This window comes from Phymastichus coffea, unplaced genomic scaffold (genome assembly GCF_024137745.1).
Source record: "Phymastichus coffea isolate CEN01 unplaced genomic scaffold, Cenicafe_Pcof_1.1 PCOF00066, whole genome shotgun sequence".
NCBI lineage: Eukaryota > Metazoa > Arthropoda > Insecta > Hymenoptera > Eulophidae > Phymastichus > Phymastichus coffea.
Window position 1 is genome coordinate 1,249,290 of NW_026706877.1, and position 144,179 is coordinate 1,393,468.

The 144,179-nt window shown below is 40.8% G+C and overlaps 2 protein-coding genes across 5 annotated transcripts; both read left to right on the forward strand.

Annotated features, from left to right (window-relative positions):
• Nucleotides 1-5,035: 5,035 nt before the first annotated feature.
• LOC131667488 (A disintegrin and metalloproteinase with thrombospondin motifs like) lies at nt 5,036-76,562 on the forward strand. 4 transcript variants are annotated; one of them, XM_058940925.1, is made up of 18 exons: nt 5,036-5,433; nt 7,200-7,577; nt 53,729-53,826; nt 62,477-62,537; nt 64,937-65,148; nt 65,535-65,624; nt 67,655-67,856; nt 68,126-68,258; nt 68,878-69,007; nt 69,100-69,242; nt 69,756-69,808; nt 72,635-72,761; nt 72,844-73,008; nt 73,125-73,251; nt 73,333-73,437; nt 73,515-73,672; nt 73,861-74,294; nt 75,429-76,562. In XM_058940925.1, exons 3-18 carry the CDS (start codon nt 53,731-53,733, stop codon nt 75,560-75,562), a joined length of 2,370 nt encoding a protein of 789 aa, XP_058796908.1. In that variant the 5' UTR covers nt 5,036-5,433; nt 7,200-7,577; nt 53,729-53,730; the 3' UTR covers nt 75,563-76,562. The 4 variants fall into 4 exon arrangements, with proteins under 4 accessions (XP_058796908.1, XP_058796905.1, XP_058796907.1 ...); XM_058940922.1 differs by lacking the exon at nt 69,756-69,808 and adding an exon at nt 71,336-71,391; XM_058940924.1 differs by lacking the exon at nt 69,756-69,808 and adding an exon at nt 71,336-71,391 and having other exon boundaries at nt 75,432-76,562.
• A 946-nt stretch (nt 76,563-77,508) lies between these two features.
• Nucleotides 77,509-80,249, forward strand: LOC131667479 (A disintegrin and metalloproteinase with thrombospondin motifs like). The gene is made up of 14 exons (XM_058940909.1): nt 77,509-77,568; nt 77,645-77,705; nt 77,775-77,992; nt 78,056-78,148; nt 78,233-78,428; nt 78,505-78,622; nt 78,694-78,820; nt 78,883-79,061; nt 79,134-79,189; nt 79,297-79,423; nt 79,508-79,663; nt 79,734-79,860; nt 79,938-80,045; nt 80,125-80,249. Exons 1-14 carry the CDS (start codon nt 77,509-77,511, stop codon nt 80,233-80,235), a joined length of 1,737 nt encoding a protein of 578 aa, XP_058796892.1. The 3' UTR covers nt 80,236-80,249.
• Nucleotides 80,250-144,179: the final 63,930 nt, after the last annotated feature.

The following is a 144,179-nucleotide window of genomic DNA, read 5'->3' on the forward strand; positions in this document are numbered from 1 at the left end:
TTGATTTGACGAGGCTACATTGTTTCGTGTTTCTGTATACGCACCTCGTCCACAATGATATACTTGGTCGGGCTTTTCTCAACCCACCTGATGGATTTTTTAAAAGATGTGTTTTTTTTATTGGCACTTGGATTCCTTCATGAAAGCAATGGTAGATCCATCCACTTCATTTATGTATTACGCAGAAACTTGCGGCAAGAATCGAGGCGAAATATAGCAACCCATCTTGCAGATCTTATATATGTAAATTGCACGGTAAGTCTAAGAATTCAGGCAATCATTTTTTATTGTTTCATTATTTTACAACGTGGCATCATGGGAAATCATAATTTACTCATGAGAGTCTGATCGTTGAAATTGATATTTGCCATTGAATAGCTTAGTGGTCGCACGAAGCTAATGTAACAAATCGGTGTCCGGGAATATATATTGTAATAATTTTTTTCACGTATTTTCCTTCCGACTAACAACATAATCTGTTATTCAAAAATTTTTCTAATGGCGTAAAATAGATTTTTGTCAAAATGTCTGTTCGTTTTACCTGATTTTCTAGTGTACTTGTCCCCCTAGAGTTCTAAAAATGGCACTTGTCATGTTCCAGAAATAAGCTCTAGAATCCATTCTAATTTCATTTCTAATGGTGTCATAAAATGGTAAAATTGTTCAAAGTAGAAAAAGTGTTTCCGCTTTTGTTGTAAGCTAATCGTATGGCTTGAAAGTGCCATTGACTTAACAAGTTGAAACGAGCAAACTTTGACTTTAAATAAATGTTATCAAAAGCCACAAGAACTAGTTTTTCTTTTGCACAACAGTCAAGTTTCAGTTTTTAATCGCAGCTGAATAAATCTTACGGTCAACACTCACCGTGAGATTTATAAGCGAACAGCGGTGCACGATGAGATTATTTGAAGAGAAAATCATGTATTCAGCGAAAGTGTTTGCTAATTTCATAATTGCTTTTATTTTTGTCTCTGGCAACCCACACAAAGAAGTTAGAATAGATTGACTGACAAAGAGATTTGATTTTGACCGTAGTTTATAGTTGACCGGGACATAGGTTACGAGATCACGAGATACATTTGTTCGTTGTTGATTTCAACTGAGTAAGTCGGTTATATGCGTGGCGAGACTATAATTCAACGAGCGATATCAGACGCCATTACAGTTTTCACGTGGACCTTTGCAATGCAAGGGGCAATAACCAGGTCTCGCGTAACACATAGTGTGTATGCGTGTATGAGCAGCATAGTCGAACAAGCTGACCATGTTATTACGGGAAATTCTTGCTCTCGATCGAATCGCGTGCGCGCGCAATTTCCTTTTTGTACTTGTGCGAGCATTTTGACTTTTAGGCACACATAGCGTGTAGTGATATAACTCGCCTACCTACGGGAATAAGGAAATACTTTCGCGTGCAAACTTGGCGCTTTGATTATTTTTTTTTTCTTTAAACTCGTTTCCAGAACAAATTGATGAGTCGGAAATTTTTCTACAATACGCACAAAACAAGTCTATTGTATAGAAAGAAAAAACAAAGAAATCCTAAGTGTTTGCCGAGAGCGGTATACATTAAAAATATCCTATCATTCCGTAGTCGATAATGTTTAATTTTCATTTTACATATAATATGCTCTCTAATCTTTCTCGTGTAGCTTATAGCAAATTACATCATCGTTTTCATGACGTCAGTCAGTTAAAAAATTGAGTACCACTGCAATAAATAACTTTAATACCGGAGAGCCCACAACTCAGTCTCTATTTTAAATTGATGCTTTGATGGGCGAAAGAATTTTAGCTTTATGCGTCATTTTCACTCGATGCTTGGAAAATTAAAATATAATCGCGTAGGTTTGTTTTTCCTGTCGGGAACCTCTCGAGGAAAGTATATGTTGCGCACAGAGTTTCATTTATGAAAAGGTCATGATCGTATCGGCGCAAATCTACGTTTAAAATGATTTCATCGCTATAAATTATAGGTGTCTAATGAAAGAAGAGCACGCTCAAGGAAGGCTATGCCGTCATGGATTCTCATTTTCAATTTAGATATATACCTATAAAACATTTCTCAATATGCATATTTAATACACGTGATGCGGTAGAAAATCAGTCAGTAATTCAGCAATTAAGATATGCTCGTAGAAGAGCGAGTAAGAGATAGGCTCGTATTTACTTATCAAGGCTATTACTTTTTTTATATTATCGAAAATAATTATTGAAATTAAAACGCTCGATGCAGGTTTCCTCTAAGTCGTTAAAGTAGTATGTTTACATCCGTTTTTCATCTTGATCAATGGGTACGATGAGTAACATTTGGTAAAAAAAGACATCATTGCTTTTTATTTCAATTTAAGTCGATTGGAATCCAACATCGTATGTGCGTATACTCACACACACACACACACACACATATTTACGCACGATCGTGACATAAGGAGTCAGTCATTTTCGTTACATCGGAATGTGAAATGCGTTCCTGTCGTGGATTTAACGAAAGAATTGGAAATCCGCAAACAATATCCGCAATGCCGTAGCATTTTATTCAAGCACGCTATATATGCATCTAGCGACATCGGCCCTCGCTGGCATTCCGGCCAAAATGAAAATTCAATTCTCGCGCGCAACCATCAGCAGCGAAATCGGCATCGTTCCCTCGGGCGCGCGTATAAAGCTGCATGTACACACAAGCCTTCGTAATACAGCGAGCCATGCACATATTTCGAAGCCTGTGCGCGTTCTGCACATGTGCGCAGCGAGGAGACCTTTCTAAAAGGAAAAAAAAAGGTGACCGAGGGAAAGAAAAAAGGAGTTGAAGCAGACACACGTTAGATGCTTATACATAGTGGCAATCCTTTGTGGCCGCTGCGCGAAGGTCTTCGAAACGGGTGAGAGGCATATAACTACGTATGTCTCTTTTATATGTGTGCAGTGCTGCACTGCGCCTCACACACGCAAGAATGCCACGAATGCAAGCAGCCGCACGTTTCACTGTCATCTAGCTATGTACATATATGCCCGTGTAATTGCAGCTAAGCAATCGCGTCGCCCAAGAAATCTCTATTTCATCCAATTGACGCCAAACTCTTGTATACGAGAGCCGCAAAACGTATATATATTGTCAATCTTATTTTACAAATGCTTCGTTTGAATTATATTTCAAAGGCGTTTCGCCTACTGTAACATTTGCTGGTTCGCTCATCTTTAACGTTATTATAATTCAACGCTAAACTTTTTTCTTTTGCAATATGTTCGCCTGAAGAACTATTCGTGCTGGTTCTTTCTTGAATAAATAAACAAATAGCACTCTCGAGTCGTACTCTTAGAAAAAAAAAAAAAAAAAAAAAACTAAAGATATACGCAATCGAGAACAAATTTTGTCAAGGATTTCTATTGCCGTTTTTTTCAGTAATACCTTCTGCAATTTGCTTGTCAAAACGTGAGATTTCTCCGCTGGTATAAAGTGAACAGATAAGAGGATTGAAATTCCAGACTGAAACATTGAAAAGTTTGTATTGAGAAAAGCAATCTATTACTAGCACTTTCTACTAAAGGTCTATTATGAGCGGGCGAAGTTTAACGTACTCTTTGACAGCTTTGCAAAGACCAACATAGCGTAGAGTGGAGGGGACAAGGTCTTTGGAATGAGCTTTTTAATAGAAATCAATGAGGCTATTAAAGAAATCAAGTCTAAAAAAATAGTTTGTTTGCTACTGTTTGGTGCGCTTCACCTTAGAATTGAGAAAAAAAGTAGAAAGTTCAAATGGTCAACGTGAATTGAAATAGAATGGTAATTGTGTGCTGCAGCGTTTGGCTTACGCACTTGCACTTGGCTCTGACAAAAGATCAATTTAATCAGTATGGTTTTGCGGTACAGCGGTTAAACAGCTCGCGGCTTTTATTATAATACAGAGCCGCATTGCGCACGGGACTCGATTGCAAGAAAGTGTCGAGATGTATATTTGGGTATTTCACCGCAGAGTCGGATGACAATGGCAAAATATATATATGAGCTTCCGGCCTTGTGGATTAATTCCGTTAGCATTTCTCCGTTTAGCAGTACTCGACTGATATTCTTTTGTTTGTGCTATTAATTATCGAACGTAGTTATCGAATCGCCATCTTCCAAGAAGCTTGAAATATGCAGCCGTTTTGTTTGATTATTAGTTTGAATGAATCATTCCAGCGGTTGTTCAGTTGGCGATGAGTCTAGAACGAAAGTGAATGAACGACACGTGCATATTGATCGTGCGAACTAAATGGTTTTTAGAAGCGTTTCCTTTTCTCTCTCTCTCTCTCTCTCTCTCTCTCTCTCTCTCTCTCTCTCGCTATCGAAGAATATGTCTGCTTTTGATGGGGCACACACGCGCAGTATATGCTTTATCTTTTGGTTCCGTAGCGCGATGAAAAAAGATGCCTTTCATCTCCCCCAGACTATAAATTTCAAATGTTTTTAATGTTCTTCAAGTATGCTAATCAGCTTTTTTTCTACACGCACGTGAAATACATGGGTTTATTAAATGGAAATTTTGATAAATTTTAAATAACATTGGCTATTCGTGGTATAAGAAAAAACTTGTATTATTTCAGCCATGAAAAATGATCGGACTTGGATGAAGATTAAACGTTCTTGTCAGCAGTTGTTTGTTGCGCATTTTTTCACGGGGAAGGCCGTTCCACCGCAAATGGTTTGCAACCAAAGTAGGCAATAAGCATAATTCGAAAAGTTTGCGAAAAAGTGCAAGCTCGAAAGACGCAAGAAATAGCGGCCGAGAATGCGTGGTTTACATGTGCGAAGGCGATAGCGCGGCACATGAGGCCCCCGCGAGAACCGACTGTACGTATACATTGCGGCCTGCCGCGACTGCGACGGCGGCGGCGGCGGCGGCGGCACACAATCACTCTCGGCTGGGTCCCCACCGATCCCAGCTCGCCTGCGCGCTCTCTCCCGCGCGCGAGTGGTGCTTACCGACTGCGCCTTCCCCACCTCTGGTGCGGGGCCGAATGAGCGAGCGGCGCTTGGCTTTTGAGCTACGAGCACTGCCGAGTGACCTGGGCCGCAGTTAGACCGAGTCCGTTCGCGCATTCGCATTTATTTTGTGGAGGCGCGTGTCAGCAATCGAAGGAACAGCGAGAGAGAGAGCGAGAGAGAGAGAGAGAGAGAGAGAGCCTGCCAGCTTTCGAGCTTTCGAGCGGCTCCGAACCAACTTGCCGCTCTTTCCGTTCGCTTGTCATCAGTAGTGCAGCTTGCATCAGTGATATATCGTACAGGTGAAAGAGCAACCGTAGTGACAGTCTACTCGTACAGTGATCGAAAGAGATCGTGCCCGTGTGCGAAGCCCGGCCATTCAGCGGAAAAGTGGACGAGTGACAACAACAAGAACAACAAAGAGGAGCAGTCTGTTTACGTAAGGAGCGACGCGCTCGCGTTATATACACGTAAGTTTCATAACTGTTTGGAGCTGCTGCTTTCGTCCAGCGTCAACGCGAAGGCGATCTCGCATTTTCGAAACCGCGACCGGCACCCATCACTCTGCCCCGTTCTTTCGCTCCTTTTCTTTTCTTCTTTGATATCACAATGAGAGAGAACGAAAGCCGGAAAAAGCGGCACCTACACAAACAGTATGCTAAGGAACTTTTCGACATGCGGGAAGCCTCGCGCGCGCGCGCGTGTGTGTGTGTGTGTGTGTCGTCCGTAGCAACAAGAGAAACGCGCTTCCTCGAGCGTGTACGAGCATCCGGGTGCACCTACCCTCTCGAACTGTCGCTTATTGCATCTATATACCTCCCGTTCGCCAACTCTCTTCTTCTGCATTGCATAACCCTTACATCAACGTGGTACTTTTCCTTTTTTTTTTGTAATTGCCTCGCGGGATTTGACTACGATATGGCAATCGACACCTTATTTCTCGATGATAAGTCTGAAGTTCTCCATAGAAAATAGACACATACGGTCGCAAATCAATGGACAAGTATTTAATTAACGCTTTTATATAATCTTTCACGGAGGAAGTATTAAGATTGTGTGTACGTACGCGTGGAAAACGTTCACGTGCAGTGTCTGTTCTTTTGTGCGTATGCAGCCTTTTTTCCCAACGCAAGAAAGCAACCGCTGGTCTCTGTCAGTTGCTGGAATTATTAACAAAAAAGAGAAAAAGAGCTGGCGACTATCGCACTATGAGGAAAGGCTGTAGATGCATCGATAAAGCAGTGCGGTTCTGGCAAAGAAGAAAAAACAAGGAAAAATAAAAAGAATCGCCGTTAAAGTATTTATATATACTTGCATAATACACACACTCGAGTGGCTCACGAAAAATTTCACTCTTTTCAAAACTGACGTATAGCTGAGTAATTATAAAAGATTACGTAAGCCGGTTATACAGCTGCATTAACAGGTTGTGCGTTCGTGCATTCGCGAAGCACATCGGGTTTTTTTACTAAAATTATCATGATACCATTGTGAATTCCATTAAGAATCATGGGCATAATGCATCGCGATAGTAGAGGGAAAAAGAGAGGATGCGGAATAATAAGGTCAGATTGAATTGGGCAGCGGAGTTCGAAAGCAGGCGTAACGAGGACCGTTCCGGCAAGATGCTGCGTCGAGCCACTGGGTACGTAGCGTGAAAAGCCATTTGCTCGGGTGCATTAAGGTACCGTTCACTCCTTGCGCGCTATTTCTCAATTCGCGCTATTCCCGACGCCCCGAAATCACAGAATGCATCGGCCGCGTCCTTATACCGTTGGCTTTCCGGAAAAATACGGACGTGCGCATCCGCGATAAGCGCGCAAGTACAGGCACTTCGCAATGCTCTTTCTGTCTTTCGCTTCGCACGAACTCGTACCAGCGCGGCTCGTTTTCAGGCAGTGACAGACAGGACGAGTTTTCGGACTAGCCCGTGGAGAGCTATCGACGTGAGCTCATCAAAGACCAAAAAAAAGAAAAGGAGAAGAAAAAACGAGTTTGGTTGTTTATTCGCGCGCACGACTCGGACTGGAATAATTCGGGGTTGCTCGCTTGCTGCGCTTGTCCTGTATCGTGGGACAATCTCGCTTGATTTTGCAATTTCATAATAAATTTTCCATTCGCAAATATTTCTCGCTGTCAACATGTCCAGCGAGAAAGTTGCTTTGGCTCTGGACGAAAGAATCAAACCGCAATTCCTGATAAATATTTATATAGATTTTTTTTTCTAAATGCAAAGGAGGACAAATCAAGTGGAATATGAGAATATAGAAAAAACAAACAGTGGAGAGCGTGAAAAGGCACGAGGATTCATTGACTAGTGGGTGACTAGTTGGGTGTTGGTGAAGTGAATCTCAGATCTGCGCTCTAAATACCTCGCACTAGATAACGAAGTTTCAACAGGTTATTTCAGGACGATTTATATATCGAGTACATAGCGCACATAGCAGTAATCTGTCGGATATCAACTGCTGGGCAGAAGTAAGAAACGTATGTTTGTCAAGCAAGCCAAAAGATGAGAAGGATTTCGTACGGCTTTACTATGGAAACATGAAGAAGACACAGGGCGTACAACAGCACAAGCAGGATCGACTTTTGCTCGCCGACCATACATGATGTAAGTAAATTGTGGCTCCGTTTCATTTCATTTCACTTCATTTCATTTGGATTCTCTGACGCGCCACAGCGTGAGCAAGTCACGAGTTTCTATGTCGATAGAATAAATGTTGGACTCAGTCCTCTCATCGAATACCGTTTCGTGGCGCATTCTTATTACTATTCGCTTAATTAGAATATTGCGAAAGCAAATTTAACGCAAGAAGAAAAGGACGCGTTACAATGGTTTAAAACAATCGTGTACTTTTTCGTTCTTAAGTTGTAGCTCAGATTGGGAATTATGACTCAATAATAAAGCGCCTGAGAAAAGAATAAAACTTTGATTGCAGCTATGAAAATTTTACATTCTGCCGTTGGAAAAACGAAACAACCATAAATAACGTAATTGGCGTCCGCGCCGCATTTTTAGTAACAGTAAGTAACGACACCTCTGGATGAAAAGAAATTATAATCGAAAAACACCCTTTTTTTGCTCGTTACGAGTAAACAAGTAAAACGGTATTTTCGTTGCGGCTTTGGGCTTTTCATTCTCTACTTCAATTAATCGCGCCGAATGATACAACGACAATGGCTATTTCAAGATTTAACTTGGGCCAATGCGAGTCCGCGATAATGGAGTAACTATTGCCGGTGTGTCGGCTCAACAAGTTTGCTTCCACGAAAATGTCCGAGTGGATGATAATAAAGCATAGGACATGGCCGAGAAGGCTGCGGTTAAACACGTAGAGCGCGTTTATCGAGAGCGCGCATGCCGCATGAGAATGAGGCACACCTCCTGTACGCGTACTGCGCTGCGTCACTCGACGCCAAATTATCAAAGATTAGCGGAACATCGAGCCTCGGCGCGAAACGCTTCACCGTCGTAACGAGCCTTTACAATGAGCGAAATATATAGCCGTTCGTTTTCACTTTCGGTATGTAAGCGCAAAGCCCGCCAGCCGTCAAATAAACGGAGGCATAATTTAACATGGTGCTGAAACTGCGTGATAACGAGAGATTTTATCGATCTTGTACTTGCTTTGGGCGCGCGCGAGCAGCGAGAGGAGAAATTTTCGATCATTGGCTTCGAAAGAGAGCCTGGCGCGGCGATCTAGGAGAGCTCGCGCTCTGGAACCAGCCCGCTTTTATTAGATCGTTAACTCGCGCGCCGCGGAGGGCCTCCTTCCTCCAACAACAGCTCCATCGATTGTCACTTTCGACTTTCTTTTGCGCTTTAGCCACATTATTCACTTATAAATTGCCCGATAATAAGTCAACTATTTTTGAAAGCGCTGCCGATTTTCAAGGTTGCCACTCTCTCTCTCTCTCTCTCTCCCTCACTCCGTTATTGTAGGCCTCTATCATGCAAACGTCACACGTAACGCCTCAGATTGACGCTGCCTACGTGAGTGGAGCGGCATTTCTCCTGCACTTTTGACGATTTCCAATGGATCAGATTTATTCGCACGCTCACGGGCATGTCAACATTTCGACGCCAGTTATGAGTTGATATTTTTGAGAGAAAGGTATCGCGCGTAATCCGACAGGACTATACTGCTGTTCGCCAATGGCAAAGTCAAATGAAATTTTGACGTTAGAGTCGGTGAGATTTTTCTCAGCCTTAGTTGAATTGAGTTTCTCATAAGGGCATCGGATAATGCACGCGTCGCTATAATTACGGCAAATACTTCAAGCCGTTTGGATCGGCGTATCTCGAGACTTGTTTAACTCCAATTAATCTAACTGATAGAAAACTTGGCGTAGCTTGAAAAAACGCATTACATCAAACATTCCAGGATAATGTCCAAGCTGCTGCTTTTATCAGATGATTTCGTGAAAAATAGTACGTTTGTAACATCTCTCAAAACCTGTTTGATAATGAGCCCGCCGTAGATTTCGGAACCAAGACCTCGCATAAGAGCCTAATGCAGCGCGAGAAACGCAATCTCTTAGTGATTAGCCTAAACGAGGCCCGGTGTAATGGTGTCATTTAATCCAGATGGGATTGGATGTCCAAAGCTGCAGTAGGTGGCAAAAAAAAAAAACAGCCAAGTCCATTAAAGATCTTCATTTAAAGACAAATTGGAATGTGGTCGTGCGAGAGCCAACCTCGTACGTATAGCAAACAATGGAAGCTCGTACAACTGGCGCAAAAGGACCGAAGTGCGGTAAATATTTCGCGCACGTTGCATTGCGCTGGAGTCTTGCGAGGCCAGCTCATTTGACTCCGCTATGACAGGTCAAAATGAAAGTGAACAGCCGCAATTGGAATAAACTCTGGGGACACAAGCTCCGCCGTAATAATTGTTGAAAGCAGAGAGGTCTTCGTCGCTCGTGAGGAGAATACGTTAGGCGACGAAGCGGCATGAAACTCGCATTAACCGAGAAAACGATGCGCGCAGCGCGGACGACGCTGAAATTTATGAAGGGAACGTCGGCGTCGCAAGGCAAAGCGCAGCCCCGGGAGCCGCCGCGGAAAGGCTGCGCGCGATCGGGCACTCGATTGAAATTTCGCTGGAGCGAAACGCGCGGCACATAACAGCACGCGTCGGCGCCGCCGCGCGGTACCGAGCGAGAGAGCCTTCGGGTAAGCTGCGAGTATCGTGTGACCGCGAGCGCGCTCGGAGCACTTTCGTTTCTCTCGCTTCTCTGACACAATCCAGGCCGTTACACTTTCCTCGCGAGCAGCGCCGGTAGGCCATCTAAAGAGCCTCGCCTCTGCGTACGTACTCGGCCGGAGCAGCCGTCTAGCGCTCGGCTGTCCTCGCAGGCGTAACGATCGCCCGATACCGTTCGATCGCGATCGTTGCGTATTAACTCGATACGATATTCGATTTTGGCGTTGCCCCCCGCCCACTCTATCATTATCTTAATGGCATTGTTAGGTCCGATCTCTCGCTTGGCCGTGCTGCTCCCGTAAGGGGATCGTCAATTTGTAAGTCGGTGCGTCCGCCTCGTTATTCAAGCCTCGTGTCCGGCTGTGCTCACTTGGACTCTGTATCGATGTCGATCCTTTTTGTAGCACCCATTATAATGATTTAACCACGCGGCTGACTTATGCAGTCTCGCTCTCTCGATTATTTTTCGCACGTCGTCTCGACGTCCCTGTGACACGTTGGCTCCTCTTCCTTGGCTTTTAGCTAAACTTGAACCTGAAAAAATGCAGCCACTGGTAGGTGCCGGTTACGTAAGTCGCCAGAGAAAGTTGATAAACAATCGAGACTGCTCAACGTCCAATTGTCGTGTGCATAGCGCTCATTAGCCGAAAGCGGGCAGCCGCGGCCATTCGGCAATGTCGCCATATCAGCTTTCGTGAAAAGCTTTTGCCAAAGCGATAGGCAACATCGATAGGCGTAATTGGCGTATAAAGCAGCGTCAATCGCGCTATTTTCAAATTGATTGAAAAGTCGTCGTATAGCTGATTTGGTATGCACAAGCAACGGCGGCATTTCAATATCGAGGACTGAGTCAAGTTTTCACTCGGAATCGCTAACGACTTGCATTCACCGAGTCGCTTGATCGCGCGGTGGTGGCGGCGACGGCGGCGGCGTCACCAGTAGCAGCCTAGGGAAGATTGTTGCGTCAACGCAACGGTCGCCCAGCAAACTCGATCAATGCCACAATAATCGGCATTGCCTGTGACTGCCCACCTGTCGCATTTACATAACTGACGCGACGGCAGCGTCGAGTATATTCGTTCGCTTTTGCCGAGCTGCTGCCTCTCGTCATTTTTCGACGCTGCTGCGGAGAAGAGCGACATTTTCACGTGTATACTGTTGCCAGTGCCTGCTGGCGCGCCGGCGCGCCGCGGCTGTTGCACCGCCGGCTAATTACTGTACTTGAGCGCACTTGCACAGCAAGAGAGAGAGAGAGAGAGAGAGAGAGAGAGAGAGAGAGAGAGAGAGAGAGAGAGAGTTTCCTTCCGTCTTCCGCTCTGCCGCGCGCTCCTCGCTCTTTCCCTGGCTCGCCTGGTGGCCTCGTCGCGCGATACGAGTCGAGCAACTCCTCGTAGACCAGCTGCCGACGTGTCGGCTTCTCTGATGCTGCCATTACGCTCCACCGATTGTTCCCGCTTGATGCTTCTCTTCCCTTCAGCGAAAGCCCTCGAGTCGTGTCAGCATGCGCGCGACCAACGACACAGCTATCATCTCGCACTTTGTATGCCTCTCGTAACTTCCTTTTATTACCGTTTAACGCTTTATAGGTTTTTCCACGTGCATGCAAAATGCCCAGTAGTAACATCGCGTACTATCCAAATTAAAAAGCAACTGCTGCTGCTGCAGCGCACTTTCTTGCGTATTACGTTGTAATGCGCTGCTCAACGGAATATATATGTTTCAAAAGCAGACAGGATATCGGCGATTTCCTCTGAGGCGTGTAAACGTGGCAATTTCACTATCCAGATCGAAAGCCATGAGACCTTTCTTTTTTCCTTTTCTTTTGCTCGTTGATCTTTCTGCCGATTTAGATCGTCTAGTGCGAGCTCGAGAATCGAAAACTTTTACCCGCGATTCAGGTGAGAGAAAACAACATGGACACGACCTCGCTACGTAAGTATTCTCGAAGGCGGACGATTCGCATGCGACAATACTACCGAATTTCAACCAAGACAACACACTGCGGACAACGACATGTAACGTACCAATGATCCCGAGAACACTTCAAAATTCACGATGCGCGTAAGGCAAGACACAGCGATCTTCGCATTCAATTTCGACTTTTATATCATAAACAACGGGACATTGCTTGGAAATTATTTCTTCGATATAGGTTGCTTACTTGGACTTTATGCATGTTTGGCATCAACGACTTTGGTGTACTTAAATCTTCTTTTTTTCTTACTTCACAGATGAGACATTTAAATGTATATTACACGATCTTAGATAGTATCCAAATGGAAAATTCTATCCAATAATTATTGGAGTCGAAGTTTGAAGGCTTACGTCTTTTGTGCACTACTTTCTCGATAACATATTACATACATTGAATTTATCAGGACGATAATAGGCTATAATTGAGGCGATCGCAATCACCGCAGCCGGCACTAGAAATTCGTGAATGATTGTAGACGTGATCGGCAGGTGGTGGATTGGATTTTGTTGTTTGGCTAAGCTGCATCATGTATAGCCACAAGCCAAAAACAGTGCCATCGGGTTTGAGGATAAAAATTGGCATGAATTTGGCACGTGTCGTCGTAGGCGCGACTTTTTCCCTTTTTGATTTTGTGAAGTTCTGTATGAAAAAAAAAAGAAAAGAAAAAAAAACAGACGATTTCTGCCTCGTGGAATCAACATTAACGGTTCATAGCCGAGCTCGTCGCAGCTTCGGAACTTTCAATTTGCAATTCAGAATTTACCGAGCTGTCGGACATGTTGTAATGAAACCGTTACCGTCTGCTTCTGCCTCTTTCATTTTTCTTCGGCGTCCAATCACCTTCTTGTTATTTTTTGTCGCCTGTCCGGGCGCAACATCACCTCTGCCACGGTGAAATGTCCCGTGACAGTATTTCTTGTTGTCTTGATTTCACATTGTTTGCTTGTCGATTTCATGCCGATACGGAACGATAGTTTTACCCGCAAGTAAATTAATGCAGCCGTGATTTTATTGAAAATATTTTTATATACTTCCTCCTGTGAATTCAATTTATATACAATTCAGTTAATAGTGAGTAAAGTTTTCTGTTGAGCTTTTATTATTGCGTAAATCTTGTTACCGCTATGCAGTCACAATATTACGAAACTTTACACAATATTAAATTGATCAATTGTTTTACGAACGCTGTAAATGATGCAACAGAACTGAGCTGTTTCTTATTAGAAGTGCTACGCTCAGAAGAAGTTAACAGTTATCTTTATTTCTGGACAATGAATAATTCGATGCGGTATTTCAAGAAAGCAAATAATTGCGAATGGCATGTAGTTAAAGATAAGTTTGAACGTTGTCTTTCGCAAAATCAAGTTCAGCTAATGCAACGTATCTCCCCCGGAGCTGTAATAGTCATTCGTGCGTTATGATTGACTTCTAGTTGGCCTCAGCGACTCCGTGAGAAAAAAAAGATTTAGTGCCCAGCAAAACTTGCGTGCGAGTATACTAATATCATGTCAGAGAGAGGCAAAGAAAAAAATAACACTGACACACCACAGTAGGAGGATAAATTTACGAGTCGATATCAGGCAGCGCAACGCACGACGATGGGCACATAGCCAAAGAGTCAGCTGAGTGAAAAAAAAGTGCCCGCCAGCGACACGTGCCCGTGTACGAGGAAGGATCCGGAGGCAGTACGTTTAAAAGTCGCGCGCGCGCGCGCGCACGCACGCACGCCCCAAGCCGTACGATCCAAGAGGCATTACTTGAAAATGCAGACTCGCTGAACTCGTTTTCTATCGCTTGCCTACCTGCTCGCGCGATTATTCCGGGTATCGAAAAGCCTGGATTGACCTTAATAAAAAGCGCGAGAGGACGTCGAAACTTGAAACAGCCGTTACAACTCTGCGACTGGCGCTCGGTGTGCGTCGTTTTTCTCTCTACGCGGCTCTCATCGAAAGCCTTTAATTAGTCTTTCATTCTCATCTAGACGTGCGCAGATCGTGACGTTCACCACTGATTTCAAAGACGAATTTGTGTGTTCGGTATTACGTTGCATAATCGTGCACCTGTCTATTGGCTACGCCGTAAACTGCAAGCTCGGTCTAATGAACACAGAAGTGTTTTTACGTAATTGTTTTATTGATGGTTAATCGTGTAATAAAAATGTAACAGAAATTGATGTATAAACTTGAGCCGGCGACGATTAGATAATCGAGAACCGATCAAATGACCATTTCATTGCAGGCTATTAGCTTTACGATTGCATGGCGTATGATCATCGGCTGTATCAATTTCGCCAGTTGATGTGCCCGAGGAAGGTACTTTAAATGCTTTTGTCCGGAAGAGATTAGGAAACTTTGGTAGCGATCGAGTTAAAAAGCGGCAAGCTGCCCGCTACGGACGAAACTGCTGGCCGTTGTAATTTCTAATGAAGCCAGTCAGCTCGGAGAGCGAGAGAGACAAATGTGAACCCGGAATCTTCCGGCGAGCGCGCACGCCGTGTGCCAAAGTTCAGCAAACTTCGGGCATTCTAGGCTATCGTCATTGCTCAGAGCTGCCGCGCTCTCTCGCACCTCGATCGCTGTACACGAGCGACAATTCCGAGATCTCAAAGTCTATCTCTTTTCGTAAAGGCCGCGCTAAATATTCATGAAGGCTCCTCTTCGGAGTACACCTATTTCTGTGTATCATTCGATTTCGCGTCGTCGACGCTAAACCAGTATCGCGAGGAACAAGGAAGAGATTCGCTGCGTCTTCGTCATTCAATTTCGTCCTCCCATCATTTTCGATGATTCTATTCGCAATTGGTAGCTTCTCGCTAACAAATTCATTGACATAGCCAGATCGGTGCAACAAGAAGTTTTATTTCGCAAGCATTTATTTTTGCACCTTCGATCCTTTCAATCATCAGTCAGTTTTAGAAAATCTATGATTTCCATAAGCGTCATGGGTACGAATATCAATGCGTACGGTTCGATCAATCGAACATTTATGTTTGTCTAATTAATGACCGAACCTCACGATTATACAAACACGAGTCTCGTCTCGAACGTTGTGTCCCTTGAGTGCGCTAGCAAGACATCAAGTCACTCTCCCTGTTGATCGCAGCTGTCAGTAGGCGTTATTTCGTCAACGCGCCTCTCGAAATCTGCGCAACGAACCTTTATTCCAAAGTGCGTGCGTTCATTTACATGAATTTTAATTCACTTTTAATCGAGCGCGCTGTCAATTCGCGAAACTCTCCAAGGAATTCACGCAAGTTACATCAGCTCCGCACGGTCGTTAGCGAGAGGCTCGAGGCATCTTACACCTGTACCACCACTACGTATTTCGCAGACAATTTTTATACTCGCGATACTCACTACCGTCGCTAAAGCTCAGGCATGATTTTTCAATTAGATTTTACACTTTGATAAATCAGCGTATTCTCCTCCTATTAAAATGACCGTGCGTACAAGTTTCCAATCAGATTAGAAATCGTCGACCTCGAAGAAAACTCGCACTGTGGCAAATTACGTGTAAAGCGCATACATCGAATGGCGTGCTCCAAAACAATCCATTATAAAGCGAGCTGCGGCTGGGTAACGAGTCGACCAAATTATTTGTCCACGATAGCCACTTGAACGATACAGCGATATTGCGTTTCTGGATCAGTTTGGACTGCGCGAACTTGCAACGAGCGCTCGACACACTCGTGAACGCGAGGGGCACAACACACGCGCATGCCGCGTTCGTGCGCGAGAACGAGAGTCCGGTTGAGCACAGACAAAAAAAAAAGGGAATTCACTTTCCATGGCCAAGATTGAGCTCACGCGCGGCTCCACGTGAATGTGGGTGGCTATGACGTTCAAGCTCCGCTCCCTTCGTCGCGCTGCACTGCCGCCTTCCTTTTTCTTCTTCTCCAAGCGGACTGTCGACCACTTTTCTTTTCATTTGCCTCCTTATTTACGTCTACTCGTGTGCCTCTTCACGATTTATACTTTATTCTTTAACTTTCTTTGGACCGATTACTTTATTTCCATTCTCTCGACTGCATTTATATATTTTCGTATCCGTGACGTTTTCTTTTCTCGAGGGGATGGAATTTCCGATAGCTCTTCGCTGTTTTGTTTTAAATTTATGCCGTAATATCGATTTCACTAAATTATCTACTTATTGAATTGTCTCTAGTCGTTAATCAAGATTAATCCAGTAAACTTGCAAAGCTGTCAGTCAGCTATGGCATGTCTATCAGTCTTAATATTCTTGGCACGAAATTATGACTTTACGGACGAAAGAACGAGAAAGAGGAACAGCCGTTAGTGCGTCTTTTTCTAGAACTATTTTAACAAGTTACGTCACAGAAATGGCGGCCATTATGTCAGAAACACCGTTCAAGTTGTGCATCTTTAATTAAATATAAGCCGATAACTATTTATGAAATACTGTCAAGATTGTGAGGCTCTGTGCCCTCATAGCCATTTCAGAAATAAAAAAAAGCTTTTGCGGTCGATAAGCAGGCAATTCGCAAAGAAGTGCGGACCATAAGCTTCATCGCATTGCGAGGAAAAGAGCAAACACTGGCGCAGCTACCTCCGGGCTATGCGCACTACTGATTTTGCAATTCGAAAACTGCTGCAATCTCAGCGTTTCTTTTTCTTTTTGACGAGAAAATCCTCGCAGCGAGGTTTCATCGCGGGATTTGTGGCTGCAAAGAAGGACAAGTGACCGTTTTTGCACGGCAAGCGCGCCATCGCATTTATTTATGCGCGATCGGCGCACACATTGCAACTGCACGGCTAATTTTAGTGATAAAGGCGCTCGACCAAACTATCTCTTCCAATTGAAACATTAAAAAAGCGCTGGTTACATAAATCTTGCGATTCATCGGCTTGATTCCGCTGGTTTGGCGTATACCCGAACAAGATAAAGAGAATGACTAATCGCAAGTCAGACGTGAAAACTTGTTTCAAAATTAAAGCTCGCGCCTCGATCAAGAATTCCCGCGAGTATTATGGTACATTGTCATTGTCGTCCAATCAATTATCCTTGTTTTACGTCAACCATTTTCAAACGACATCATTTATTTTCCTTATCGTATTGAAATTTCATCACGCACGGCTTGTGCGTGCGAAAACCTAGAGGGACGCGGCGTTCGCTAATTGGCAATGGCTCTGGGTAAAGTTTAGCGTTACAGATTAAATGTCCCGAGGTACACACGTATACAAAACGCGGTTCCAGTTGGTCTGAATAGATGCACGGCCAAAGTTGCACTGTACAACCAGAGCTCCAGTTTAGCATAATCGTATAGTCAGTCATTAGGAAATAGCTGAACTCGCGCGTATACGTAGGTATGCATGCATGTGCCGTGCAGAGCGAGCGCGGGACTGAGAGTTGCGGGCGCGCAAGTATATGTCGGCGGCGGCCGAGGCGGCGCGGTGAGCGGGGCGCAGCGCTGATATGGTGAAAGCTGATATTTTGTAACACTCCTGCCATTCCGCTCCATTCCATTTCGCGAGCCGCCGCCGCCGCCGCCGCCGCCGCCGCCGCCGCCGCAACCACCACCATCAACGAGCACTATAGGTACCTACTTGTGTACACACACGTATACGCTACATGGTTTTCGAGGCTGCCAAGGAGAAAGACTACGTATAGCCGTCTCACTCTCTCTTTCTCACGCATGCCCCCCGACCAAAAACTTTACTTTCCTTGGCTGCGCTCGGCTTAAATAGGCGACTGCTTGCTGTTTTGTTTTCAGCCGGGGAAAGAGGCTTTTTCGCGCAGAGATTGCCAGCGAGGAGGAGTCCTCCTTCACGGTCTCCGTGCGCTCGCTAATCTCATTGTGGGCAAATGAGCTGTGCCGCGTGGAAGGAAGGAGAAAAAAGGAGATCGATCTGTAGGCGCGAGTCACTTTGAAATTGCACTCCCATCGGGCAGACGGGCTTGTTATTGAATTGAATTGACGCCCACAGGCTAATTAGGCGGCTCTGACCTTTATACGCGCTGGAAGAAAGCTGAAGTATCGCGAGTTAACTCCGCGAGCCCATAATCCGCCAGCACGCCTGTTACTTAATTTCTTACGAGAAGCTGCCGCTCGGGCTTCTGTATTGGGAGCTCGCCCGCGCGCGCGCGCGCGCGCCACATTGTTCCTCGGTTAATCGAGGCAAGAATACGGCTGAAGAAGAAGCTACGTTACGCCATTATATTTTAATAATTACATTAAATTCGCGGGCGCACTTATGTAATTGACGGATTACGAAGAAACGCCTTTCGAATGCGAGCACGCGTACATCCAAAATCTACGAGGCTCGCAAACTGTTGACGGGTCTTTTCATAAAGTCTTTGCAACAGAGTAGAGAGGAAAGAGTCTGGTAACGCCGCGTGCCAACTGGTCGTGCCAGCGATATTGTCGTCGAGCGAAGAGGATGCTTCTTGCGTTGCGTAACACCTCCGACAAAGAGTGATTTGGGCACACCGAGCATTTATAAGCGCAGGCGTGAAAACAGTCACGGGCCGATAATCGTGGAGGCAGCGCGCCGCTTATGCAAGCTCGAGCGTAAAGCGCGCGCGTGTACATGGCTGCGCCGTGGAAAGGAAAGAGCTCGCGAGTGGCCGCGAGCTCACGACCGGTACGACGCGTCCGCTGGATAGTCGTCGGCAAAGTGCGCGCGGAGTATAACGCGATCGTGTGCGCGGCGCACCCATAAGGATTCTTTTTGGTCCTGCGGCTGCTGCTCCAGAGCGCCGCGCCAGAAGAAATGGAAAGTGGCCGCGCAGCTTTACGCGCACTTGGTCGCTTTCTTGCTGGGCTCGCTTTACACCGGTTTACACCGCGCCGTCGTGCAGCGAGCTCCTCGGGCGCGCGCTTCCGGCTCGCTCGACGGCCACCTTCGGCTCGCTCCCCTCTCCCCGAGGCTGGAATTAATAGTGGCGCGCAGGCGCGCTGATTGTTTTCGCTAAGTTTTGCTGCCGCCGAGCGAGACCACTTTCGATAGATAGCGATGTGCGACCGTAAATCTCTGAAATTGAGAAACTTGATCAACTTTCTCCGTAATCTGGCTGCACGCGCGTCAAGTGCTCTCGGGGGGAGCGTCGTACTTTGCATGCATGATTCACGCAGGATAGCGAGCGACTCCGCGAGAAGAAGAAATATCATTGCGCAACGACGGGCGGGCTTCTCGCTCGCGCGCGTCTACGCATCGGCTCGGCGGAGATAAGCGGGGGACGCGCCGAAATTCACGAACAACGCAGCGCCGCGATTTTCGCCGGCGAGAGCTTGCTTTCACTTGGCGCGCTGCAGTCGGTCCGCGTATCGCCGTTCCGAGTCAATTTGGACTTATTGCGGGTCGCTTTCTTCCGAGCCCTCTGCGTTCTTTGTCCTTGTTTTGCTCCGACGTCGTTACCGTTACACGTCGTCACCGACCACGCTGCGAAAGCTGCTCTCGTGCGCACTCCGCCAAACGACAGGAGGACAAACCACGTTTCCGCACGCGCGCAACATTCTTGCGTCATTTCCTCCACCTTGACCGCCTTGGATTTTGACGCGCACTGAATTATCGCCCGCTCCGCTTAATATCAGCTTTTGTGCAGGCGGCTCTTCGGTGCTGCAATGGGGATCACCAGTCCGGCAACGTTTCATCTGAGACGAGTGTCCGAGATAGCGTCGCCGTGCGCGTTCGACAGGTTGGTTGGGCGCGTGAAAAAGACAAGACTCGAGGGCGTCCGCGCAAAATTACGTCACGCGGGGCAGCGTGCCACTCGACTGTGCGCGCATAGCTGCCGGCAAAGGACGGCGAATTGAGAAAGGCGCGAGTCGCAGCCGCGGCGACAAGACAATGGCAACGGACACGCCTAAGGCTCGCGCAGCGCTCTCGTTCTCGTTCTTTTTTCCCGCGCGGCCTTTTGTCGCTGGCTGGCTGGCTACTCTGGACGCTTGCGTGCGTTGCAGAGCCGAGCAACTGTCGCTGCCGACGGCAGAAGCTTTTTTTGCACCGGCTTGTGGGAGACCGAACGCAAATTAGAAATTTTCAGTCGATTGCTGCCCATAACTTGTCCGGCAAACTGGCTCGTTCGCTGCTTTGCATGTTTGTTTTACAACCGACTCGTTACATTCTAAAAAAACTTGCGTTTATACTCTCGCTACCAATATTGCCCAACAATATCATCGATAGCTATGTTAAAAGCTTCCTTTGTCCCAATCACCAATTATCGCCGACGATGCTCAGTAGCCAAGATCGAGTGTAGTTTAGAAAAAATTTGGTCGCCGATGTCCGTTAGAAAAGCAAGTTGTAACATTAGCCTAATGTAAATACTGAATATGCTTGCGAATTGAATTGAAATGCGCAAGAAAGGCAGACGCTGGCGCGCTCTCGAACCTCTCAGTATTCAATGTCGGGAAATGCGTACGTGACCTTGACACGCGGCGGCGCGGCGGCGCGGCGGCTCACCCTCTCGCGCGCGACGCGCCGCACGCGGATCTCCATACATCATTTTGGCATAGTGACGTTTTCCCGCTCGACATTTATACGCAGCTCGCGTATCTAATGTCTAGCTACTCTGCAGCAGCGAGCAACGAACAAAAGCATTGTTGCCGCGCGCACGGCACTTCTTATGCGTGTACCGTTACTAGGACGTAAAAAAAGGACAGATCCATTAAGGCTTGCACACGCGCACAACTTTGTTACGGCGTGCGATGGTAGGCCATTTATTATTAGCCATTCTTTTTTCTTTTCTTCGTCCCAATGTCTACCACTAAACATTAACGGTAGCTTTAAATCAATTACAAGTCTTTTCCTCCAACGTGCTGTGGAATTATAACACGCGATCGGTGGGTAATTACGTCAATGTTTGCGACTTCGCTAATTGAATCCAACTCTTATAGGCAGCTAATTATGATAAAATCACGGGAGCTTTTCCGGTCCAACCTGTGCCGATCAGCGATACAAATTACCCTGAAATATCAGCAATGAAGTTTTAACATGTTGCAGCAATGTCTATAGAACTAACAACTTGTTTCGCAAATAGTAAAATTTCGACAGACCGATCTTCGCGTGATTTAAAAACATCTTTTTGCCGCATGATTGCGCATATAATCGCGCGAAGCACACTAGGTATACGACTCCATTTGGTATCTATGTATGCGTACTTGTCGATGATAGAGGCCATAAAATTTCTACATCAAAACCTGCACAACACTCGGAGTAAATTCTCCTTGAACGATATTCGGAGAATGCACTGTGGCTTTTATATAGTACAGCAAGTTGCCGAGCCGAACGGAATGTCTGCGAAGATCTTTCGATGCGATTGCATTTATTCTACTTGTCCAAATACCTAATGTCAGTGCTGTACTGTTTCAAGTTTCTCTTTTTCATCAGTAAGTTAAAGTATTTTTAATTGTGCACTGAAAATGTAGATATTTTATTGCTATGTCGGTAAATAATAACCGACATGTGTGCGTATGTCTCATTGTAAATACGATGAAACGAAATGAATAATCGCCGATGAGAGTCCTTTAGTGTCTCTCGATGATACTCATCTCTATGATGCCTATCAAATCTCGAGCGCTCTTTCGATTTCAAAGCATGTATCAAGTGTTTCAAGTTCGGTTAATTGACAGCTGCGTCTTAGACGCTCCTTTGTCTGAATATCTTCAACTAATTTCAGCGCACAGTTAACAAGCTACTCCAGACGAAAAGTAGCACAAAGTTTCGTTAGGTAACTCTGCGCGGACGCGAAGACCTTAGTCAAGGAACTTCCTGTCGTCGCCTTTGCCTCAGCGCTCGTGCACTCTATGGAATTGGGTAAAAGGACTAGGACATTTGTTCAGGCTGCGCGGCGCGGCGCGTCAAGGCTACGACCGTCAGACACGTCTTTTTTCTACATGTAATCTTGCGAGTTATTCATGTGAAATGGATCAGCACATTCTTCGGTATTCTGCAAGATCCGCGTAACGAGCGATTATATCTGGGCTTGCTTTACGTATCTATACGACAGGCCTGATTAGTTTCAATATGGATGATCAGCTCTACTTCTGTCGTACGGAAATAGTTGGACTGGATAAGCAGCAACATCGAGTTCAGTGCCGATAGCCAGATCAACATAAATTCAGTCAATTGGTTTCGTATAGTGCTGGGAGTCTGAAGAGGTCGACAATCGCAAATGCAAAGCTTAGGAAACGTATTTCCTGCGTATCCGCGGCTGTAACGTAGGACGAGTGTCTTACACGTTTGTGCGCTCGTATACTCGGAGCAATATTAAGAAAAGAGGTCAATGATTCTTTAAATATAGTGATTCCTATTTAAATAGCTGGCTTATAGATACGCGGCGACAATTGTAAAAATTACGCAATCGCACAGGTAAAGTGCATGTAGGACAGGCGTATAAGTACACTGATGAATCGGCTACTGATGAGAGAGAGAGAGAGAGAGAGAGAGACAGAGAGAAGTTGAACGACCAAAAGGAATAGCAAAGGAGATTACGATGCACCGGAGGAACGAGGTGCTCATTAATCCGTAAGGCAGATGTATAATGATGCGCGCGAGTTGAGTTGTTCGGCTGATGGTCGTGCGCTAGGTTTAATAAACGAGCTGCGACGCCAGTGGAGCCGGCGCCACGGATGCGAAGATGGGATGGGCGTGCGGACCAATCGTTATACGTAGCGTACAAGGCAACTACGTTACGTAGCCGGCGTCGAGTCACTGGCCAGGGCGTAATGAGAGTGGGCCGGTGCATCTAACGACGTTAAAGCGCGCAAGCCGTGGCGGCGGCGGCGGCGGCTCGACCGACGAAACCGACCTCAAAACGAAGACCACGCATCCTCGTCCGAGTGTCGGCGTCGTTATCGTCGCCTCGCGCCGCGCCAGCTCCGCCAGTTGGGCTTCCCTGGAGCGAAGAACGTGGTGCGATTGTTTCCGCCAGGGCCCCGGCTCGAATGTAGGTCACTCGGAGTCCCTCGCCACTTGCAATTAAACTTGACTCGTCATGCCTCTTTTTCCACTCTGACTCCTCCGGAGATCTTGCTGCTGGCGATTCGAACAGTGTGTCCGCTTGCAGCGATCTATTTGAAGCTTTAGGGGCTCTCGTCGCTCTATATTCACGTAATACGGCCAAAACAATTACGCAAGCTTGTGCTTAGCCGCGGGAATCCGGCATCGATGGATCGCGGCTGGTCGCCGAAAGCAGAGGAAAGAAACGATCGGCATTAGAATTACGCGAGCGCGCAAGTTAGCCCGGGGAGGAGGGCAGCGGCGGCCTGGACAAAAAGTGGCCCAGTAACAATTCGTTACGGCGCGGCGGCTGGCGGAAGTGTCCGCGCGCAATTATGTACGTCGGGCAAGCTGGCTGCTCGGCACGCGTTTTCTGGAGTGATCCGACGCAGCGATAGGACAGCCATTTTCTCGCTGAACCGCGACGGCGCCTGTGTACGCGCGACTCGAGCGAGCGGTTCGGTAATAGCCGCCGCTTTCTATAATGCATGTAAATGCCGATAATATGAGCGGCGAGCGGGGGCGTTCACGACGTTGCACTTTTTCCTGCACGCTCGCCGTCGCGGTTACGTGCTCGGCCTTTGTAAATAAGGAGACTTCAGCGCTCCCGATCACGATCGCCACTTCTTTTTCCTCCCGTCCAACTGCTGCCTTTCGCTATATGTATGTATGCCAACTGCGCTAGCCCAGATTTTATCAAGCTCCGCTGAATCACACGCGAAATCGCTGCCCTACGTGCTACGCTTTTGCCCGCACGCGCATAAAGTCTGTGCTAATCGCAATCGGAGGCTGCTTTGCTTTTCGCAGACGGATCGTTGCCCGACGAGTCTATTGAATAAGCTTGCACAGCAAAGCCCGAACAACGGCAGTTCGAGCATTCGTCGCCAGATCCCGGCCAAGTGGCAATGTGCAAGCGGTAGAGGTGTCCCCGCGATTTCTCCTAATCGCTGTAGTTAGCTGCACAAGCCGGCCAAAGCCCTCGCTTAATAGATCGTCGTCGCACCTTCAAGCTCTATCGCTCGCACTCCTCCAGCTGCTAGACTTAATAACAATGGCCGCAGCATTATCGCCTGAAACCTCGTTACGTCAACGGAAAATTCGCGGCCTTTGCTCCACAAGTTTCTCTTCGCGCCGAATTTCCTTATAGCTCCTAAACACTCTTCGCTCTTCCTCCTATTATCATTATTATTATCATTCTTGTTATTATTATTTTTTTGACTCGTGTCTCCGGCTAATTGCAAGCAATATACATTTTATGATGCCGTAAAAAGCACAATATTCTAGTCTTCACTATCATTATTTTCCCAAATACTGAGGAAACCAATTTGTGGATTATTTTATTGAGTAGACTGATAAGCTTGCGGCTCGTTTTGTGGTAATTTGCATTTGTCGCCAAAGCGGTAAATCGACCAATTTGGCTTGCTTCGTTCGTTATTAATGAAGCTATTATGGTTAATGTTCAAAATTCATTTTAACCGTTCATGGCTAATCATTTATAAAATGATAGCACAGTCTATAAATTACTTCAAATATTATTTTTACTACCAAGTTGGTTCGATAACTTTTTAAAAATTATTTCAATACGATTTCTCATGGTCACTAGTGTCATTAAACGTACTTCGCGTACTCTTCTTTTTATGTTTTCTATTACTAAATACATTAGTTGCAACTTTTATATGCCAACTTGAAGATTATTCTATATTCATTGATAATAAATATTCACTTCAAGATAAATGGGGACAATTTCTTAAAATATTGATTAAACTTACGATTGATAAAGCGTACTAAACAATTATACTATTCTACAATACTAAACCTTTTTCAATAGTAATAATTTTTTATGGCCCGAATTTTATTGCAATATTAATAATCCACTTAATATTGTGTGTTCTTTAGCTGTTCCGTTAAAAACACCCGTGAATATTTTTCATAGTTAATGAGTTTGATATCCTGATACTTACAAGGAAACCGCCTAACCCGACCTCACCGATTTCAATATTCTTTTAATATGTTGTAGATAAAGTCCACTCTCGAAAACGAATTGTGAAATTTATCTCAAGTTTTACAATTCATGTTTTACAATGATATAATTTTATTTCACTTCTCATGTAAATGTGAAATTAGTGCATACAGCTTCGATCATAAGAGATGCAATCCTTACTTTTTATTATTGACAATTCTATAATTATTTTAGTATTACCAATATGTATCATATTAAATTATCAAATAGATCCTATAGAATATAGAAAAAAGTTTTTTAGAAGTGTTTTTTTCATTTTAAGGGTTTTTCAAAAAATAATCTCGAACGGGTCATTTATGTTATTTTAATCAATTCATCATAATATTTTTTTCAATTGTTTTTTATGATTCATTTAAAATTTGTTGTCACAAAAGTAGGCACGAAAATGTAGAATTGTTAATAAAAAAAATAAGGGTAGCATCCCTTATGGTCGGAACTGTATGGGATAGTTCCCTATTGACATGAGAAGTGAAATGATATTTCATTATATAAATATCAATTAGAACTTGAGATAAATTGCAAAATTTATTTTTGAGGCTGGATTTTGAGGACGGATCCTACCCTCTCTCTTCCACAGATAAGAAAAATGCATATTACTTATTTTTCTATAATCTATAACATATCAAAAGAATATTGAACTCGGTAAGGTCGAGTTGGGTGATTTTCCTTGTTAGTTCCCTCTCTTGTTTTACAATATGTAACAACTTTGCTCAATTTTATTCTATTTGCTTTCTTTCTCTTCTAATCAAATTTCAAAACAACAATATTTATATCAATATCACAGATGGTGGTGAAATTATCGATTTGCACTAATAACTCCAGTGTGATTTCAAAACACAAATTCTAATTTTCGTAAAACTATTTATTAACGGCATATTTCTATACTTACAGTTTATTATCTATCTTGATTATTTATAAATTGAATTTACTGCTGTAATACGAATCTCATACTTCTATCTGTAAAATAAAAATATTTAAAAATATATCAATATTCAAAATTTTATTTCAAAATTAAAAATATTTTTTCGTATTAACTAATCACTACGCTACATCTCGGAAACTTAATATTAAAAAAAAAAGTATTAGAAAATTATCGAATATAATTTTTTCTTTGTTACAGGTAAGTTTAACGAATACTTATAGACTACATTATCCAAGTAAGTTTTATTACTATAATTCTTCTTTCCACAAACAATTGTTTTAATTATCAATTATAAAATTCTTTGAAAAAATATAGTATAAGTACAGTAGGCGATTCTACCCGTCAAGAACATATTTCCAAAAAAACAATTGAGTTGGCTTCGGGTTCATATAAGCTCTTCACTTTCTCTGTAAACATTCATTAAAGTTTCATTGTGCTGCTCGTGTCAAATATCATTTTCCGGGATTACATACTATAATATAATTTATTCACTACGTTTGTTAAACCAGGACTGATGAAATGATACTTTGTTGCAAAGAAAATAAATGTGCTTCCTAACTGTACAATAATGCTTCCGACGTATATTTGCTTTAAATTCTTAATAGTAAATTATTTTTTAATCGATAGATTTTGTAAGCCTTCGTTTATTTACACAATAATTAGTATCTGACACGATATAGTCAATAATTCATATTTTACAGAAGCAAATGAAAAAGAATAATATTTTGTTTTAATGGACATCCGTAAATATATTGTGAACTATAAGTGCGTATTTCCGATTGCAAAATCTTCTAACTTTCGCGTAAATTTCATTTTTTACGATCATTTTCGACAGGTTTGCTAATGAGTTTGAACGTTTCCCATTCAACTAAAAAGAAACGATTAAAGCTGCATTGTTATGCTGAACGAATTGACTAAGTAGCTTTCGAACATACATGTGCATCTGTCTTAAAAAATCTAGTTAGGGTAGTTGGCGTATCACATATATAATCAAATGGAAGAACGAGAGAAGTTATAGGAAGCGCATTCATCCGATGCATATACTCGTAGACTACTTTCTGATCGTTGAGGAAATGTAATTTTTTTCATAGTGCCTCGATGGCGTGCCTGATTTTTCGACGTCAATGATTCCAGACATGCCTTGCTGTCATTCTGTAATAACATTTTTTGAGCAGCATTTTACGATAAAAAGGCAATGCCTCTTTTATCAAATTATTTCGTAAATCTTATTTCGCGAACGTCAGTCTCCGCAAACCGGAGAAGTCAATTGATTTGGCTGCAACAACAAATCGCTTTCTTGAAAAATGTCGAGAAATATCGCATATAAAAAGAGAGAGAGAGAGAGAGAGAGAGAGAGAGAGAGAGAGAGCGGAAAACAAAGAGGTGCGTGGGAGGTAAAGCGACAAGCGTCAATTGATCATTCCAGCAGAGTGCACGAGCAGGGCAGGGGGCGCGAGAGCAAAATTTCATCTTATCTGTAAAGGCGAGAGCGAAATACGAAAGAGAGGAGAGCAGAGGAGAGGAGGACGCGTGGAGTTGAGCGCAACCCCCTCACGTATACGTGGTTATGGAGTTGGCGAGGAACGGAGTCGTTAGAGATATCCATCGTGGATCCTCGACGCGATTCGGAACACGTCCTTCGAGCGGCGGCGTTGTCGACACGCCCTGGACGTTTCTTTTGGCTTCCTGTGTTCAATCCAGCGTGCAAACGCACAGCGAGCTCGTTACGCGAGAGCGTTCCTCGCTCGCGCAACGCTGATGCGGGTCAAGGTTGAACGCTCGCGCACTGCTGCGGCGCGCGCCTCGCACTTCGCAACAATCCGAAACCTAATGTCCAGGCGCGTCGACGACGGGGCTGCCGCTGCCTTGTAACCGTGACTGTGTGTTCATAATAATCGCTTCGCCAAATGTTGTGACAAACTTGCCTACACAACAGCCGCGCCACTCGTCAATTATTGTCAGCTTTGTTTGCGCTCTTTGCCGCAGCCCATTTCCGCAATGCCGAGGAGGCCCGTTGCACGAGTGCGCGCACTTTGCCATCGTCAATTACCGTCCGGCCGAGCGCTGATATTTGCATACGTCGCAAGGCCTTTCAATCTAAATTGCGATATTCTCGTTTTCAGGTGCGATTAGTTTCTTGCTTTGCTTTGTCTTTTTTCTGCGAGCGTGACTGCGCAAACGAATCAATTTAATCGGGGACTTTTCGTGACTGATCAAACACATTGCGACAAGCTCGACTGACTGAACGAAGCGAAAGTAGTCTTATACGGGGCACCTTGCGTTCATTTACGTTGGCAAGTGCACGGCAATCTGCATTTATCGATGCGAAATTGTAGGCAACGGATCTCGCAGTCGTCTGCCTCGTTGTTCAAGAGAGTCTTTAGCAAACGAATAAGTCTGAAAGGAAATCCGTTTTGAAATAACGGCGTGGAAATCCAAGTTTTCGCGTGGCCATATTTTACCCGCGATTTGTCGGTGATAACGATGCACGCAGATGTTTTTGCGAGCTCTACGAATGGCGAGAACTGACCGGAGCGTCAAGACGGTACATAAAAGCCTCGTTAGCCGTTCGGGTCACGCGCGTTCGTATACGTACACACGAGCGAGAGAGCCAAGAACCCAGTGAAATTACCCGCGACGAAGCTGTCGTTTGCTATTGGAACAGTGGCACGCAGGTCAAGGTTGGCCATATCTCCGGCACTCGTTTTCAAATCTCCGATTACCGCGACCTGCATTTTTTTCTTCAAATCAACGCCGCAGATCCTTCCTTGAGATAGCCCGATTAAACCGATCGGTACGTATGCGCACGCCGAGCTTGCCAAAGTGTCACCTACGTGAAACTAACAGCGGCGCACCTTGTACCGAAGTAGCAGCAGCGGCGGACGGAAACTTTTCCTATTGTGCAGGAAGAAAGTTTCTTTACGTGCACGCGCTTTATTAGACTTTTACCGTTAAGCCCCCTCTGTACGTGAAAAATCACCGATACGCGTCGTGCATGTCCAACTTGCACGACGATAAAGATCTATAATGCCGAATGATGTGTATACATAATAATAACGTGGCAGTTGCAGGCTCTACGACCGCAAAATTGTTGCTGTCGTTACTTTTAACAGTGCTATTGTTTATTGGGAATAAGAATAAAAATTGTATGACCTAGCGAGGCGGCGACGCGTGTCCTCCTTCTTATTCAGATAATTAGAATAGCTGACATTATTGCTCGGCTCTCGAGTGCCCAATCTAAAGAAAATAATTGAATCATTATTTGCATTGAAAACGCACAGACTTGTGAGTTGATTTTTATCAAGTGCTTGCATCGTAGCTTCTTTTGTGCAAGCAGCCATCAATTCATTCACAGGACATTAAGACTCGATTGCCGCTTCCGAGTTAATTGGCCTCACGTTCTAGGTATACGCTATACCTTGTTACGAATTAGCGTTAAGGAAAAGATTCATCGGCGTGTCACGCTCAGTCACGTTTATGATAAGTTGCGCGCTCTACAGCTTACACCGCAATGAAGTCTTCTCTCTTTATTTTGTTTCCCTTTCACCTCTGGCAATTTTTTCTTTCCACAGATTTTCTCGGCAAAAAGTTTTCTTTTGGCTTTGTTTCTCCGTAGCTGTCTTTTCAAAAATTCACCTCAGAGTGTAATTAGTTGAGAAGAAAGTTGGAGCTTTCTTGACTGCACCTCGCGAAATTTTGTCGAGTTTCATACAGTATTGCTTCGAAATCGTATACAAAGACAGCCTGTAATAAGCCTAGCCGTTTGCATTAAACCAACTTGTCCATACACTTTAGATAATCTAATTTGTGACTCGAATCGGATAGATTTTAGATTTCATTCATAGTCGAGTACTTTCTAATCAATAGCTATGCAGCTCGAGAGATTTTAATCCAGAAAGTAAGTCATCAGGTGGATATGGCAAGTGAAGCACTGGATTTATTGGATTTATATCTAATTGAGCGCATTTGTCGCACAGTACATTCATTGACATATCTTGGATTTATTAGGGACATTATAGAACTGTCCAAACATAGTCATTTTTTTCCAATGGCTAATTGTTATGAATTATACAAGTTGTTTTGTCGCAATAATCGAAGGCGAAGCCTCGACAGCGCTCGACCGGTGGTAACGAAAAAGGACAGGGAGAAGAAAAACAACATATAATAAGCTTTCATTACTATTGCGCTGTAAATATAGCATTTGCCGAGTCGTTACGCTAGTTTTCGACATCCTCTTTATCAGGCGCCTCTAGGAGAGTTTTGCAATATTTTCCGCGGCGTGAGCAGCAAGCTCGTCGTCGTCGTCGTCGTCGTCGTCGTCGTCCTCGTCGTCGTCGTCGTCCTCGTCGTCGTCGCGACTCCTTTTTCGTTGGTCGTGCTCGCGCGCCTTCGATTCCCGCTGCTCTCGAGCGACGCAGCCAAGAAAGTTGTTATCCTTGCGCGCCGCGTCTGCCGCGCGATAAGAGAGCCCCTCTCCCCTGCCTTCGCGCATGTGTGCGAAAAGCCTACGTATGTATATAGATTCCGCGAAAACTTCTCGAGAGCGCTCGCGCACGCCTCCCCTCGGAATGCAACGCTTGCAAAAATTTGCTTTCTTTGCTCTGCTTTTGGCTTTTCCTCTCTATCATTTTTGTCGCGCGATGCTTTTGCTCCTCTCTGCCGTGTGGCTCCGCGTCGCGATTTTCATCGGGCTGCCAGCGCCGCTGCTCGATGCTAAGAAGCTGAATATTTCAGATATTCTTGTAGCAGATGCCATTGACATCTTTTTCCATTCGATACATTCAAATAACCGTGGCGTATTTTCGCAGATTAATTTTTCTTCAAATTTCGGTATGGAGCAATCCAACTAGCTTTTTCACAATTTCAGGTAGAAATGAAGTACAGAGTCGGTAACTGCGCAAACGAAATTCCATTTGCTGTTCAAATATTAAATTGGCAATTTTCGAAAGCTTCGAGCGAAGTTGCGTACGAGTAGTAAGATAACGAGTAGAACGAAACAACTGTGAGAAAAGTGTCGAATGCCCTTGTGCGACATTCAGATCGACCTGACTATGGCTTGTCCATTGCTCGCTGCTTTTCTACGCTGAGTTTCGCAAGCAGACATCTTACAATATTTCATTAAGTCTATGAGAATAATTGGCCATATTCAAGGGCCCTGAGAGCTTGAGCGTGAAAGGAAAATAAAAGAGGCATGTACGTAGGGAGAATGGAAAAAAAGGAAGAAGAAGACGATTGCGAAAGAGCTAAACGGAACAGGTCGTCTTTCGCGCTAGCATACACACACGCACAATAGATCGCGTTGCGTGCATGGCTATCGGCTGTATGTCCAAGTGCGAGTACGGCGAGTTTCGAAAGAGCGAAGGAGCAAAGGAGACGAAAAAAAAAAAAAAGAAAAAAAAAAAAACGCGGTATCGCAGCGAACAGCGGCTCTATGGCCGATGACGACTCGAGCGTGCGGCTTCCGGCGTTGAGCGTCGCGCGTTGTCAGCGCGCCATCTCGGCCGCTACGCAGCGGTGTCGGCGAAATTGCCGTATACTATAGTTCTTTAGTCGACAGGTACCTGCGGCTCGCGCGAATGCCCATCTCACCCGATCAGTGCGATCGCGTGCGTCTACATAAATCTCGGCGCTCTCGTTGCATCCGCTGCATTTAGGGACAAGCGCTCGCGCCAATGACATCGCGTGCTCCTCGTTCCGAGTTTTCGCGTAGCTGCCGGCGATAGAAATGTCACGAAATCAAAGCCAAATCGGCTAGTATCGTGTGCGACCGCGCGACCGAATATCTTAACGCATCGTTGGACGATTTCATTGACGCGTCACTCTGTGCTTTGTGTTGCGAGGTTTTCCAGTGCCACTTTTCGAAAAACTTAAACATTTCACTGTGATTTACTTGGAAATCGTGTTCGCTTGGTGCTCAATACTCGATGGAAAGTTGCAAAGGCAGCGCAAGCGACTGATATCTTTTCATTTTCCATTTGGGATTACAAAACAGGTATGGAATACAATGATCGCTTTTGTAGCCTAATGAATGCACTGCGTGAGTTTTCATCAAGCGAACATCAGTTTTGTTTTTGCGCCAAAGCAGTTGCATTACTTGAAAAGAAGTTATGCAGTTACGAGTTTGTGAGCGTTGTACGCAATAGCTTGTTTTTATTTTCATCGCGCGTATTGTTTTAGCACATTATTTCTTTAATTCATTAGGGTGATTCACCAACTTTGATCACCCGAATGCGTGGAATTGGAATTTAATTGAAACCGGTATAATAAATCGATGAGTCGGTTTGCTTTCATTTTATTACGTATTTATAGTTTCCGTTGAAGATGATAAGTAGCCACGCTGTCGCTCAAACAATTGGGCGAGACCAACGAGAGTCGTGGTTTCTTGCCGTTTCATCTCTCGGGAATTACTAATCATTTACTTTAACGACCGATTAAAAGTCTGTTTTCAAAAAACTGTCCGATCGTAGATACATCTCGCCCCAGGCGTCATAAATTATAATATTACGATTCGCTGATTGGACTTTCAACTTCATCTGAGATGGCTCATTTTCAGAAACTTCCTGTTGAAAAAAAAATGTATGCATAAGCAATAGAATGATAGTGCTCACTCGATAAATTGACAATATACACAGGTGGACAGTCGCAGAAATTGCAAAATTTCTCGAATCATGAGGAATTTGAAGTCAAAAATACTCGTGCAGTCTGCGCCCCGTCGTCGTAAAATCGAATCCATTCCAAATTTAACTTATAGTTCTACGTATAAAAACATCGAGCTGTCATAGTTTCTCACGATAAGTTCCAGGTTTATGCTAATAAAGTCGAAATGGTACGGTCGTGCTGTCTCTAAAAATAGCTTATCGAATGAGATGTAGAGTTCGAGGTATCGTTGATAATGCTACCTAGCTCGGTTTCTCCGATGCAACAGCACTCAGTTTTCCCGTGAATCAACGTAACGGTTTATTCGATGCCACCTATACTCCTTCATCGTACTAATTAAAAATATATTATGAGACCGTATTGTCAGCAAACGACAGTAATCTTTGACATTCTAATTTACAACGGAGATTTATTACATCTTAGAATTAATTCGATGTTGAAACGTAAAGCGATGAAAAATATGATATAATACCGTATCATTTAAGCTGGCAAAATCGGGAAAATTTGTTACAATCTTTATTCCATTACATAATCAGTCTCTATTCAATATTCATCTTTTCGATAATGGATTTTGATGAAAACATTGAGTCCAAGGTTTAATTAGGTATAACGATTATAAAATAATATTTCTCGAAAATACGGACAATAAGTTCTCAGATGGTTTTTTATTACTGATCTCAAGATGACACATCGTTTAGAACTACGTTTTTTGTCACATAAAATTTTCCAGCTTAAATATATATAAAGATTCGATCACTAATAATCGATGGTATTTAGCATCGATGGTTTAAAATATGCAATAAAAAGGTTAACTGCACAAAAAAATTTTTTTCATTAAGAAGGTTTAATCTTAAAATAAGTATGCAGCCAATTTAAAAATTTCGATTTTTTTTCAACGAAGAAACTGCAAAAATATATATTACTCAGGTCGATAAGTGTTTCATAGAGAAAAGATTGGTCCTCATAATTATAATCAAATTAAGACATCTTTTGCAGTACAGAAAATTCAAAAAATATCTGTCATTATACGATTAAATTAATTAAGTACCGCATGTTTTCGATTTTTAGTACTTTAAAGAAACCATATTACAAATTGGATCATGCCCAAAGATCCAAGCTACGTCTTCTTAGACACTGCTGAAAAATTCATTAGATGTCCAATACCTATGGAAAGCAATATCTGGTTTGAATTGAGATATTAAAATTGTAACGATTATTGACAGCTTCACGTTTACTTTTAAAACATAATAATAAGGTAATAAAAGATTTTCTACTGTGTAATCATGAAAAGATTGGTTCTCATTATGTAATCTCAAAGAAATAATTCCTTATATCTGTAGTGAATGAAATTTTTATTGAAATAATAATAAATCATATATAACTTTTAAAAAAATTGCCTTTATCTTATTGTGTGAAAAATATTGAATGTTTTTAATAAGAATGATAAGCAGTAATAATAATTGTTTGAATTCTTTTTATTATTTTACATATTCGGTAGATCGGAAATAAATTTGAGATCATCTCATAAACTTCATTTGATTACGTATCGATTTAAGAAAATCAAAAAATTTCGAAATCTACTATACGCATACACATATGTATGCCCATTCATAAATTTGCTTATCAGTCTTAGACTCATACATGCGAGAGAGAGAGAGAGAGAGAGTGTTGCAATAATAAGCAGGTACCGAGAATTTCGAGTCCGTTCAAGGTAGTCGGCTTCGTGCTTTTGTTCGAAGTTGAATGTAGCGCGCCATATATATTTTTTGTTTGCAAGTACGTTTATATAAAACTTTATACAAACGTAAATGTCGAATTTGGTGTGATCACAATAAAAGATAACCAGTTTTGAGAGTCGTGAAATTTTAGATATCTTAAAAGTTTATAGGGAATCGAGATGAAATGTTCGCATATGTTTAGAAAAAATCTTACGATTAAAAATAACTATAAGGTGTACTAATGATTAACTTTGAAAAATTTGTTCACTTATGTATTTCGTTTGATTAATTAGAATGCCAAGTTAGTTTTAATGATCAAGTTGCATAAACTTTATTTGTAGAAATGAAAAACTGTCATGAAGGTTAACGAAGGCAGTGATACCTTAACTGGAATCATAAACGTAGGTAATCTATCAAGTGTTGTAAAAAGTTAAGATGACACGGCAAATAAAAAGTCACAACGAATCAGCTAGGAAAGGAGAAAGGGAGAGAAAAGCATTATGCAATTGAAGCGCGCGTCAATGACGCAAAATCGTTTTCCATCAGACGAAAAAGCTCGCACGCGCGCTTAAAATGCATAAAAATGAGGCATGGATATCAGGCACAAATTGACATGCCTAAAATGAGCCAGCCATATATAATGCAGATTCTCGTTTCCTCTCGTCGCGCGTTGAATTAGAAACGCCTTATTCGTGACACGCGTGAGAATAATTCTCACACTCTCACTTGTCGTGCGTCTACGTACTACATGCGAATTCATTTTCGGAGGTCTCAGCAAAAATGCTTGTGATTATAATTAGCCTGATATTTTTCTCGTTAAAACGGATTAAAAGCCTTTTGAGCGTTTTTATTACAGGCTATTCGTTTCTTCGACTTGTCCCGTACTACGATAGTGTAGTTGGTAAAAATATTCAACACAGTACGATTTAAAGGTCGGCAAAAAGAAAATCAACCAGGATTTCGAAGAGTGAATCGATTCAATTTCTTTGACATTCGTAAATACACGCAAGGGAGCGCAAAAACTGAAATCATGATTCAAGGTAGTCCAAAACTTTTAGAGTATACGAATAATTGCGAGTTTAACTGTAAACAAGCAAGAATTTAGTATCAATTCACATTACATATTTGAAATTTTTGATAATAATTCCATGAAAGCTTCGTTTCGGATAAAGATTAATGTATTTGTGATCGTCTATAATTAGCGAGAAGTGTGAAAAGCATTTTAAGCGCTAAACATAAATCACGCATGTGATAAGACAATCTAAACTATACTTTCTTTTCTCTATTTTAACAAGAAAATTACGGGCAATTGTATTCGAATTTTTCATTTTGTTTTGTTTCGTATTTTAATTTTGGAGAAAGTGCGATGCTTCCCGTTTTATACAATCGTAAGTCCCCTTCTCTCGGAATAAAAAAATGTATATGTATATAAGACAAGTAGCAGCAGAAGCGGAACGATTACAATGGCCCGAGCGTCCGTCGTCTTATACCGAATTCATAGAATAGTAATGGGGAATCCTCTTTTTCTGGCGTGCCTATATTTTTTTCAGTCAGTTGGCAGCGAGAAATCTCGTTCGTACCCGCCTTTCCCTTCGGGTGCACTTCTCGTTACCTTGGAAAACAAATCTATCTTTCCTGCCTTGATTATCGTGTTCACACCTAATTAAGATTTCAAGGATCACGATAGCGACTTTAGCATTGTAATATTGGAAATATTCGGGGTTACATAGAAAAATCGTGAATTAATCGACTGTTTCTTTCCTGTTTCAAGTATATCTCAAAAATGTAACGTAAGTTTTGAAGCAAAGGAAAACTAAAATGGTAGAAACGTAATTAGATGTCGCAGAAGCGTGTAGCGAAGAAAGCCAGGGACAGTGGAGATCGCGAGACGAGCGATGATTAATTCGCGTTCGCCTTCGAGAGAAGACGCGATGCACGACAAGCGTGCGCGCGTGAAAGTTCGAAATAATTAGCGAGGTCGTTGGTACGTCGGCTTATGAAAAATAAAAGTAAGAAAGAAGAAGAAGAAAAAAAGACCGAGCCATATAAAGTGGATGCTTAGACCGGAAAAAGGAAGAACTTTCCTCTTGATGTAGCCAAGCGCGTTTACAAGTCCCTCGCGACTCGCGCGATAAAAGTCCTGTCGTAAAATAACGCGCGCGGCGGGCAGTAAACTTACGCGCGCTCTTTTCACTCGCGCGCACGTGGAGAAGCCAAAAACCGATAAAGACCATTAAAATCTTTACAACGTGCTTTGAAAACGCGCTCTTTAACCCTTTCCATCGTTATTAATTAATTTCAGCAGTCGATCAACACGTAACTTCTCGCCAAATTCTCATCTGCCCTTTTCATTTTCTTTGTTTACGTGTTCAAACGCCAATGACCCGTGACCTATGGCATTTCTACTTTAGAAAAACTTGTTTATTATTCGACAGTGCTATCTCAAATGTGACTATGACTTGTCTAGTTCTTACACGCTCGTGTTAATTATGATACATTATAAAAGTCAATACATTTTCTTTCTACTGTGACAAGATGTTTTTAATCTTCAAATACACGTGTGACACATTATACTTTCTTTGAAAATTCTTGCGCCAAATGGTGAGTGACAGCATTCGATCCGATATTTGGCGAATTTAAAACAAAATATTGCCAACAACATTAATCGAGTACGTTCATAAAGACCGAATTTCTTAATCGATAGAATTTTATTTAATTCGATCCTTCCCTAATGATTAGGGAATCGATTACGTAATCGTATCTGTGAGAGTTTAGAAAATAAATCTTGACATTTTTTCAAGTGGGACCGATACAAACAATGGCATGTCTAACTCAAAAACACGAAATTCCCAAAAAAATTAACTTTTAGAATAAGTGCTCTATAATAATGATTTTTACTCGACCGATTTACGAAATAATTTATGTAAATGTTTGCATAATGAATGTGATATTTATTTTGAAAATTCATTTCTACATGTATCTACTGATAGCTCATGCTTCTGACGTCATCTAATAACAGACTGACAATGATAATAAAACATACATCGTTTTTTATTTTTTTGAACAGATTAAAAATCGAACAAAGGATACTATGAATAAATTTTATTCTGGTTATTAACAGGTAGCGGAATATTTAGAGGTATCTGCAGATACTTTTTTCCTTATTTTATGGTCCAGCTAGGAGTATGAATTTGCAATCAAGGCCTCTAGAAGCAGGTGTATTTGGAGTGTGTTAGAGTATATCATCTGAGTTTGCCTACAAAAACGTCGGATAAAAATGAACGTCGTCTACTCTTCTCAAGCTAAAAATAATAATTTGCTTCTTTCTTTGTTTCTATCTCGCTTACTTTTTTACTAAAACTAAGCTGCCAGAAAGTTACTTTTGTTAGCAGATCCGGTATTGTGAAATACCTAATATCTATCTAAATTTATTGGCTCACTTGATTATAGTTGGAAAATTTTGAATACCAGTCGTATCTATAATGTCTGTCAAATAATCATAAAAATAATAATCTCCGAATTTGAATTTGTTAGCATGAATTTTATTTGCAAAAAACATGAATGAAGACCTTCAAACGCGATAAAGATGTGCGACAGGCGTCAAATTGGACTTATAATGACATATAGCGTCCGAAATGAGGCATTGAAATCTCTCAACTACTACAATCAAAAGCCTATATACGGAAGTATGTGCGACCATCCAAGTCGGAAGTGCGATGATAATGAATTTATACTGTACTTTAAAAAGTTATAATTGCTCAAATATTGCTGTTTCACGATTGATTCTTCATACAGCATTAATCGGCAAATTCCTCTTGTCTAAAACTTGAATGAATGCTCGCATTTTTCTGATTTTCTATAACAAATTGTATATTTATACTGATGAGGACGTAAGCGTAGCTTCGTACCATACACTTATTGTAAAGTTATGAAAGACATCTATCATAAACTATGTCAATACAGAATATCGGTAAATATCTTCCGCATAGCTTAGCGCGTCATCCTTTTTCATAAAGATTTATTTTGATTATGTTTTGATAGAAGAACTAACTTCATAGTTCAACAATACCTTTGCCAATGAAATAAATTCAGTGAGCTTGATAAGTACGTCGCAATACCTGATTGTTGTTATGTTATTGTTGACGCGTTGGCTTTTCATTTGACGATAAGTGCGACGTGAATCATCGTAAGGATGATTCTTAGACATCTGTTTGAAATGTAGAATAATTCTGATCTACTAATGTATTTCACAAGTTATATAAATGTGCCATATCTGCTAGAGATGACTAAAAGCACCTGAAAAATGGACTTGTTATCATTGGAAAAGAGTAAATCAATATAAAAGCAAGCATTCGAGTCTCGTTCGCAGTGCAAAAAAAAAAAAAATATATATATATATACCCTCAAGGTTATTCTGTAAAGTCGCAGCCGGCAAAAACGAATTTCGAGTCGCTTCTCATTCACTCGATACTCGAACAAACAAGTGCCGATTTTTGCGACGGCTCAGCACCACGACCGAAGCATTTCGCAGGCCGGTAAAACGGCAGCACCAACTGAAAAGTAAAAGACGGCGGTGGCCAAGGTGACGGTTAGCAGCTTATTCGAGTGTGCGTACGTACGCGCTTATTCGCGATATCGCACAATGAGAATCACCCTGGAGCGATCGTCGCCTTAAAAACTGGCCTTGGCTCAGCCTGCCCGCCAATCACAAAAGCGCAGACGGAAAAGAGAAAGGAAAAGACTGATAAATAGCTATGGCCGTGCCGGAAATTCCTGTTGCGAGATTGCATTCGCAAACAAAACCGCGTTCCCTCGTCTCCCCTCAATATTCGTTCGGTCGAACCTCCACACTTTGTCAGAAGTGAACAATTAACGGCTAACGCTTTCTTGCCCCTTGCATGCACTTCTTTCGGAATTACACTCGCTATGAAAATCCAACCAGAATTCAAAGAATTTTTCTATTCCAAGTTCAATCATCATATCCTCGTTAATGGCACCATTTGAAGCTTCAAATTTCACGGCAATGGGCATTTGCAGAATAGTTTAAGTGACGTTGTGGTCAACCTTTGTGGTTGATTTCGTGCTATAAACTTTACCGCATGGAACGATTGCAAACCACTGAATGGTTTCTAATTGTTTTTCAAAATGCGTCAACTGGTTCACTGTTTTTCACCCAGCCACAAATTCCGAGTAACAATCCTTTTTCTCCAAATATATCTGTTTATTCGCTTGATACAAAGGTCTACATCAAAGAATACCATCAATCGAACTTAGAAAACAACGCGACTTCAACAAAGACTAACAATTAATCTTCATAATTGACAGACGAACGCGTTACAATTAAAAAATCATAAAATTGGAAATAAGATGTGCATCGGGTTACGAAAAACGTCATACATCCACATGGAGAGAACTCAACATATAAATTTATTTCCAAGAAGTAGGATGATTTGGGTGTTTATAAGTCAAAACAGCAAACTTTACGTAACATACTTGAAGCAGTATTGACTTGCCATTTACACGCGGGACGCAATTTCACTGTTGATCACTCCAATTTTCTTCTATATACTGTATTATCGTGATTCGTTTGAAATTATTCTTACCTTGTTGTGTTTACCGCTGCGTGCAAATATTCGTAAAAATTGAAGTGAAACAATAATAATGAAATTATTTTTGAAAACTGAAATATTCCTACATCATATTGAATGAAAACAAATTCACGCAATGCGATCGGTTAGTTGCCCTTTAACTCCGTTCTACTTACGCTCTAATCCTTGATTCGATTCATCGTTACGTCCCGCTGACATGAATTTAGTGACTACGACTCGATAAATTCGCCTTGCATCCGGCACGTTTAACAATAAAAAAAGAAGAAAAAAAGAAACACCGTATAGAGTTGCCGTGAAATCGCTTTACCAATCAGGTTTTGACGCTATAGTGACACGACCTTGAGCCGATAGATCACGGAAAAACTACAAGAGAACACTACACAGCGTGGTAGTTTTTCTTTGTAATATTAAACGTAAAATTTGCGTTAATGACCTCGTACGTGGCACTTGACCATGGACTGCTAATAGCTCTCAAACTTTCAAACTTCACGAAATTCGTTACGAACATTGACCGATGTCGAATAACATAGAGTTTGGATATTTTCTTTGCAATGAAAACATGACTATCTACAATTTCAAAATACTTTTTGGAATTGTAATAATATTAGCTTATAATATATAATACTAAAACGAATTGGAAAACTTTACGAAGAGCAGAAATTAATGACAAGTCAGACCATTATTGCATTAGAAGGGCAGTCTTTTCTATATTTGTTCTTTGTGTATTAAAATTTTCTTGCTCTTAGACTGACGCTATTACCATGACATACAAAACGCTATGAGAATCTTGTTTTATTATGTGAAATTGATGTTACCGTGGTCTTGAGTTTCCATTTCTGTTACAAAAAACACTAAGTATGGATTTTGTTCTGTTGTAGGTAACGACTAAATATCTTTCTTTATAGAATAAAACAGTGCTTGTTTTAAGTATGCAGTAAATTTTAGAACGTTTTTTCGATTTTTTCTCGATTACTTGCATCAATTTCTTCTTAAAGAATAAACCCTTCAATCAAATAATTATTTTATAGGTACAAGTAAATTAACGTGACGTTAATTAGCCCTTCGGCAAGCAAAGTCTGCTATTTTATTTTATGAAATTATCGAAGAGATTTATTTTTCATTACTGTCTTACGAATAATGAAAAGTACACATATCTGACAAAGAAATAATAGAGAAAGAAAAGTTTAAATCGAAGCGTTACCTTGACTGGCGTTCGTCGCTGAAGTCAATGTGTGTATACGTCGGCTTATATCCTGTACGAGCTGTTGTCCAGACATCTTATTCGTAGATCTGCGATATACCGGGTACTGTTCCGTCACTTGCAATTCAACTTACAGCAGGATGAACACTCAGTGACCTATTGAAAATTAGATATATACGTATCTCGTTGCTAAATTATTTACGATGTGATGAAATGTGATTTTTCATAGATCAATCGAATCGTATATCTATATTCAGCGATTACGTCATTCCAGAAGAAAAATGTTTAATTCATTACGGATTTTGATAACAGTATATGTCTTTCGTGCAAATGGATTAAGTTACAGCTTAACAAAATATTGCATGAATAACGAGCACGGAAAAAATGTTATAGTGTGGCGGTAGTAGCCTTGTACCAGATCGCATATAGAAAAATCTCTATAAGCGAGAGAGAGAGAGAGAGAGAGAGTACGTGCAAAGATTAAACACTCGCCGATCAATGTATGTACATTTTTTCTCAGTTTTATTCAACACGAGTAGCTATACACAGCAGTGCTCTATTTATTACGTAGAATTCTCTTTCATAAATTAACGCGAAGGTTTGTCATAACGATCGAGGAATTAATGCATCGCTGGTCTTCCCATACGCGCGGATCTCGCAACTTTTATTCTGACCATTACTCAACAACCGTTTCATCCCAAAGCCGTAGAGCGAAGCTGCTGTAGCGGTATCAGGACAGTTTTCTAGTTGTACTGAAATCTATAACGGCGAAATAAACGTTGATGTTGACAGACTCAGGTCAATGATAAATATTCAGGTAGGCCGAGTTGATGTTTGCTACTTTTAACGAACCTTTTAACCTCGCGATTTTCTGAGAGGATTATTTGCGTAGTCTGAACTGTCAGCCAAATTTACATGATTTTGAAATTGCATCAATCAATATCACAAGGGAAAACTTTTCATAGAATTGCAGAATTGGAATGAACTCTTGGCCGAGATCGCGTGAAAAATGATGCAGTTGTAGAAAGTTCAATATATCTGAGAGATAAACAACGCAAAGTTATCCGTAAGTGCAGAAGACTGGGATTGCGCAAGGCGAAATGATCGTACGAAAGTCGGGCGCCGCGCCGGGTGGATGCAGCAGAAGCGTTGCACTGCGGCGGCAATAATCAAAGTCGTGCCTAGTCAGCCCAACCGGAGGCTGCATAGGGAATTCGCACGTGCAGCTTAGCTCGCACGTAATTATTATCATTGTGGTCTTACGGGATCCGTAAACAACGTCGCAATTGAATTTTCAGCGCGCATCTCCTTGCCGCCTCGAACAAAGTCGAGCTGGCTGCGCCGTAAGGTAGTTCTATATACATACGATTGCCTTTCTCATGCAAATACGAATACGAGGCTAATAAATGCGTGCAAACATATGTAATATGTCGACCTTACAAAAGTCCGTAGTGATTATCCTATGGGTTATACAACGTTGATTGCACGCTTAGTTCCATTTTTTCCCTCCTCTTCGCTAGAATTTGTTCCCAAGCATAACATCGCTGCCAGCCTCCGACATAAGGCACTGTATAGCTAAGGACTGCACATATACACGGAGAAATGTTAATTACTGGTCGCACACGACTCGTTAATATACCGCCGAGCCACTGCAGCGTGGGTGCCGATTACCGGCGAGTTTAACTTCGACTGCCGTCTTTTCAACTATAAATTAGTGATTTCATACTAATTAGCGTATTCAGGTATGCATATACGTGAATATAGGCTATATAATTTTTCAGTGGCTCTCCTACTTGCAAAGTATACAAGCTAAATTACCACTTGTGCGCTTACGGTGACACTAGAGAAAGAGAGAAAGAGAGAGAGAGAGATATTGCGAAAATGCGAATTCGAGGTCTCGCTTAAATTATGTCAATTCGTACACTTGACGCCCAATCCTCCTTAATTGCGTAAATGTGTTGACCATATTTTTTTGCTACCTTGTTTGGCGAATATGTTTTACACTTTCTAGCCTTACAAAAACATCTCTTGTGACCCAGTTTTTAGCCACTTGCGTGTTGATATCCCACATACCTTATCAGAAATCGAGATTTTATAATTGTTCATTATGCAGATGCGAAATATTCAAAGCACTATGTTTTCTCTATTGTTATTTAATTTGGCCATTTAACACTTGAGGTTCATTAATTGCTGATATTTGTATATAAAAAGCTACAATTACTTCCGATCAGAGCTTCCGACCAGAACTTTGCTGATAATTTAGGTACGCGTATACACATGGTGCATACTCGTAGCCGAATATTACAGAGCGTGCTCTCGATCGCTTTAAAAAAAACGAATAAGAACAACCACTCGTGAACAAAGTCATGAGAACAGCACACACACACATACACACATTGCAACGCATAACTAATCAATTGTACGTGGACATGAAAAGCACCGAAAGTGGAACGGCCATGCGATTCGAGAGAGACGGATATTCGCAAAAAGGGGAAATGTCGATCATGCGTGTAGCTACAGTGGGCGAATAATTTTTGAATTGGAAAGTAAGTAATTGAGGTGTCCCGGTAGACGCGAGTCGGGTCGATGTTGAGATCACATTCGTGCAGCTGGCCTTGGTTTCGATCAGCCGCCTCGATCAAAGTGCACACACACAAACACATAGACCTAGAGAACTTTATAGCCGCGCTTAGCATAGGCTTCGGTTTTCCGCGCTTATCGGTTCCGTGCGCAGAACGCGAGCCTGCCACTTTTCTCAATAGACCGGTACATGCTCGAAAACATGTTTGCCTTGACTGCTGCAACTGATCGGCGCTCTCGTGACCTATACTAACGTACCTGCTGCTCGAGTCAAGCAACCCATATGCTTACCGCTCCCGTCCCTTTATTTTCATCCGTCGTGGAAAATACTAGTTCTCTTTCGCCTTTACCCGGCTACAAAGATTAGCCAAAACAATGACCAGGATGATACTGTCCCATTTGTTAATTACCTCCACATTGAAAGCTATTCAAGTGATTTAGCCAAAAAGCGTTGAGCAAATTATCAAAGGTTTCATTTTCCACTCATTTTCATAAATTTAATAAGAAATCCAATTAGCGCGATGCTGCTTTTCAGTGAAAATAAGGGGCTAAAATGGACGTCAAGTTGAAAAGAGGAAAAATAGTAATGCAGCTTTGCGCTTAACGAGAAAATTTGAAACACCCTTGACCTCGACTACCCACCCATCACCCATCCATCAAGAACAAGAGAGCTCGAGGTAGAGAAGCAGAGGGAGAGAGAAAGAGAGCTGCTAATTAACGTTAAAACTGGCGAACGTCATTGTGGCGTCACATCTCTACGTAACTCTAGCGTCGCTCTTTACCCTATAATTATGGAATCGACGTGCTCGATGATGAACGAGCCTCTAATCTTCCCCAATAATGGAATTTTAATGAAGCGATCACGAGCTCGTAAGATTTTTGAGCTGGTACGCTTGCCTTAGACAGTGGCACTAGATGCTTTACTTTAAATGATACTCGTGCAAATTTGTTCAGTGCTCAGGCTCTTAGTTCATTTTCACACGCGCGAGAAATCAACTACCATCACACAGAAGCAATTCGTTGTTTTTTTTTTATTATATCTATAGCCTTGGACGCTACTTTCGAGCAGTGATTTCATTCTACGTTGATTATAAACGGAATAGTACATAAGTTAACAAGAGATAAACTTTACACAAGACAAGAATCTACTTTATCGAATATCTTAGCCATGGTATTTTTCAAAATAACACGTGGAAAGCGCCAATTTGAAAGACGTACTTTGCGCACAGCATGTCGAGAAACAAATTTCTTATTCAACGAGGATCCTTCTTGAAATAGCTCTCGTAGAGGAAATTTACTCTTGATACAAGAGCATTTCTTCTTATTAGAAGAGGATTGGACAAGAGAGTTAGCATTAAGAAGACCTTTCTTCCTAACGAATTTTGTCGTGTCAAGTGCCGTAATTAATCGCACGAATTTTAATACTAGATGAATCCATAAAAATGTGCGTGTGTGTAACATAAATTATGTCACGAAATTAACATTCTGTTTTGGAACTAAATATAGTTATGACTTGGTATTTACTAGGTTGTGGTTCTGCCGAAAAAGAACCGTTTCCAAATTTTGAATAAGGCTAATCTGTATAGTAAAGTAGACATATTCAATCGTAATAGATTTAACGTTCAGCTTTTGAAGAAGTATCAAGGTATATCAAAGTAGCGCTATAAAATTACAAGGAAAAAAGCATGCAATCCATCGTAGCATTAAGTAATGGATTAATTTACAACTTGCAATTGTTGGTCAAATCAAGTTTCGGTATTTTACATGAGTCTTGTCCGGTGAGTAGATAAATGGCTATAGCAATAACCAACGTCAATTGTGCTGTGAGCACGGACTGACATTTATACTCTCATAAATTCGCTATGTTCGAATGAGCGTTGTGAAGAGCGCTGCTTCAATTGACCACGATTGATAGAGAATTTGGTGTCGTGCCGTGCGTGTCAATATTATAAAACTCTTCCCAATCAATCATTCAATAAGAGAGAGGCCGTGCAAGTGATTATGCCGCGCCATGGATAATCGTCACTTATTTATTAGAGTTAAGGAAAGCGGAAATAAATTATTGGAAGTTAAAGTGAACTGAGACCTTCGATTAATTGTTGTTTGAAACGGTACAAGCAAATACAATAGTAACTGTCAACTATTACGCTTAGAATTACAGCCAAATTCGCGCGTACAAACACATTCTCACAGATGCTATCGCGCGTGAAATTTTGCAGAGCTACTGGCTCGCTTGCAAGAACGCACACTACTATAAAAATCTAGTTGAGCCCTGAAGGGGTCGGGTTGTATTTTGTTCGGGCCCTAGACCAATAACGTCATGTACACCCTTCTACACTCTTGGAATTGCTTCCCGGCTTCGGTGAGGCGCTCGAGCCTCGTGTTCCATTGATAAGCACGAGGCAAAACAAGTTTCCTCCGGGATTTCGGAGCGTCGCAAAGTCTGTGCGTTCCGAACTGCATGACGCACGTTCGCGACCGTGAATTTGCATGGCCAACGGCTACGCGATCATGCGCGTGGCACGACGCGTTGAGGGCAGTGACAATCGCGAATTCACTTGCGGCCACCATTTTTCGTCTCGTTTTTTGGCTCGCTGTACGAGCGCGGTAGTCAACAATCCACCGTTATCAATTATTCAGAGAACAAGACCGAAACTCAGGCACAATCATTTAAATCTCGCCTCTTAACAAAAGACGAACATTCGTGTTGGTCGTTTGGCTCTTATAGCAAATCGCATTCTCGAATCGCATTTATCTCACCTGGACGATACATCTTTTTTTAATCTTGCATACTAAACCCAGGTACCAGTCGCTGGAACCACTGCACAGCACGTGGTCGACGCGTGCTTCCTTTTGGGCGCTGGACCATTAGGCGCCCGGTTACATAATGCGCAGGTGTCGAGGCGCTGCGGCTCGTTTATTGCCCTCGCCGAGCGCCTTGTGCCTGCGCTCGTTGACGCATCGCTATCGGTACGGGTTTTCCCCGTAAATTTCGAGGTTTGGCCGCTTACGCTCGTGCTCGGTTCCTTTTTCCTGTTCTCGAGGAGGCCGGCGGGGATCGAAAACATCTGCGCTCTAATTACCGGTACGTGCCCGTTCTCGCGGAAGATCTTCGCTCATAAATTTCTCGGTCATCGTCGGTTGTCACGATCTCGGGAACTCTTATCTCCGTTTTCTTTTATGATCTTCGACGCGTCGGGGAATAAGCACAGCGGGGCACGCCACGGTCTCGTAGCTAGTTAACATATTTTTCGCTTTCTTTGCCCACGTGCTGCTGGACCGTCCGGGACACTTGTTACTTTCTGATTCAAGAACTTTGATCACTTTCAGAGATTTTTTAATTATCATTTCCAAGTGTCCATTGTGTGGCAACGTGCCTGGCTAGTTAACGCGAAGTCAAAAGAAAAACTAGCTACGCATTTAAATGACTTATTATCGTGACATGCTGATGAAGTTTTTAATGAGCGATCGCTACTACATTAGAATCGTTGAGTCAGCCTGTCAAAAGTTTTATAAGGAAGCTTTGTCTTTTCATTCATTCGTTCGTGCATTCATTGATCGATGACTTAGATTATTTGAACATTTGTTCAAGCATGAAAGTTACGCTGAATAATTACGAAATTTACGTAGTTTAATCATTCATAGAGATCAATGATCGCGATGAATGAATGATAGTACGTGAAAGAAGTTTCATCAGGAAGCATTGTCTTTTCATTCATTCATCGATCGACAATTTACATTATTTGCACACTTGTTCAAGCGGTGGAGTTACGCTGAATAATTACGAAATATGCGTAGTTTAATCATTCATAGAGATCAATAATCGTGATGAATGAGTGATCGTTCGCGAGCGAAGTCACTTCTTTTTTCCATTATCCGCATTGTCGTAACTGAAGATTGAATAATCAGAAATTAACATTTCAAGTTACGAGATAATAATGCAAATGCTTATATATAAGATAATGATGAAGCTGAATAATAAGTACAAATAAGCGTAGCTGTGCAAGATAGAAAGGAAGAAAAAAAAAATGAATTTTCAAGCTGGCGAAGAAAGTTCCCCACTATAAATCAGCCTTACGTAAAGCCGCGCCGAGAAAAAATTGAAGGAATACGAAATAAAACGAAAACAATTAAGACGGCAAAGGGTGCCGAGCGAGTGCGTGTACATTCACTTTTACTCGCGGGGAGCGGAAGTGCAGTATAAGCTGTTATCGCGTTGCCGCGCATCTCTCGCGGAAATGCGATCGAGTGTAAATGCTAGTGCTTACAACAAAACCACCGGCTTAGCAGGCGCGAGTTCCGTTTGGTTTCTCTTCGCGCCGAGTCTCACGACAAACGACTCTCGTTTTCATTCGACCAAACAATGCTCGCCGACGCGGTGCATCCTCGACATTAAGCGGCGCGCGGATTGACTGCCGTGTCGTTAAACTTTTACGCGGGCGTTATACTTGTTTATGCACGCCGCCGCTGCTGCGCGGACCGCGTCGGTGCAGTGAGCGCTTCAAAATAACACCTGATTGCAGTAATTATCGCAGGCGCGCAGAACAGCTGCAGGTGGGCTGTGATCATAAACGATTTGTTAAGCACTCCTCGCGTTCCAAGTGGCAGTTGATCAAATCTGAGTAGCCCGCGCTTCGAGGAAACCGCCTCTGATGCGTTTCATCGTGCTGGTTTGCTTGTCCATAAGCGTAGCGTTCGCGCGTACGCTCGCTTGAGTTTCTGTAACGAAGGACCAGTTACGGCAGCTTTCCGAGATTCCGAGAGAGGCCAAGTTTTTGAGATACGTGCATCATTACAATCTCTCGAAACTGCACCGACACGGGCGCTCAGGCTCATTCGGATGCTGGTGCTAATTCGACCATTACGTAAGCCGCCACACTGCAGGACTTATAAACGAATGTGGCAACCGATTAGGCGAAAGACGCTAATTCGCCTATCCGAAAGTATCCTCTCCCGTGCTACGTGCCGTACACGTAGGTATACAGAGGCTTTTTATCTAGGCGTCGATAGCAATTAGAGATAGCGCTGAGGGGGACGCACGCGCGTAGACCTCTACTACTGCAACTTATTCATGCGTGTGTCCACTTCCCTGTGTGAGAATCGAAACACTCGTTCGTTCTCAATTACGTCACTCGGTGATCTGCTAGTACGTACAACGCGTGCACGGGCTTCTACCGGGAGACTCACAGCCGGCCGATGCAGGAGCGCCAGGACGACTTGAGAACGACCGCCGATATATCGTGAGAATTTTTCAGCGACTGACGCCCACGTGCATGTGCACGGCTCCGCGTAAGAAGTCAGGGCTGTGTGCGCGCAAACTTGACGTCCTATTCCTGTGCAATGTCCCGAAAGACTGCGCGAGGCCGGATTGTGCGCTTTAATGAGCGGACGCCTGCTCGCCCGCTCCTTCCTAATTATTGTCTTTTCGCCGGGATAATTGCCTCTTTCACTGCGCCGACCAGCGGTGTTACGGCTCAAATGAGAAAGCCAAAAATTTCAAAATTCGTGAATTTTGTGCAATCAACGTTTACAGAAGAATGACGAAAAACCGCTCCCTCTCTTTCTCTCTCGTGGAATTACTTTAAGCAAACATAGGGATACTTTCATTCTTTTTTCTCTTTATCGTGATCGCGGTCACCATGATTATACACAGTCAAATCGCAAATAAACAAAAGGCAGAAACGTCAGTATCGCTGGATCTGGCATTTACGGCAGCTGGCTATCTGCAGTAGCTTTCCTGTCTGGCGGGGATTTGATTTTAGTGGGTAAAAGCGATTATGTGCCCGCGCTTACACAATGGGCTCTGCGCGGCTCAGGGCGGTTGCTCTGGCTGCTGCAGACGCCCGATTACATAAGTTTACGATAAATTTTAGTGTACATTTGCAGGACAATTGCAATTGTTTTTTTACAAATTGGTTTTCACTTTTTTCGCTCTCCGTCTCTCTCTCTCTCTCTCTCTCTCTCTCTCTCTCTCTTCTCTGTCTTCGCGATTATTCAGCTTTCGCTGTTCAAATTCATCGTACAGATTTTGACGTGGAAAGCGAACACAGATACACAAACGAAAAGAGAGGAAATGTGCCTATGCCTGCAGTAGTAGTTATCGAACAGAATGTTCAATGCGTGTTCGGCATTGATAAACGGAATGCACAATGCGTTGGGTTTTGGGAGACTTATCGCGTGAAACGCTAATTTACTTAGTGATAGCGTTGAGTAAAAATTCAGAATACTACCTCTGCAGCAGCAGATGCAACGTAGTTCAAGCTCGAGACAAATGTCGATGGGCGGCGCATTGAATATAGGGCAGGGCAGTCTCAGGCGCTTGGCGAGTGCATACGTGTATAAAAATTGAGGGCAGAGTCGCGCGTTGAAGATCGAGGCCTGCGAAGAACGAGCTTCAATCAGCTGCGTTTGCGATTGAGCGGCAGAGACAACTGGGCCCGACCCCGCGTGACCCCATCTCTCGGCGGCGCTCTCGCTCACTCGCTTTCGATTGGATCGGCAGACTCTCCGACTCGCTCATCTGGCGGACTCTCCCGCCAGGTGTACACGTACGCACACATCATCGTCATCAGCGTCACATCTTAAGCTTCCCCGCTCGGGCTCTAAGACCGCGCGCCAAAGTCCGCAACCACGCAGTCGCTCGCACGCTCGCGCCGAGGTTATTTCGCCTATTTTCGCCGCGCGACGCACCTTACACTGGCTCTATTGTTTCCGTACTTTCCTTCCGGGATCGGCGACGAGCCTCGACGCAGCAACTGCCCAAGTGATATCGCCGATACTTTGTTCGTGCTTCGCTTTTCTTCCGCTCTCAGCGAGTCTCCCTTTCGAGTGTGGTTCGAGCGCGTTGAACAGCTGTGTATGTATCAAGTTCACTCATGTTTCCTTCATTTTTTCCTTCTCGCTCATTTCGCAATACAAGAGATGCTTTGCAAGATGCTTTGCAAGATGCTTTGAGTGTCTGGCACGCATGATGGCTAAAGTGTGAAGGTTAGTTTTGTTATTGTGCTCAATACAATCTGTCGTCTTTATTCATTATCAAGTGCCCGCGATATTTTTCTCTTTTGTCCAGAGATTGGACCAAAATGTTTTCTCGGTAAAACTTGATAATGAATATATCAAACAATGAGATTTGTATATTTGCAGTTCTTGTAAATTTATTGAATGTTTACAATAAGACTCGACGATATAGCGTTGACCGTACTAGTAACTAAATTGCGAGTTGCGTGCTCGTCCGAATCTTTTGTCGTGACGATTCATCAGCGAAATTTAAGTCGGTGAAGTGCTATCTAGTCGAGAGCTTTCTATTTTTCTTACATGATAGTTAAAAGTGTCTGAATCCAAGTGCAAGAAATCAAAATAATTGTACGTTGCCTGAGCTCAATGAAAAGACAACTTTCTCTGGCGACCATATCCATCTAACAGATAGAAGAGCGAATAGACTTGATTTGTATAAGTTACCGAATCACTGTTACGTTTTGAAAAGATTGTCTCTCATGGCCTGCAGCGTCTATTAAAGGTCTAGTCACATTACGCGCGAGAGAGAGAGAGAGAGAGAGAGAGAGAGATCGTGCAAGTTAGTCGGGCGTGACAAAAAAATTACGCAATTTCAAGGTTTTCGCATTGTCGAGTCTCTCTCTCTACTGATTACCAGTTACAAATGATTGATTATTATTGACTGCTAAATGTTTTTTCTTTGAGAACCGGCGCGCAATTAACTTTTCACCAAGCAAAATTGTGCAGCGCGCCCCGGCCAATTATTTCGTTACGTCTAGCATTTTTCATCAGTTTTATCACCTCGTTATTTATCTTATCATTCAGGCGACATACCGCGCGTGAATCATTCACACAGGAAGCCGGTAATTGAAAAAATTTATCACTTATGGGACTTACATTTTGATCAACCAAAAGTGCACATAGTAGCTGAACAATAACGTTAACAAATAATTTGCCATAAAAGAAAAATGGACAGGTATAAAGAGATAAAAATAGTTTGTATCGATGGAGAAAAAAACAAGGAAGAGAAAAAAAAAAACGAAGCGCAATAATCAACGCTGTGAATGAACCGCGGAACCGGGCGGCGATAAATCCTTTAACAACTCAATAAACAGAGATGGATAGGCCGCGCGCGGCTATGTGTGTTTTTTCTTCGGAGTCTAATTGGGAATCAATAGGCAGGCCTCGAGACAATAGGCGAGCAGGAAGAGGCTGCGCGAGCGTGTCGTGAGCCTTGAAGATACATGTGTAGTTGCGCACGTGCACGAGGCTTGCACCACGTGGACCATTAGCTCGCGCGCCGTCGCAATTAGCGGGACGTTAAGCGCGCGGCGAACAATGCCGCCGATGAATTGCCCCCCGGCCACGGGAACGCGATCTCCTATCGGCTCTTGCTCTTTGACCAATTACGTATAGCGCGCGAGACTCTATACTTGCGGTCGCCGCCGCTTACCTATGCCAATCGTCGCGCAATCGCGCATACCTTCTCTTTGCGTTTTCGCACTGTCTTTTCTCTTCCGTCGGCAATCGTTCGTTTGTTGGCCAAGTTCGTCAGCGCTCTCCACGGCTATTCTGCCGATTGTTTATCGGCTCTCGTCGTCCTCGCTATGCCGTAAACATCCAATGCACCTCGCATCTTCGCTTCTCCTTTGCGCTGATCGACCAGCGCTATTTTAATATCGCTCTGTCATTTGTATTAATGACGTACGACTGTGTGCATCGCAGAAATCCGCTTTTACGCGCACAACCGTTTACTTACGAATCGAATGCTAATTCAATATTGCACTCTAAATTCATCCAAGTCCCGAGTACTCGACTGGCTTCCAATTAAACGCTTTTACGGACTTTGAGATTTTAATTACGGAGAAAGGAAACATAGAGGAACGTGCCGACACTTCCTACATTAAAATGCTTTGGTATAACCAATGACGTCGATCATCTCGTACGCACTTTGACATAAATTTCCGCGTAATATGGTATTGAACTTATCGCGTTTCCTCGTCGATAAGCTGTTAATTCAAGCGCAAATTTGTACATTTATTAATTTAATTATAACAGCGGTCGACGTAGCATCAGATCTAACGTAGAAACGGTATGCCGTGTGATAAGGCTTCAATGTTTACTTTAGATTCTAGAGCGCCGACTTACGCAATCGTAAGAAAGTTATAGTTCACTTACGAACACTTATGATGCTAGTCGAAGAAATAGATACGTAAACTAGGACGATTTGCCAGTCAATTATGTAGACTCAAATTAATAAACTATACTGAGGTCATTAGCTCGATACGTTGTTAAATCTTAATAGAACAGATATAGTCTTCGCGGGGCATTAATAACGTCTGACATTCCGCAGACAACTGTCTGATTTCCTGGTTTGCTAGGGTTTAATATCAAGATAACGTACAACGAGAGCGGCACTGCAGACACTTATTTCCATTTATCAATACATATATATATATATATATATATATATATATATATATATATATATATATATATTATTTATTTATCGTGCTCGTTACAATACGTCTTGCGCAAGAGCCCACTCTCTCGAGATCGCGATCTTTTGTGATTTACTCGCTGATATTTCCATGACTTTTTCCATTCTGCCGCGCGCCGCTCTCGATTGATATATCTCAATGTAAGCAGGCTCGCAAGGATATTTACGAGAGTCTTGGTCATTGTCCGAAACATACTAAAACAAAAGGCCACGAAAAAGAAAAAACTCGTAGCTTTTTTTTTGTTACTCTGTGGCCAGAGCGTGTAGCATAGTGGGCTGGTGCCTTGCTGCGAGTTTACGTAAGCTTTTCATTAAGCGAATATTATATAAATTAAGCCGTTGCAGTGTAATTTAATAAAGCCAGATGGCGAAACTGTTTGTGCGCTGAAAACTCACGGCGTCTGTTTTGTGTCTATTTGCAGCGATGTGGCGCAACCCACCAGGAATTTACTTCTGCAAAATGATTCGCATCCTCGCCTTCCTGTGTATGGTGATCCTACCCTTCGCAAGATGCAGCAAGGTAAGTCCTTGGCCAGACTTGTTCTTTACATTGATGCACACGATGGCTCTGAACCGACAATTAAAATCATTCGCCGCGCTATTCTGCGTTGCTTGGCAATGAGAGCCAGGGATCTATCACGGACGTTGGCATGCATAACTAATAGGAAAGAACACACTCGCCTGATTCTTATCGCTCGATATTCTTCATTAACATGTAAAGTAAAGCCTACGTACTAAAATTGGCGATATAATATTATTGATGAGAAAAAAAATACATTAGTATGTCAAGCGCATTCCCGCGAGCGCGCACATTTGTTGCAAATTAGTTTGCAGCACGACTGTGGGTGTTGCGAATTCCATCCTCGCGGCGGCGTGCACGCGAATCAATCATACAATGAAACCACTCGAACAGACGAATTCGCAAAGCAACTTTCTCAAGTTGCATCGCGGCCGCGCCGTAAGCATGGAATAAATCAGCGATAGATCTTGATAATGGGCTTCGAATCCTCTTCAAACATCAGCCAAACTTGTAATCGCACGGTCGTGCATCGCTGAAACTATTCGTAGCTTTGATAGCTCTGAAAAAAAAAAATTTCTCGCCGATATTTTCACAACAGTCATCGCCGCTGGCAAGCGTTGAAAATACAAAACGAAAATAACAAAGTTATTATCCGACGAAAATTTCAGCTGCGCGACTCGTTTATTACATAAATCTAATGAACCGGTTAAGCTCGTTATTTATCATCGTTAGCTTGACGCGTTTCTCAACAGTGGTATATCCATGTGCGCAGACACATAGGATGGGATGCACACACGTGCAATCTCTGCGCGATGAAACAATTGCCAAACGCGCCTAGGAAAATTCGATTTCACTGGTGAAGCGCTGATCGCGATTTCTTTGTTACAAAGAGCGTCGCTCGACAGATGAATCAGAGAAAATGCAAAGCAGACGCGCTCAAGTGCCTGCATACGCGCGCAACACGTGCAGTCTGCCGATTAAGACAATTCGCACGCTCAAGTTCGACTATATAGCTGTCGTACTGTCGACTGTTGCGATCGATCTCGCTTTTATCTTCTCTTTCACTTTGCATTTCTAGTCGCTTCTCTTGCCAAGAATACGAGGCGCGCGAAAGCGCGGGTCCGCGCTTTCGCGCAATGCCTGACTTCAGCCACTCAATTTAAAAGCTTCGCGCGACAACAAAGTTTCGTCACACGCGCTTTAATTGGCTCTCGACAAACCTGTTTGCCACTTCAACTTATCTGCATTTCTCTCTCTTTCGAAGTGGCGCCTACGCGTAACTTGAAACATCGATCGTCACGCATTATATGCGTATAAGAAGTACGATTGTTATAAAAAAGAAACGAATTAAAACGAAAGAGGAAGTCGATCGCACATATTTTGCAATAATCCAGAAAGCTTTTCAGCACTCGAAAACGAGTAGGCGTACTAATTGCCATAACTGTTATTTGGCCCGGTACACACGTGAGTGTCAATTAGTATTATAATAGGAGACTACGTTGCGGTTCGAAGAAACAAAAGTGTGAAATCGTCTACAGATCTAGATAAGAGTTTTCTGGTGGCGAGATCTCGAAGAAAAGAAGAAAAAATGAAGTCAGAGGCGTTACACGGCGTTGCAGGTGCGGAACAATGGCTGCTTTCTCGGGCGCGATATATCGCACGTCTTATAGCTCTGATCGACGTAATGCGCCGCGTGAAAGTGATCGACCTTAGGATCTCGCGCTAACTGCAGACCCACCATCTCCGTGCTATGTGTCAAAGTTGAATTATTGGCTGTCTGCTCGCTGAGAAAATCTTACCGGGCTTATTACAGCAACTATGTCTTGTAAAAGAGTTACTGAGAAAAATTTTATGCAAAGGCTGCCTCGCGACACGATGGCTTCGGCTCTCATTGGGAAAACGGCTACAGCCAGTTTGGCGCACATATGCGTGTACCGCCTTGCGCTATAAACGACCGCAACCCATTTGCTTTGCTTTACAAGGTTACTTGCTCGCTATTACCAATATAATCTCAGCAAACTATGTACGCTTATTCTGACAATAGTTCACGCATCATATATTTATACCTTTTTTACGGGATGAATCGAGCATATAAATATTTATTTTTCCATTTCCACATCAAATAATCATATTCATTTATGTATATAAGCTTGAGTGTACACGCTAACTAATTCGCTAAATTTATCGATTCATCAGTGTTGAGTACAAAATAGCTATCGAGTTCAATCCGATGATTAGCTTATTCTATATCAAGTGTCATGAGAAATAACTTGAACAATCTATATAAATAAAATTAATTTATTTTTATTCGCACCTCTATAACCGTTTTTAATCGTATTTACAGTCTTTATCAATTCTTTGTCAATTCTACATCAGTGCCCCTACAGTACCTACTCTAATTTTATTTTCATTGTTTTCACTATTTTTCTCTCTATATCGTCTTTATGACTTCACCGTACTCTCTCTCTCTCTCTCTTGCAGTGCCCTTTTCAAACTTTCCCGCCACTTTGTCAGCTTCCTATTTAATGTTTCTCTCGTTTCTACCCTTAAGCAAACCTTTGGACCCCTCTCTTTCATTTTCAGTACACTACTTACATAGTTTGCCGCCTTGTTTTTACTTCTATTTTCATAGACTGTCTTCCCATTTGCATTGCCCATGTGTGATTTGGAATGTTTTTACTTGATCCCATTGTCACTTTCACTAATTTTCTTTGCACGCGCTCTATTGATTCTCATTTACTCCGTCTCCATATTTCGGTCCCCTAAACATACCCTTGGTTTTAATTATTCCGTTGATGAGATATAATCGTTTCTTCAGACTTTTGATTTGAACTCTTCTTCTCATTCCCTATACTACGTTCATTGCCTTACTTGCTTTCTCCGTCATTCTTTTCGTATAAATCGGGTGTGTTTTTTTGGGTAAAGCAGGACCTCGGATATTTAAATTCTTTAATTATCTCTAACCCTACATATTTAAACTTTACATTTCTATATTCTTTACACTCTCTTCTGCGCGGATTGATATCTTAGTTTTTTCCGCGTTTACCTCCATTCCATCTCGGTCGTTGCATTTATCCAGTCTCCCTAATATCTTTTCCGTCCACAACTATCACGATATCGTCTGCTAACTTTAAAACGGTAGATTTTCAAATTCCCATCCAAAACCGCGCATCCTATTTTCTTCTGTTCCCACGTTTCGATAATATCATCTAGGTTTTAGCAGAATAAAAGAATAAAATTGACTTATCAAACAGCCCTTTTTCACTTCCTTTGTTGTTTTAAATCCCTTCATCGTTCCTTGTTTTCTGATTATTTCGTTTATTGTCACTCTGTAAATTGCTTGGATCATATGAAAAATGTTACTCATTTTCTCATTTTTTTACTTTCCTATTCGCTATTTCTCTATTAATCACATCAGAAGCGATTTTGTAAACTGTGAATGCTAGGTATAAATAATTTTCATCTCTTTTCATTTTGTTTCCTATTATATTATTCAACGTAAAAATGTGATTTTGCGTCCCCCTACCTGCTTCGGAAACCCGCTTGACTTTATTTGAAACTTTTGTTTTATTTCCGTCTAGTTGCTTATTTCGTTTGCTATTCTTTTAATTAGTAGTTTATATCTTGCGTCTAATAGGAATACGTCCCTGTAATTCTTTGCCCATTCCATATTTATTTCGCCTCTTTCCCACATTTCACTTCAGCTCGCGCATAGGCTTCTCAAGTATATCTCTGGCAGATATTTAATGAATTCTCGGGTGACCCCATCTTACCCGGCCGCTTTGCCATTTTTCATGCTTTTTAATATTTTTCTGATTTCAATTAGGCTTATTTTTCCGTTTAGTGACTCGTCTTCGTTCTCCAACTCATCCGTTCTAATCTCTTCTTTTTCCCTCTCGTGTCTCTCCCCTACTTCGTTTATTACACCTAGAAGTTTGGTAAAATGTTTCAACCAACCCCCTTTTCGGTCGCGTCCCCTTCGCTGGCTTTTGTCGGTCTCTGCTTATTAATTATCTGCCAAAATTCCACCATATCTCTATATTTTGTCATTCTTTCATACTTTGTTTCTCTGTTTTCTCTGCTTTCTGGCGATCAATTTTATAAAGGTTTTTTCTCATTTCTCTCAATGAATCTGTCATTGTTCGACTTAGTTTTCAGCCGCTCATTCCAACATATTCCACGCGACCTGTTTCTATTCTTCTATTTCTTCGCCCTCTGTTTTTTTTTCTTTTACTGGTCCTTAAGCTCATCATTTCTATGTTGGCAGCTACTATTTTTCTGCTTTTATCAATAAGTTCATCAATTAGCTTATAATTTTTTTTCTCTCTATATTTGCTTTTACTTACTCATTTTTCCATTCCTTCCTCCTAGGATATAAAAATTAACTGGTAGGTTATCTGTCTCAGTTCGTGTGAGTACTTTTAGATCACTTATTAAGTCCATGTAACCCGTTCCCCCTCTATTACTGTAGTCAAGCGTCGAGGTTCCAGCATCTCCGATGAAAGTATTAGTACTTATCCACTTTGTCACTCATCGTACAACCATTTTTCACTATCCCGTTACATTCTTTCAGCGTTTTCAACAGCTTTTTACTGTCTGTTGCATTTCTTATCTGCTGACAATCTATCTGGCTCCCTGTTTACTTATTCTTAACCAATTCTCACATCAGTCTTCTACTAATATAGTCATTTTCTTTAGCTATATTTCGGTCTACTATATCTTGTATATTTTTAATTACATTTTATACATTGCGCTTTTGTTTATCTTTTCGTCGCCGTGTAATTGTACATTTTCAATTATTAACCTATATTCTAATTCTTTTATTTTTATTCAACTTGCACTATCTTTTCTGATTCGAACAAGCCTTGCCCCGCTCGCTTCTGCTGTATTCTTCTGCTACCCTCTTCTTACTACCGCAATGTAATTCCCTATCGTTGGTCTCTCACTGATGCACTTCATTGTTTGATCATCGTTGCCCGTCGCCGTCTGCTTACTGTGACTCGTCATCTGCTTGCCATTGCTCGTTGTCGCCTACTTGGCACTGATCGTCGCTGTCAGCTCGTTTTTGTCCACCGTTGCTCATCGCCGCCTGTTTATCGTTGTTCACAGCCGTCAGTTCGCTGTTTCTCATCGTCGTATGGTTGTTTTTGCACGTTGACTCCCAAACGTGGTTGTTCATTGTTCTTGTCTCTGTCCATGTCTTGCCAAAAATTTTTCTTGTTCCCCTGGTTATTGTACCTTATTGTATTGGTATTGTACCACTTCGAAATTGCTTTACCTCACCTTCCAAATATATAGTAGGTCTTCTATTTTGATTTTTAAGTAACCCATGCCTGTTATTCCTATTCGCTATTCTTTCTGTGCAATTTGTGTATCCATTATTGCACTTTCATTATTGTACATATACGTATTATCTGTATGTACGATCTATTTCCATTTCTAATTCCATGTTCTCGAAGTCCGTTATGTATTTTAATATTTTCAGTTTACTCAGCAAGCTGTATAATTTTACAATTATTCTAATTGTAAACGGTAATATTTTCTTTAATCCTACTCGTTCAGTAAAGAGCTTTGCACATGCGTAATGCGCCTTGTAAACATAGCGCATCGCACGTACACGATGTACTTTACTTTTAGGCAGTCAATACGATTCTATGTTGTTTGCTGGGAGCGCAGCATCATCCTACTACGTGGGTATACAAAAAAATTTTATATGAACTACGGGAGTATAATAGGCAAATCATGCTATCTGTAAAATACCGACCTCGTTTCGCTCGATCGGTAACATCACACGGTGCCTTCACTGCCCACTGTGCTCTCTGGATGTATAATATATTATATTATATTAGTATATAATTAGTATAATATTTCTTAACTTAATAATGAAAAATTATTATTTTGAGAACACTGTTCTTATTTCAAGTTCAAAATATTTAAATTACAAAAAATAATAGAATGATTCCCCTTAAAGAATCAATCGTTGCTTATGATCTTATTTTGTCAATATAACTGATTGTCACGAAACTTGAAAGGATTAATATTCAAATATCCATCTTTGCAGACAATAAAATAAACCATAGAAATAGAAAGTTATTTCCTCGTGAAAAATTGTTTTTACACATGTAGATACACTGCCCGTCAATCACTTTTGCCATGCTTACCTCAAAATTAGGCAAACTTGAAAGTTTTGTATCTCGGTCGGAAATCATCGTATCACAAAAAACCGTAGGGCATTTTAAAGGTAATTGCAAAAGCTTCCATTTAAGACGTGCAGAGACTTAAAAATGAAAATATGTGTTTTTTACATTAAAAAAACTGAATAAAAAAATTTGAATTTTTTTAATCTCGACTTAAATCAATGCCAATTTAGAACCAGGCGGTGGAGGGCAAATCGACCTAAGAGGTTCGGAGGGTAATGTCTTTTCCTTTAAAATGAGCTCCCGCGGGGTTCTATCCGATGTTTTTTAACCGAATTACGGCATTTTTTGTAAAAAGCAACCTTTTTTTCCAATCCTCAATTACTTCTACTTGCGTACGTTTCGGAAAAAAATGCTAAAGAGAAAAAAGTTTCATTTTGTCTCCAAGAATACGAAAATAAAGTCAAAATAAATAAAAAATTTTTTTTTGGTTTTTTAGCGCATTAAAAAAATAAAGGTATTTAACTTTTTTTTTACACTTAGTTTTAAAATGTCTAGGGACGTAGTAAATCACAAAAAAACTAAAACTAAGCGTAAAAAAAAAGTTAAATTCCTTTATTTTTTTAATGCGCTAAAAAACCGAAAAAAGTTTTTTTCTCTATTTCTTTATTTTGACTTTATTTTCGTATTTTTGGACACAAAATGAAACTTTTTTCTCTTTGGCATTTTTTTCCAAAACGTACGCAAGTCGAAGTAATTGAGGATTGGAAAAAAAGGTTGCTTTTTACAAAAAACGCCGTAACTCGGTTAAAAAACATCGGATAGAACCCCGCGGGAGCTCATTTTAAAGGGAAAGACATTACCCTCCGAACCCCTCAGGTCGATTTGCCCTCCACCGCCTGGTTCTAAATTGGCATTGATTTAAGTCGAGGTTAAAAAAATTGAAATTTTTTTAATCAATTTTTTTACTGTAAAAAACACATATTTTCATTTTTAAGTCTCTGCACGTCTTAAATGGAAGCTTTTGCAATTACCTTTAAAATTCCCTGCGGTTTTTTGTGATACGATGATTTCCGACCAAGATACAAAACTTTCAAGTTTGCCTAATTTTGAGGTAAGCATGGCAAAAGTGATTGACGGGCAGTGTATGTGGTGTCATTAATATTTTATACACATAATTGACGATAATTTCTTAATTATGTAAAAGTTTCCGATAAAAGACCAATAAGTAATATATTATTTAATGAAGATTAAGATAATAGATTGAATAAGGGGGTAAATGATAAAAATTAAAAGAAAATATATATTAATACAGTTAATATTTTATCGAAATTAAAACGAGCTAATCAGCTAACATTTAATACGCATGCATGACATACAATTAGTAATATTAAAAGAACCGTGGTGATTTAGTGGATAGAAAATCAATCCACTCGTGGGGGTCTGGGATTCGATGCACGACGAATACCAATGGCTTTTTTTCAACAAAAATCACACTTGCATATTGGTAGTGATGATGAAGATGAGAACCGGGCCACCTACTAAAACTAAAGTCATTGGCAACGTTGCACGCATTCATGTACGGGAATCGTGGATAAATTATATGGTTGGAAAATATTCTTCATAAAAGAACTGAAATCTCTCGCAATACACATAGGTTCAATAAATTTCAATACGTTTATTATTATAATCAAATTGTATAAAATATGTACTTTATTATAACTTTTAATTTCAATATCACTTATAGTATGCAATATCTTAGGTAATGTAACTCTTATCACTACAAGTTTACAAAAATATTAATCGTTGGCCGCTGGGTACTATACTATTACACCATGTCGAGTTTAGTGTATGCGAGTACGTGATGCAACTTTGCCAAAGCTAATAGTTTCAGTATTGTATGAAATTTAGTGATCATAAAGGTGCTGTAAAAAGCAATTTTTTTATTTCATTGCGCAGTGATATGGAGGATTAAGATGGTAATTATTATAATCTAGAAACTAAAAAAAACAATGATTTATGCAAATTTGTAGTAAAACTAATGCCCCAAAGGAACCGATCAAAATATAAGGTCCCCGGCTATTGACTCTGCTTAAAATAAATAAAATTGATTTATGTATGATACAAATTTAAGCACAGTTTCTTTATAATGTACTATTATAACAAATATGTTTTAGTATGCAGATTGGATGTATAAAGAATTCTTATTAAAAATATTAAGAGAAATCATACGAATCACTTACTTAATTACTCTAAGTAGAATGAGTTTATAGTGTAGTATCAGAATTAGAAAAACAATGAAAGCAATCAAACCATATAAATAAATTAATGGTTCTTCAAAGAAAAATTGTATTAATTATACATCTTGATTGCATATGACGATAGTTGTTATGAGTGTAATAACATTAGTCCAGCTCACTATATTTAATAAGAAAGTGTTATTGAAAATAGAGCATTGAATTAATAATGGAGTCATCACTTATCATCACCATTAATTTATCTTTTATTTTTAGATTCACGAGCATATGACCAGAGAAGAGATGCTGTCAGTATTCCAGGCGGGCCATGAATCCGGTAAGTCAAGACTGGCGAATAATCTTTTTTTTCAACTGCGATCGCGGAAATTTACTTAATCTGAAATAATGTTAATGAGTAGAATGATTTCCAAGAAGAGAAAAGACTTAAAATTAGTTGTTTTCTTGTGACAGTGCATAATCTGATAAAAGGCAAGTGAGGAACGAATGGTGTCAGTATTTCATTGTTGTTTCTTTGGGCTATTGCAACTGCACTTTGGCATAATCTTCTTTACTTACGCTTAGTCTTAAGCTGTCGACTGAGTGTCGGTGCGTCTATTCACGTCGCGCCAGCTGTTGCATCATCTCGAGACATGCAAATCCGTCGAATAGAATAAAAGCCGAGAGATAAGAGAAGAGAAGAGAAGAGAAGGGAAGGGAAGAGAAGAGAAGAGAAGGGAAGAGAAGAGAGGAGGTTGAAGCGACGGGAGGGTAGGAGGAAGGAAGGAAGGAGGAGAAAGAAAAAGAAAAGGTTATCGAGAAGTAGAAAGAGAGCGAGAGCTGAAGACGGAGAGAGGGCCATCGACTACGTGACTCAGAGACGTCTCGGCGTAATATATGACCGCGAAGGGATCCCCTCCTCGGACGGACGTTACCTAGCCACTCTTCTCGCTCGCGATCGTACATTTTTCATGTTCGCAAAGCGCGACCGGTTGAATCCTTATTTATCGCCGTGAATCAGCGGCATGAATATTTTGGAGAAAAAAAATTTGTCGCGAGCCCGCGCGACACGACCTGCTCTACTCTTCGTCGTCATTTGAGCTGTTCCGTAGCCGCGTAGACTACTATTCGCGCCCCGCAGCCACGCCAAGTCGCATTTTTCTTTGGCGCCCCAACGATACCCTATAGCCACCTTCACTTCGCACTTTTACCGTCTGAAGCTTGATCGATGCCTGCGGAAAAGCCACTTCAAAGTGATTCTCACGAGTCTTGAGCAAGCCCGCCTTCTGCCGATATCTATGTGCGAAGACTCAATTTCAAGCATTTCTATGTTCACCCTGTACTTTGCCTGATGAATTTATAACTTACGCGAGCATCGTTAAAATTCAGACAGCTCGCTCTTGCTACGCGCACTTTCAAAAATCCGCTCACTTGGATGGCAAATAAATTTTGCCAATCAATAACTTTTATATCTTTTACAGTTACTAGCCTCGTTCAGCATCTTCGATATTATTTATCTCTTTTCGTTTTCCTAGTTGTACTTCACTATACTATTACTGGAACATAAATACATTACAACCGCCGATATTCATCAGCAAATAAAAATTCTATTGGTATTATTTAACGATATTTCAAAGATATGTCGAAAAATTATGCAAAAGTTTTAGTGAGCTGCGGTTTATGAAATGCGTTATTAAATTTTATTCAAACTTAGTATTGCTACAACTCCGATATTCGATTATTATTATTAATACATTCAGATTCCGCGTATTCTATAATTAACAATGTATCAGATTAACATACTTATAAATACACTTCAAATTTAACGGTTTAAATAGACGTCTCTTTACTAACAGTAGAATCTATAGAAACACATTTTTTTCCGCATTCTAACCTTTAAATCACACACCTTCGGCGCTTGTTTCCGCTAAACACTGTCCCTAACTGATGCGAAAAGGCTTTTTGACGAAACTCGTTACAGCAATCACCTTCGGCTTGCACCGTAAACTTGTCAAAAAGCCTTTGCACACCCGTTAGCAAATGTACTATTTCTCGTGTGCCGTTTACACCCGAGAGAAGCGAGTCAAGACTCTACTTTCCCGCAATTGTATCCTTATGTACCATTACTTTATTGTATTCGATTCTTTATCTCTTTTGAACGTTTAAAATTTAAAGATGAAAAAATTCATTTCAATTTCATAATTGGAATAAGATTGTGAATTTGTAGCATAGCACGGCCAGCATAAAAAATATATCACATACATTTTATTAAAGGGTTTATTCCTTGCATAGATTTTCATAAATGAAATTTATTGCTGAAGTATATATCTCCTACTTGTGCATATACAGCACAAATGTATTAAAGTACAATGAAACAAATTTTTGCGCTCTTTATACCAATCAACCAATTAAAATGTTTTTAAAATTGTAATAAAAATGTTTATCGGGTTAATATGATTTATTTAATTACAAATAATAAGCGCTTCTCTCGAAAATTCGGTAGCTTCTGCATTGGTCCAAATTTGCCTTTGAAATATTTGTTTTCGTTCGGAATCGCCCGAAAATCTAAAATCTAACAAGAAGCATCGTAAAGCCCCTTGAAACCGTGAAATTAAAATCTTGTAATTTATTCATTCGATACTACTGGTTTGAGAAAGTAAATAGCGATAGATGTATTATGTGCGTCTTAGTAGAGTAAATAAAAAATTAATGAAATTGATTGCACTGTTTGCCATTCAGTTCCAGCGTACGAGGTAGTACCGGTTTTGCACTCTGTACATAGGCGAAGTCCCGAGGCGAGACAGGAGCTGCATCTAAAAGCTTTCGGAACCGACTATAACTTCTCCTTGAAACCGAATAATGGACTCTGGAAGGGAGAGCATGTGGCCATGTGGACTGTAGAGCGAAATGACTCGCAAGCTGATGGATTACGTTATGAAAGGATACCGGAAGTACGTTATCGATTATTTATCTTTTCATCTTGCAATTGCAAAGCTCTTTGTATTATGCGAATGTACAGTCGAGGAGAAAAAACTAAAACTATCGTTCTTGATGAAAAAAAAAAATGAGCGCAAGGAAGTTAGCGATGAAGTAACGACTTAACGGAATACGAAGGTCATACTTATGATTGGTGATTTTGTAACAAGTTGCTCACGTTAAACTATACTATTGCCAACAAATGTCCAAATTGTTGAAATATGCAGGCGAACAAACTGAGTTTCTGTTGAAGAACGCAACTGCAAACAGAATCGGTAATTTGGTGAAAACGAAAGAAAGAATACGAGACGTAATCAAAGGCGTGCAAATAAGCTTAAGCTCTGTTTCGTTTGTGCTGCAGGAAGCCGCCGACATCGGCGATATCTACCAGGACACCCAGAACATGGCATCCATTCTGTTGCACCGGCAGCCCAGTGGGAAAGTGCTTGTCGTAAGTGGCCTCTCGACTTGGTTCTCCGCGCTTTCGTCAGCCGCGTTTATTTCAAAGTATAATAGATACGCGGCAGCGGCGACAGCAGCCTAATGGTCAGTGCTGCAAGCTTTGGAGATGCGAGCGGAGAGGCAGTGGGTAAAATCAACGAAAAGTTGACGATGCCACAATTGGGCCGGCTTAATTGCCGATCGTCGCTCGAGTCGCGCTCCGTTTTGGGCAGTACACGGTGGGATCTCGCTGCACCGGCGCGGCGCCGGGGGAGATCGAACCAGCCGATACCGCGCGCACGCGCGCGCCTTTCGGCAACGGTTCTCATAATTCGCTGGGTTGGCGCGTGCTTGCATCACCCCTTGCCCTGCACTCGATTCCAGGAAGTTCACTTGCCCAACAGATTTCCGCCGTCGATGCTGCTGCTCTGCCTGCTCCGTTCGCGCCAATTTTTTTTCTTCGCTTTCGCCATACAAACGTCGTTTAAATATTGCCTCCCCGCGTGTGCGCCTGCCGCTCGCGCCGGCAGAGCAAGAACAGACTGCGCGAGCCGCGCGAGCCGCTTTACCTTTCAATGCGAAAGTCAAAGCGAGCGTTTAGCTTTGCGCCAAGGCACCGAGCAGATAACGAAATATCGTCGCTTTCCAACTCGGCTCTGCGCGAGGCTGCGGCTAGCTCGCACGCCTTTCTTTCGAATATCCTTTGCGCAGCCTCCAGACCAAATATCCTTTTGCCATCTATCTTTCTTTTCTCTCTTGCACTTTTCGCCGACGCACTCACGCGAGCTTCAATGAAATTCAATGGCTGATCGTACGATTTTCGGAACAATAAGGCTTTTTATCCGAACCGAATATTTACTCGCAGCTTGGATCTAATTAAGGATGAATCAACAGCGTACACGCGGCTAATATTTGCGCAAAGATTTGAATGTGCAATGCCAGTTGTTCTAAGCGGAACACGGAAAAGATAGCGGGAATATTATTTTTCTAAGAACATTCAATATATAGTATTCTGACAACGGCTTTCGCAATTACTCGTCAATCTAGCTTCGTACTTTTTGTATCGTTTGTCGAGTTTGATAAAGAGACAATGGCTTTGTGAAATCCCACGCGTGGTATTTCCACCATGAGGCCTAGAAAGCGTTATTACCGATTTTTTAGAGGCTGCACGCCAACTCTCTACGATAAAAATCCCCATTGCTGCAATTTCTCGAGAGTTCATACGAATAGAACGAGCGAATCCTGGACTTTGAGAGAAATGGTTGATCGATCCCCAGTCGTAGTGAGTGGTGGGCAAAATGAACAAAAAAATAAATAAATAATGGTAAGAAAAATAAGCAGGCGCCGAAGATCTTTGATCTGTCGAAGCGCGAATGTAGCCTGAAAATGGGCTTTCTCGGTCCATGTGTATTTCTCGGAACCACTAGAATCGAGCGATACGATCTCCTGTCCGTACGGGGATATATGACTCGCGCCGAGTACGTAGAGAGCGGACGCGCGCGGGTGTCGCTAAATTTTTCAAGCGGCGAGAAATAAGCCGAGGCTCGATTAATATCGCAATCAATGTGAGCGATTTGGAGCCTCAGATTTTCGACTCGATCATTAGTTTGAGAATATCGCGCTACACCGAATTCTCGAACGATCGCGTGCAGGTAGGAGACCGCCGACTCTTATCGCGCATGCACGCCGGTTATCAGGGAAACACGCTTACGCACTATCGCTCTTTGACTTTGCTTGGCTGGCGGCTGTGCGCAGACAAAGCTTAGATACCGACGAAGATGAGACGCAAATCGTCTTGGATCGATGCACACACTTACATAAGCACAAGCTGTGCACACGGAGCAGCCGACCCAGCCGCGGTGTTGACCTTTTGCTTTCACTCTGCGCCGACGCAGCTGCCTTGCGACGATGCTCCTCTCTCATTCTGTGCACCGACGGACGCTTTGCCACTGTTTTTTTATGCTAATCCATCCCAAGTTGCGAATTAACATCCAAACTAGTTGCTCGCAGTTTGGGACATGAAAAATACTTTGAATTCAGGATGGACATATCGGCACGGACCTGGTGATCCGCTCGTTGCCCGATCGCGTGGTGAACGAAGTCGTGAGCAAGATGCAAGAGCTGCACGAGCCGCATTTACTGCCAAACGTCACGAGGGCGAAGCGAAGCCTCCAGCATACCAGCCATCACGTCGTCTACAGAAGGATAAATAGGCCCATAGAAGACGAATTCAGTGATTTCGGTGAGTCTTATCACTCTCAGCAATCATCCAGCCTTCGAGTAAAAGTATAGTTGCGATTCCTAGTTTCACCCGTCGATCAGAAAAAACAAATGCGAGGTCAGCGTTGAGATATTGTTTTGCAAGTCGAGTGCTCGAGGCGTGAACCATTTTACGGTTCGCCGATGCGTCAAATCTACGCACGGAAAATGAGAATTTACTGAAACTCTTTGGCTTGAAAATTCGCCTCGATTTTTTAATAATCTGTCTTGATTTGTTTAATCTAATTTCAGCATACATGGAACCTGATCACTTGTCGAAAAAGTTCAGATCCAAGAGATCAGCTAGTAGTAGTAGGCCTAAACGAGAAGCGCCATACGTAATTTATCCCGAAATTCTCTGCATCGTCGATTACGACGGCTACAGGTGAGTCTAAATGATTTCCTCGCTCCGTTACTTGGAAATGCATCGCCGTCCCTGAAAAAATCGCTGAGTTCTTTTACCGTCTAGTTGAATTAGCTGATTTGAGTGTTCATTAGCGCAATCGTTTTGACCGACGCAGCTCCTATGCAAATTGAAAAATGACGACCGATTTACGGAGTACAGTAAGAATGTCTTGTGCTTAAAAAAGCCATGCGTTTTTTTACTTTCGCACGATCGATCTTTTATTAAAATACGATTCTTTATTGATCTTTAATTCACTGGATTGACGTCTTTCCAAGCATTTAAAAATACATTCGTTAATGTACGTCAATCAGGGTCCGTGCGTTCGATTCGACTCGTATTAAATAAAAACTTCAACGCATCTGGTTTTCATCAATGCAACTGATTATCAACTCCGTGCAAATCTACATTCGTCGAAGGTGCGTCATTTGCTGTCCTTCGTCGATCATTCACCCCACCTCCGAGATTCGTAGAATCATCCACGCCACTGTCCTTGCGAGCTGCCAATGATCCGTTGGGTTTTTAAGAAAATTCGCTCTGGAACAAGTTTTGATTTGTCCTGGCGAATATTGACGCCTCGCTCATTCTCATCTTTTTGCAGATTGCACGGCGGTGATAATGTACAGATCAAACGATACTTCGTGTCATTTTGGAACGGAGTGGATCTTAGGTACAAGTTGCTAAAAGGCCCCAAAATACGCATCAGCATTGCCGGTATCATCATTTCGCGGGTAAGATTACATGTTTCGCTGAAGCTCAACGCAAATTCGCCCGAGTTTCGATCAACAGTTGGTCTAAGTTAGTCCAATGTGTTTGGTTTAAGGGAAGAGATGCTACGCCATATCTGGAAAGAAATCGCGTGGGGCGAGATGCAATAGATTCTGCAGCTGCGTTGACCGATATGGGCAAATATCTATTTCGAGAAAGAAGACTTCCGGTTTACGACATCGCGGTTGCAGTTACAAAGTAAGCGTATCCATAGTTTTCATCAGTGATTCTCACGTTCCTTTATAAGAAAATGACATTTTTGCACTTTACTTTTCATATCATTCACTTCAATTGCTACATATCCTTATCTGTACGATATTCAATCATTTGAAAGTGTCATTAAAAATATTCCAATTGAATAATTCACGATATTTCAGTTCTCTACTGATTTATTGGAACAATTAAATGTTATTAGCGAGCCTAATCGAATACGTTATTGATGAATATAAACGTTAACGAATTCCAATTGATTGAGATAGCACATCAGTAGAGAAAACAGAAAATCGTAACTGGCACATGAGCTTTATACTGTCACTCTATTATTGTATTAGTTGTATTATTCTGAAGACGAAAGACTCGATAATTAATATCGATGATGAAATGCCATAATGTCGTTATAAGTAAAAGAAACACGCAGGTACTACATAAAATAGCTCTTTAAATGCACTCTGATGACTTCATACTGTCCATGTTTTTTATTTCGTGAAACAGGTATGATATGTGCCGTCGTAGGAAAGGCGGCCGCTGCACTAAGGGAACTGCTGGTATGGTTTATTACATAGCGATCATGCTTTCCAATTACGTTTTTATTACCAAATTTTAATATAACTTAGTCATTGTATTGTTTGCCTGCTCTCTCGTTGATGTATCTATTCAATTTGCCCTCACTTTTGTAGTTTTAATTACTCACACTGTACATAGCTCGTATATACCATCGCCATTTGAGAGTTTGTTGTGCCTTGTGTGTGAAAAATAAAACCGTGCCAACAGAAAACCAAGTCAAAGCGATTTTCATTCCAATTGCTTCGCGAGAAAACTCATTTCTATGTCTATGATAACGAGCCAGGTTTCGTTCTTTTCTATGGCGCTCCACAAACAAGTAGATGAGCGCAAAAGTAGGACCAATTCCAAATAATGAAAATCGCTTTTCACCAAGTAGATTGTTTTCGATTCCAATCACGCGTTGTGAAAGTCTGTCGCGTGCATCCATCGCAACGTTACACTATACTCGGGCATGGCATACGCGTTTGCTCTTCATTTACAACCTATTTTATTACGTTGTTTATGTTCAACATCTCACTTTTTGATATTCGAATCGCACAATCAGAGTCAACTACTTTACCGGAAGCACTCAGACATTTACAGCGCGTTGTTTAGTGTTTTGGGAAGCATGCCATGGTTCAGTGATGCCGCTGATAGACCTGTAGGTCACAGCTCGTAATTTTAAAGAACCAAGTGAGAAATGCACAGCACACGATCAATATATACTCATAAATGTCTGCTAATTTGAAATCTGGACGATCGACAATAATAACTTTTTTCTTTGGAGGTACGTTCCTATCGCGTGTTGCTCGTTTCTCGCTTGAAAATACATTTTAGAAGCTTCGGTAGAACGTCACGTAGATTAGTAAAATGGCGCATAATTATAGTCAACGCTCGTTCTTTTAAATTCTGCAGGCTTTTGTTACTAGTCACAAGCACATAATTAGTTAACTAAACACTCGTTTAATCTTAAAAAAAATTAATTTGAAATCTAAAAAATTAAGTCTAGCAGAATTTTTAGGAGAACTGCTCCACGAAAACCTCTTTCCCCTGCCTCATCACTGTTCATTGATGATATTTATCATACTCCATATTCATAAAATTTAGTTTTTAATCCTGATTAATTACAGCTATTAACAGTCTTTTAACTCCTCAGCAAAAAAAAAAAAAAATCAGAATAAACGAAGAATCACAAGTTACGAAGACTCGTAGAATCGTCTGTTCTCAACAAGTCGCCATGCTTTCCTTTATTTAATTGTTTACACATATTTTTTTTAAAGTTTCAAAAAATTTACAGATTAGTTTATATACGTTAATAGTTATTAGAATTTTTTGATAGTTATTTAAAATTATTTGCCATAATTCTTACGACGATTTACATGCAACAATTGTATTTATTTACTTTAAACGTCGTTCTTATAAGTAAATATATGTATCGACTGTTACGGGAGACGGAGACGTCGTGAAATTCCAAAGTGTCCAAATAAGTTACGATGATAAAAGAGAATATTTTTATTGTTGCGTTACAGATTAGATATGTGCAGACGGCAATATGCGAATGATGTATGCAATAGAGGAACCGCAGGTACGTTGTTCATATAAAATGAACAAAATGTCAAAATTCACCTGCAGATCTGTTTTTAAATCTACTATCTGCTGAACTTTCACAATGAGACACTTTTATCTTTTATTTGTCTTTTTTTTCTGTTTATGGTCTTTTTTTGCTTCATTGTAATTATTTATATTCACTATGCAAAACTTTGTCTCTTGATACTTGCAACAAAATTTCTCAAATCTAAGCTTTTTTTACTATTTTATGTACTTTGTGTGTCTAATTTCATTTATCTTAAAAATGCGTACCTACGCCTCTTCGTTTGGTCTATATGTCTTTGGTTTACTTTCTTATGTTTATGTGTCCTTTTATTATTTATGTTACGCACACAATGTCTGTACTTTGTCAAACTATCTATCCACATGCAAGCCATATACAAGTCTGGCATCAAAAGTAATGTTCTCAAATTATATTCACTTTCAATATTTCTATGACTTATAAATAATGTTAAAGGATGATATAAATACTTTATGCGGATGTATGTTATAGTAGCCCGGTATAGTATTTTCAAAAAAATTTATGTATATCAAATAGATTGTGAGAAATGATAATTTTTATAGCAACTTATCTTTACAGCTTGAATTATTCAATACGAAAAAACCGTGTTTTCGTCGACTAAGATATGTTCAACCTAAAATACGTAAATATTAATAATCCATACTGAACAATAAGTTTCTTATCAGGTATACAATATTTGTATAAGGTCTTTTACAAAGAAAAATAAAATATTTAAATAATTGATTTATTGAATTTCCATTCGAGATTTAACATTATATTCACATCTCCAATATAACAATCTTATTAACAATATATGCATGTTGCTAAGCGGGGTATAATTTCATTCAACACTAAATTACTGATTAATAATGATCTAATTTTGAAGCCATGGCTTATTACAGTGTTATTCTCATAACATTTTCTAGAATAATATAATAATTATATTATTAACGGATTTAACACGTAACAAGCAATAAGTGCTTTCAACCAAACATAAGGTCATATTTTTGACGTGAACATTTTAAGAAGATTGCACGAAGACACTTATTGCATAATCATTATTTTATTTTGATACAGTATTATTGTAATCTAACCATTCAAGTAAGAATTGAGTTGTGTCGATTTGTTTTAATGATTACAATAACGAAAGTATTTAGTATATTTTAACAAAAAGACAAAGCCAGCGAACAATGTCTAATCAAGTGTATTTGGTGTATAGGTTTTGCATATGTCGGTGGAGCTTGCGTGGTGAACAAGAGGCTTGAAAAAGTTAATTCAGTGGCTATAATCGAAGATACCGGCGGCTTCAGTGGTATTATCGTAGCGGCTCACGAAGTCGGCCATCTGTAAGTACAACACAAAATTGCGCGTGTATTTTTGACGGTCAACACTCTACAGACCGAATGTATACGAATGTTGTCTTGTCAGACTGGGTGCTGTACATGACGGCTCGCCACCACCAAGTTACCTGGGAGGTCCCGGAGCTGAAAAATGCCGCTGGGAAGACGGATATATTATGAGTGATCTGAGGCATACGGAAAAAGGCTTCAAGTGGTCTCACTGCAGTGTTTCTTCTTTCCACCACTTTTTGAAGTAAGACGTTCGACAGCGATGCAAGTCTTTTTAACTACTTAAACATCGCGTAGAAGAAGCAACTGGCGCGTATGTTTGGAGAATGCGATCGAATGATTTACGAATGTGATTTTCAGCGGAGACACAGCAACGTGTCTTTACAATGCCCCTCACGAGGATGAAGCGCTGCCAAGAGTACTGCCAGGAAAACTGTTGTCACTCGATGCACAATGTCGAAAGGACCGTGGAACAAGCGCTTGCTTTGTAAGAACTTTAAGTTAACTTTCTTCCGCGCGAAACAAAAGAACCCAATTTGTATGCTACTTTTATCGTTGAAATTAACAGAAAGACGATCGTGTCTGCGCTCAACTTTTCTGCTTTGATGCCGGCTCGGGCTACTGCGTTGCATATCGACCAGCAGCCGAAGGTTCTCCATGTGGAGATGGTCAAGTGAGTTTAATCGATTGATATCTAAAAACGTTTTAGTTCAAAGGAAACGCATGACGATTAATTTACTGCTTGTTTAGTATTGTCTAAATGGAAAATGCGTTGCCGAGCACGAGAATATTATACCTGATTATACGCAAAACATACCAACGTACGTGCGACATGACAACATCTACAATGCTGCCACGCAAAGTCGACCATTGTACAATCGATACAATACAAGTACCACAGAGTACAGGTAAATTTTAAGTGATGCATTAAGAAGAAATTCAAATAGTTTTTAAAAAAAGTAGAATATTATTGACGATTGGATTATTATAAATACGAGAACACAAGTCGTTTTGTCGTTGACTTAGCATCACGCAAACATTTATTAGCAAGAAAGCAGAGAAAAGCCTCGCTGAATTAATAAAATATGCTATGCAGGTCTCCATGGGAAGTAACAACTCGAAGCACATATCAGTACAAGTACACGACGCCTTATACGACATCGACGAGTACGACTACGATGACCACGACAGCCAGTCCCCTGACTTCACTGTATCCAACATCAACGCCATACACACGTTACATTTACTCGACAATAAGTAATTTTATAAACGACGATTACAACAAAAAGTACAGCTCCGACTATAACAAGGACGTTAACAACAATTACGTGTACACCACTGCCACGAGCAAGAAGACAAATCCCTATGACTATTCGAATACTTATTATTCAAAAGGCAGCGACTACCCTAACGACGTTGACTATTTGAAAGCCACACCCTACAGATATACTAAGAGTACCGTCAAGTCGACATCGCTCGCGCAGACGAGCACCACCGTCACCCACTATGCTCCGCAAAATTACGGTCACGGTAAGGATGGAGCTTAACGAGAGGTTTTATTCTATATCTGGCCAACATTACTTTTCAAAATTCTCTTGAGCTATGCAACTTTCTTCTCTGGAGCTCTCATAATGGATTCCTTTTTCAACACTGATCGTTCTATTCTCAATGTATTTCTTGGTCATTCTATGTTCTTTGGGTATCCACTTGAAAATTTTCTACAGCAATTCTATTTTATTTCTAAACTGAAAATATTTATTATATTTCTTCAATCATTTGCTTGTTTTGTAAATATTTGTCTTTTTCGTCGATGCGTCTTTCATTCATTGTCAAACTTTTGCTCGATTGAATCCTGTCATTTCTGTTCTTACTTCACTCGTCAATTTATTACATTTAATATTCTTTCGACATAAATTCATAATTTAGTTAACATTCCTTTCAATACTGTGAAAATAAATTGGCTTCACACGAATTATTTTCTTCATCAATGAATCCTCAATGCCACTATTGTTATTACTTTTTTCGACCACACGATGCAAAATCCACCTGCTTTCTTGTTCTTTGTTATTTAGTTGACTTCCTTGGCTTTCGTTTCAGTGTGAAATTAATACAAAAGATATAAATTCATACAAGACTGATATACGCCAATTGATTGAAGATTCTGGCATACGTTACGCATTCTAATGACGTCTTGTGAAAACATTTCTTATCAGGATTATTAATTTTATGGATTTCTTATCTTTGATACAAGTTTCCAAAGAACTACATCTCTACGATAACTGTTTCTTATAGCATGCATACCGGTTTTTTACGCTCACTAAATTAATCAACGTGTCACTAACGCGATTATATCAACAACACTCTTCTCTTGTATATTTGATCTACTGGTACATTATTATAAATATAAAGTAATTTCATTACGGATTAGTACAAAACTTTGGTTTAATTGCAACTATGAAAGTAAAAAAATATTGACATGTAGATTTGTTGAAATGAAATGAATCTTCTTTCAAGAATGGTAAGAACGAGATCTCTTCGGTGGCAGTTACTGTAATCATACTCTTTATTTCTATGCAATGGGCATTAAAAGCCGAAAAATGCAATTTGAATGGAATGCCGGGAATGAATAAGCGGGAGTGTTAACGGAAGGTATTGTTTTGCAAGCAGAAACAGAGGACGGTGAATGCCAGGACACGGGGACGGATTGCGCGGAGCTGATCGAGAGGCTGAGGACATGGCTGTGCCATCTGCAATCAGTGAAAAGTCGCTGTTGCGCGTCCCTCAAGACGATTTGCTGAGAAGTGGCAGGGAAAATAGCGCTGAAGCGATGGATCAAGTTCAAGGCAATCGAGAGGAAAGGAGGCAAAGAACGACAGAGTCAATAAAGGCGTGCACACGATGCTCTCTCGCTCTCGCTCTCGCTCGCTCTCTGTCTGTCTGTCTGTCTGTCTGTCTGTCTGTCAGTCTCGTCATGGGAGAAGCGCAACGACTACTCATATTATGCGATTCATTTCGTCATATGCATGTCACATGCTTACTAAAAACACGATAAGTTCATTCCTTTCTCGATCGCCAGACTAAAGCAGATATAGCGGGATGTATGTCAAAAAGAGGACAACGCAAGAAAAGTGAGCGCCAATGGAAAGGCACAGGTCGACGGGAGTCGGAAGAGACACGCGCAGTTTTCTCCTTTTTCCCTAATGCTCCATTCCCTTCCGTACCATTCCTTTCTTCCTTCCTCGCTTCCTCCCTGCTTACTCTTTTTCTTCGCCTATAATCGCATTATCATTTCGCCCTCCTTCCTACGTCTGTCCTTTCTGCTCCACGTCGCGTTAATGCAACGCGTCGATCCGTGATATTTTTCGAGGGACCAAGACAGCAAGGAGAGATACGCGCGCGCGCGAGATCGTTCATTCGCTTTTGGGACGAATTCGCAACAGTTTAAACGCACCCCTTTTTCGCACGAAGGAGGAAGTAAGGAATGACCCCTCCCCGTCGCCTCCCACCCCTTTCATTCTCAATTTTTCCACCTCTGTGTCCCCTTTTTTACGTCTGAGTATGTATTTATGAGCGATATTGTCGAGAGATTCGACTCGACGCACTAGAGCGTATTTACAACTTATTTTATTTTGTTTTCTTTTTTATACTATAAAGTACGTTTTCGGCGTCGAATATTCGTGCAATAACGACGTCGCGGTGTGTATTCCGGCATTTTTAAGTCATTTGTTACCAGCGAACCAACTCAAATTATCGGCGAAAACTTTGTAAGCAAAATCTTTGTAGAATAAGAAATAAATAGTAGTGTTAAATGTACCATGTGTATTGATTTTCTTTGTGTTTCCTTCCTCATAACTTATCCTTTCAGCTCATGTTACTTGTATCGAGTATTGGTCAGTCTGGAAATAAAATTTTTTATAAAATAAAAAATAGTTCAAGACAGTGCTTTATTTATTAAAAATAAGACATTTTTTTTTGCTAGATATATGTCATCAAACATTATCATTCGATATTCATCCTTCGAGCTAAGACAAACAAATGTTATAATCAGAATATCATTACAAGAGTTATTATGTTAGTTATTACTAAAAATGTGCACATCTTCCGAACTAAATATATGATACTTAATTATTTAACATTATCCTTTGTCTCATTATAAATAAATCTATTAAGTGTCATTATTCCTCTGCTAATGGAATTCCAACTTTAGATTCCAATATGGTATATGTATGAATAAATGACAGATAACTTACGTTAGTATATTCATGTAGTGAAAAACATAATGGACTCGAACTGATATTCTTACGTAATAGTTTGATATATTTAATTTATATTAAAAATGTCAATGTGACTAAAACTTTAGAATATTACAGATACCTTATATGTGTACATTGAACAAAATTAATTTCAGTAAACCGGATTTTAGACGACGAAAAAATAAGAAATTAACACCTAATAATCGACACTATAACGAAAAGATTTACCTTCAAGTTTAATGATAGCACAGGTGTTTGATCAGATGTTCGCTAATAAAAATATCTGTATGCGTAGCTTATAATCATGTGTTGAGTAACTCTTTCCGCATTTTACGTCGTCTTTCAGACGCGACATGCAGCATATTCCATTTTAGCTTTAATAGAAAAGTGCACGACTAATAAAATTCTTCTCAAAGAAAAACAGTGTTTGAGCTCTGTGTTAATTGGTAACATCCATCGATTAAATTGTTAAGTGAATTTTTATAGAAAAAATGTTACATTGTTTTATATACTTATCCACTCTAGTCGTTGCTTCTAGTCATGGATTCGAGGTAAATATCCTATCCATACATCATAAATAAACGAATTTCGTATTTGTTTATCGTTTTTAAATGTAACGTTGATTAGGTTCATAAATTGATGACACCTGATGAAGTACGCCGTGTATTTCAATCTGAACATGACAACGGTAAGTTATAATTGTGTTTTTGCGAACCGGCAGAATATATTTGGCTAAAAATTGTATTATATTTTATAGTGCCTCAGTACGAAGTAGCTCAAGTTGCTTATGCAATTCACGAAAAAAGTCAAATAAATTCAATTCATAAGATATTGCATTTGAAAAGCTCCACTCGTGATATCAAGTTATATTTGGAACCTACAGAGGGTTTCTTAGCTGGAAAACATACCCCAATATGGAAAGCACAAGGAGATCTTTCATCCCCTTCAGGGATAAAGTACACTCGAATATCAAATGTAATATTTTGATACTTTACAGCTTAATTAGTGACGAGTTGTTATAACCATAGCTGTTTTTAGGCTATGAAAGGGGCAGGCGGTCATTTTTACCAAGATCCGTACAACTTGGCTGCTTTGTATAGTAGGACTGATGAGCATGGTCAAGTACTCTATGTGAGTCACTATTCGATCACAACGTTCACTCTGCAATTCAATTGTATGAAAAATTATCATAGTAATGACAAAATGTAATTGCAGGAAGGTACGATCGGTGACGATCTTGTTATTCGCGCTCTTCCGAAGAGATTTCAGGCATTATCAAGAGAAAAGCGCAGTGTTTCCGATGATTATTTTGCTTTTTCAAATCGCACGGTTACTCATCCTAATCTCAGAAAGACTTACGATCACATATTATACAAGAACAAGCAATTAAATCGTGATGGAATACGAGAAAGTAAGTTATTTCTCGTGTTAACAGTTGAGGTCAACGTTTAATGTAGACAAGTGTTGATTGTAGTAATTCTTTATAGAAATTGGATCAGACATTTTTGAAGAAGCATTCTTCAGACAAAAGCGTTCAATATATATTCAACCTCCAAAGACTGTATATCCGCAAATTCTAGTTATTATTGATTACAGCCATTTTCAGTGAGTTAATACTACGATTAATTATTACTTAGGTATGGGCATAAATCTCAATTGTTAATACTTCTCGATAGATCTCTTCAAACAATCTCTGAAGTTAGAAGATATATTGTATCATTCTGGAATGCTGTTGATTTGAGATACCGTGTGTTTGTTAATCCTAAGATTCGCTTGAATATTGCTGGAATTATTATTGCGACGGTAGGTTAACGCAATGCCTGCAACAATCAAAATCATGGCCTTATTTATTCTTTACTTTGAAGGAACCTAATGGATTGCCCTTCTTAAAGAATCAACGTACGCGACCGTTTTATGGTCCCATCGTTGATGCTGATAGCGCTTTGGATCGAATGGGACGTTACTTTTACTCAGAATTTATCAATCCAAAATTGAGAAGATTTGTTATCGAAAGAGATTTCGATATTGCAATAACAATGACGCAGTATGTTTTTTATTATTTATTAAAATTTTGTTCATACAATTTTATTACAATTCTTTATGCATGTCATTATAGATTAAACTTGTGCAATTACGAGAATAAAGATACAGATTTTGACTGCACCACTTTAGGTAATTGATTAAAAAGTCTATTTACAAGAATTTAATGCATCGTTATTAAGATTATTAAGATGTTCTTAACACGCGTAAATATATTTAAAAAATACGTATTTTTGAAGGTTACGCTTTTCGTAATGGTGCATGCACGGTAAGTCCATTAGCACAGGTAGTAAAAGCTGTTGGACTGATTGAAGATAATGGTGGCTACATCGGTATAGTACCAGCAGCTCATGAAATCGGCCACTTGTAAGTGTAAATTAATCAACGTTTTTAGCTGAAGGGCTTTTATATTTTCTGCGTTGAACTTCAATGACCCTACAAACTGCCCAGGCTAGGATCTCACCACGATGGGTCCGAAGTGGATGACCTAGAAAATCCAAAATGCCCGCTAAGTGATGGATACATTATGGCCGGACAACTCACGCTAACCAAAAATGTCTTCCGATGGTCTTCGTGCAGCATGAAGGACTTTGACATCTTTTTCCAGTAGCTAATCTATCTTATTCAATTATATCCTTGATATTATTTTTATCATTCTTAATTTACTGTATTGCAGTCATCCACGGTCCAACTGTTTATTCGATGAACCAAAATACAGTAGACCAGTTCGTCGCGTTTTACCCGGCAGAATCTATTCTCTCGATGAGCAATGCGATAGAATAACAGGAACTAGAGCTTGCAACGTAAGGCATCATTTTTTTCCAACCATGTAAGCGGAGGCATTAAAGGACAGGGGAATAATATTACCATTCATTTATAGAAAGACGAAAGTGCTTGCATACACTTGGATTGTTTTATTCCTGGGTCTAATGGCAAATGTTTTTCAAAAGTACCTGCTGCTGAAGGTTCCGATTGCGGCCATCATCACGTAATTAATTAATCAACAATATTAGTGTTAACCGCAGTAACAAATTACCAATAATTATGAGGATATTCTTACTTGACAGTATTGTATCAATGGGAAATGTATCGCAAAGAATACAACACAAGTTCTATTGGAACCGTCGGATACAAGTGACTTAATAGATTACGGAGATATTGAAGTTATATACGAATAAATGAAGACTTGATATTGAGTTCAATGACTTCGTAATATTATAAGTAATATAATGAACAAAACAGAGAAAAATCTATTTTATTCTTCTATAACTTTTGCGATCTTACGTTGAACGTTACTCACCGTAAGCAAATATAAGTGCAAGTAACTGATTGAATTTGTCAAATTCAAATGAAATCTAGTTGCGAATGTCAATCAAACAGTGGCTCAAATATACTTTTTATAATGGAATAACTTGTAGGTACCAATTTAGAAAATTCTCTTAAACTTACTCTTGCGCTGGCCGCATTACGTTACTTTTTTATCGTTGAAAATATCATTGAATATTTTTTTATCATGGCGTTACAAAAAAATCAACTAGTCAATAAAGGCAGATATAATAAAAACTTTTCTTTTATTCTTAAATTATAAGAATTTTCGTGGATGACGTGAGAAGATAAAATATTTGTTGCTTAGATAGGTGCAACTTCGCATATCTTTCGTCCAAAAAGGAGACAGTATATCTTTTAGTAGTGAATACGACAGACAATTGATTATTAAAAATAATAAGTAGTTATAAGAGTAATAAGTGGGAGCTAGTATAAGAAACGAAATATAGCGAGCAGCTCAAGTAAGGCGAGCGAGATGGTGAGTATCCTACGAGCGAGGGTTAAACGGAATATGCGAGGTAGGAAATGAAAGAAACAAGGTGTAGCGAGAGAGAGAGAGAGAGAGAGAGAGAGAGAGTGGAGCAAGCGCAGTCTGCCGAATTATTAAAGGCCAGAGCGAGCTGCCGAGGGTGAGGAGAAGTAAGGAGGTCGTGTTGTCGGGGAGTAAAGGAAGAAGGCAAGAAGTAAGGGAGGAAGGAAGGAAGGAAGGAAGGAAGCACGACCGAGGGAAAGTCTCGCGGAAAATGAGTCCACGTCGTGTTGTGAGGTGACATCTGGCTGCCAGCGCGCTCTGCCTTTTTATATTCAACTCGGCGGCTGCCGCTGCTGGCCCACGTGTACACGTAAGCCGACCAAGTCCGCCCCGCGCATGAAGAGAGAGAGAAAGAGAGAGGGGGGGGGAGGGGCGAGAGATGAAGGAAAATGGATAATATTCGCGTGTATGTGCGAGACGCGCCACGACGAATACGAACGAGCTCGAGCCACGGCATGTTCTATCTGGCTGTCTTGCGACCTCCCGCCTCGTACCTTCTCCCCCTCCTATTCGTCTTTTTGCGAGCTTTCAAAGCCCTACGACGTCGCGAGATTTCCAAATACTTTTTATCGGAATTCATGATGCTTTTTTACGATAAACTTGACGATGTTCCGTAAAGCTTTATGAAAATTGGCAAAGACGATGTGTCGCTGATGGAATCGCGGAGTGTCTATAGCTGCCACAGTCGTATAGAATTCTGTGGGTCATGCCAATTTTTTTCGAATCGCTTTTCTATTCCGATAGAGCAACCAACGCGACTAACGACAAACGGGGAAAACATTGAATATTCCAGGAATGACCGTCTAATGCGCAACGTCACGTTAAGAATTCTCGACGTCCAATCTTAAAGGAATACACGCGGCTAGCTGACTGCCCGAGCTGTGCTAATAAACTATTACTGTGATTGACTTGGTGAAATGTTGAAACGACCATTAATATTTTCGTCGTTCGCCAAAGTTGCATTATAGAGATCCGTAAAAATTAAAAAACAAGCCTTTTCGAGCGCTAACGTTCGAGACAGATATAGGAGTAGGAACGAGCAAGAGAAGGAGCGAGGGAGGCATACGTTTCCCTATCTACCCCATTAAAACTTAATTGGAGTTCAAGCCGTTCTGCTCTTCTTTTTCTTTTCTCCATGAGCTCAACGCTGTAGGTGAGAAAATGAGAGAGGAAGAGAATAACGGCAAAACAGTGTAAATCAAGAGTTATCACCCTGAGGCCAGTACCAACGCAATGCTTGACTATATACGTTTCATTCTCTCTCTCTCTCTCTCTCTACTTGCGACTATCACCCAAAGTCTTTATTCTGCATTTGCCTACCTACTAACAGATGTAAATTGCTTGGTGTCTACTGTTTACGGATAACAAGTTTAAGTACTGCTTGCCTAAATCCTTTAATTGACGTCGCTGTAGTCTTATGATCTGCTCGTAATTTGTTGTTCAAGACAATCATTATTACCACAACTTAGCTCTAATGATTGTAATATATTCTCAGTGTATATCAATATAATTAAAGCAATGGAACATTGCACTTTTTGAAACTGATCTCTCGAAAACTACATGATATGCAATAATCCAATAAACTCATGAGATCTATCGGTGTTGGTAAACTTCTGTTCGAATTCTTGATTCAAACGTATACAAAATATGAAACTTGCATGCAGTAATAGGTATGGAAGGTGTTGCCCTCTGCTGGATTAATACGGAAACTTTTTAATGAAACAGATTGCTGCGTTACCGTTCTGCATAATTTATGCTTTTCTTCTTCATTTTTTACGTATTACGTATTACGTAAGAATGTATTAATAAGTATTTACTCTTTACATCCTTTTTTATATTCGTACGTTATTGTACGGACTGACAATGGATTCATCGATAAAATATATTCAATGGGATGTACGTATACTGACTACACAGCTTGGAAATGATCGAAGATTGTCAACAGAATTTCAAAATCGAATAATTGACAATAAAAGCGGAACATACCGCGCAGTCCAGCGGCTAAATTACGTGATCGTTGTGCCGGCCGAGCCGAACGAAATAATTGATATATGTCGAGCGCGTATCGCACGGGATGGTCGGTAAGTAGTCGCGCGTGAAGCAAACCTTTGGAGCTGAGGGAAGCCCTGGACTGCGCGTTATACAGCGCGCGGCCACCGACCCAGTGTGATTTACAGCTCGGCCAGGGAGTTAAAACTGTTGTCGGGGACGCCAACAGCAAGTATCGTCGAGGACAGCGTGGCGAATGAGAAAAAAAAGAAAACGATATTAAAACTGACGGAGAGTGTGAGTAGTTGGCTGCAGAGGGGCGTGTCGCTAGGCAGAGCTCGGAAAATATTGCAGCCCGATAAAGAGAGAGAGAGAGAGAGAGAGAGAGAGAGAGAGAGAGAGATAGAGAGAGAGAGGTACAGGAAGCAGCAAGCGATCAAGCAAGACAGAGCAACAATTGTTTCGCTAGTCAAGCAAAAACGCTTACACCTGCTCGACATTATTACTCCCACCCATATTGCACTCGTCGAGGACGCGCGTGCTTCGTTAGAAATATTCTCCTAGTTCTGTCTCTCGAGAGCGCGCCGTCAACACTTTTTGCTCGCTCCCTCAATTTATAGTTGTATGCCTGAACCCGATCGAAGTCTTTTTTCCATCACGCTTCCGAAAGATGCGCGATTACGCAACTGCTTTCTTTGGACTACGAGGACTAAAGTCTTTCGTGAAATGTTAATTTGGCGTTCATACCTATTCATGAAGCGCTATCAAGGAATTCCGATTGTGAGTCAGTTTCGTTGAATAGAAATCTAGTCATCCTCTTACGTTAGCGATACTAAGAATATTGAGGCGTACAATATATGCGTATTTTGTTCTTTTATCGTCAGACGTGATAAGCATTGTCGTCATTTAATCAAATAGCACTAAACGAAGTAGAGGCGCAAATCAGCCTGCGTGACAATAAAGTGCCTGAAAGAAAAATTGTCCTCCGGCTCCCCCCCCCTCTCTCTTCTTCTTTCAATTCGAGCTCGCTCTTACGAGTAAAGAGCGAAAACTCATTTTTTCTCGAGCAGCTGATATTGAAGCACGTAAAGCATCTAATTTATATCAAGAGGAAATTACTGCAGACACGACGGTAACTTCATCGTCTGTAGCCTACTCGTCCTTTTCTTTTCTTTTTTTTTTTCATCTTCTTACCTCGTTCCTATTGTGCGCGCGCTTTCTCGCTCTCTTGCCAGATGCTTCGCGTCGTCGTCGAGGCATAATTGCTCACGTAGCGGGCGACGTGGCGAGCGCCAGGAGTAAACGCAGAATGACAAAGACAGCGGCAACGAAAGAAAACGAAAAGAATAACTCGAGAAAAGGTGGAGACAAGGAAGGAACGTAGTGCCGGCTCAGCCAGAATCTAACGACCCATCACTATTAGCTCGCAATCACTAGATGTTAATTGTTCCGACGGAATCGATGATTCGACGTCGATCGAACAAAAGTAATCTCTTTCTCTCTCACTTTGTCGTGAGCGTGTAACGAATGTGACCGGGATTCGACCCTCCTAGCCCTGCTTTTTTTTCTTTTTCTTTGCCGCCACGGCTTTGAATGTGTACGTGTGTACATACGGATGTCGACACGTAATACGGACTTTGAACAAGCCAATAAAAGGACACACAGATTTAGTCCACTATTCAACCTAAGATATATATATATATATATATATATATATTTTGCTTGCTACAGCCCTTCCTCTTCCAGCAGTACTTCGTCTTCCCGTTGGTTTTATGAGCGAGTAATGTACGACCCTGCTCTTCTCAATCTTTATACTGTGTCTGAAAGTTAGACCAAAAAATCTTACTACTGAACTAGACGATACGCAGTATAATATTATTTTGCTTGTTTTATCTATCAACTTTTTTCTATGTCTGTGCGGAACAAACGAGTTTTCTAGATGAACTCTTCTTTGATTCACGCCAAAAATACCGTAAACATCGGTCAATTTTGTGAAAGTGTGCGTGACGGTAAATGCACTGCACTGCAAAGCAAAACTTGCGCGACAAAGCGTCAACCGTTTTTCACAAACTCGGCAGGGCGCGCGAGCGTTATGCATAGCAGTGGTGCAGTGGTCCGAATTTTTTTTCTTTTTTTTTTGTGACATTACCAACGCTGCCCCTCTCTTCCGCGCTGCCGTGCACCGCCGGAAAATTGAAGGGGCACGAGAGCGTGTTGCTCACTCGCTTGCACGGAAGAAACATTTTTATTCGTGATTAATACCCTAAGAGGCGCAATCTGCATGCTAACAATTTGTCTCGCAGCCTAATGTTCGCGCCTTCCGCATGCAAATTTGCCCACAATGAAAGTCATTACTCCAAATGATAGTATCTAAATGACAAACATTCCGCCAGCTCTAGTATTTATTTTTATTAAAATTAGTACTGATTAAATACTTATTATTCAGATTTCTCAAATCTACTACTTTAAATGCTTATTGTTTAGTAATTAAGTTTCAGAAATTTTTTTTGATATTTATTTAGAAGCAGAGAAAATTTGTCCTGTATATTTATAATTGAACAGTGAGTTTTTGGAATAATCAATTTTACAAATGTTGTTGCAATATTATATCTACAATATTTTTCATATATTTACATTGTTATTTAAGATAAAAATTCAATTGTTATTGATCTGAGATTTTACTGAAACACAAGCATAGTGTGTAATCTATATAAGCGATTGATATAATATGAACAAAAAGCAATGATATTACTTAATCTTTACTTATGTCTTTTCTAAAAGCAGAAAGGAATTATTCCTCTAGTAGGAAGGCTGACTGTAAAATAGTTTCGTAGTAAAATTTCTAATATGCAGTTATCATTTTCATCTCTGATAAGAAGTTCCTCTAATTAAAGAAATCTTCACTATCGTGAAAACAGTATGCAACTTTTAAGCGATTGATAATGATTTTTACTTTCATAAGTTTTATAATAAATAAATTGATGGCTTTTCTAAAATAACTACTTAAAGTGATATTTAGCAAAATTGACTTGTAATATGAATTCTTGCAATTAACTCATTATTCTTTTTCGAGTCACTTACCTATTTGACATATTTCATTTGAATTTGGAAAACAGACAAGCCAACTTAATATGCTATAACTCAATGTACTATAATATGCTACAAAAATGATTTTGAACAAATTAATGCAACTTAGTCTTACTATTATAATCAATATAAAATTATTGTATAAAATTTTTGTATTAAGATGAAGAGGAGCAGTATCTAATTAAAGCAGAGCACCATTGAAATTGTAATCGTTAAATTAGAAAATTTCAGATTGTGATCATCGTCTCTTTCGTGACTGTGGCACTAGCAGCTGCTAACTAATCCACATGTACAATGTTTAGAAAATAACGACAACGATGTAATAATAGTAAAAGAGTTAGTCCCTGACAATAATAGTTTGCACGATACCAGATTTTCGTAGAAATAGTCCGATGGTCGATTATTCGTAATGAGGTCGCTGAGAAGACTATAATTTAGCTGTAATTAGCTTAAATCGTCCGAATAAAGTAGTTTTTATGAAAATTCGTCGGGTTCTGCCTTGTCATTTTATTTCACTATCTCGATTCGTTCATCATTCCGTGTTTGTCCATTGGTCGGACACAGTAATAAGTATTTCTGCTGGTGCCGGCATATCCGGAACTGTCTTTTTATTCGAGCTGGGGCTCGAGCGTGCAACGAAAAATCAGCGCGCGAATAGAAGGGTAAGTAAAGGTTAGAGAATTGGCGTGGCAGTAGCGCAACGCAGTATTAGCGTGTACTATACACGCGTGCTTTTCTATCTTGGCACTCCGACAAAGTACACACGCTAGTACGGGCTTCAGAGCTGATAGCGCGAGCGCGAATCTTAACCGAGGCGAAGTTTCCAGCCGGAAAATTGCGTGCGCCCGTGCCGGCGACAATAAGGCAAATTTAGAGGTGGAGCAGCACTTTAGCTTATACATAAATTATGCGCGCTTGGGGCAGAACGATTATTTAAGGACAGCTCGCGCGAGAGAGCATTAAGTTTGCTCGTGCCTGCCGAGCCCAAAGTAATGCGCCTGTACCGAGACTCGCACGCCTCTGTCTACGCGTGTCTGCGTAAACATTAATGCTAATACACAAAGATCCCCGCAGCCGGCCTTTGCCTAGATTCGTGGATATTTGCGCTGCGAGTAGCTACAGTCTCTCGCTCGCTCCGTCAAGTCCGTCTGCTTTTCGTGTTCGCAGTGGTCTCCGCCGGCCGCTTTGCCTTTGCCTTTTCGCCTTTATTTATTTGGTTGTTCCTAAAGTGGAGGAACGGCCGAACGGAACGCAAGATCCATTGGCAGTTGTTCAATCTGCCGAGGACAAGCCCGAAAATGCGATTGGAATCCATCGACCAGAATGAAAAAATGCAAAATAAAAAAGAGTAATACGAGTGGAATCGATAGAACGTGCAGACAAGATTAAAGGGAAACGGATTTCGATATCCGGCTCTGGATGTAGGTCCCGAGAGCAGCTAGTGTAAACAAATACAGCCGGGATTTCAATTAAAGCAGCCAGCCGTGCTTGGGCGCGCGCGCGACACAGTCCGACGAACGGCCAGCTCGTGGCACTGCGGCCGCGTAAAAAATGATATTCGTTCTCTTCTCGGCCCTCCTCCTCGGGGACCTCCGCGCGTCGGATTAGGCGCGCTATCCCGGGCAGAGAGGGAGCTTTCGCGTAAATCGTTGTTTGCGCTCACAGGCTGCTCGACGCGGAACCGTCGCGCGCTGCGAAACTCTCTTCCCAGGCTTTCGCACGGAGCCGCGGGCAGCTTCTTACGTTTTCGCGTTTGATGTGCCGCCACTCCGTCTTTTTCCCGAGCTGAATTACGCACACACAGACGCGCGCAGCGACCCCAACGAGCGAGGGAGTCGGCTGCGCGATGCTTTCGCGATGCCTTCGGGGAAGGCAAGATAGCGTCGAGGCAAAATATCTATATGTCCTTTTCAGAGGCTAATTTTAAATTACAAGTCCTCGCAGAGCTGCAGAGAATCGCGCGACGCTTGTGATTTTCGTCGGCCAAACGAAAGAGACGAACGGCAGATACGTGGCGGCGAAGCTCGTATTGGCGGCTCAGCGGGCGACGCGCTTCTCCTCTGAGTTCGGGGGCGAGGCTCAGCCCCGAGCGCTTGGACGAGCGTGCGCGACGAGGTGCATGCGTTACGTCCCATAAACGCGATAAACAGCTGAAGCCTCAACCATGCGTCTCGCGCGTGTCCCGTGCACACGAAACTCGGACTAGCCGAGCTCTTGACACTCTTGATTAGACTCGTTTACGAGCTGCTCGGGAGCAGCTCTCTTACGCCACGCAGCCTCGTTACTTCTCGATTGGTCAGCGCTCGCAGCGACAGATAGCCCGGATGTGCGCTCGGCGAGTGCCGAAAGGTAGCGAGAAGACAACCGATTGAAATAGTGCAGCAGGTTTCAATGTATACAACGCTGGAAAATGGATGTATTAGAGGAAAGTTGCGACGGCGAGCGGAATAAAGTCGACGGGGAGAGCAAGATAGCTCGTCTTTCGCAAGTTGTAGAGCCCGAAAGCAAGAAGTTTCTCGGGGCAGTCGTGCGCGCCAGCTATCGTGGTCGCGAGCAGGAGCAACGTGGAAGCCGCTCCGGGTATAATGACGAGGTGAGATAACTAATTAGTCATACTTCAGCCCTAAGTCTGACAAATTGTTCCAACTTTGCTGATGAAAGCTGTTTAATATGAGCCGCGCGACTCGCAGTCGCGCCCTCGCTCCGCCGATGCGTTTTAGCCGCGGCCTCGAGTGATTTCCCCTTCAGCGCGACGAGGCACTTGCTCTCGTCCTCCCACTCGCTCTCTTTCGCGACTGTACGCGCGCAAACTTCCGCGTGTCCTCGGCTAATACGATTCAATCTGCGAAAGCTTTTTCGCTGCACCAGCGCCTCGCTGGATTAGCATATAACATTGCCCTCCAGTTGGTTTGCCAATTTATTCAAAGGTCCAGCTGCAATTCACTTGACACGCTGCTTTTTTGCACGATGACATTCAGTGCGCAGCTGGAACAATGCAGGACCAGAAAATGGCGAGGCTCGCGAAGGTAAGTTAGAGCTTGCGGACTATTGCGTAGGAGGGGCGCCGAACCTCTTGGTATACTAAAGTGGCACATGAGCTCGGAGGAAGGCGAAGGGGAGAGCCTGGCTGGAGACGCCCGGGCAATATATAAGCCGGCATAAATGCGCGGGCACGTGTGTGCAGATGCTCGCGATGGCTCTTTGGCCCTTGGTATGAATATAGCAGCCGCGCCCCGGCCGGCACTGTCATCGTTGCTGACTTGATTATCCGCGTGCTGCCTACGGGCTCGCGCGTATATTTGCTAGACTGGACAATTTTCCGCGGGCAATCCTCCCGATGGTCGATTATCCAGCAGGGTCCGACGGGCAGAACGCGCTGTTCGTAGTTGTCGGTCGGGTGCCGGTCGGCAATTCGTAACGCGCAACTGGTCGGCGAGCGGTCGACGAGGCTGCCGCGCGCGTTCGATCCAATCCAATGCATAGCGAATGGACGCGGGGCCTGGGCCGGAAATAAAGGCGCGAATGAAAGTTGCAGCGGGCCGCTCCCGTTCGATAATGCAGCTCGGCCAGGCTGGGCGGCTGGGCAGCTGGTGCGCCAAGCGGGGCCATCCCCCGCGACACTCCCGCGACACTCCCGCGACACTCCCGCGACACTCGCGATTCGGCCGACGCGCGGCAAACGAGCAAATATCCATTTGCGCTCGAGCACGATCGTTATTTATTTCTCTTGAAGCCCTCGGGGCGCTTCTATTATGCGCGCGTCTGCTGCAGGGCGCACGTTCGAGTCATCGCTCTGAGCGCCAGCGCGAGCCGATGTACGAGACGTGAATTCCTATATAAACGTCTGCGCGATGTTTACGTATTCGACACCTTGCGCCGAGCGAATCGACGCGCGTCCTCGGCAGATCCGCTTGCTTTTTCTCAGTTAGCGCGGCGGCCGGTCGATCCGCCGCGAGCCCCGATCGCGCGCCCCGATCGCGCGCCCCGATTGCGCGCCCCGATCGCGAGCTCGCCGAAGCGCGAAGCGAACAGCGCCGCCCCAAAGCGAAACGCGCGAGTTTCGCGATTTGCCCAAGATTTACAGTGATTACCAGCGAGGGCATGGCTGGCTATTTTACGAAAAGGCGACGTGCGCGCTGCCAAAGCAAAAACATCTCGAGCACGCGCGTGCATTTCGTTTTATGAGTCGCAAAAAGATACTACGCAGTTAATAGCGTCCCTAAATCTCTTTTCAGTACGGGAAACCCGGACTCCATCGAGATTTATCTGGGCTAGCGCATGTAAGAAAGCCGAGGGCCGAGTGCCGAGGAATCCGCTGCGTGAAATAAAGCCAAAAAAGAAAGCAAACGAGCGTAATAGCGCGCGCGGATACGTTATAGCTCGGGCGCTTGGCTGCCCAGCCAGATGCCAACGGTCCGCGTCTTGTGCCGTCTGTCCCTTGCGCATCATCGTATTCCAGCGGAACTTCAGCACCGCTCACGCGCATCCTGCCTCGCTCTTCTCCACGAGCCTTCCTATCAGATCTTACTTTGTCATACGTAGCATTACTTCTACTACTCGCGAATGGCCAATAATTTGACGGATTATCCTTCGGACCAGCCCTTACACGCGTACTCCCCGACGATTTTGACTTTATCTACGAACAGCCGGCCATCCGCCAGTGTGTCCGTTGCTTTTCTTTCCAACGCTATGTTTGCGCGGAGATCATGATTCGAGTGGACCGACAGCTCTCTTACTGCTCGCTCCTTCAAATATTTATTCTTCTGCGCGATTTTCTCTCAATTTTTCACAAATCCACAACTTATTTATTTTCCTCTTTTCGCTCACTTTTCTTATTCAATTTCTTTTATCTAAAATAGTTTTTATACTCAATTTCAGTTATGAAGTCCCTATAAAGACATTTTTGTTCCGTCCTTAGTATACCATTCCTCGTCATTTTGCACGAGTTGTTGAATATACTGCTCATCATCTCGGGACACTTAGAGTTTTATTATTACGCTGCCTCTAGAACAATTCCTCAATGACATGGACATTTTCTACGCTTGTTTCAGCAAATATAAATACCTCCGGCAAACGGAGCGCTGAACATTAACGATAAAGCGAAACAACATTTGCATGATGTCGTATTTGGTTTTCAAGACACTTGGAAAAACATCCTCGTGCTGCTTTTACCTGGATACATTGGAAACGGGATGCACGAACAAAACTTATCCGACTACTTCCTTCCTCGTTCGATTTCGGTCACAACGAAGTGCATTGTGCTACGTATAGTCTTGCCGAGAGATAGAGAAAATGAGAGATCGCAACAAAAGTGAGTGGAAGTGGAAGTGAGTTCTGGTAAAGAATGCTAAAACCTGTGGAAGAAAATAAAGAAAATAAATAAGAGAGATGAGGAGATGGAGAAGGAAGAGAAAAGCAGCAAAACGAGCATATAAGAGAAAATAAGGGTGGAGGGAAGTATAAGGTGCACGTTAGTATGGCGGACCTTGCGAGAGAGAGAGAGAGTGCGGCTTTATTTCTACGCGGGCTGGCTCTGTAATAGCACGGAAGAACATAAGCTAACCTTATGGAGTCTTTCTGTTTCTTCCTTTGCGCGAGCGCGCAAGTGCGATAGGGGAAATCTTACCTATACTCGCTGTCACTTTTATACAGCCCTCTCTCGCCTCTAGCCTCGCGCCGCGCATTCGCACATATAGGTCTACGCACAGTATTTTTATATCAGACCCTGCTCGTCTGCTCTTTTTTCCTGTTCCCGGTATCCCGGTCGTCTGCTCCCCGCTCTACCCTTATTGTGTCGAGCGCGAAAAATTGAATTTCCGCCACGCATCTAGCTACCTCAGCGCAAATACGTGCAACCTCAAACGAGCATCTTCTCTCAGGAGGCGAGCAACTTTCCGTTCATTATATAGAACAAACTGCAGCGGTAATCTTTTGACTTGACGGATAAAATCACCGAGCGTCCTACCTCTTAATTGCAGCTGGTTTTTTGGCATAACGCAGCAGATTTGCTAAATCACTCGGTAGTTATTAGTTGGCTTGTGCCACGTTGCGATGAACACACCTACAGGGATGCAGGATACGAGGCTGCTGTACTATCGATCTCGAGCACTGGAAGCTCAAACTGGAGGTCGGAAGAAATAAAAATAGCCGAAACGAATGCGAAGAACGAGCAAGACAAAAATAAGAGGTTGGTCGAGTATAAAGAGAAAACGAAAAAGAGGAAGGGATACAGCCAAGTATTATCCTTTGCCAGGGCGAAGTAACACGTCGCGCGAGTTCGCAGTATACTGGCGCTCCTTTCGGACCCCTCCTCCCTGCCCTTACACGGCTCCTGCTCTTTCGTCTTCTTACGCGCGCTATACGACGTCCGCCTGTACGGCTGACCATTAGCTTTTTACACTCACATCTCTCTTCGCGCGCGTCGCTGTCGTCGCTTCTGCTGCTCGCTCGGCTTCGCAGCTTTAATAAAAGCCGCAAAAGCACACGGCTAAGAGGATTTGCCGGATATTTTTAAGGACTTTAACGACTTTAATTCTCACTCTCGCACTCGCAACAAATGCCACGTACACCTAGACCGAATATCGCCCTGCTCTGTCACAAATTATTACGACGCAGTATGCATTCCATGGAACATTTGCACTTTTTAAGCGATTTCTCGGAGCGCAACTTCCTATCACTATCAGTGACGTTAAGAGGTTTCAAAACAATATTTTAGATTGTCCGAGACCGACGATATCGATCACCCCTTGGTAATGTCGGGCTAGTTATAGAGAGGTTGATTTTGTTCATCGGAATAGAGCATAATCAAGTCGTAAAGGTGAGCGAATGCAAAGTCATTAATGCAAATGAAATGGCGCATGAAGTGCACAATAACGAAGATCTGCGATAATTAACCGGGACTGCAGTATTGAAATGCGGAGCTGCACCGGAGTTTTATATGCTCTTGACAAGCATCAAAATAGCAATAATGTTGGTAACAGGCACGGGCACGCGGCGAGGCTCCGGTGCCGCCACCGAGTTGGCGTAGAAAATAGTCACGGCGTTAAGCAGCCATTTAAATACGCCCAAATTGCAGCTTGCGGCAAGTCGACACTTTCAGCCGCGTCCCTAATATCGCAATAAACGCGCGAAGAAAGGCCAGGCGAGTAGCGTCAGCATCCATGTTTTCATGCAGCAGCTTTCTCCCGAGTCTCACTTCGATTTACAACCAATTACAGTTTTTTCGTTCATTCGATCTACTAGTGCCGTGGCACGAAAATAACGCCCAACCGTGGTGACTAGGCGGTTGTCGATACCCAAGGGGCCATGAATAATGCGCCAGGTCCTGGCATCGCAGATGGAGTTGCGACAAATGTTACGACCACCAGGCTGCCTATACACATAGCTGCTCTCTCTCTCTCTCTCTCTCTGCTATACTAATTTAGCGCTCGCTATAAACGCGCGGTTCTGTCGCTTTCCATAATATCGAACCTACGCACGCCAAGATCGGTCAATTTGCTCGGTTTTTCGTACCCTCGTAAACGCGACGACGCGCGACTTCTTTCCACTTCCAGTATTACCTCTATAACCTTGTGTGCTAGCTCCTTTTCTATTCGTGCAATTTCAGTGCCCTTTGTAGCTGCCTTTCCTTCGACTCTCGTCACAGCTCACTGTGTATGTGCGGCGGCTCTGCAATATTTTTATTTTTATTCTTATTTAGCTTTCAACATACAAATAGTCACGCTGCCATGCACCAATTCACCAGCAACCTACAGAAGAGGAATCTTCTCTTATTTGTAGGAATCGGTAAGTGCAAAATTTACACACTTAAATCTATAAACTTAACCATTGAGATTATTGCAAAGTGTTTGTCAAGCGTTACTAAGCGTTTTAATAGCTTGGCCATGTGAATATTATTTGCAAACAGTAAAATGACATCGATTAATATGAGTACGATGATATTTTATAATTGGAACGGTACACACGGAAATATGGTGAACAATTCTTTACCTACGCAATTGCCTGTCTCTGATATATCAAGATGATTAAAGAAAAGAAAATTCTCCAGGCAATACGTACTTTTGGAGAAATCGCCCGTTTAATTCGAGTTTCTAGTAGCCCATTGCTCGAGACTCGAGAAAGCGCAGCAACACTCGGAAGCTTCGTTTTAATGCTCCTCTCTCTCTCACTCTCTCTCTCTCTCTCTCTCTCTCTCTCTCTCTCTCTCGCCCCGGACGAGTTAAAGTATGGGCGAGAAAGACGATGAGGCGGAAAAGAGAGGGAGAATCGTTTTCTCACGCTGCAATGCTGCTTCTGCGCAGCGAGAGAGCGAGAGGAGATTTGGGCGGAGCGCCACTCCGGTAAATTTGAATAGGCAAGTTTCTTCCATTTGCGCGCGCTGTAATCGTCGAGTGTTAATGTCGAGCGGCAGCGCACGTAAGAAAGTCAGGCTCGAATGGCGTGGTGCCTTCGCCGTGAGGTTCGCAGCCAAGCTAGCGCCAGCGCATTCTGTTTATCCAGCACGCTTGCTCAGGATACAACTTCCCATTCGACAACTCAACTTTTATCAGCGCTAATTGCCTCGCAATCCTATCAACTGTTGGCTCTCGGTCTCTGTCGCCTCTTACCACTGTCTGGTCGAGCAGTACCAATTATCACACGGCCTCTCAAGCTAGCGATTTAATTTGTAAGCAATTCGAAATAAAAATTTGTTATGGTGCAGCTGCGTAAGTTAAGTTTGTGGCGCCAATCGATTTTCCAGGCTGAGGGGCTGGATTTTCATTGCGCGCGTCGCTAATTTATTTGTTACGGCAAGCGCGCGCATACAAGCTAACTTTCTAGCCTCGACGTACAATGCATGCCAGGCGACTCCTTAATAAGCACGATATGCTCTCGGCGGCATCGCATCTGGCCCCGTATTCCATGTCGCGCTAGGCTAGCTGGCGGCTCGCTAGTTAGCGACCCTTATGCACGTGTGCACATATCTGGACTGGGGCTGCCTAGCTGGAAGCCCTTGCAGTGCTTTAGAGCCGCCGTGAACGATACGCTCCAGCGCTATACGGTTATGTGCCGGTAAACGCGGCGCGCTCGTCGAGGATTGCGCATCCGGATCCAAGGCGCGCGCTCCGCGTCCTAACGAGTTTCTCGTTTAACCTGGCGCCGCGCCGACCCGACGGCTGTTCCGCTCGCTCGCTCCTCTGCGCTCACTTATCTTATCTCGGCCGTGTAACCGGACACCGCGCCGACGCCGACTGCACCGCGAGATCGCTTCCGAATTTTCCAGCGCACGCGTGCACGGAACCATCGACGCTGCTTCGTACCTTCGCGCTCGCCGTTCGCACTCCCTCGACTTTTGGCAAATAGATATTGTGCCCAATCTCGTTTCATCCCGACCACTCGACGGAACCCGTTTTACTTACAGCGCAGTTGCATCGCAATGTTAGGCTCCCGTGAAAGCTCAAAACGCTCCAGCTGAGGACTCGTAGAGTGAGCAGTAGAAAATCTTGAAAGCAGTTTAACGAGCAGTTTAAAACCACCGCGAACCAAGACGATTTTTAACGCGACAAAATGAATCTGTTCTATAACTGCAATGCAGAGAAACAAGCGAGTTGACGCTGGCCGAGAGCGAGACCGTGGCAGAGTGTGTTCCGATGTAGATCGCTTGCTCGCTGAGAAGCAAACATTTATACAAAAGGGAATTGTCTATAATGAAAAGACTTGAAATTGCGGTGTAGATCCAGCCTTGCATGCTGAAATATTTGTGCTGAAAAGGACTGTAGCCAGGCAGTGGCATACTTTGAAAATTCATTTTCTCCGCGCAGCAAGTGCAATTAACGTAAGAGCACGTTGGTATACGTAAGACAACAAGATACCGAAGGAAGGCAGCTCCGCCTGAAGGACGCCGAGGAGCGAGCTCGAGCAAAGATTGTAACGATGCCTCCTTCGCATTTTGCTAAAGTGACAATGCAAGCAGTCCGCGCTACCGTATACTGGCTTGTGAAAAGAGAGTTGAATTTAGTCGAGACAAGCGAAACACTAAAGCTGTATCTATAAAATTAATAGTTTACTTGGAATTTCGCTAGTAAAGGAAGGTAAACGAGGCAGTTGTCGTACTCCGTCTGGAGACCCCAAGCGAGACTTTATGCTAATCGAAGTTGTACAATGCCATCGTTATGGCTGACTTTCATTTACTTCGCTCTGGCCTTTTTTCTTCTCCACTTGTATCCATAGCCATCCAATTTGATGGCCATAAGATGACGTTGCGACAGTGTCGTTCGTGGCAACCGACGGCGAGCGAGATGGGAACAACTAGTTGGCAGCTAGGATACGTCGAAAAACCAGTGTACGCGTAAGTAGAGAACTGGAGGGAAGGAGCGAGGGAGGGACAAAGCTGACTGAGGAGGGTGGTGTGAGCAAGCGCAAGGAAATATGTGGTTCAGTGTGGTGGCTGGAAGGATGCTGCGAGCAAAGCCTCTCTCATCTCTCTTTCCGCAGGCAGCCAAGCGCGTACGCGCGCGAGCGAGCCACATAAGTTCGTTAGCTCGGCCCCAATTTTCGCGTTACCAGAATTTACGAGCACCTAAAAGCCCGCAGTTTTCCTCCTTACCATGCGCTCTCTCGCTTTCGCATCCAACCTGCACTCGCGCACCAAACCGCCCGCTCTCTCTCTCTCTCCGACGTCTTTCTTTCTTAATGTTTTATTTTTCTACCTCATTTACCAACTGGAAATTTTAATCATGCTATTTCACTAAACCCGATGCTACCAACTAACTTTATTCAACCTCTCTAAGTATTCCACTGTTTTAGACATATAAATCTTTCGAGTACTTACGGACCTTTGACCTTTCATCGCGAATTAAGTATTTTCACCCAGCATTTCGTATGAATCTAAATGAGTGAAAGATACTACAGTTGTAGTCAAGTTTTTGACCTTTTCTATCGATTATATTGTTTTAATGTATGTGATTATCGTGAAAAAACTTCTTGAGGCCAAGACAGCTGAAATTTTAACGAAGCCATTTTTCTTTAGAATAGATAGATAAAATAGCGTAGATCGGAAGCATCACGATAAAACAGTGAGTTTCACGAGAACGAATGATTTTTTAAAACTAATTAATCGGGATGTCGGCGTTGATGGCCCAAATTATCCCGAATAAACTCAATCGACGATACTCGTGATTCACTTTGCTTATTTTATTTTATTTTATGTCACCACGACCTTTCGCACATTAAAATTTCTGCTGCACACAACTCAACCTGAACAGTGGTATTTGTAATGTCCTCGAGTTTAAGAGTCAGACTTTATAACGACTACAAATATGTTGCCGCAAATCACCTCAGAAAAATGAATTCTAGTTGTCAGCGTAGTAGTATTTTTTTAGAATCTGAATGGAATTAATTCAATGTATTGAAAGCACAGCATAAAGGAAACGAGAATCGGCAGAGGTAGATGAGAAATACTAACACAGAGATATAGAGATGAAGTCGAATGAAAAAGAAAGATTGGGAAATGGATAGTCGGCAACGAGCAAACCGATAACCACAGGTAATACTGAACGGGGCGAGGATACATCGCGGCGTGGTACGCATAAGCTAAAGCGCTCGCGTCTCCTAGCAGCTAGCAAGCGTATATACGTATAGGTAGCTACGCCCCCTCAATCGGCGCCCATAGGTGTCTGCAGTTTCGAGCTCTCTCTCTCTCTCTCTCTCTCTCTCTCTCTATCTCTCTCTAGACCTATCTGGCTCTACTGCCGGACGCCACTTTGCTGACAAAATGTTGTCATTTGTAGCTTATCTGACGTCGAAAGCTCGGCCTCACTCACGGAAACCCCTTGCGGACGAACATCACGTTCGCAATCGCTGCCGATCGCGACCCATTCCTCCTTATTCGGCACCACATTTTTCGCCGCCTCTATCTCTCTCCGAGCACAGCTATATTCGAAATTTCATGTAAAATTTGTAAGTAGTCTACCGTAAGTACCATTATCACAGTGTATGGGAGAATGGTGCAAGTAGTGTGTTCGTTTTGCAATGGGTTATTAGACTTGCAGGCGCCTTCGCGTTGATAACGTAACATACGTAAAAGTCTGGAGTAATATACGAAGAAAGAAGAGAGTTCCGCAACCTATTTGGACCGATTCCCACGTTTTGACGCATTCGGCCATTTTTTTCCGACAAACTGGCATTGGCTCTCTTGTCTTTATAGGAGCTTTCAGTCTCCGCATAGCCTCAAACCTAAGCTTTTTGGCTCTATAATTTTCTTCTGCTTGTTTGTCAGCACTCTCATTACAAATGCCCAAATGCGCTCAAGCCCCGACATTTTATTCCACTTGATTTATTTCGTTTCGACTGAATACGCGTTCGTGCTGTCCAAAAGAAATTTGGCGTGAACGCGAAGGATAAACGAACAGCACGGACATTCTGACAAAATGAAATATTAGAAAACTGCGCCAATGAATATTAGCTTTTACCGCATGGCCATATATTAATCAATCGAATTTAGAGTATATTCATGACCTAACAATGTACTTTTATAGAAATGAGATGGAAAATGCGAGTCCTTTTAATTACTATACTTGCAAATTTAAGACACAACTCTTCTGACTTATCCTTTTTTCAAACTTTGGCTACAGACCGCGAAAAAGAGAAAAAAAAAGTTAAATGAGAAAATTGCGTATCTGGGCCTCTTCTTTTCAAGCGACTGTAGCTCGCGTGCTCAACGCATGAATATTTATTCAAAATTTTCTGCCACGCACAAGACTGTACTACCCTTGGCTGCAAGCTACATGCATATTTAGCGTTCCGCACTAAGAGAGGATGTTAGTAGCCAACTAGGCTTTCCATCACTCACGGATGACCCTTTTCACGCATAATAACACAGCATTTTTTAACTACTAATAATGAGATGCTTTTTTTTCATGATCGACATCTGGACCAAATCGCTGTCGTAGATGGAATTGAAATCCAGTATCAAAATCAAAGTTCGGAATACACATTCCGTATTAGGGATGAAATAATAATGCATACGAAAGGGCTGTAGATCATTTCGATCGACGCATTTGACGATAGAAATTTCCAAGTCAAAGTAAGAGGTCCAAGCAAGAGGAAACTTAAAATGCCGTACGTTATTTTGCATTCTGCTGGTGTATCTAAATAAGAATCTTGATTGCAACGAAGTAAGCCATATAGCTTTAGCAGGTAAGTACTATCGGCTCTGCCCTCGCTCTCTATTTTATCCCCAGCGTTACACTTTAACGCGACAGCTTTTACTGCTAATAAACACTCATAGAATATTACTATTATTGATCTTGGCCTCCCACAATTCGAACGATCACAGCTTATATTCCACGTATATTCCATTAAATTCGCATGAAGTAATGAAAATGTCAAAGTTAGGACTTTTCATTCGTCAAATTGACAGATGTCAATGTGTTGCGAGAGTTGGCTTTACATTAGGTACAGCAACAATATACGATGAGCGCGTTAAAAGCCCCGTTTTTTGAAAAATACCCTAGGAAAACTGTATCTGGCGCGATGCCACACGACATCTGTTCAATTTCGAAGAGCGCACTTCGCTTCAGGCTAGCCAGCGGTCACCGGGTCGCCAGTCCACTTCTCTTATTAGTAAATACGCTCATTTTTGTTATTTTTTCTGCAGTCTAACACCGGAACTTTGCAGTCTCGAAGTTACTGCATCAAAGTGCTAACATTAAATCGAGAAAGGCAAAGTTATGAAAAAACTTTTGAACGCCGCTCAAATATAGGTTTCTTAAGCTTTGGGACTAGCGAGAAAGTAACTCGCATTCAAAAGCCTCATAGTTATGGTTAAATTGGATAATCTATGTCAGACAAAACTAAAGCAGATTAACTTATGATCTATTATATTATAAGTTTGTCGACTTTTTAAAACCATAAAATAAAGACTTATTATTGCCTAAACAATAAAATTGGAATCACCCAAGTAGTAAAGTGTTAAGTATTGTTCAATCGATCAAAAATTCAAAGTCACGAATTTCCGAACTGTTCTGCTGCAAAGCTTGCAGAGCTTCAATTCGATAAGTTTATTTGAGGTAGCACAAACGTTATGAGAATAAATGTCAGCAAGATGAAAGGTAAGCGTGTTGACGAATTATCGAATTGACAAAGGAAGCGAATGCGACGAGAGTATTTATGTAGGAAAGACGTCAGGCGTTGGTTGGGCGCAGCAGCAGCAGCAGCAGCAGCAGCAGCAGCAGCAGCAGCGAACTTAACTGGAGCCTCGCAACAGCTCGTAAATTGCGCTGCGTTTACACGATTGCGTTCACTGTCCCAGGAGCTTTAATGCAATATCGCAACACGGCTCGGCGGCGCGCGCCGTATGCCCCGCACGCTCGCCGGAATAAATTGGATACGTAGATTTTTAGATTGCCGATTCGAAAGGCGTTGCTTGCACGCGCGCGACCCCGGTAAAATTATTCCGCATTTTCTCGCCAATATTCCAGCTTATTTCGATTTCCTTTTTTTCTCCTCCTGAAAACAGAAGAAAGAGAAAAAGAAGCCCGAGAGAAGGAAAAAAGTGGCGCGCGCTGCCGGAAAATGCCAAGTAATTGCATTGAAATTTAGCCAGGCTGGCTAAGTAAATGACGAGTGCGACGAGGAAAATTGGCTGTCAGCCGAGCGTGCAGAGCAGGAGCTGCACAATTAATCGGTAAAGCTGTTTGGGAAAGCTGACGTAATTAAATACTTATTTGTAGGGCCAGAGATTGATGACCAGCGGCGGCGTGGCTTGGACTTAGCAAAGCGTCAGCAGGCAGATCGGCAGGCGGCGCGAGCGAGCCGAAATAACCTCGGCAGAGGTAATGCCGCGCAGTGATTTTGCCGGGTTTTTTTCGCGAAGGGAATGCAATTAATCAGCAGTCGCTAGATTCGGCGCTAGATAGAGAGAGAGAGAGAGAGAGAGAGAGAGAGAGAGAGCGACGGAGTACAGCGGCGCGGGTCGCAGTGGTCGCGGCTAAGCCAGCGCCTTTACGGATGGCGCGGCGCTTATTACAGCCTCGCGAGAGGCGCGAGACCGAGCGCTGGCGTGCAGGGTCGCTGAACCTCAACCTCTTCAAATATGTGATTCGAGCTGGAGCCGACAGGCGGGCACTGCGGTGCCGTCTACTCTACACGTATATATCTCTATCAAAGCCACCTCCAGTTGCCAGTATGGCGCTCGATTTTTTTTACGATAAAGACTTTCAATAAGCCTGCGTTCTTCGCTCGCTCGAGAGCAGATATTACAACTGAGCCGCCAGCACAAAGAGCCGAGCCAGCGAGACAAGCTGCGCGAATAGGCCTTTGCTTCGTCATGCGGAAAACCTTAGCCGAGGCATTCGGATAGCAAGTCTCCTGTGAACTCTACTGACAGTAATGACAATATTTTCGGTTTGCCTTCGGCGCTGCTCAAAGCAAAGTCAACGCCGCCTCTGGTAGTAGGTCGATATCCAACGCCGGCTCTTACTGCAGTCCAGTTCTCATAAGATACGCAAGCTCACTCTCCTCGTCAAATCGACTCTTCTAATCAAGTCTGATGGACTCTCATGAGCCTTATAAAAGCTCATCAGCCGGACTCGCACAAGCAGCGAGCGAGAGGAAATTGCGCACCAGCAAAAAATAACAGCCAGGAGAGTCGTGTGACAAGTTTAGCACGGAAGGGCCGAGTCATGCGAAAACCAAATCAATGATGAATAAAGCTCGAGCTCGCGCGCGCGCGTGCAGGTAACAAGTTGAACGTTCGGCTCGGGAAGGGGGAACGAGGCCGTAAGAAACACAGCGGCGACAGTACGCGCGAGTCGCAGTAAATTTTCCGGCGGGCAATCGCAAGATTATTAATTACGAGACGTGCCGGGTCCGAGCTGCGCGAGCGTAAAGAGGGAGCTTTTGCGCTTGCCAACTCTAGCTTGTATAAAACATTAGCTCCGAGTGCCGGCCGTGCTCGCGCTCACTTCTCTCTCATTGCCCTCGTCATTCGCGCTAGGCTGACGAGCACGTAACAGGTTGCTCCGCAAAAAACCCGCTGCTCGTCTACATTTTCATCCTCTGCCCACTCTTTGCCAGATTTTTCTCTCTCTCTCTCTCTCTCTCTCTCTCTCTCTCTCTCTCTCTCTCTCTCTCTCTGCTCGAAAGCTGCATTGCGATCAGTAAGATTGTCCCGGCAAAATCTCGCACACTTGGCTTTCAGTTTCTGTTCGAGTCGCCGTCGTACAATTGAATCGTCGGCGAATTTCACGGGGCAATTGTTCAGCGCGCGCATCATGAATCCATTAATTAGGTATGCGCGAGCGTGATTCAAATCGTAACGCTTTTCGGTGTGGCTACAGCGTTTATGCGAGCGCCCATTCAGGTCAAGAGGCAACGTGCACGCCTTTCAGCACGAATAATCGCTTAGACATTTGATCGTCGAACAACTCGTCGACTCGAAAGCTTAGTGTCAATTCCATCGTAAAATCAGGCTACATATCGATGACCCACCGAAGAAACGCGAATAGACAAAGGCAAACGCTGCCAGCTGTCCTGGCGGAATACTTGCTGGCAGATAGAACGCAATGACGCAATATTTCTTGATCAAAAATTACAGCAAATAAAATATAGAGTTCCGTGTGACTGAACTTGAAGATTTCTTAGCGGCCGATTCCGACGCGCAATGTTTGAAGCCTGTTTGCTATCGAAGACCTTCGATTTTCAGAAATAACAACAATAAATGTTGAACAGAAGCGAAAACAAAGCGCCCTCTCCAAGGAAACAAGGTGGAAATTGGATACTGTGGAAATATTCTGGGAGCGGTGTAAAAAGAAGTTATACAGTCCCTTTTCATTGGCGGTTGGCACGTACAGGATAGCCGCGGACAAAAACGATACGGTTGTGATTTTTATGGGCGCCCACTTTACAAAGTGCGCTCGCGATGTCGTTAAGAACTCGTGGCGGCGACAACAGCAGCCGCCCAGAACGTTTACACCGCGCCTAGTTGCGCCCAGAAAATGAAAATCGATACACGTTGATAAGAGCGAGCGAATTTTAATGGCGATCCTTAACTGTGGGTAAGCTGCCTCTATATAATCCAGATAAGAGTGCCGTTTCCTTTTTTTTTCCTTTTGCCACCGGTGAGAGGGAGAGGAGAGAGTAATAGTCGGAGGGAAAGGGAAGTCGGTGCGAAGCGGTCGAGTGAATGGATTACGTTTTTGCGCTCGCATCTTATTCGTTCGCTGGATAACGGCTTTGGTGTAAACAAGTGGAGAGAGATAAGCGTGTATTGTGCTGTGTATTGCTTTGCACGTTCTCGGCTCGATTCAAATATGCTTAATGTACAACGATATTTTTTTTGCGCGCTTATAATAGTTTGGGATATTTTGTGGCGAGAAAATGAGTCACATTAACAATGTAGGATGATATAGTATAATCTTGTGGTAATCCTATAAAAATTAATTTTTCAAATAAAACATATGAAATCGAAAAATTCTGAGGGATTTGAGGGGTCAGGGTTATAGCAGTAAATTTGAAGGTAGCCAGCAAATTATTATTAATTTAAATGTAAATAGGCTAGGACCGGAGCGACGCTCAAGGATACTCCCTGTAGCTTTGTACTGGCTTTCCCCTCGCTCTCTGTACCAAGATGGTCCAAGCCTGCAATTCAGTAAGAGGCTAATTAAGGGGAGCATGCAGGGAAGGCTTGACGAGACAACAAAGAAAAATGGCGAAAAAAATGAGAAAAAAGTGAATCCAGTATGTTGCAAGCCTCTCGCGCAGGCGGCTTGTGGCGCGGGGTGGCGCGCGGAGATGGAATACGGGGCTTGCGCGTGAGAGAGAGAGAGAGAGAGAGAGAGAGAGAGAGAGAGAGAGAGAGAGCGCGGCGCTCGCGCTCACTTCTAAGAGGATTACTTCGTGGTCCGTAAAACGCAGCCAGTTTCCGGCGTCAAAGCAAAGCTCTCGACTATAATTGTGCTAGGCGCTTATGTTCATTGCTCTGTTTCACATGTGTCCGTGCCATTTTCATTCGAGAATTTTTATCCCGCGCCTGCGTTGCCGCCACTACCTGCGTCGTCCGAATTAATTAAGTTGCTTTCGCAAAATGCCTCTGCGAATCTTGGGTATGCGTATGGAGGAATGCCGCGCAAGTCAAAATGATCGTTGATGTGAAAAGGATTTGGCGGCTTTAAAATTCAAAGGTTCTCGCGAGTTGCGGCGGCAGAAGTCGAGACGCGAGGCGAGACGCGCAAGCATGCAACGTGAAAAAGAGCATTACGCGGCAGAGGAAATAAAGAGGCGAACGCTCGACTTTCTCGTGGGCGCGACGCGACGTCGCGGCGCAAAGAAACCGAAACAACGTCAAAGGAAGCGTTCCGAAGGTACACACGCAACCTGACCTCGGAGGCTCTCTTTCTCCTCGTCTCGCTGGCAATAAGCCGAGGATAGAAGCATCCATCGGTCGAAGGCCTTACTTCGCTAGAAACATGCAAAGCGAGAGAGAGAGAGAGAGGGAGCGGAGCTAAAGTAATGGCGGAGCAGGACGGCGACGACTCCGCGTGGCGAGACGCCGAGTAGAGATAGGCGCGGGAGGGAGCCTCCTCGGAGGCGGCTGCCAGGCGAAGGTGGTAAGTATTCGCAGCGCGTTTTCCTGAATTATCGTGCAAGTGTTCCCGGGAAAATGCTACTAAATCAACCCTCCGCTCGCGCGCAACTGTCCCTCCCTTTCTCTCTTGCTTCCTTCGCCTCCTGTATTTTGCATTCTTTTTATTTATTTCTGGCTTGTTTGCCATTCTTATTTCGACTCTGGCCTTCCTATATCCGCTTAGCTGGCACGCAGCATGTCTCGCATTGTGCCCGCTGCAGCGGCGCAAGCCTTCAGCCTTGCGTTCTTTATCGGCGCTGCCTAGGCTTTGCGCTCGTTGTCGCTGCTGGCTCTTTGCCTCCGAGAACAATTGTGGGCTCAAGCATGAATAAGCGAAGTAGCCCAGGTGCGCGGTATTGCTGGAGAAATCATTGTCGAATGACGTAGATCTGAACGTGTCTCGAGCGGCATTTGACGGTAGGTAGGTTGCGCGAGATTTGCATTGGGTGCAGAGCGCGAGCGCTGCCTGCCTCTCCTCGTTCTGGCTGGCAGAGGCTCGGAACTCTTAATCCCAGCGCCATACATCTAGTCGGACGCGCCTCTACCGTAGTCTCTTTTTCAATAATCGTTTCTCCTTGTTCCGACGCGCCGCGCCGTGCCGGAGCTTTTCCCTCTCGGAAAATCAGAGAACTCTCTTTCGTTACCATCTAGCCTGCTCCGCCGGCAGCATACCTTATCTTCCTCTTCTGCTGGCTCTCCCTCCTCGCACCGTTTCCTATTTCATTTCGAGCCCTCGGCTCGACCCACTCCTTTCTGCTTTCTTGCTCCCTTGCTCTCCTCTGCCCCGATGCAAATTCAAAAGACGAGACGCCGTGAGCGCGCCAGTCTTTCGCGTCGAGGTATTGCCCGTCAATGAGTAACGAGCTACTGTACTGTGCTAGCTAGTGCGCGCTTGCTTCCTTTCTTTCGACATTTTCGTTCTTTCCTTTTTTGTTCTTTCATTTTTGTTCTTTCCGATCCATGCCGAGTCTTCGGCTCGAGGACCGTTCGAGTTATGCAAAACTCAAGGCGCGCCAGCCTGAACCCCTGTCGAATCTCGGATATATTTTTAATAAACTCGGCTCTCATTGACAAGGCCGAGGGAAAAAGAAGGAAGAAGACAAGTGAAAAATGCTCGACGATTCCGAGCACAAGAAGCATCAAGCAGCAGCAGGTGCTTGGCGGAGGAGAGCGCGCGCGGGATAGTCCCGCGAGATCGAGGCTGCAATGGATCCGGAGCACACGCGTCGCAGCCATTAATCTTGATTCCGCGGACCAATGGAAAACGCGTGTCTTTTTCGCTCTCTTCGAGTCTGATCCTCGCTCGTCAGGGACGAGCAGCAGCTCGCGAGGCGAGAATCGACGCGCCGCTGCCGCGTTGTCCTACGGAGAGTGAGCGCCTCGTCGATACCGTGCGGATGGCAAATGGAAAGCGCGCGCTCGACTTCATTTGGAGATTGACTCCGGGCCGAAAGTTTCACTCTGTCTGTGTGTTGGCAGCTAAGAGGATTTTCCGCAGCGCAGATTGAACAGAGAAACGTAGATAAAGCGTGGAATTATGCGCGAGGGTGGTGGGGCCGATAGCGGAACGACGGGCAACGGAAAACAGTGGCGCGAGCGCGTTTCGATAAATTTCCCTTTCTCGTCCTCGTCGGCCCATCAAGACCTTGCAGCGATATCAAATTGGAATCGGCGCCGACTCATGTGCGCACGTGCATGTGGCTCCTTATTACCGTTAACCGAATCCTAAAGACTGTACAAGGGGTAGCAACGTCTGTCTACAAAGCGCTTACCACCAAATCCACGCTCTGCCCGTAGTCTCACACCCGTCTAGCCAACGACTTCGTTCTCGCGTCATCAGGACGATCGGATTCAACCTTGTCAAAGCTCACTTACCGGAGCTCAGTCAAAACATCATTGCCGTCGTCCAAGAAGAGAGCGAAGAAAAGAAGAAGCCCGAGGCAAGAAGTCGACGATAGACGTCGCAGCAATTACGAAGCTAAGTGCCTCGTGCTCAGCTGTGCGCTGACTCGTAATTTTAAACTATCGCCTAGTCATTCGTTTCTACTGGATGGAGTAGTTTGTACGATCCTCACTGTATATTTGCAGCGCTATTTTTATGATTGCGAACTCGTTTCGAAGCCAGTACACAGTGCCTTTTAGCTCACTCGGCCAATTTCATAAAACTCAAGCTTAACAATCGACCTACTAGCGCGTCCAAGACAAAAGGACTAGGCAAAAGTAGGATTAGGCAAAAGTTTCGTTGGCAGGTCAAGGCTGCTTGCTGCTTGCTGCTGGTGCTAATTGAATGGAGCTTGCGCGCCAACACCTTGCCTGCACACCTTGCGCGGCCTTATCTGCAGGCGATTTTTGCCTGGTCTCTGGCGCGGCGGCAACCGCGAAAGAGATTCTCGGGGACGTCAGGCGAGCACTCGTAAAGTAGCGAACTAGCTGGCGGCGAGATAAGCCCACTTTATATGCACGCTGCGCGGAATCTGCCTCCATCTTTCCGCGTCGACGGTATTACGTGTCAGGCTTTGCCGACGAAGCTCCACCCCGAACCGCCGCTGCGTCTCCAGTCTCTCTCTCTCTCTCTCTCTCTGTCTATCTCGCTCTCGCCGCTGCTGCCTGCAGCGCAGCTACTCTCGCACGTCCGCGAGTTCGCGGTTCTTCTATAATGGCAACACCACCCCCACTAGCTCCCGCTCTGTCGCTTCGCCCGCGCTTATTTGCATGCTTCTGCGGTTATGCTGTTTTGTTGTTCTTGCCACTTTAGCTTTGCTATCGGCGGCGTGCTATCGCTTTATGATTATTCTTGCGAGCGAGTTGCCTTCATTAATTGCATCAACACTTGCACGGTCGCTAGCAGAGCGCTCCTTCTCTGGAATTCGATTGTCGGTTGCACTACTTAAAAGTTTACTTGTACGAGCACACCCCCGTAAGACTGCACGACGAAACGTGAATTCGTCAATCGAGGCTGCGGTTCGACGAAGCGACTGACGTAATATACTATTTGCGGCGCCGAGCACTGAAAACAGGGCCCGATTTGCAAAGTCGCTCGCTTTTAATTGCATGCCAGCCGCTCTACTCGTATGTATACAGCGCGAGCGTGCCATCTCACCAGTTCAATTTGTAAAGCAGCAGGCTTATTTGGCGAGAGAGCTTTTAAGGCCGCCGGGCCGAGCCGCCGCTGCTAGCACTGCTCGGGAGTGCAGTCCTTAAAGCAAACGGCATGCAAATTATCCGGCTCATTTCCTATTTGAAGCTCGTTATCCAGACGCTGGCACAGAGGCCAGCGCTCGCGAAAAGTTGAAGCTGAACGCGCGACAACCGCGACACGTCTAATGGACCTGTGCTACGCCGCAGCCTCATATCTCAACTTTCGCTTCACTGCTATGCGTCTTCTTCGTTCTCCCTCTTTTTATTTCTCCTTGCTCGGTTTTTACACGCTAAAAACTTTTTGAATGGGATTACGCCTGCGGTCTTGCGATTGCGCAGGCTTCGAGCAAGCCCAGCCGAATAAATAACACGGGCGAGTTCCCATTTGGAAAAGTCCACGGGAATAATATTTGGAGCCGCAATTAAGGACGCAAGTAGACGAAACGATCGCTCCAGGGTGATTGCATCGACTCGTGAAAAATATAGAAAAATCGGTCGGAGTAGAAGAAGGCGCAATACCGCGAACTACCGAGCTTAATTTTAAAAATGATGGGAGGCAGAAAAAAGCTGGCAAGTTGTTTGCCGCGCACGAGAGAGCAGCTTTGCACTGGTACAGCGCAACGAATAAATTGTATCATTCGCAGCGTGTATCCCCATAAAGTCGGCTCAAAGTGTTCGCAGGGTATATATTGGAATGGATGCCTGGGCCGTATCTTTGAAGCGAGACAGCAGACGAGCGAGGCAGCAGTGGGCTCGAGCTCGCTCGCAGGCAAATAGCGCGAGATGCTCGCGATTGGCCCGCGCTCATATTTTCCGTTGCTATTGGCTGTGGAATCGGAATGGGTTTGCGCTAAGCCGGTTAGCCGCGGCGCGCGTCCAAATATCGCGATGTACACTGGCGAGATACGACTCGTTGTCGGCAGGGGCCAATAACAGCCAAATCAACGCTCCGCGCACTCGAAAGAGAGAAAGCGCCGAGGCTGCGCAACTTGTCTGCGATCGGCGCTGCTTAATCTCCCTCCCGGCCACGCCGTTTCGAGTTGCACTCTTTCGCATCCGAGCGCTGCCGAGGGCCTCGAGCGGCATAACGAGCAAGAGAAAAGGCCGTAAGCTTGCGTGCAGGTGCAAACAATCTAGCTGGATACCTCAATTCAGCTGGCAAGACAGACTAATTGAATTTAATTAAACGTGGACAAGAGCGCTGCCACGGCTTGGGGGAGTCACAGGCAGGCAGCATTCGCAGGTGCGACGGCTGCGGATGCGAGAGTGGAGAGCGAGCGAGGCGCGCATAATGGAACGGGGATGAAGAACGTGTAACTTAAAGCAAACCACATGTTGCCTGGCGCCATCCCCCTCTCGGTCTCTGTCTCTCCGCAACTCCATTCCCCTCGTCCTTGTCCTCGTCTGAGCCACTTACGACGCCTACGCCCGCCGCCCTCCGACTCTCTCTCTCTCTCTCTCTCTCTCTCTCTCTTTTGCAACGTTCTTTGTTTAGAGCCACGCACTTTTCTTATTGGCGCTTAAGCTTCGCGTAAAGCAGCAATCGAGACGCGAACCGCTTTTGCACCTGCCCGCCCGCGCCGCTTGGATTATCCCCCTTGATGTACTTTGCCGCCGAGCTTAGTCGCTGCCACGCCGAAGCTACACTCGCTCTCGAGAATATGATGAGATTGAGCGTCGGCCTTTTTTATCTGTCGACTATAAAATCTCAATAACTCTGTTATACTCCGCTTTTCTCCCGTTTGTCTTACCAACTTTACTCGTACCACTCGCTGCGCTATCTCGCGAATGAATCCGAATCAATTACTGCTGGTGTAAGCAGCACAATGCATGTGTACGCGCTTTCATGCACGCAAATTTACTTGTTTAAGCATACTTTTTGAAATATAGCTTGTTCTCCTTTTTTGCGTTTTATAATTTCGAAAAATAAGAATCTTCTGGCCATAAAAATTCAAATTATTCGAAAAATCACAAACGCTCGTCTTTAACAAAAGGAAAAGGCAGAAAGCTCTAAATAGTTCAGGATTGCTTATCATTAGGCAAAAACGAGTTCGGCCGCGCGTATTTATTCAGGTTGAATTTGCTTATCTTCGCATTAAGTGGCGCATTTAGTCTAACTAGGGTATCGTTTATCCACATCCGCGAACGCGCCGAGACCCCGTACCTACTTCGAGCCATTGAAATCTTAAGGAGTCCGAGGAATGCTTCGCGTGTTTCAAGTACATAATGTCGCTTATACTGCGAGCGCTTGCTTTACTGCTGATTCGCACGATCACGCCCGCGACCACGCGACGACTTCACCAGCTACAAGCACTCGCAACAGCGCACTTCACGCATGGCTTATGTGTGTCGCCCAACTATTCACACTTACCTCAGATTTTTTATTTCAATTTATGTACTTTGTCTCAAATAAAAGAAATATTAGTAGAATCTAACGGAAAGCGTCTTATCAATATATTAAGTGACCTGCCCAGGCAACTTTTTGCCAAAGGTATCTGAAAATTTGATATATATATACTCATTCTATGAGTAACAACAAATCACAATATCTATATGCTGTATTGAAATCAATATTTTTTCATTCTATAAATCATAACGTTACAAAATTACGTTTCAATTTTTTTCTTTAATTTTTCACTATTCAGCACTATTAAGATTTTTTCAATAATTACGTTATATAAATTAAGTACAAAGTATGTATATTTACATATATTCAAATGATTAATTATCTTTTTAATTTGTAACGTACGAGGGAAAATATGCGTGAAAATATTATTACTCTTACGTATGAACTGCAGAGGGCGTCAAAGCTTATAGAATAATACAGCGCGTAAGAGATTTTAACATATTTATTATAGAAAAAGGAATGAATATATAATACCTACACCCAATCAACACTACAATTTTCTTTTCTATGTTTACTGAAATTACGTGTATATGTATATATGTTTACTTATAGAGAGAAGTAATGAAAATGAATGAATTAGTAATAGTAATTACTGAATAAAATAAGTCTCATCTTTGATTAAATATAAAGTTCGCAATAGGTCAAGTAATATTAATTGGACGTGTGAAGCGAAAAGTAACGAACACAAAATTGAAGTCGAATGACAAGATCTTTAATGAAATATCTCAAGAAAAATAGGATTAGCCGGCATGAAAAATATACGCACCGTACAGAAATAAATGACTACAAATAATTTAACGGCAATTTGCCATAAGCACAAAGACATAATGAAATAATGCAAAGAGAGAATGGCCATTCAATAAAGCACGCTTATACCAGTTGGACGCAAACGCAAACACAATTGATAAGAAAGGTGCCTTCAAAGTTTTCGCGCGCTCGGCAGCTTTGACGTCTCGGAAACGGGGACAGCCCTCGCTACGTCGACGCTGAGATTGTGGATGGGCGAGTTGCCGCGAGGGTCGAAGGCACCCCAGAAAACTTGGCGCTTCCTCTACTAATGTACCAGCAGATCCTGCCCCTAGTCCCTTGCAGTGCGTCGCTGGCTTGCTCGATCTATCGTTCGATCGCATGCCTAAACACCGAGAAAGCTTTCAGAAGGCTGCGTGTTGCAACGGGCCCGTGCGCAAGTACCTGGCCACTACCACTAAATCCTTATCGTGGAAAGACTAAGGTTTCGCGTGGCATCAGACGAGAGACGTGTTTCCGAAACGCAAAGACCTGATGTGATTGGCCTCAGCTAGGACCCGATGGTCCTATCGCTTGCAACATTTTTATGGTAACAACCGCAAATTTTTATGGTAACAGCCCAGGGACTTAGCTTTTTCCTATACGTGTTAACATAATAAATCATTCGGTTTACTTGAAATATGATTTTTGTCACAGTTTGCGCGCATCGATGGGTTTCGGCTGGCTACCTTCCTTCACCGTTGTTTCTCTTTTTAATATCCAAATCATACTTTGCGTTTTCTTTTAATTATAATATAATTACAACCTGGTTATACTTTTGATCGTACACAATTAGATAAAAACATATTTTATACTTCGTATATACGAGGTGTGTTCTTTTGAATAATTTAATAATTTATTTTTTAATAAGGTGAATTTTTATTTTTATGAAAAAATATTTATTTATTTATCAATATTTATGTTGTCCCCTTCAAGGTAATCCCCCTCAGACATAATACACTTGTACCAACGTTTTTTCCAGTCCTCGAAGCACTTCTGGTAAGCACTTTCTGGTATAGCCTTGAGTTCTTCCAGCGATTTTTTTTGATCTTCTCAATCGTTCCAAACCTCCGTCCTTTCATGGGTTTCTTGAGTTTTTGGAACAGGAAAAAGTCGCAGAGGGCCATATCCGGTGAATATAGTGCCTGAGGCATGATTGTGGTTTTATTTTTGGCCAAAAAGTTCGACATAAGTAACGCTGAGTGAGCAGGTGCATTATCGTGATGCAAAATCTATGAATTGTTTTCCCACAATTCCGGACGTTTTTTTGTATTGCTTCTCGCAAACGGTGCATAATTTCAACGTAATACTCTCTAATGACTGTACAACATTGTGGTAAGAACTCTTGATGTACTACGCTACGATAATCAAAGAATACAGTGAGTAAAACCTTGACATTTGATCGAACTTGACGTGCTTTTTTCGATCCTGGCTCTTTTAGAGTCTTCCATTGGGACAAGTGGACTTTAGTTTCGACGTCATAACCATAAACCCATAATTCGTTACCAGTTGTAACTCTTTTGAGCATATCAGGATCATCATTAACGTCGTTTAACAGCTCTTGAGCGATGCTCCTTCGACGGTCCGTTTGTTCAAAATTAAACAGTTTCGGAACAAATTTTGTTGCTGCACGTTTCATGTCCAAAACTTCGGAAAAAATTGCATAGCACGAGCCAACAGAGATGCCGACATCTTCAGCCACTTATCTAATAGTGATTCGACGATTTTTTAACACCATTTATTTCACTTCTTCAACACTTTCATCAGTTATTGAAGTGCTGGGGCGTCTAGAGCGAGGTTCGTCGTCGGTGTCTTTTCGGCCATCTTGAAAGAGCTTATACCACTCGTAAACATTTTTTGACTCACCGTATGCCACTGTCAACGTTTCAAGTGTTTTGGAGCACTTAATTCCATTTTTTACGCAAAATTTTATGCAAACTCTTTAATCCATTGTTTTCGACAACAGAAAATCGCCGAGCACAAACTAACGCTTCTGTCTCCCAAAAAAAAAAAGAAAACATACAAACTGGCTGAAACTGTGAGCATATGTGAAGGACATGTGTACCAAGATAATAAAAAAAATACCGATGATCAAATCTACGTAGCCCACCCAATTTCAAAATTCACCTTACTTTTTGAATACACCTCGTACTTTGACTTTGTAATTCAGAGCGTCCACACTGGCGCTACCGTTCTGGTAACGTAGCTCTATAGTGTACAAGTTTATACCAATAAAAATACTATTCAATTCAATTTAGTTTACAATAGTAAAAAATTTCATTGGGTCACTACCGGCCACATCTAGATCATTGGCAATGGTTTGTTATCTTATCAAACATTAATTTTGTTCGTGTTTTAAATTTTAACTAAATTAATATAAAAAATATAGATGTGCTTAATGTTATATAAGTCTCACCTCGAAGTTGAATTTGTGATAACAATAAATAAATAATCAGAATTTAAGCAGTAAAATATGAACTTTAATTAACTAAATGAAAGACAAAACCCCAATTGTAGGTGAGGAAAAAGCCATTTGAATAAAACAGAATACAAGAACTTACAATAAAATAACAGAAAATCACTTAAGATTAGATTGAACAAATGTAATGGACCCTTCGGCTATTTGAAAAGATCAGGAAAACCGACAGTGTGAAATGATCGTATAAATCTCGTTTACATAAACTTGGATGTCGTATATAGTGTTGAATTGAATGGCCATTCAATAGAAAGTCGCTCGCTTACCAGCTTGATGCCCGCACAAAAAATTGATGTAGGAAAACGTCTTCAACTAGCTAGCGTAAACGTAGCTCCAACGGGGTAGCCCTCGCTAACGTTTCTGCTGAGATGGATCTAACTGGGCAAACTGCCGCAAAGGTAAAGACGCTCCAGAGGAAGTTCCTCTGCTAAGGCAACAGGTACTCCTGTCTTTAACCCCTGATAAAGGCGTCGCTGATCGTCTCGAGCAAATGAGAAAGGTGCACGTTTGCACACACGCACGAGCGCTAAAATAAGCAAGCTTGGTCGCACGTACAAAGATTTACAAAAATTGACATACTTAGCAGCACGACGCGTAACGTGTTGAGAGAGAGAGAGAATCGAACTCGATGGACTCGAAGGAACTGGCGGCGTCCCATGCTCTTCGGCAACGTGAAAAGCAAATTGTCTCTCCGATAAGGCCCAATCAGTGAATTAGCAGGGCGTAGTTTAGTTGGACCTACGCATCGTCCATGCGCCTCTCTCTCTCTCTCTCTCTCTCTCTCTCTCTCTCTCTCTCTCAGAGCATCCGACCATTGTTTTACGGCCTAATCAGCGGCGAGTCATTGGGTTTCCCCAACAGATACATAACATGCTATTTATTGCCCTGTTCATGTGTTGACGGGCTACCGAACAATTCCTTTCTTTTTGAGTGTCGCTTTCTCCTCTGGTGAGAGCTAAGTATACCTTCGACACGATCTGGGCAGCTGATGAATTTTCATTATTTCAAATAAAGATGTTCGAAAGCATGCTCAAACTCAGTAGAAGCGCAAATAGCACGAATAGTTTGGAAGTTTCGAGCGGTTTTTATACTCAAATTTTTTTATAATATGGATCCACACATGATCTAATTTCTGCACATCTGACCAAATGATTTGAAGTGGCCTCATCATCTTGAATAAATATGCCATGAAAAGATTTTTATTATAATTCTTTTAATTATGAAAGTCCATTAATCTTTTCAACATCCAAAAAAATCTCTAGTCAGTCAATTCTTATACATTATGGTTAATTCGTCCTTGGTAAGCTTTTCACTGGACTTAAAATTTAGTGTTAAAAATGTGTGTTATAATTGTGTAAAAATATTTTTATTTGTAATTTGTAGCATTTTATATTGTAATTTGTAATTGAAGAGGAGCGTATAAAAAAATGCTCGAAACATTCAAATAAAATGAATGATAATGATTACTCGTGGAGAGTTATAGTAATTTTTGACAAGATTAATATTTCCTTGAATGAGATAAATTTCATAAGACAAAAATGGTTTTTTTACTTAGATTCAATGGATGACAAAATAATAACAAAACCCGTGTAGATGCTTGAGAGCGGCAAACGAGAAAACAAGGAAACAGACCACTCAAGCCCTGGAAAAAAAGTTAAATAAATATTATTTGATAAAGTTCAATGCATATTATAATGCTTTTTATGTATATTTTTTATTATTACTCCACGTTAATTTATAATATATTAACTTTTGATAATAAATAAATGTGATTGCTACGATGATAAGTTAACATGATATGCAGCAGGACACTCCAGTGAGTATTCTGCATTTGTTTTTAGACTATTTGTTTATCATACAGATTTCGGTTTATTTATATTTTCATTAATTTACGTTTCTTGATTCTGGTAGTATAGTGATTATTGTCTTGAGGAGTTTACTGATAAGTTTATTTGGATAGTTTTGTAGTCTCGTATTATATTTTTTATAAAACGTTTTATTTTCTTCTTTTACTGATTGTATCTGCAGATCATTTCGGATGATGTCGTTTGATACGAATGATGGAGCCCGTATATTTCATAGGACTTTCGATTGAAATCTGTGTATGTTACTGTCATGATGTTGGAAAATAACAGATAAGCGGTTAATAGCAAGTACAATGTTGGCCTTAATACGCTACCCTGCGGAACTCTTGTTTTTATTAGCTGTCGTTTTGATATTTTTTTATTGATTTTCACTTGAAATGCTCTATTTTATAAGTGTGGTTGAAGTAATTCGTAATGTCTTTGGAAAAAAACGTTCTTAGTTTATGCAAAAGTCCTTTATGCTATACCATATCCAATGGCTGTGCAATGTCAAGTAAATATTGCCTTTTCTCGATAGATTTCTTTGCAGCAGCTACTATTCGGATTACTTGTTCTATCGTGGAGTGGTTACACCGGAAATCAAATTGATAATCTAGAATAAATTTTCTATTTATTATTATTGGATTAATTCTCGCTGGAATTGTTTTTTCACCAATTTTTGAAAGTACTGGTAAAGAACTAATCGGTCTGTATGACGTCACCAGTAGTTTCTCTACCGGATTTAGGAATTAACATAATCTCTGCTATTTTCCATGGACTAGGAAAATATGATAGATGAATACACACATTAAAAACAATTGTTAAATATCTTATTGCTATTGTAAGTAGCTTTTTGATTATTATTCTTGTACTTTTATCAAACCCGGGTGTCTTTTATTATTAATATTTTTGATTAATTGTAATACATTCTTTATTTTAACCACTTTAATTGGTGTACTGTCATGGACATTAAGGTCTTCTAGCAAGGTAACTTCTTCTTGTTTTGTAATAATTCTTTAATGAGGTTCGAGTACTGTATATAGGTTATTAGCAATAGTATTGATTTTTTCTTTGCCTGATCTGGACCATTTATCACAGGGTTTTCTGATGGATAGAATAAATGTAGTTGGCCTTTTTAGTCTATTAATAACTTTCTATAATGAATATAATGAATTCATTGTTTCTATTAGATTCAGTTCTCTAAGTTTTTTTTCCATTTGAGTTTTTTTCTAATACAGTATTTTCTTTAAATCTTTAACTACTTTGTTTAATTTACAGAGGAAAGAGCAAATTTTTTCAGTCGCTATTAAAAGAGAAAACTTTTAGTCTGGACATTATATTTATAGAACTAACATTATATTATACAATTAACAGACTACTTTATTGAATAAATTATAATTCCCGGTCTAGTAAACTTATAAAGTCTAACATTTTACGTGAGAAAATGGTCCGACTGGTCCCTCTGTTCCTGATAAAGCTTAAAAACCTCAATTTCCACGAATGGCATGAAAGAGGGACTTCACAGAGACTTTACAGAAACACGAAAAGCATCAAGAGCGTTCTAATGTATCGTTGAAAAGAGAATGGTAGACAAAAGAAAAGTAGAAAAATTGTCAAGAAAGACACGGAGAAAAGAACTTGCAGCAAAAGAACGCGAGGCAATGAAATTCTCACAAAGAAGTAACACAATTACAGTCTCAAAGGAAATATCGAATCAATATTTAATGGGTCTGCAGATTGGTAATGCTATCTAAATAATATTGCTTAATACCAACTGTTACGGATGTATTTTGAAATATGCTCTCAAAGAATTTTCGGACAGACATTGCGCTTAGATCATTTCATTATGCCGCGGACTGTTTTGCTAATCAATGCGCGCGTGCGATTTCGATCAACCATCGACACTCTCACATTTCTAAAAGAATCTCTTATCTGCCGATATTCATCGGTTGGTCCCTTTATTGTTAAATTCAATTACAGCCTCTTCGAAACTCGAAACTTAAGCAACACTACGAATATTGTTTACTTAAAATAAGCGTATGAGAGAAGTGTGCGCCGCATCAAGCTGAGTTACGATTTAGAATCAGATTTTACTATTTAACATTGCTACGATCACTGCCTCGAAACTCGCCAAAATGCATATATCGCTAAAAAAGATGGCAAATGTATTGTGGCAATCTGACTGGTTGAAAGGTTACCTTTCAAAGCTGATTGCCGACGACGGACATTGAGCGTCTGTCACCCCGTTGTTTGAGCCGAAAGCCGGCAACATCAAACAACGCAACACGAGCCACCAAAACACGGCACAATCTTTAGCGCGCGGTCGGAATCATCACAGACTTCGACTCGAGCCAATCAAACAGAGTAAGGAGCAGTTAGTACGTGAATAATAAAACCCCATTGGCAGGAGGTCAAGAAGTTCACGCCTTCGACCTTCGTGCGAGGAAAGGGAATTGAGATAAGAAAAAATTTTTTGCATCGGACTCAGCTGGCGCGGCGACGCGTTTCATTCTTTCTAGATCCGGCTCTTAACAAAGGCAAGTCGCTTATCATTGAGCACGCGTGCGTTAATCATACTCTATTAATTGTACTTCCGTCAACTATACCTTTGTAATATTTGGAGATACGATTCTTGTGCCGACTTATTTAACCCTTTCTTATTTTTAACTAACTTAGTTTGCGGTTGAGATTTCGAACTTTTATAAATGTAATTTGTACCGTTAGTTTTAATTGCAAGCTTATTTTAGTTCCGAGCATTCCGGTTTATTTCTTATATTTAAGCTATTTTATTGTGAGTTGAATAAATCCGGCGTTCTTATATCAAATGTTTTAAAACTTCCACTCTCAGTCTTTCTCACCCTAACACCAACATAATCAAAGACTAATACTTTATTTATGAGTACCAGAGGTGTTAAAGTAATTATTAATTTAAAATATTATTATTCGATGGAATCAATTTAATTTTACATACATGAGTTTAGATCTTTAATATTATATAAATCGGAAAAAAGTATCTCAAGAATAAATAATGCGTCGTATTTGTTTACTGATAAAATAAAATAAATTTTATAAATTTTCAACCGAGTTATGATCCAAAATGTGACCCTTCTTAATATTTCTTCAGTCCTATTTAATGATCATGGATATAGATTTGTCAATGAAGTAAGCATTTCATCAGTAGAATTAATGAACAATTATATTGTAATCTTTATCACTACTGTGGTAAATATTAATATTAAGATATTTTCAAAGCAGTAAAGAAAATTATGTTTCTATGAAAAAATTGCTCTACTTATCAAATTGTATTCTCAGTATTAAATTAAGACATAAAAAAGATGTTGCTTATAAATGCATACTAAGGGAAAGGTCAATCTTTTTAAAAATATTTATGAAAGTAAATGCATCATTAATTAATCATTGAGATTTAGATCGAAGCTTTAATCAATTCTGAGAGATGTACTAAAATTGGTAGGAGTGCTGCAGGTAAGCTTACCCGCTTACATTGCGGTTGCCTAATTCGCACGTTGCACACTTGCAAATTCTACCGCGAAAGCACTATTTCTTGATTCAAACTAAACTTCCTCTAGTAACCTGTTTCATCCTTGATGGAATAATATATACCTAGAGTTAGCACAAATGAGTTTAGGGAAAATTATTATTTTAAAAAGTAAGAACAGTTTAGCAATAAGGCTGAAAGATAATTGAATATGACGCATATGACATCGATCGCATAAGAGAGCGAGAGAGAGAGAGAGAGAGAGAGAGAGAGAGAGAGAGAGAGAGAGAGAGAGAGAACGAGATTTCGATTTCATACTGAGTTTATTTTGGTTAAGATTTAATTATTAAATCGTATAACTCTAGGTATAGAAACGAGCATATTCATAAAAGATATACATATAAGAGAAAATAATTAAACACAAACAATAACATAAATAAGAAGTAAACATTTCTAAAACTAGGTTATATATGAACTAATTGGATAAGAACTTAATACTTCATTGAAATAAAGTAATATAATATAAGAACATAGTGTAAAAAAATGTATTTTATATTAACACCGCGCAAACATATTAGCCGCCCGATTTCCGAAATTCACACATATGTAATAAATATGTGTATGTCTCAATTCATGTCAAACAAATCACTTCTACCAATAAAATTATTGTCAAATTACATAAGCTATTTTGGACTCAAAATATTCGTTGGAGAATGTACTTTTAAAATAAACGTGGCCTTTTGTGCTAATCAATATAGTAGATCTAATATGATGGTTCAAAGACGTAAAAATTATAGGTCAATTGTTAATATCTCAGAAACAATCACATATCACAAATAAAAATTGTAATATTTTAAGCTTAAAAGAAAGTTGATAAGTTGTTCTTTTAAACTAAAATTATTATTTGTTCCTTCAAATCCAGTTTATTAATTTCTTTCAAATTAAAGATGGCGGTCCTGAAGTGGCATATAAAATATGCAAATTTGTTGAAAAACGCGTTTGATTATGGGTGGTACAAATATAGTTACAGTAAGAAATAATAGCAAATCAGAGAAAATTAAAAAATGTTATTTGCATTCTGATATTAAATATCTGCATATAGATTTTATCAAAAAGTATCCCGAATTTCTAACAGGATTAACTAAATTAAGAACAAATAAAAGATACAACCGATTGGTATTTACTAGCTGAAAAAAAATCTAGACATAGCATATGCGTGTGTGATATACACGAAAATTTGAATAATTTAATTGATTGTGCAAATTTAAAAAAAATTACTTATGACCGTGAAATAAAAGATCTTATTGTATGAAAGTAGTAATGTGCAGAACACCAGAAAGACATTGCTATTTAAAAGAATGCTCAAGTTGTCCTATTTATGTAAAATTAGAGAATCATTTACTAAAAATGTTCGAATAACCTAATATGAATGATATTATTTTTAGCTTATGACATTTTACTTCAAATTCATTGACTTCCTGTAGGATATTGTACATTGTGATTTTGCAAAAAATTACGCTTATTGTTAGGGGTGAGCAATTGTGCGGAAAGGATGATGAAAACAAGTACATTGAATTTTAATATTTCCTTTTAATAAAATCCGTTTACAAATTACCAGTTAAGACTAAATAGCCGGCATAAAAAACCTCACCGTGTGAGGAAAAAGCCGCTATTTTACAGAAAAAAAAGATCTAATCTAAGATCGAGGTAGCGCGCACAAGTGCAAAGGGAGGCACAACTCGTCTCGTCGGAGTTTGAACGTAAAGTACATCTCTTCTCAGCCTTACCTCTCGCCCTCCGACTCTCCCGCTCGCTCTCACTCGCCAGCCTACCGGTCCTAGGAGCAATCTTATTATTGCCCGATCCGGAACTCATCAAGTAAGATGAGATGACCCACACAACAAAGAGTAAAACTCCAAACGGGGTCTGCAGCCTTCGGGGAGCAAACTCCGCGAATCTGAAAAATTTGGCTTCGCGGCCACGTAACGCATTCCGCGTTCGTACACGTCCAAGGGTCGAGTTTGAGCTCCGAGAGCAGTACCGGTGACTCAATCGCAGGCCCACGACAAGCCGCCCCGGCGTACATCATCGCGGCATTCGTATCTCATCGATCCTCTCACACTCTACATCGACGATCACACTCGTACGTCCACTCCTCTCTTGCAAACGATTACAATAAATTTGTCGTAAACCGCTCGATCCTAGATTCGCTACAAACTTCTACTCTAACCGCAAGCTAAAACTAATCAGTTGTTCAGCCGTGTATTCATTCTCATAATTTTGTCGCGCCGCGTGATGATCCCCGAACCCGAGAGCAGCAGTTAATTTTTTATTACGCGTCTTCCAATTTTGGCCGAAGGTTCGAAGTCGAGCAGTGTGTACGGTGACCACGATTCACGCTTCTCGTGAACGCGCATGTCTTTTCTCACGCGACCCAATTCCTCCATTCTTTCTGACTTTTAATGACTAGCGATATTTTGAGTACCTATCATTTATTTGAATTTTCATTATTTCCTAGCTCGCATCTTATTTACTTTAACGGGCTCATTTTACTAAACCGATACTTCTCGTTCGCGTCTCTCGCGCAGTCTCACACTCGTTGTTTTGGACTGTTTCCGAAATAAGACCTTTCCCTTGACGTTTTTTACACTTATGTTGTACAGAATATCGCACCAGGTTTTCATTGTAAAAAATACGATGTAGTATTTATTCAGGAATTGTACATTATAAAAAAGAAAATGAATTTAAACATACAAATTTTATATTATTATCTGACTGTAGAACTCGTGTTACAACTACACTTTATATCATGAAAAAGAACATCTATAGTACAACAATTATGTCTCAAAGTTCGAAAAATTATGTATGTGTCAGATAATGCGAGACAGTATTATAAAAATTAATATCAAATGGTAAATTTAATGCATCATTAAGTCTTCAGTATTGATGCTGAATGGCATACTTATGCCATACTACATGATAAGACTCAATGTGATTCTGTAGCTGACAAATTTAAAACTTATATTTACTGTGCCAGCTTGCAAGTTAAACCAACTACATCAAGCAAGTATAACAAGTGAATCTGTGTTGACATAGGTAGAAAATCATTTTACAAATATACAAATCTGTTATTGTCATAAAAAAATCAATGATAAGGCCAACCAATTTTGAAATAAACGATTTTTCAATTCACCTGCACTCATTAGAATTCAAGATGCCCACGGGATTTGTCAATTCAAGTGAACTACTAATTAAAAAGTTATCTTCTAGCACAAAACCTTTAAACATAATAAGCTACAAAATTAACTAAGTTAACAAAAAATAACAAAAAAATTTTAAGTTAAAAAAAAACAAGTAATGCGGACTCCAATTGGGACAGTCTCAATCCTGTTAAACGCAGATAATAAAATTTGAATTTTTATATCTATGTTTTTCATGTAGACACTATATCGGGGTGGCCATTTTGAATTTAAAAATGAATTAAACTAGTTTTGAAGAAAGCAATAACGACTTTTTATTTGTTTAATAACTTGTTTTTTGTGCTTTTCTGCAATTTTATATATTTAAGACACCATATTAGAGTGGCCGGCCATTTTAAATTTGATAAAAGATTGGACTGATTATGAAAGAACAAATAACAATCTTCGTTTTAATATAAAAACACAAGTAATAACGACTTTTAATAACACTGTTTAATAATTTATTTTTATGAGTTTTCTAGCAAGTTTGCAACTTTGAGTCGCCACGTTGGAACCACCATTTTTAATTTGAAAAAATCGAATTGGGTTTTAAAGAACAACTTATTGGCTTTCTTTTAAGCTTAAAATATTTATTATTTTTGCTTGTGGTATGTGATTTTTTTTTGAGATATTAACAACTGACCCATAATTTTTACATCTATGAGCCGCCGTATTGGTTGGCACAAAAAACCACATTTATTTTGAAAGTACATTCTTCAACAAACATTTTGAGCACAAAATGGCTTCTGTAAATTGACTACAATTTTGTTAGTAGAGGTGATCCGTTTGACGTGAAAGGGGCATTATACATTTAACGAGATATACAAAATATGTAATTTTTTTACTATATCTCACTAACGTTATATTTTCTTTTTACAAAATACTCATAAATCTAGGAATAAAACGATTTAATTTACGGTTTTATTCTAATTGGATAAAGCATAGTATCCACCAATTTCATTGCTTGTAAACTAAAAAAGGATATACTCAAATGTGTTGATATTAGTTTTAGCTAAGATAAAGGATGATGAAATACCCGATGTAAGTGGTCGGGTGGTGTGCCATATATCACAGTTTGATGTAAGTAAAGTAAGTATCAAATACTCAGATAACCTAAATTGTAGAACTTGATAAGTGACCACTGCCAAAAATATTAGCGCCTCCTAGTGACAAGGCGTCAATTTAAATACTTATAGTAGCGTTCTATAGAGTAGCTGCTCTCCCGCAGTTTGAAAATGAACCTAACTACGTGGTTTTGTAAAATTTACGAGTTTGTGTTCAAGTGTACCGGATGGTCACTAAACCAAATAACAATAGTCGAAGTGAGGAAGCAGTAGTGTAAAATCAATCTGTTTTTTATCATTATTTATCAGATATTTGGCTCTAAACCATAAATGTTTGAAATCGCAATGCACTTATATATTATTTTAAAGATCGGAGTATTTCAGCTGAGGTTATTATTCATAGTGATTCCTAAATTTTTATAATATTTACAAAGTTTATCTGCGGTGACCATTTCAAGTAATTGGCGTAAATTTTTTTGTCTCGACACGTTTAAAGTTTTGCTTAGAAACAAAAATAATAGCTATTATTTTATTATAGTTAAACAGTAACTTGCAAGTAGTAGACTATTTGAGGATTCTATTTGTGACATCGTTTAGTAACTTAAGATAAGTGGGAAGGTCTTCCGTTCTGCACTGAAGATAAATTTGGAAGTTATCAACAATAGTAAGTATCATTGCAATGAACCAGATAGTTTACAACACTATTGTTTATAATTATTATAAAAGCTACTGAGTCAGGGTTTAAACCTTGGGGAAATCCGGACGACAATTTTATAAATTTCGTAGTAACCACACTGATCGATAACAGCTTGAGATCTATCAGTTATGTAAGACCAGAACCATTTAATAAAATAATCCGAGTAGTTTAGTTCTCTCATCACTTACAATTAGTAGCGCGACATGATTCACTGAGTCAAATGCCTTGCTAAAGTCAAACATTAAGAGAATGGTGACTAATTCATTATCAATTCCTCGTCTAATATCATCAGTAATTTTGAGCAAAAGCGTTTTAATAGTATGGCTCTTACGGAAACTTGATTGTGCTACTGAGATTAGTTTATTTTTCTCACGATAATTTATCAATTTAGATGCAATGAGTTTATCGAAGATCTTAGCAAAATGAGCTAAGTTAGCTCATTTCATTAGAAATAGTAACATTTTCATTTAAGGCTAAAGTTAAGAATTGAATTAAATCTTCTTGTTAACTTAAAAAATGCGCAATGCATGACAACTAAAACAAGATATTCGTTTAATTCAAAATTTGACTGTATTTTAATAGATGTAAGAAAGAAATACAAATTTTTTCAAATTCTATATATTCTCTAAAATTACAATCTAAACATAAATACCTAGTAGTTGTTGACAAAATAGTTTTCACGGCATTTTGTATTTGTGACTTAACTCTCCAACACACATCAATGTTTCCATATTATATGAACTCCTATACCACAAGTAACTACTTGTGCTATCGGTCTTACTTGTATAGTAAGACAGCAGTATAGAAAAAATAATTTACGCAAGAGACAAGAATGCAACTCTAGGATGTATCACAACTGCGGGATTGATGCTAATCAAATACTGGTAAAGAAGAAATTTTTCATCAAAGTGCAATACTTACCTGCGGGATCTAGTGGTGTTATACTACGAGATCATAACCAGGCAAAACATTATTAGTTATAGTTACTAGTGTATTTAGTTTTATTTATAAACTAGATTAGCGTACAGAAATTCACTTTCTAGGCTGGGTTACGTGTTAAATGTAATGTATGTGTGTACAAATTGCGATTTTGTAATATATATATGTACATATACTCTAGTAATAATAATAAATAAAAAATAAATAATATTTAATAATAATTTATTGGGAAAGAAAGTTTTAAGAGGTGAACTTGAAGTTTGAAAGTAAACATTTATATGTGCACAACGAATAAAGCTTCAAATAATAATATTACTCTTATTATCTCTGTTGTGTATGTAAATTACTATTTTATTTTGTTGCTGTGTTAGAATAACATAACAGAAAAATCTTACAAGACGGTAATTTCTAATTTTTTCTCTGCAAATGAAACAAAGAGTGGATTACTACGTGAGTATGGAGCGTTCTTAGATCATAGGGTAATAGAACAGTCTGTACATGGTTTAATGAATAATGACATATGTGACGAAATGGTATCTAAAAAACCTACAAATTAAAAAAAAATGAAATATTGTTTATGCATTTGAAAGCACAAAACATACGGTTGACGAAGTTAAATCTAATATGCAAATTCTGCCAACTAAGAAAATTAACCTAATTTTCTCTACTCTTCTTCAGGTTTTAATGTTAATCTATTCCTCTTCAAATTAAACAAAGTAAACATCAGTTCACGTTGGGTCTTCATTGAGAATAAACATGTTTATTATAGCTCCGTAGTCAGTTAAGTAAAATTAATATTAGGACAACAGCCCATTCATCCCAAAACCGCAAGTGAACACTCAAATAATAACATGACAACTACAACTCAGCATTACTACTGGAAAATGTTTTCTCAGGATTTCTAGAAATTAATACGTTATGTTAAACGAGATAATTTCTAAAGATCCTGTAAAAAAATTTTCCAACGGCAACGGTACTACAACTAGAAATACAACCAGCGAAATACTAACATTCATATCGAACAAGGCATCGAATTCAAGTTACGCAAATGTAGCACAGAAAAATTTACCTCCCAAGAGAAGCCAGAGTCTTATCATGAACTGTGTCGATGGTCTCAACTTAACTGACTAGACATAGGCCTTCGGCAATATATTAAAAACTAAATATGTTATTTTTGACTTAAGAATTTCAAATAACAGAATTTTCATTTATTTTACACACTAAGACCTAATCGACCAGGTAACCAAAGAGTACAAACATATTGTTATAAATAACCAGAAAATTTCTGTTAGACCCTTAGTTTTAAAACAACAGAGAATAATATTCTCAAATACGTATATCATCGGATATTCTAACAAATTATGTAATAAACGACATCTTTGATAAATTTAATGTTAAGTATAGCTTGTTAGTGTCTGTTTTCAAAGTAATGATAACTAAAGGAGGAAACAATCATGTAGGCAGATTTAAGTGATAAACTTACATACATTTCTCGGATACAGAAAAAGTTCCAGAAATGTTACCGAAAGAATGTTAAGTTATATGCGTGAACAATATAATTAACTACATTTCTAAACTTAAAAGCGATAATAGTAAAATAAATTAAATTCATGGTTGATTCAAATTTTTATACTTCAGATTATCTAATTCGTATTGCCTATTTTATTGTAAACTTTGAAATGTATTTACCATCATAAAATTGGACATTTTTCAATTAAATCTAAGCTTTTCCAAGTTTGTAATAATGAAATAATGTCTGTATAAGAATTTTGAGCTGCTTAACCCTTTTCCTCCCAAATAACACAAATTTTTTCTTAACTTTCATCCTCATATCTTTTAATGAAAAAATAGTATGAAAAATTTATCAAGCATCACATCTTGTAGATTTTGACCTCCTCTTTCGAATGCCGTTGACAAAATTTACCTAAATTGTAAGCCGGAAACGTTATAGGCCGGTTTTCCGGAAAATTCACAAATTTTTCGCGTTTTTTTTTCTAAAAAAAGTATATTTTGAAATGGAAAAAGTTTGCACACACCATTGGAAACACTGTTATCGGTGTTATAGATGTCTTTCCTTTCAAATGCCGTTGGATTTTTTCCGAAATTTAAAATGGCGAACACAAAATGACTTTCGAAAGGAAAAATTTTTTTTTAAACTTGACGAATTTTTTTCTCCAAAACTATCAACTTTAGTGAAAAATTTCTAAAAACAAAAATGTCTTAAAATTAGTCAAGAAATACTCTCAAATTTTTTCAGATTTTTTTACAGCGAATTTGGAAATTTCGATTTTTCGATTTTCCACGAATTCAAAAATTAACTCTCTCGCCTAAAGTCCTATCGCGTCGCTATCAGGAAAATAGACTTTTAGCGAGGGTAGCAAAAAAAATAATTGTTAGACTTGAAATTTTTTAAAATTTTGTGAAACCAATTTGAAAAAAAAGTATACTAGGAATAAAATTGATTAATTTTTTACTCAAAAACTATTGACTCAATAAAAAAATTCATAATAACAAGAGTCTTAAAATTTACCAAGGAGTACTCTCAATTTTTTTCAGAATTTTCCGAGTTAATTTTCGAATTCGTCGAAAATCGAAATTTCCAAATTCGCTGTAAAAAAAATCTGAAAAAATTTGAGAGTATTTCTTGACTAATTTTAAGACATTTTTGTTCTTAGAAATTTTTCACTAAACTTGATAGTTTTGGAGGAAAAAATTCGTCAAGTTTAAAAAAAAAAATTTTTCCTTTCGAACGCCATTTTGTGTTCGCCATTTTGAATTTCGAAAAAAATCCAACGGCATTTGAAAGAAAAGACATCTATAACACCGATAACAGTGTTTCCAATGGTGTGTGCAAACTTTTTCCATTTCAAAATATAGTTTTTTTAGAAAAAAAATGCGAAAAATTTGTGAATTTTCCGAAAAACCGGCCTATAACGTTTCCGGCTTACAATTTAGGTAAATTTTGTCAACGGCATTCGAAAGAGGAGGTTAAAATCTACAAGATATGATGCTTGATAAATTTTTCATACGATTTTTTCATTAAAAGATATGAGGATGAAAGTTAAGAAAAAATTTGTGTTATTTGGGAGGAAAAGGGTTAAATAAGATTCATACTATTCTTGTGTATCGGTAAGGATTTTATATTTGATTATATCTATAATTCATAGTATTAGCATATCAAGCATCACAATTAGGCTTACTTGTTATCTTTCAATTGGTTAAATAAATATTTTCCATGACTTTGTTCCAAAGCATCTGGAATCTTTTGGAGTAGTTCTTAATGCATATAAATTATATAATACTAAAATATGAAATTCTAGAAATATAAAATTTCATGTTTTTTTATTAAAAATCTTCAGTAATTGTGCTAAATTTCAATGATATTCCATTACCTTCTTATTTATGAGCTGTGGTACACTTAAAATGTAAGTATTTTCTATGATAAATTCAAATATAAGTATTTATTTTGCCATGGAACAGCACCTTCTAGTGATGAAAAATACTCTGTAAACGCATTTATGACAGTACAGAGCATTTCTTCTAGTCTTACGTCTTGATTTTCATTTGGATACACGAGAGATATTGGTTCAGGATTTTGTTATCATATGAAATTATGCAAACATATTCAATTTGTTACAACTTGTTCAATCGTTTTGAGATTAAATCTAAGAGATTCTCCAAACACAACCTATTTTCTACGTGGAATGCCAAAACCACACTCTACAAACTTCCTAGCTCGACTTAATCAATAATTGAAAGTTCTTTCCATTAGTACAAAATTTGTCATTTAATAATTGAAAGTTCTTCAATTAATATTCTCGAAGAACTCTTCTAGCATAAAGTTTCATTATGTGATTCTAAGGGAAATATCTCATCTCCAACAAATACGAAAAGCAACTCAAAGTTTGTACCGTTAATTCTTTTCACACTTAGTAGATCTGATGAATTATTCTTCAGTCTTTGAGCAAAATTTGTTTCTTCAGACACTTGGATCACTCATAGAACCTATAAGTTATAAAATATTCATTTTTATGTGAAATAATATTAATGTTATGTTACATAATACAAAATTTAATTTTGAACATATATATTTACCATGGTCTTCCATATTGAACCAAATAAAGTTGGAATATCAGAACTTACTACCACCGTAAGTAGGTCATTATATCTGTATATGTTTTTGCCATCAATACTCTCTACACAATTTATTAAAATTCTATAGTTTTATATTCATAAGATATTCGTTTCCGTCCATCTTCATCAGGCGATGGTATGTATAGTGAGACTAAAACTTCAGTTATACTTTTACAGGTCTCAGCTATCATTTCATACATAGTTGACAATCCTATATGAAAATAAAATGCATTTTTTCATACTGAGCCTCCGTGACCTAAATAGCTATAAAAAATTATTCTTAGTATTTTTAGTAATTTATTTGTAAATATAATACTTACTGCAATACAGAAGCTAACCTAATTTCTGATTTGATAGGAACTCTTCTTATTCTTTGTTTATTTAGCTTATTTTTTAATTAATAATAAACGTAGATAGTTATTTATAGACACTCTCATGAAATTATAGAACTTTTTATGATCATTTAACTTAAAGTATATGCAGATAAGATCATATGCTCCAAATTTTGATCGTATATGGGGATATAAATGCGGTTTCACCCACAATCTTAACCTTTTCTTTTAATTTTTCAATTCTTGAAGAACAAATATAAATTCAAAAAGTTTAAAATTATTTTCAAGTGATTCTATTGCACATAATATTTCTCGTTTTTAATTTGTGTTTTACTTCACTTTTAAAATAATTAATAATAACTATTTTATAACATGATTTGAGAAACAAATAAATGTTACAAAACATTTATGTTTTGTAACATAAATACAGATATATAACAAAGATTGTTGTATCAATGTTAAAAAAGAACAGAAGAACAAGAGGAGACATTGCAAAGAAATGTTACCGCCCGTAGAGGACAGGACAGACAGTACGTCATTGCCGTACGGAATTCTTATTATCTGGAATCAGCCTCAAACAACCCAGGAGACCATACAAAATATCTTTAACATAATTTTGACAAAACAAATATTTCCAGACTTGTGGAAAAATACCATAATTGTACCAATACTCAAACTACACAAATCAATATTTAGAAAAGAAAGCTATTGAATAGTTTCCTTAACCTATTGTCTATGTAAAATTCTTGAAAAAATTAAACAAACGGCTACGATGGCACCTTCAAATCAGTAATATTACAAATTAATTAAACATATGCGACGCCTTTAGGAATAATAAAAAGCTATTAATGGTATGTCTAGATCTTGAAAAAACATGATCTCGTTTTGCGAAAAAAAAAGCCTCCAAATTTTTACAAAACAGGAAACATGTTCCACTTTATAAAAAATGTTCTAACCAATAAAAATAGAAATCTACGTATCAATAACCACCTCTTAGAAAAAAGACCACTAACCAATGGAGTTCCTGAAGGATTCGTCATCGGCATAACACTTTTTCTACTAGCAATCAACTCATACATAGACGCTGCCGTTAAATATATATATATATATTTCCTGATGATACGACCCTATTTATACACAGAAGATATCTTAAAACGTAGTGAAACAATTAAGTAAAAATTCTAGACATATTACAACTTGTAGAAAAAGCTTCAGCACATGAAAAATAACCAGTAATACCCTTGAAGAAATTCAAATACTAGGCCTTATTTTCGACTCAAAACTTCTCTAGAAATCACATATAGGAAACCTCAAAAAAGACTGTATGCTAAGGATGAACATATTGAAAACGCTTATTGCTTATTGAGGTGCAAACTAAAATATCAGCAAAATAAAGCATACTTAACAAAATCAACTCAATATCCAATGCAGCATAGTAACAGAAGCATGTGTTAGAAGTCCAATAATCAGCATTATTAGCGACAATACAGCTTATTTCTAAACCTATGACGTAAAAAATTTACATTAAACGAAGCATCCAGAGTTCTATGTCATCCGAATAATCAAATGTACCCTTTATTTTGTATATTTTTATAAGAAAAGTCAATTGACGAACAAATCACAAAAAACATAAAAAAATGAAATCCTTTCTCATAAAATACGTATTTAAACGACTATATTCCAGGAATAAAATATTTTACACTGAATGTCTCATTTAATCCATACTAGATCACCAACACAACCGAATTTATTGAAGAAACAATAATTTCACTGACAGAAGCTATACAACAATATCTTTAATACCAATTATTCTTAGAGCAATCAAAAATATCCTAAATTCCCCGACAAAATCTCTTATCTACATAGACTTCTGCTTTGTTATAAAACAAATAAATAAAGAATCGCATGATTAACTCACTAAAACCTCAGATATAAGAAAATTGCCCTAACTATACGATAATATAACTGTCCTCTCGACACAGTAAACATAGGTATTTTCATTCGCCGAAGCATCATGTAATCTAAACGGAAATAGTATTAAACATAACTTCCAAAAGATTTTGACAAACTAATAAACTTAAAAATATATGATGAATGGAATAACCTATGGATTACTAAAAGCCAAGGAAACCATCTTCGACAAATTAAAAGCAACGTCTATATGAACTCCAAACCAGCCTTAAAATTTTCTAGAAAATCTCAAGTATTAATAAACAGATCAAACATAGGTTGCGACGGGACAAAGGGAGGGGAAAAATAAATGTGTGCTAAAGACAAGACAATTCTTTCTCCGGCCTCGACCGGTCGCCAGCGGCACAGTCAGCCGATAATGTGTGCAGCTTTTATTTGTTTGAGTTGGGCGCCAGCTACCGTGCTCCCGAGTTAGGAGAGCAGGTAGCGCTGCAACATCGGCTGTCGCGGGGGAACGGATTGACGATGCGGTGATGGTCGATCAGCGTTCCCTTCCTGGTCGCTAGGGTTTGTCGGATGATTTCCTCGTTGTCTCCTTCCTCGTAGTCGTCGTCGTACGCCGATCTCGCGCGCAAGCACCTATGGGAGATGAAAGAGGGAGCATGAAATCCTATACGGGGTCGTTCGAGAGAATACCGAACGGAAGAAGAGGGGACAACGGGTGGTTTTTAGCCACCCACGGCTGCGGTTCGTCGGCTAGTCGGTGTTACTCGGGGCACGAGGCTCTCGCCTCGGGAGCGGGTACGTCGGGTGGCGTCTCCTGGACGCCTCGTTGACAGGCCAGTAGATAAGAGAGGTCCCCTCCAGTTCGTCGTCGACTGGTGGCGTGGTTCGCACGAGGTGGTTAAGCGGGCAAAGTCAATAAGAACAATAAATTAATATGGACTCGAGTTTATTAAACCAATTCAAGAAATCCTCGGGTCAACCCAAGGTCAATCGCTCGCGATGGTCTACCTGATCTAATCCAGTAGAGGGAGGAGTGGCGCACCGCGACGCGACGTCGACTTGGGCGGACGATAGTTGATGCGGACGGTCTCGATGGATTGCGAACGCGTGGTTATGCAACATCCAAATTATCTACTTCGCGCACTAAAGCTCAGGAATGTATTCAAGTAAACACACACGCGCGGAATCGGTCGGTCGCGCGAAGGTCAGTCGCTACTCGATCGACGTTATTAGCATCTCAAGCAATAATCATATAACGGAAAACAGGGGCTAATGATGCGCACATGGAAAACATGTCTGTCGAACCAAGGTCAGACGCGATTCGCGTAATATATCCGATCGGCTTCACAAATAACTTCATTAACGCGCGTATGCGACTCGTCGCCCGCGCGAAGGTCGTTCGGCAATCAACGGACAATTCCACAACGAATCTACAACAACTAGCGTACACGGGTGAATCGGCCGGTCATGCGAAGGTCAGGCTTTGTCTAATCGCAACCTACAGGAAAATCGTTCCAAGAAATCGACAATAACTACGTGCACGCGGACAATCTTACGTTACTCGCAAAACGGGGGATAGCTCATTATCAATCAGCAAATCGGTAAGGTTAGGCGAAAATTTTACGGCACATAAGCGCGCGCGTGAAGAATCCGCCTTCGGACACTAAACGGAACAACGGCGCAACAAAAAAATTCGCCCGGAAGGTCAGCGACGAAAATGCGCGCACAAGTGAATCGGTCGGACGCGCGAAGGTCATACGGCACTCCCGTAAACGCGGACGTTCAGCAATCACGCGATCTAACAAAAAAATAAGCGTACTTACTCGGGCGCTTTTGTGACACAAACGCGACTGCGGCCACCGCCGCTAATGCCGCCGTAGCTACCGCTACTGTTGCTGCCGCTGCTCCTGCCGTCGCTGCTGTTGCTGGGCTGATATTTGCTCCTAGTATCACGTTGGAGAAGGAGTTAATTTAGATTTGGCTGATGACTGGACCGGTGCTTGTTATTTAGCAGCATATGTCCGTGATAAGAGTAATGGACATTTTGATACAAATTTATTGAACCCATATTCCGAAAAAGAGCTTATAGAAGAAGATTCTGATGACGAAGGATTGGGTGACGTAGATTTATGCAATTTGATTACTAAGGACGATAATCGGCAAAAAAAAATTCCAAAACAGCGAAAGTCGCTAATATAATTGTTAGGGGTGAGCAATTGTGCGGAAGGGATGGTCAAGTCAAGTACACTGAATTTCGATATTTTCTTTTAATAAAATTAGTTTACAAATCAAAAGTTAAGACTAAATAGCCGGCATAAAAAACCTCACCGTGTGAGGAAAAAGCCGCTATTTTACAAAAAAGAAGGATCTAATCTACGATCAAGGTAGCGCGCACAAATCTAAAGGAAGGTACAACTCGCCTCGACGGAATCTGGACGTAAAGTGCATCTCTTTTCAGCCTGCTGCCGAATTTTCTCGCCAACCTCTCCGCCAACGCCGTCCCACTAGGTACACATGTTTTCTTTGGGCCTTGCAGACACGCTGCCACGCTTATCGCGTTCCTGCTCTCTCGCCCTCCGACTCTCGCGCTCGCTATCACTCGCCAGCCTACCGGTCCTAGGAGCAATCTTATTATTGCCCGATCCGGAACTCATCAAGTAAGATGAGATGACCCACACAACAAAGAGTAAAACTCCAAACGGGGTCTGCAGCCTTCGGGGAGCAAACTCCGCGAATCTGAAAATTTTGGCTTCACGGCCACGTAACGCATCCCGCGCTCGTGCACGTCCAAGGGTCGAGTTTGAGCTCCGAGAGCAGTACCAGTGACTCAATCGCGGGCCCGCGACAAGCCGCCCCGGCGTACATCATCGCGGCATTCATATCTCATCGATCCTCTCACACTCTACATCGACGATCACACTCGTACGTCCACTCCTCTCTTGCAAACGATTACAATAAATTTGTCGTAAACCGCTCGATCCTAGATTCGCTACAAACTTCTACTCTAACCGCAAGCTAAAACTAATCAGTTGTTCAGCCGTGTATTCATTCTCATAATTTTATCACACCGCGTGATGATCCCCGGGCCCGAGAGCAGCAGTTAATTTTTTATTACGCGTCTTCCAATTTTGGCCGAAGGTTCGAAGTCGAGCAGTGTGTACGGTGACCATGATTCACGCTTCTCGTGAACGCGCATGTCTTTTCTCACGCGACCCAATTCCTCCATTCTTTCTGACTTTTAATGACTAGCGATATTTTGAGTACCTATCATTTATTTGAATTTTCATTATTTGATACTTCTCGTTCGATACTTCTCGTTCGCGTCTCTCGCACGGTCTCATACTCGTCGCTCTAGACTGTTCCCGAAAATAAGACCTTTTCCTTAATGTTTTTTACAATAATAGTTAACAAGCATTTGAGCCAGGCATTCGGAAAACAGAGGATCGTTCGTGATCAATTTCAAAGCTGGGCAGAGCAATTGGAAAAGCTGTTTCCACTGTTAGCATCTACGTCGATATAGTACACGAAAATTCAAACATGCAAACAAGCATATAATCACTGCTCGTGGAAGTCGGAAAGCTTCTCAGTATTAGGACATTTGTTACACTGTAGTAAATGACAATCAGTTGTAGGTTTCTTACACTGAATGAATTTAAAACAATCTTTGTAGTCACATAATTGAAATTCAGAATCCCTGCTCAAAAATTTAAGATTTATAGCATCTAACATTAGTTTAACATTCTGGTGAGTCGTGCATATGCAAACGCTGTGTGTTCCTGATGATCCAGCTAAAACACACCATTTAGGACGCAGCTCTGCGAACTTAGATGATCCAATAAGATGTTCTGGATATTTCTCCTTGAACATGAAATGTAAAACTTTAACATCATAGAGTAGTAAATGTTTTTGTTTAGAAACTATCACACCATCTATCTTGACCTTGATAACTTCTTTTTTATGCGGCATAATGCGACCGTTTGTGTCATTTTCGTAAAATTCAATAACTTTCGATACAGTTTCTTCATCTATATTTTTTCCCCTTTTGAAAGGTGGTACTGATAATACTCCACCAGAATTTTTCAAATCCTTAGAGTTTTTTGCCAGCCTATAAGAACATTTAAATTCTTCCATGATTGTACAAATGCTCCAACAATCAGGAGCTATAGTGAGAATAGACGTACGCATTGGATCATTTTCAGATAAACTTAGGAATTTCTTTTTAAGGCCATTCAAGAGTTCTTCTAACTGTTCTTCTCTAGATTTGCATGCAAGTTCTTCCAAGGAATCATCAAATTTCATGTCCTCTATACTATCATTTTTACTGCAGGATTCGCGTATTCCTTTATTCGGAGGTTCATTCAAGGAGTCATCGAATTCCATGTAATCTCGACTATTACCTTCAAAAGAAAGATCTTTATGAGAGTTATAAATACTTTTTCTGCAAGTGTGACAAATTTTTGATAGTGCATGCAAATTTGGATAGGACTCAAAAATACCTTGCGAAATATTCCGCAAGTTTTTACCCACATGACCATCTTTACCCAGTGGGTTATAACATCTCTTAGAATGGAGATTTTGTGACGAATCAGCCATATCCACAATTAGGATGTGAATACGTACTTGTAAAAACAATGGAAATAAAATAAGAAAATTAAAAGAAATGAAACAAGTAGGAAATACACCAACTATTCTGAAAAGGACTGTTGGAAATTGACCACCGATGTTCCGCACAAACCTGGAAAATTATCTTAATAACTATCCTGAGAAGAACCGTTACTGAGTTTCTACCGATGCTGAGTACCATCCAATATATCAGAAAAACGACTATCTTGAAAAAGACTGTCGTTTCCGAAAATAAAAGGCATAGAAAGAACAAGCTAAAATAGACCAACTAATTTAAAAAAAAGTTCTTATAATTAGTCGTAGACTACGTATGAATTTTTGTAAAAGATCTTGGGAAGTTTTTTAATTTTTCAAACAATCCGATAAATCCAAAAAGCAAAAAATCGCTCAAAGGAATTCGAAAAAATTCACACTTGTGTTTTGAAGAATTTCAAGCAATTTTGTTCCTTAAATTTTTTTTCCAAATTCATTTCCTTCTGAGTAAAAAAATCGCAAAGTTTTTTATTTTTGAAAATTTTCAAAAAATTATATTTTTTTTATTTTTCATTTTAGCGAAAATGGTCTCTGTTACTTTTTTGTAGGAAATGAGCCAGATTTTCATAAAAAAATATGAAATATTAATTTTTTTAACATTTATTACTAAAAATATGAAAAATAAAATTTTTTGATTACGAGTTTGTCTCTTGTAGCCGCCATATTGGAGCCGCCATGTTGGATTTTGCAACGGCGCACAAGCATCAGAAAGTAGATATCCTAAGCTTTAAAATGAGTCGTTGCACGATTTTTTTGGTCACATCAAATTTTGGACACAGCAGTGATCCGGTTGACATGTATCGTCCCATATATATATATACAGGGTGGACCATTTTAATCGAAGCACCCAGAAATCTTTTTCCAGGTAAGGATGCCTGAAACATGTTTCAGACTAAAGTTGCTGGACTCCGAGGGGGACATAATCGGGTGACCTTGACTCTGACCTTGAGGGTCATTTTCAAGGTCATCCGAAGGTCAACTTTGTTTTTTTAAATAGAAACCCCCATTTTCGACCTCGGATTCAGAAAGAGCGGGAAATTTTACGTTCAGATGACCTATGATACGTGGGGTCTGGGTACCACCAAGGTCGCCCCCAACATCACGTAAAGTTCAATATTATTTTTTTCTTAATCTTTCCACCTAACTAACCTAAGATCGGTATGGTTTAGAGAAAAATGATGTAGCCAAAGGTTTTTCATTTTGAGAGGGGCATCTTGTGGTGACCTTAACTTCGACCTTGAGGGTCATTTTCAAGGTTATTTGAAGGTCAACTTTCTGTTTCTCGGAATAGCCTACTTTTTTATCACGGATTCGGAAACAACAAAGAATTCAACGTTCTTGAAACATAACACATGTAGTATCTAGGTGACCCTTCCTGTAAGGGTTTTTTTGTTGTAAGCTTTTTCATAAACCCGTTCGTAATTCTAACTTGAGTAACATTATTTTGAAACGACATTTTTTGTAATTATTAAGATTTCTTCACAATGCTTTGTGATTCCTGATTAATTATTAATAAAAAAGATAATAAATATGATAATTTTTTCATGATAAATAAGATCAATTTGTGTACTGTACACTTTGATGTGATTTATTTACCCTATCCAAGATACTCCCAAAACAAGTATTGTAGAAATTACTACTACTGTTACTACTAATAGAAAAGTAGAAACAAATGTGACCTCCAAATGACCTTGAAAATGACCCTCAAGGTCGAAGTTAAGGTCACCACAAGATGCCCCTCTCAAAATGCAATAATTTTTGTCTGAAACATGTTTCACGCATCCTTACCTGGAAAAAGATTTCTGGGTGCTTCGATTAAAATGGTCCACCAATTAAACTGTTTAATTGTGCTAATGAAAGAATATTTCTTGACCTTTTCCTGGCCAACTCAAGTGTTAGAGAAGTTGAAGGCAGCTGCAACAGTTGATGCTGACTTTAAGGAAACTTGGCATAACAACCGCGATGAACTGAAGGAGTATTTTTCAAAAAACGAGCTAAGACTAATTTGTGAGCAGATTCTTCTTTTGCAGACATCGGAAGGATTTGAGCTGGTAATATATATTGTAATTATTTCTATTAATTAATATACTTGTTTGCATTAAATCACGTCCATTTAAAGATATGCTTCGTGAAGAATCATTCAAATGTACTCCTATTAACAAAGCTTACGAAAAATTCCAAAATATTTTGATTTCTCCAAAAGCGTTATTATCCAGCTTTATTTCTTCTACTGGCAGTCAATGCTAGCAGGATTGGTTTGGTAACAATACTATCATATAGACTCCATGATGGCACGGAAGGTGTAATAATTGCCCAAGCAAGTCGTTCAATTACAACTACTGAACAACGAAACCCATAAATCGATAAGGAGGATCTGACAATTTTTTGATCTTAGCAAAAGTTTCTCTTCTATGTACATGTACGAAAATTTATCATGATTACTGATCGTAAACCTTTAACATAGATTCTTTATTCTGAAACATCTTCAAAATAACGACTCATTTTAATTATGACATATAATTCAAGACCATTTTTCCTTAAAATACAAACGTAGATTATTTTTCTCCAGCTTCTTAACTTCAAATGATTGATTTTCTAGCACAAATTTTATTTTAATATGGAGAAGAAGTTAATGACTTTGATCAATTCATTATATCTTAAATAAAGCAACTACGAATTTGTACTAAATTGATTGCAAAACAAGTCGCACGGATTTATAATTAGGAAAACTGATTCAATATCACTTGAACAGATAAAAATCTTTCTTCGTATGATTACAAAACTCCTAAATCCAACTATAGACTTGTTGATTGTTTCATTTTTGAACACGGAGTAGTAGTTTCACCTTGTTTAAGAAAAATTATTCTCGATGATTTGCACGTAACTTACATTGATATTGTGAAAATGAAAAGTATTGCCTTATCATTTATTTACTGGTCTGATATTGATGCTGACATTGAATATTTAATTAAATCATGTGTGGATTGTGCTAAAGATGCCCATCTTTCTTTAGTTTTCCGAAATTATAATTAGGAATACCTAAAAGCTCTGTGAAAAAGAATAAATAATGAATAGGTAGGTCTAATCATAATGGTTAGAAGTTAAAATTATTCAATCTACCAGAAGTTCAGCAATAATATTTTTAATGAATGAATTATTTGCTACTTTTACAAAAAATGAATATCACACCAGGTTCATCGAGAGAAAATTTGAATGCAATTTTGAAGTAGTATAGAAAAGCATCACATTCAACCAGTGGTTGATCACCTGCTGAGCTTTTTCTTGGACGAATCATCATAACAAATCTCAATTTAATTCGACTAATTCTAATCAACGTCAAGATTAAAGAAAAACAAAAAAATCAATTTGTTTCGAAATTCCGAACATTAGAACCTCTTCAATGCATGTATTTTCTTTTGGGTAATCCTTCTGTGAAAAATCAAACGACTAGATGACCTACATTATGAAATAGAATTTTCTCGAAAAATTTATAAACGCCATATTAAGTAGATTATATTTTTTCCTCAGAGAATTTCTTAGGTCGTGATCCAGAGCAAAATATTCAAAATATACAGAATTCTATAAAAACATATGCCGACGTAGAGTTAATTGTTACAATAGTAATTCAAACTCACTTATAAATCTAATATCATTAAAGAATAGGAATCATTTTTCATCGGATAATTATTTTGATTACCCAGCATCGCAGTTTCAACATCATTTACAATTCTCAACGTCAAACATTAATGTACCACGTAAATCATACTCGCAAATTCAAGTTCTCATTCCATTGCAGCAAGCTCCACAAGTCCTAGTCCATTTACCACCGTTAATATTGCAAGTTAATTTTCTACATTCAAACATTCCAAATCAAATTCAAGAAATAATAATTCTACGAAAAATCAAAATAAGTTAGATGAACAATATACTAGCACTTGAGGTAAAACTAATACTACTCAAGATATAAGTATTAGAAAGGAGGGAAGAAATGTGTATGCAAATAATATATTACTTTTTTGTTGTTCCTATGTTCAGTTTTCGTTTATAATAATAATAATAATAATAATAATAATAATAATTATTATTATTATTATTATTATTATGTTGTGTTGCTAGTATGTTGATTAGAGGTGAAGGTGGAAGTATTAACATTGAGGGCTTGACTTTCCAGTTTTTGCCAAAATATCGCATATCAGCTTTTACTGCACAAATAGTTTCAAAATATTATGAGCAATATTTTCCAAGGTCAAGGTATGGCTCGATAGATTGCTATTTACTTTGATTTGTGAAAAGGATGTCCATCGATGTTTCAACTCTTTCAGTTAACCGATTTCATGACTACTTATATTGTAAATAAGTATATTTTCAGCAGTACTTGGTCGAGCTTTATAAGTTATTAATCATTCGGAGAGTTTCTCACAATTGTGAAGTAATGCTTGCATGGTAGCTTGATTATTAACGAACATGTGAAAGATAAGCTCATTTCGGTCAGATGTCATAAAATTCCAGTTTGAAGGTAATTGCGCATTTTGTACGGAAAAGAGGACTGACTATACGAAGGCAATAATTAAATACTTTGTTTGAGTATTGGAATTTAACGATACAATTTAAATGGATATATCAATTTCAACCGTTATACAAGATTTGTGTTTGTAGATTTACACGCTTACAATATACATAATTATTTGCAGATTTACGCATAATATATTCATATATGTACATATCCTAAATTGTCTACGCATAACATTATAGATACCTGATTTATCGATTTAGATCATTAATTAAATGATTTCACATGGATGGTGTCATATAAATCCGTAAAGTAATGGACCGTTGCAAATTTTAAACCCAAAACATCAACTCAACTTCACAATATAGCCGGTAGCTAAATTTGCATTCGTTAAAATAAACAAAACGAGACAATAATCGCACTCACTTAAATTATAAAAGTCCAACGACGTCTCGAATGACCCAGTGTATCACTGATTATTTTCACATGATGATGAGTTGATATCTCAACTCGATGTTAATAGTAGTCATGTCGGCTTTATTATTATTAGTAAACGAACATTGCTGCAATGAAGTATCAGCTCAGTGAAAATGAAAATTTCTCGAGATCACTAATATCACGAAAAACATGTAGAAAAAGAAAATTCCAGCGATTGGTCGGAAAGACCTTCGACTTGCAATCATTCACTTAAGAAAAATTTTACAGAGCGAGAGTGAGAGAGAGATATCCCGTAAACTAATATACATACACAAGCTGCTCAATAATTCTATGATTAAATAATTACATTAAAACACGATATATGAAAAAATGTTATATTGACAAATGTAACAAGACTTTGCACGGTACATTTATGTGAGATTAAGGAAAGAAACAAGAAATAACAGGTGCTAGAAAAACGAAATGGTCCCACGAAGGAGTGAAGGGTTAACTTTTAACTCTTTCGAGTACCCAAGTAGTATCCGAGATCAGTGAATATAATCGTGTTTTGCTGAGACGTTATCACATTGTTGGATTAGAACCCAAACCACTACAATCGTTGTACCTCCTGTAATGCGGTGCATTACAAGGCCTTTTCAGAGAGCGTTGCGCTATTTGCAACACCTCAGAAAAGGCCATCCCTGTCCCTTGCCGCCCCGTAGCCAGCTGAAAATACGTAATTAAAACGCGCCTAATGCGAAAATCATATTTTCCCTTACATGCCAACCACGACTAAGTAAACAAGGAAAACAGGCGAGCTGTCGCGATCCGACGGATGAAAAAAAAAAGAGAGCGCACGAGAGAGAGAACACATGCACACACTCCTGACCACGTGTTGCCGGCGGGCAAGAAAAACAAGAAAACTTGACTGAAAAGTGCAGCGGAGATGCACGTAACGACACGTACCGACCCGTTACACTCCCAGACACTGACACTGACACCCGGAGCACGCTGACATTCATGGGGCGAACAGAAAATCGCCGATGAAGCGGCAGCCGGCAATCAGCTGAGTCAGGCTGCTGCGCACCATCGACGACACCCTGAACGCCACACACACACTTGATATGAACTACTGCCGACACTCACACACAACACTCCGAAACCGCACACGACCGAAAAACGGAGCGCTCCAGGAGGCGCTACGATTACCGGCACCGAGACACGAGGTGCACGCGTTAAAGAGTAGGCGGCCATTTTGGAGCGCTAAGCTAGGTAGAACGGCAGCGCGGTAGACTAAGCGGGAGTGCGAGCGAGATAGACTAATTAAGGGGAAGAGAGAGCGAGATAGATAGATTACTAAAGGCGCGCCTATAGTTGACTCAAAATTACGATATTTATTTGTACGCGTATGCGAATTAATTGTAAATAAATGTAAAGCGATTTAAAACTTGTTTTAAATTTAGAACTGACTTAAATTAAATGTGTTAATTATAGTTGAACCGTATCGTACGGATTAAATAATGTATGTAATTTCGCACGCTCTTATATATACTTGAAAGCGATAAGCCGCGCATTTATTGAAATTAATAGCTAGCCGATGAAATTTGAAACTCTGACGAAATTTGTTGATGACGTCACGACCAATAGGCAAATCATTAGGATATTTGATTTCCGTCCTCATCAAAATTCCGACAAGAGTAGGGATGAATCTCTCTCTTAGATTAAATGCTGACCGACCTAGTGGGGGGTGAGAGAGGGTAAAAATTGATGCGTAATAGATAAGACGAGGGGCGCTGTTACCTTCTTAATTTATATATTGACCAATAACGACACACTCGGAGGGCGCTACCGATATCCGAATTTACATATCGGCCAATAATAGTGTTTCTTCTCGGAAAGAGGAGAGAATGAGAGATCTTTGACCGCGGAGAACTGTTTCTCTTCCATTTTGCCACTGGATCTCGCCAAGGACAGTTCCGAGCGTAGATAGCAAATCGAGCATATTTCTTTGTGAAGGATTTATCGCCGCATTATTCCCAAGTAAGTAGTTGAAGTGTGACTGACCTTCGCGAATAGTTAGGGCACTAGGATACGGGTAGGCCGTAATTCGCCGAGGCGCGTGGATCCGTCGCGGTCGTGATTGCGAGTTCTGACCGAAGCGCGTTGACCTTCCGCCATTTCAGTGCGCGGTGTATGGCTTTACGAATAAATAAAGTTAACTTGATATTGCGTTCCGATAATTTCACCTAAGTTCCAATTTTCCTCTGCAAATTATTTTCAGCCGCGGACGGAATCTTATAAGTAAAATTTGAATTGATTTTCTATTTACGGTAACGAAACGTACGATTCGACGAAACACGACCTGAAACAAAGGAATGAGAGCTAAGCGGCCGGATATCCTCTGTGGTTCTGCTGGAAGCAGGATATTGGATAAAGGATTGATTTGAACGAGAATGTCAGGACAAACATCGTCGGAGCTTTAAGTGATTTTTTTTAAGTTTCGAACAGTTTTGAAATTTTGAAATTTCATCGCCCGCTCTGCGCAGTCGCACGACGGGCAATTCTACCGACGAATTCGCCGTTGACTCGATTTTCCAACGATCACTGTAGGTAAGGGCGGTGATCTGACACCCTGCTACCAAAGTTAGGAAAATCACGTCCAACGAAAATTGGTGTTAGCGATTTTAGCTGGTGAGGCCTACGCCCCCCGAAATCCCCTTTCACACTCCATCTTGCTTTTCCTTATTTGCTGACTTTCTTGTTAACGCCTATATTTTTAAATAAATCTCCCAGTATATCGGTTACTTAGATCTTTCTTCCTCTATTTTAGCATCTAAAATAAATAAGTTTCTTGTAAGGGGCTTTATTACACTTGTTATCGAAACATAACAGCGCTTTCATAAAATATATATTCGTGTTACACATAGCCTATATAAAAGAAATAACGTCAATTGAATTGAAATTCACGGCTAAATAAAAATATCATACCCATATATCGTAACAATTATTACTAACATAAAAACATATGTTCTCAAATCAAAGATTTCTTACGATTGAAATTTTCATTTCACCGAATAATAAACAATTACTAATAAATAAAAATTTAAATGAAACGTAATATTACATATTGTAATTAACACGATAAACTGCTGTGAATAAAATCTGAAAAAATATATAAGTATACATACACTCTAGTGAAGAAGGTTTTCATAACTCCTGATACTAACTATGAGATTTTTTCTTTTTTATGAGTTTCTATTAGCTCTATTCAAATCTGACAATAACATATACGCCTGACAAGATGCAGACATTGTTTCTAGCTCATTCATATGAAATACACTGCCCGTCAATCACTTTTGCCATGCTTACCTCAAAATTAGGCAAACTTGAAAGTTTTGTATCTCGGTCGGAAATCATCGTATCACAAAAAACCGCTGGGCATTTTAAAGGTAATTGCAAAAGCTTCCATTTAAGGCGTGCAGAGACTTAAAAAATGAAAATATGTGTTTTTTACAGTTAAAAACTGAAAAAA

Coding starts and splice junctions, on each gene's coding strand:
- LOC131667488 (XM_058940922.1), top strand. CDS start 53,731: ATGTGGCGCAACCCACCAGGAATTTACTTCTGCAAAATGATTCGCATC. Junction 53,827..62,476: donor CCTTCGCAAGATGCAGCAAG/GTAAGTCCTTGG, acceptor TTTTATTTTTAG/ATTCACGAGCATATGACCAG. Junction 68,259..68,877: donor GTCGATTACGACGGCTACAG/GTGAGTCTAAAT, acceptor ATCTTTTTGCAG/ATTGCACGGCGGTGATAATG.
- LOC131667479 (XM_058940909.1), top strand. CDS start 77,509: ATGTTACATTGTTTTATATACTTATCCACTCTAGTCGTTGCTTCTAGT. Junction 78,429..78,504: donor TCGTGATGGAATACGAGAAA/GTAAGTTATTTC, acceptor AATTCTTTATAG/AAATTGGATCAGACATTTTT. Junction 79,062..79,133: donor ATTGCAATAACAATGACGCA/GTATGTTTTTTA, acceptor ATGTCATTATAG/ATTAAACTTGTGCAATTACG.